At 52.4% G+C, this 141,013-nt stretch overlaps 2 protein-coding genes across 2 annotated transcripts; one reads left to right on the top strand and one right to left on the bottom strand.

The window, feature by feature from the left end:
* Window positions 1–3,153: 3,153 nt before the first annotated feature.
* On the bottom strand, window positions 3,154–14,893 carry Mcfd2 (multiple coagulation factor deficiency 2, ER cargo receptor complex subunit). The gene is made up of 4 exons (XM_032908719.1): window positions 14,794–14,893; window positions 6,448–6,604; window positions 5,407–5,566; window positions 3,154–4,504 (listed from the first exon to the last, which is right to left on the bottom strand). Exons 2-4 carry the CDS (start codon window positions 6,591–6,593, stop codon window positions 4,373–4,375), a joined length of 438 nt encoding a protein of 145 aa, XP_032764610.1. The 5' UTR covers window positions 6,594–6,604; window positions 14,794–14,893; the 3' UTR covers window positions 3,154–4,372.
* A 12,388-nt stretch (window positions 14,894–27,281) lies between these two features.
* Window positions 27,282–133,399, top strand: Ttc7a (tetratricopeptide repeat domain 7A). The gene is made up of 20 exons (XM_032908718.1): window positions 27,282–27,752; window positions 35,096–35,259; window positions 37,892–38,060; window positions 51,300–51,430; window positions 52,937–53,052; window positions 65,083–65,161; window positions 65,926–66,083; window positions 66,567–66,630; window positions 76,648–76,785; window positions 77,337–77,420; window positions 81,455–81,559; window positions 87,044–87,161; window positions 88,094–88,151; window positions 89,345–89,417; window positions 94,625–94,785; window positions 106,069–106,185; window positions 109,067–109,161; window positions 110,570–110,704; window positions 118,570–118,772; window positions 131,503–133,399. Exons 1-20 carry the CDS (start codon window positions 27,566–27,568, stop codon window positions 131,722–131,724), a joined length of 2,577 nt encoding a protein of 858 aa, XP_032764609.1. The 5' UTR covers window positions 27,282–27,565; the 3' UTR covers window positions 131,725–133,399.
* The last annotated feature ends 7,614 nt before the right edge of the window (window positions 133,400–141,013 follow it).

Genomic DNA, 141,013 nt, shown 5'->3' with positions numbered 1-141,013 from the left:
ACCATTGTGGCAAAAGGAACATGGCAGATGTGGTGGTTTGAATAGGTTCGGCCCCCAGAGATTCATGTTTGAATGTTCAGCCCATAGGGAGTGGCACTGTTAGGAGGTGTGGCCTTGTTGGAGTAGGTGTGGCAGAATCTGCCATTGGGGTGTTCTGTGGGTGGAGCCTGGTGATTGGAGAGCTTCAGTGGAGCCTGGCTTTTTACAGGCTCCATGGGTAACATTTCCCACCCATTGTCTTCCATGTAACTCAAGGTTAGAAGGTAGAAACAGGTAACCAGCTCGTCTGGCCAGCCTGTGAGGTCCAGGTCCAGTGGAGAGACTCTAGGAAGGTTTCAGAGTGTCTCCCAGTCCACTGAGGAGTGAGAAAACAGAACTCCCAGCCTATTATCTTGTTGCTGTGACAAAAAAAAAAAAAAAAAAAAAAAAACCACGAATGTATTTTCACAGACTGAAGAGACAACCAGGGAGCCTGTGTGGGTCTGAGCTAGGTCCTCTGCATGGTTATGTCTGTCACTTGGTGTTCTTGTGGGACTTTAGCAGTGGAGTGGGGCCTGTCTCTGAGTCTTGCCTGCTTTTAGGACCCCTTCCCTCCTTCTAGTGTCTCACCTAGCCTCGATAGGAGGGTCTGTGCCTAATCTTACTGTAACTTGTTATGCATGTTGAGATGGTGTCCCTGGGAGGCCTGCTCTTTTCTGAAGAGAAACGGAAGAAGAGTGGATCTGAGGGGGGAGTGTAGGACTGGGAAGAAAGGAAGGAGGGGAACCTGTGGTGGGAATGTAGTATGTGAGAGAAAAATAAAATTACAAATACATACTCTCAAGCTGGGTGGTGGTAGCACATGCCTTTAATCCCAGCACTCTGGGGTAGAGGCAGGCAGATCTCTGTGAGTTCAAGGCCAGCCTGATTGTTAAAGCAACTTCTAGGGTAGCCATAGAAGCGTGTGTGTGTGTGTGTGTGTGTGTGTGTGTGTGTGTGTGTGTGTGTGTGCATGTGTGCTGTATTGTATATAGTATGTGTCTATGTGTGCGTGTGTGTGCTGTATTGTATATAGTATTTGTATGTGTGTGTTGTATTGTATATAGTATGTGTATGTGTGTGTATTGTATATAGTGTGTGTGCTGTGTTATATATAGTATGTGTATGTGTATATGCTGTATTGTATATAGTATGTGTGTGTGAGTGTGTATTGTATATAGTATGTGCATGTGTGTATGCTCTATTGTATACAGTATGTGTATGTGTATTGTATATAGTATGTGTATGTGTGTATGAGTGTGTGTGTATTGTATATGTGTGCTGTATTGTATATGTGTGTGTGTTGTATTATATATAGTATGTGTGTGTTGTATATAGTATGTGTATGTGTATGTGTATGTTTGTGTGCTGTGTTGTATACGTGTATGTGTGTGTGTTGTATACAGTATGTGTATATGTGTATATATCTTTTTTGATATATATGAGTGCTTACGTGCATTTAAGTGCAGGGCATACATATAGTGACTGAGAAAATTGATCCCTGGAACTGGACCTGTCCCTCCAGCCCGTTCCCATTTGTTTTTAAAGCAGGTCTCTATCAATTTCTTAAACCTGCCCCAAAGCGGGCAGGATGGGATCTACTGAAAAGCTGGTATTGACACAGCTGTCACCCAGTCTCTGGCACACCTTCTCCTAGGCCTGAGTCAGGGTCAGTGGCACTGCTGGTGGCCTGCTGCTGTTTACTTACCAAGGAACTGTGGGGTAACAGTGGGTGGGCAGTCAGAACAGATGAGCCCAACTGTTCTTTGGTCTGACCCTTCTGTGCTGTGCAGTACTTCATACTGAATCAGACATGACTGGCAAGTTGGGCGGGCTGTAAGGAGTGGGGTGGGGGTGGGGCGGCAATGGCTCCCAGCGGTTCCAATGAGGAACTTGCAGGCCCTGTAGCCCTCTGGGTAGCAGAGGTCTATTTGGCACACACTCTACAGTGACAGTGTGTACAGACACAGAACTCACAATCATGTGAGCCGCAGAGGTTAGCCCTGGGTATTCCATGGGAGCACCACTTGTCTTGGAGACATGATCTCTCCCTGGGACTCAGAGCTTGCCAACGATGCTGAGGCTGACCAGCCAGAACTCCAGCAACCCACGTGCCTATCTCCCCGGTGCCAGGATGACAACTGTGCACCATCACGATGATTTTGTGGGTGCTTAAGACCAAGCTTGGCCCATCAAGCTTGCAAGGCACTTTACCAATGTACCTCTTCCCAGCCCTGGCTCTCTCTTATTTTCTTAACTCCTTTGTGACTTCTTAATCCCCTTCTTAGTTAATTTTTAGACGAGAAATTAAAGCTTACAACTTCACAGATAAGGGGTCACTGGCCTGAAACCTGAACTCGGCTCCTCTAGGGTCCAGGCTGCCTCTCCCGAGGAATGTTATGTCCCCATTCTACAGACAAGGCAGTGCACTTGTCCCTGTAGCTTCCCAGGCAGAGGGTACAGCCTGGCCTAGGGGATGTCAGGGTGTGTACAGAGTGAGTGACACCCCGTGTGCCTAATGTGCCAGACCCTCTTCCATCAGGAAAGGCAAGCAGGGGCAGGCCATGGAGGCCATGAAGGACAGGCGGCCATGAAGGGAGTACCTCTCCTGCTTAGTGAGAAGGCCCTTCTCCATCCTTGCTGACTCCCAGGCTGCCAGACAGTGAGGTGCCTTCCTCCAGGTCTGAGTCCACGTCAGATCCTTCCAAGGAGCTCTGGGTGCAGAGCCAGACCATGGTTGGGGGCCTTTGAGCTGGGGGAGGAATCTTATCAACAGGCAGAGGGAAGCGTGTCCTTTTCCAAACGCCACAGAGACTGCTCTGACACTCAGACCGGGGGCACTCCAATAACGTGATCCATAACTGAGTAAGTCAGTGTGTTTGCCCACCCCAGAGTACTGTCACAACCAGAATCTGGCTGGAGGAGTAAGAGTCAAAAGTTCATTCAGAAGGATTAAAAAAAAAAATGCTAAAGGGGAAAGAGACTCTGAACAGAGAATCCTCCCTGCAAAACAGAGCAGGGTCCGGTGAACTATGTCACAGCTTCTGGGAGAAAGGTGGATATAAATTCTGGTACTGACCCAGACTCCATGTGGTGTAGGCAACGGTTTTGTTGGGGGACAAAGTCAAGGGCTCCTTACTTTTTCATCCATTTTATTGTCAGATAGTCAGAGTTCATTATATAAATCTTTCAAAATAATGAGATCTTACAAGAATAGTTTACAAGTCAGCTCCGATTGCACAAATACTTGACACAGAAAACTGTTTTACAAATACGTAAGTTTTCTTACAAGAATACTTTAATAAAGAAAATAAGTCTCTATACATCGTAAAGCAAATTTGATTCAGTTTTTTTCTGATCCCACCATCATTCTGGATTCGTTTACAGTAAGTCTATGACGTTTCACAACGCAAAGTACGACCTATGGCTGCTTCTCTTTCAGCTACTACTGCGCTTCCTTTTCTGCTCTTCCCTGAAATTAAAAGAATTATCATATTCAGGCTCAAAGAGGTAATTTTAAAAACATTCCTTCAAAACTTGGATGAGGTTAGCCACCACCCTTAGTGACTGATCTTTTCTGGTCTGACTTAGGCTAGAGCAGCTGACAGTTTAAACCTGCGATACCAAGTTAATAGTTCATAAGCCATGAAGGGAGCCCTGGGAGCAAGGATAAAACACAAGGTCAGGGAGCTCAAACGGTGGGCGGTGAGCGGAGAGCACACCCAATTCAAGGTTTCTCTCGGGCTGGTGACAGAGCACAGGGTGTGGCAGTAGTTGTGTAAGATACTGAAGATCTGAAAAGGCTAAGTATTCAGGCCAGTGGTGCTCGCTTCCATAATGCCAGTGGGTAAGGAGTCTTCACTCTGCGTCTGGTGGACTCCGTGGGTGACATTCTTCTCCTGCTGTGGCTTTAGGACGTGATGCTGTATGCCTGGGGAACAGCATACTGACCACATCTGCCCAGAGCAGAACCCAACTGGGAAGACATGCGGCTTTCGGCTCTCCCTCCACCGTCACTGAAGTGTCCACTTGGCAAAGCAGACTGTCTTTACTTTTCAGGTAGCATGAAATAACATCAAGAAGTTAGAGTGGCTTCTAGACTCAGGTTCCTGGGAGCTTGGGATACCCCACCACCCTTCGGAAGGTTTGAGCTCTTGTCCAACAGGTTTAAACGCACGTAAGGACACTGCCCCACTTCTCTCCGTATTCCTTGTGGCTTCCTCCTCCCCCAGTCTAACAGACTGCCACAGGCTTTACCAGCGCTGCAGCAGCAGACAGAAATAAGCTGCTTCTCATTACCAGAATGTCCATCACATTAGCAAGGGTCACGTGTGCACAGGAAAGGGCCAGCCGCCTACTGCAGCGACTTGGCGAACTCCGCATAATCGATGTAGCCGTCGTTGTTCTTGTCATCGTCTCTCAGGACGCCGTCTATGATGCTGATGAGCTCGTCCTCGCTCATGGGTGGGGCCTGCTCACTCCCCTCCTGCCAAGAGGTACACGAGACAGTGAGGGGCAGAATTACAGAGGACATTAGCAACTGCCTAAAGGGCTACTTTAGGAGCCTTCAAGGTAGTGCGAGCTGCTTCTAGGAATCCAGATTCAATTCATCTAAGTCCAAAAGAGAAACCACATACGCCAGTTACAGGAAGAAGCAATGAGAACAGGCCCTTGCCTTTCTCCTTTAAAGAATTACTGTTTATACTATTTTTTAGACACTGAAAGAACTGTTTGTCAGAGTCTGAGACCTCTACGCTCATCCTAACAGAGCTCACTGCCTGACTACGCCACAGGCTCTGCACGATTTGCCTAAGAAAATGGGAACAGTGACATACTGAACACCTCGGGGTCAAAACAAGAGGAGGCAAACGCAGCTGAAGAGAAATCACTGCCCACTCTAGAGGCTGCTGGAGGAGGTGACAAAGCTCTGGCCAGTCCCGTGGCAACCAGCTCTTCCTTGGCCTCTCACCTCTTGCATCCCCTCCTCACCTCCACCAGGCAGAGGAGTAAGTGTCTGCCCCTGCTGACTCAGGCCAACATGGAGCCCAAGGCATCTCTACCCGACCATGCCTTTGGACAGCAGGAAGCACCTCATAGTATGACACAACCCCCCACTACTGCCAAAGCTCTGTCCCTTGGTCCTGGAGCCACCCGTCTTCTCAGATGAAATGACCTCTTGCCTGTGCTCTACACTGTGACCCTCAAACTCCAGCCTTGGGCCAACCAGGCTCAGCCTCCCTCTCTGGGGAAGGGTGGGGTGGGACATGGGGTCCGGCGAATGCTGACGGGAAAGATGCTCAGCAGCTCTGCTGAGGCAGGAGCACAGCGCAGGCCACCAACGTGGGCACCAACCCACCCAGATACTGCCACCTGAAGCCCCTGACCTACCTCCTTGTGCACGTGAGTGATGGCCGTCGAGAGCTCTAAGCCATCAAGCAAACTGTTGCCATCATAATCATGCATTTTGAAATAATGGAGCTGTAGTTCCTGTGGGGACATCTCAGCCTCTGGCTGGTTGATGACACCTTCCAGATGTTCCATAATGTGCCTGAAAGCCAATAGTTAGACTATGTCAAAACTTACAAGGGCTTTGAAACAGTCCAGTCAAGAACACAGCTCACAGCCAGGGCCACCAGAGGGGCAGCCACAGCACAGCCAGCCGCCCGGTGGGTGGGACTGAGACGCCTTTTCTTTACTGCTCTGAATATGTTTGAACTACCACTTTAAATAAAGACTAAGGGGCTGGAGAGATGGCTCAGCGGTTAAGCGCACCGACTGCTCTTCCAGAGGTCCTGAGTTCAATTCCCAGCAACCACATGGTGGCTCACAACCATCTGTAAAGAGATCTGATGCCCTCTTCTGGTGTATCTGAAGACAGCTACAGTGTATTTATATATAATAAATGAATAAATCTTTAAAAAAAAAAAAATAAAGACTAAGACAGGCATAGTAGCCCACGCCTTTAATCCCACTACTGGGGAGACAGAGGCAGATGGACCTCTGAGAGTTCAAGGGTTCTATATAGCAAGTTCCAGACTGGCCAGGGTACCTACTGAGACCCTGTCTCAGACAAAAAGAGTATAACAAAGCCAATGGGAAGCTTAATGGCCAGGAAAGACTCAGTGTTCGAATGTGGCACTAAAAAGAGTCTTGCCAAAATCAGGACACCATAATCATAGTCTGGATTCCGTGACTACGTGTGTTGGGTGGGCAAGGGGTGAAGGAGGAAGTCTGAATTCTAACAAACAGCTCACTGCGTTTAGATGACGACGACAGGTACCTTACGACCAGGAGTCCCGAGGGATAATGCTGAACATTGAAACTGTTCAGGAGCCCAATGAATCGACAGGAAGGAGAGTGGGTGAGGCGTCCTGTGAGCTATAGCTGAAGATGATGGGGACGAGGACCCTGGCCCAACTGAATACGTACTCTTGGTCGTGCACTGTGCTCTTGTCCAGGCCCACGCTGCCATGGTGGACACCAGCCCCATGCTCCTGGGCCCTGGCACCAGGAACACAAAAGACCCAGAGCAGAACACACAGGAAGGGACCTCTGAGCAGCTGCAGGGACACCATGCTTCCAGTACCTAGGTGGTGGGAAACACAAAAGGTGAAGACACAGCACCAGAGCTATGTTCCTTCCGAGGGCTGACGATACTTCTGGGAATCCAGGAGGCCTGAGGCTGCAGATCAGAGAGCACTGTGAACTAGGCCTGAGCTCAGCTGTGGGCCTGGAGCTGGAGATCGGTGGACCTGTTCATGCACCAGGTGCTGGGCTCCACTCCCAGTACCAGAGAAGTCAGCCTGGGGGGCTGGTGCATACCTTTAATCCCAGCAGTTGGGAGGTGGAGGCAAAGGCAGGCAACATCTTCTAGCTCGAGGCCTGGTCTACAGAGTTACTACCAGGACAGCCAAGACTACACAGAGAAACCCTGTCTCCAAAAAAGGAAAGGGGGGGGGGTGTCAGTTCTGCACAGCTTGACTGTTTAACATCACGGGACTGGACAGCACAGGTCCACACTGTTCATGTCAGAGGGCGGAGCAGTCATCCAAGAGCATACAAGGACCCAAAGACTAGTTCTGTATAAGCCAGCAGACCACAGAGAGAAACACTTCCTACTGGAGTGCATCAAAAGCAGAATGAGGGGTTTCTGAACAGCAAAAATCAACCCTTTGGAGTTCTGAAGAATCTCCTTGGGTGAAGGCTGACAGACCCAGTGACGCTTCAGCCAGGCCTGGACAACAACGGCAGCTGAGGGGAGCAAGTGCAGGCAGGGAGGCAGGTGCTGAGCCAGCAGGAACACGATGAGCCAAGAGGCCGACACTTCCTGGGGAGCAACTGACAAGGCATGACTAGAGATGAGGTCACAGGCTGGCATGGCTTCAGGTGGACTCAGCTTTGATGGGAAGCGATGAAGTGAGGCGGGCTAGAGAAGGAGCATGGAAGCTGAGGGAACCCACGCTGGACACATTGGACACATTGACCTCAAAGCCGTGAGGTGGAGAGGAGGCCACCATCCTCACCTTGTCCACCTGCCAGGGTCCTGAGAGGGTCTCAAACTTAACCATACTGAGAACACTGGAAAGAAAGCTACAGAGACACTCATGCTACATCTCAGTGCACTTGCAATTAAGACAAAACAACTCAGCTGCCGCGAGCTCCTGAAGAGCAACTCACACCACATCAGAGGTACTGTAGTTAACTGCTGGCTGCCCCTTCTGGGCTGATTAGAGACACAACGCAAACTGGAAAGTGGAAGACAGCTGAGGACCACAAATATGGCCTGCTGTCCTCATCTCAAAAGGCAGAGACAATCCTGCCATGACTAACAGTAGCAAGACCCCAAACTTTCACCAGTGAAGATAAAGCTTAATTTCCAGATCCCTCCATAGCTCGCCCTAAACTCAGACAGCTCTGAAGCTGCTGTCTTCTCCGGGTGCCAAGGACTGGAAAGCAGAGATCTGTGGCCCTTTTAGGATGGGTATCCTGAATGTTCTCAGAGAATGTACTCAGAGAGAGTATGCCATCCTGTGACATTTGCAAAGATTTCCCCAACCTATTTTGCCCATCCCCCATCATCTGTCCCTATGAAAAGATCAGCAACCACTGGGAGGGTGTTACTGCTGTAAACCAACACCATGACCAAGGCAAGTCTCATAAGGACAGCATTTAATTGGAGCTGGCTTACAGGTTCAGAGGTTCAGTCCAGTGTCATTAAGGCAGGAACATGGCAGCATCCAGGCAGGAATGGTGCAGGCAGACCTGAGTTCTACATCTTCATCTGAAGGCCGCTAGTGGAGGACTCACTTCTGGGCAGCTAGGATCAGTCTTTAAGCCCACACCCACAGTGACACACCTACTCCAACAAGGCTACACCTCCTAATAGTGCCTCTCCCTAGCCCAAGGATATATAAATCATCACATTCCACTGCCTGGCCCCCATAGACTTGTTCAAACGTATAGGGGCCATACTTAACATAGCACAATGCAAAATACATTTAGTCCAACTTCCAGAGTCCCCATAGTCTACAGCAGTTTCAACGATGTTTCGAAACTAAGTCAAAGTTCAAAGTCTCTTCTGAGATTCATCCAATCACTTAACTGTAATCCCCAAAGCAAGATAGGAAACCAGCTGGGCAAACTCTGAACTCTGCATCTCCATGTCTGACACTGAAGTGGGCTTCAGATCTCCAACTCCTTTTTCATCTTTGTTGACGGTAACAAACTTCTTTCTCCTGGGCTGTTTTCACTCCCTGTTAGCAGCCTTCCTCAGGAGATATCCTATGGCTCTGGCACCTCGAACATCTTGGGGTCTTCAAGGCAACTTCAATGTCACAGCTTGTTTCAATGTCTGGATCCACACATGATCTTCTGGGCTCCTCCAAATGGCTGGCATTACTTCTCCAGCTCTGCCCTTTAAGCTCAGGTTGATCCATTCCACTGCTGCTGCTGTTCTTGGTGATCGTCCCATGGTCCTGGCATCTCCAATACACTGGGGTCTTCTGTAGCAACTATGCTTCCCCGATAGTCTCTCATAGGCGCTCTTCATGGTGCCAGGCCTCAGCTCCTTTACATGACACCTTCAGTCTTGAGCCCTCAAATGCAACTGAGGCTGCACCTTCACCAATGGCCTTCCATGGCCTCTCACAGTGCCCAGCCTCAGCTGCTCTTCATGACCCCTTCAAAACCAGTCACCTGGGTGACTCTTACAGTTGCAGTGTGAGGTACAACCTTGGCTACCTCTGGAACACAGCTTGTGTCTCAGAAAACACTTCCCGAAGATTTCACCTCAGTGCTGCTGGTCTCCTCCTCTTAATCACCTCTAATTCCTTAGCTCCAGTTAACTAGCACCAACTGTCCCAGTAGTCTCCTTCTCCTAGAAAGCCAGAGCCACATGTCCAAGTTGTCCAGTTCTGCTGCTCGCAAGCTGGAACATGGCCCCTTGTTCTATTACATTACCACCAGCTTCCTCTTCTCTAACTCCCTCACTGCCTAAGCCTGGCTGCATTGGATGTTGCCCTGAGGATTGACCTTGAACTCAAGAGATCTGCATGGCTGTCTCCTGGGATTAAAGATGTGTAACGCCATTCCTGGACTTAAGCTTTTCTTCACCTAGAACTTGCTCTTTCCCAGGCTGGCCTTGTTTGGCTTTTATCTCCTGTGATTAAAGGTGTGTACTGCCATGCCTGCATCTAAACTTACCTTGGTAGGATCTTGTCCCAAAGTCCCACTCCCTTAATTTGTTATCTCCTTGAACACAGGATCCAGCTCCATTTCACTTCCTGGTGCCCCTTTAATACTTGAACTATTTATTTTGTATTTTTCCTTTTTCAGCTTGCTATGCTTACTCAAAATGCTCTTCATGAGACTTAACCAGAGAACAAAGTCTCTGAGACTTCCTTTGTCAATGCAATTAATCTGAGTCTCTTCACCTTAGCCTCAGGCAGACAAGGGCAAAATTCTCCACTGAAACCTCTTATGCCAGGTCAGCACAGATCAAATTACTCTCAGCAACAAGTCTTCCAAATTCCTACTAGGATGACCTATTAAGCCCGATTTAAAGCATTCCACTGCTTTCCAAATCCAAAGTTCCCAAATCCACATTCTTCCAAACAAAAGCATGGGCAGGCCTACCCATCAATACCCCTGTCCCTGGTGCCAACTTATGGCTCAGTTAGGGTTTTACTGCTGTGAACTGACACCATGACCAAGGCAAGTCTTATAAAAGACAACATTTAGCTGGGGCTGGCTTACAGGTTCAGAGGTTCGGTCCATCATCATTAAGGTAGGAGCATGGCAACATCTAGGCAGGCATGGTGCAGGCAGAGCTGAGAGTTCTGTATCTTCATCTGAAGGCTGCTAGTGGAAGACTCCAGGCAGCTAGGATGAGGGTATTAAAGCCCACACCCACAGTGACACACCTGCTCGAACAGGGACACAGCTTCTAATAGTGTCACTCCCTGGCCCGAGCATATACAAACCATCACAGAGGGATAATTTTCAGGGCGCTAAAAAGCAGTATCTAGCCTGACTACTGTGCAATGTCATTATTCAATTTTATCATTCTGCACCAGGCTTCTAATAAAGATTAAATGAAAAAAGCAGGCAGTACGTCTACCCATAATTCACTGATGCAAAATAGTATTGAATTTGAAAGATTAAGAGTGATTGTGATTCTTTCACTTATCCTTATCCACTATTTCTAAATGTCTAGTCTAACTGAATGTGGTGGAACAACCCTTTAAACCCAGCACTTGGGGCAGGTCAATCTCTGTGAATTTGGGGCCAGCCTGGTCTGCATGTGTGGAAGCCATGTTGACTTCAGGTGCCTTCCTCAGTTGTTCTCTACTTTATACATTGAGGCAGGGTCTCTCACTGAACCACAAGCTAGCTGACTCAGCTAATCCAGCTGGTGACCTTGCCTCTAACCCTCATCTCTGTCTCTCTCTCCTCCTCAAGCACTGAGACTATTGGCAGCCGCCACGCATGTCCGGCATTTATGTGGGTGCTGGGAATCTGAACTCCAGTCTTTAAGCTACATGCAGTTTACCCACTGGGCTGGTGGGTAATAAAAACAAAACAACCAAGCCAAAACCCACCAAACACCTACTATAAATGATTTCCCATATATGCATATAACCCCTCCCATAATTCTACTATAAACAATTTTTCCATATATGCATATAATCTCTCCCATAATTCTTCTCTAACACTAAATGGCAATTTCTAGCTCATTCTTATCTCCAGAAAAGTCAAGAGAGTCAGAAACCACACTTCCGACTTAGAAGTAAGCATCTAGTCCTTGCCAGGGCTACAAGTTCTCACGTTATTCCTCCTAGTGTCTACGATGCTGAATTCACTTAACCCAGGCCAGAGCAGAACTTGTTCTGAGCCCACATCTTAGAGTTTGGGGTAGGAAGGAGCAGAAAGGGATCCATCTTCCCCAGCCCTTCAGACTCAGTCACCTTCAGTGTCTTCTCAGGACAGCTCACTTTTTATCCCCCTGGCTTTTCGTTGTGTTACCGTTTTAAAACAGGCTGTCACTCTAACTCACAGTGGCTTAAACATCAACATTTACTTCCCAAGTGCTGGGATGCAGAGATGTCCCACCAGGCCCAACTCCTAGCAAGGCCCGAGTCTGCCTTACATGTTCTTCTAGGGTATCTGGTTCCTGGCTTCCAGACTAGAATAGGAAGACATTCTCAGTATAGGGCACCTGACTGGTATAGACTACCGGTTCGCAGCTTGTGTGCCTTGGTGGACTAGAGGGATAACCACAGATACGAAGCCAGATTTTTTTTTTTTTTTAAATATGTGCATGTTGAGGAAGGGGCAACGTGCCTGAGTGTGTGTGTGAAGGCCACATTGCTTTCAAGTGTTGTTTACTTGCTCTCTACTCATATATCAAGAGGCAAGGCCTGTAGCCAGCAGCAACATTCTGACGTCAGTATAATTGAGGGGAGAACCCTGGAGCTAGCTGTCTACTAGACAAAGAGTTGAGTGGTCACCGAATCCATGACGCCCTTTCCTCTAGCAACACGGTTGGCTCCAGCTGCGATGTGTACTATGGGATGTTTTCAATTGATTTAATACAGGACATTGACCAACTGGTTAATAAACACAGGGACTGTGTGGACACAGCATAAAAGCCCAGAACCACTGAGCTTGCCACAGCAAATTCCCAACCATGAAAGCACAAGGAATACCAGACCCGGGAGATGGGAAGGAAGATCCACAAAGCACCTCGAATGGCGAGAGGCAGTGACCGCCACTTGTCAGATTAAACTGTTCCTGGTCTAAAGGAAACAGAGTACTACATCCTGGCTGCCCAGAACACGTTGCATCAGGCCATGCAGTTCAAGGCCATGGGCACACAGCCTGGGAGATAAGCCCCAAGGGCTCCCTGGCTGGTTCACTGGCCTCAGGACATGGCATAAGCCAAGCTGGAGAAAAATCCAACTCAGGGAGACTGATTTTCCTTTTCTAAAAACAGGCTGACGGGGCTGGAGAGATGGCTCAGTGGTTAAGAGCACTGACTGCTCTCCCAGAGGTCCTGAGTTCAAGTCCCAGCAACCACATGGTGGCTCACAGCCATCTGTAATGGGACCTGATGCCCTCGTCTGTTGTATTTGAAGGAAGCCACAGTGTACTCACATACATTAAATAAATAAATCTTTAAAAACAGGCTGACTCCCATGATTCCTTTTGATGGGCCTGGAGTCTTGAAATTTGACTCTCTTATTTCTTCTATAAATAGTTTACTTATAGGTTAGCATAACTGCTTATATATTCTTGACTGAAAGACTGTTCCTCAGCCCCTGGAGAAGGTCATCTTCAACAGAATGAGAAACTCTGGGAGAGACGCACACAGCAACGAAAGAGGAAAAGGATATTGCTAAGCCCAACAGACCATCCCCACTAACCCTGGTTCCGTGGGGTATGATCTGCTGCAACCAGATCACCCTCGCATCCAGGGGGCTGGAGACAAAATCCATGCCATCACGTTCATCGCAAGGAGCAGCCTGAGTCTGACAGAGCAATGCTGGCCCCCTCAGAGCCTTGACTCCAACAAGGTTCCTCTCGCTGCTCCGGAGGTCTCTGTTGCCACTGTGTCTGGTCATTCCTTCTAGGTCCAGCTCAGACATAACCCAAAGACTCTTGCAGATAACACCCTTTGCTTCCTTGTCTGTTTCTTCCTTCCTATGTATCTTTTTCCTCTCATTTGTGTACCAATGCTGAGCTGGCCTGGGACAATGTGGTTAGAATAAGGTGAGATGTGGCACAGTACTTCATCTCCGAGGCCCTGGTCTTAGGCCGAGCTCTCTGTTTGGAGCATGGCCTGCTCCTGGGAAGGGCCTGGCCCACCCTCTCCTCCCATTGTGTCATTATTCCTATCAGGGAGTGAGCTTTCCTCCTAGCAGCTGTTGGCAGCCTTTTTCTAAGTCAGAGGCTCTTAGGAATTTTCACATTTGACAACACCCAGATATCTATCCTGTACCCAGAGCCAATGCCAATGAAAATTCACTAGTCCTGGTTGTCTCCATGCTCTTGAAGTAAAACCAACCATAAGTCTCCCAGTTAAAGAAACCTTTACCTGGGCTGAGGTTGAGAATTTGTCCTGAACAATCTGGTGTTTAATAGTTTGATCCATCTGTTCATTGGGGGATTCCAGGAAAAGCATGCTACCCTTTAACTAACAGCCTAGTAACATAGGAAGAGCAGAACTGTGAGGGCTGTGAGAACAGGTGGACTCCTCTCTCATAGATGACAGCTTAATACAAAACAGAGACCACTAAAGAGGCACTCAAGGGGTATCACATAAACCCCCATCCACAGAAAGCATGAGAAGAAATATTTCAACCAAAAACGATGTATTCCCCTCATAGACAGAACATATGGCGGTAAACGCCTAAACTCAGAAATGACTTGGGTCCAATGTAGCTGCAGAATATTCAGTTGAGGGACAGGTCTTGAGTAAAGTTCAAAGACAGTGAGTCACACAGGTATGGCAGGCCCTGTGGAAGGGTTAGAAGGGCAAAGAGAATCCACAGAAGAACCAGGGAATGGGGCAGGGTGGAGGAGCATAAGAGATTTGTTTCAAGAGGGTGTCTCTAGCTCCCTGTATTGGACACGTGGAAGAGTATCAGTAAATATCAACGGAGCAGAAAGAGGAGCTGATTGCGAAGGCAAGGTGTCTGGAAAAGTGAGAGTTCTGAATGGGTTCAATGTATTTGACGAGTGTAGGTGAGATTGATGCCTAGGCCTCTGGTTTGGGCACATGTGTGGATGGAGGTGCCATGCCCCCAGAAAAGGAAAACAAGAGAAACGAGCATCCCTGGTCTTCCTAACCTCCCAGGCTCAACCTAGCCAACCCCGCCGAGACAACAGGACCTGTGGGTCTGCCCCGAGGAAGATGGGGGAGCCAGGGGCAGATGGGGAGCCAGGGGCAGATGGAGTAACGCCTGTGGCCCTCGTGCTTCTAGGCCAGCCGGGGTACGTGACAAGTCCACACAGCTGGCCCTACAGCCAGACACTTAGACGACCGGGAATGGGGTGAGCGAAAACAGCAGCGCGGGACTCCGCCAGCCAGACACGTCTGGCCCCGAAACCCTCTCGGAAGACAGGCGGCCGCCGTGGGCCACAGGTCCCACTGTGCCCGGACGGTCGGCATCCTCCACCCCGCCGCCCTGGCCTCCCATCCCGAGTCCCAGGCCCGGGAGCCACCGACCGACCTCTGCTCCAAGGGTCAGGCCTCCCGCCCGCCGGTTCGCTCACCCTGATAATCCCTGACGCAGTCGCGAAGCACTTCTGGATGAACCTTGCCAGCTGCCGTCCCCCAGACGCTTTTTCTCCGTACGCCCGACCCGCCCCTCGGCCAGCCGCGCAGGCGCACAGCCTCTCACCGTCCCCGGGAGCCGTCGGCCCCGCCCCTGCGCGGCCCGATCCAGTGAGTCCACGTGTCCCCTGTGGCTGGCGCGCCGGATCTGCCTCCTGAGGGCGACACCCTGCTGCTTAGCCCTGGAGCGTCCAGGCGTGCGAGTTGCTAGGCAACCCGGAAGCCCCGGGAAGAGGCTCGACCGGAGTTTTGGGCTGCAGGATACGGAGGAGGGGACTCAGAGGCTGGCCAGCCTCGCCTTCTCTATTCTTTGACCGTGCTCTTCCCCCCCCCTCCACTGCACACCGAAGAAGAGTGTAAAACCCCTAACTCCTGTCCAATGAGGCAGCCGGTGCCCGCCAAGGACCCTGCGTTCCATGAATGACCTGCTTCCGTTTTCTCTTTGCTCCATTCCTGAGCCACAGCCTCAAGCTCCAAGACTTATGGGCGACCTAGCTAGTAAAGTTCCTGAAATCGGCTGGTTTTGTTTTCTTTACTTTTTAAATTTATTTTATGTACATTGGTGTCCGACCAGCATGTTTGTCTCTGAGAGTGTGGGATCCCCTGAACTGGAGTTACAGACAGTTGTGAGGTGCCATGTGGGTGGTGGGGACTGAACAGCCAGTGCTCTTAATCACCTAGCCGAAACCGGGTGTTCTTTTCTAGAGAAGACAATATATTTTCAAAAACGATCCTGCCCTTTACTCCTAACAAAACTGTCTTTCAGTGAATGTGTATAAATCCAGATGGATATAGGATTGTACATTTTAAAATACCTTCTCTCCTTTGTATCCATGAAGATACATAATCTTTTTTTTTTTAAGCTGCTCCTACATCAAAAGGGGAGAGAGATTATATCAAAGCCTTCCCTACTTCCTTGAGGCCTTGAAAATTGGCCAACAGCACTGCCTTTGTCCCTCTTCCATCCAAGATTAAGGTTTCAACATTATCCTATAGGGAGAGAAAAACCTCTTAGTCCCTAAGATATTAACACAACATTCCATCTCATTCTGAAGCTTAGATTAGTTTGGTCCAGTTCGTTCCGGGTACCCTGCACCTCCATCCAGACTGCATTCTACCTACGCTCCATTGTCTTGGGAGCTACGAATACAGGCAGTTTATGGCCCTTTAAGAAGCTCAGTGACTAGGAACTGGACTGAGGGTAGCCTGGAACTCCTGATCCTCTGTCCTTCACCTTCCACCTCCCAGACCTACCTTTCTGTTTGGTTTGGTTTGGTTTGGTTTTTTGAGACAGGAGCTCTGTGTAGCTCTGGCTGTTCTGGAACTTGCTCTGTAGACTAGGCTGACCTCAGACTCACATCCACGTGCTTCTGCCTCCCAAGTGATGGGATTAAAGGTCTGTGCCACCACAGCCTAGCTCAGACCTTTGTCTAATAAGCTCTTGCCACCAAGCCAGGTACTCCACCTTTTCTGCCTGCCCATTCTTACCTGCATAGATGTTTGTCCTCTGGGTCTTTCCCATAATGCAATTGAAAAGGCAATCTCCAGGCAAACCAGGGGTCTCTTCTGGCTTGTTTATGTGTTGCACTCAAACATCCTGTGGTGGTTAGAATAGGTTTGGCCTCCATTATCTCCCATGTTTCAATGCTTGACCTGTAGAGAGTGGCACAATTAAGAGGTACGGCCTTGTTGGAGTGGGCATGGCCCTGTTGGAGGAAATGTGTCACTATGGAAACAAGTTAGAGTTCTTCTATGCTCCAGCTATGCTCAGGGTGATACACACACTCCCTTTGCTGCCTGTGGATGAAGATGTAGAGCTCTCAGCTCCTAGTCCCATGTCTGTCTGCACGCTACCATGCTTCCCTCCATGATAATGGTCTAAACCTCTGAAACTAAGCCATCCTCAATTAAATGTTTTCCTTTATAAGAGGTGCCGTGGTCATGGTGTCTCTTCACAGCGATAAAGCCCTAAGGCACAGCCACACTTGTAAGCATTTCCTTTTGTTTTCCGACATCTGCACCCGTTCTATCTATTCCTGGGGTCGCATCCTCTGTCAGTGTACAGTAACTTCATCTAGTCCTACACTTGAAAACCCAGTTGTATGCAGACAACTCTCAAGGTCTTGTATGTATATGTGATGTTTGTACGTGTCCATGTGGGTGTGGGCATTTGCTTACGTATGGATGCCATAAATCTACAGTGAATGCCTTCTTCTGTCCTCCTCGTGTTTTGAGACAGTCTCTCAGTGAACCTGGCATTCATCAGTTTGGCAAGGCTGGCTGAGCAGCCAGTGAGCTCCAGGGATGTTCCTGTCTCCGACCCCCTCTTCCACCACTGGCATTACAGACACTTTCAACCATGCCAGGCTCTTAGGTGGGTGCCAAGCTCAGGTCTTCTTGCTTGGATGGCAAAACATTCCCAAGTGAGCCGTCTTTCCCTGTAATTCCTGGTACCTCCTTGTCAGCTCCATTTGAAGGCTACCTGGCATCCTAGGCTGAAGAACCCCTTGCAGAACTTTATCCTTATCCTCAAACCCATGTTTCCGCCAGGCCTGTCTGTTGTAGCAATGTCACTGATATTCACTTAGTTGTTCGAGTTGAATTCTTGGAGGTCTTCTGATTCCATTGCCTTTGTATACAATCTTTCAGGAAATCTCCTTGTGCTATTAAAATATAAAGCTTTAAAACACATTTTACCCCTCTCCTAGTTTCCTGTAATCTACTGCTAGGAGCCATCGTGGAGTTGCTAAGGTGTCCCAGAAATGGCTTGCACACGATCTGTCTGCTTCCATACATTTCTGCCCAAGCTTGGTTCGTGGCTGAGACACCACCTCTGTGACTTTTGTGGCTGTCCAGCAACTTGGGGACGAATCCAAGTAGAGATTAAGGGAACTGGCAACGGTGGAACTGGAAATTTGAGGACCCTTTTTAACAACTGTGAAACTCTCAAGTGGCCGTCGGTCACTTGCTAGACCTTGAACACAGTCCACCTGTCAAATACTGTTGTATTCTAAGAGAACGATCTAGAATATTGGCGAACGTTGATCTTTGTTAGTAACGTTCTGCAAAATCCTTCAAAGGAACGGCAAATCTAGGTTAGAAGCTGTTGGGTTTGAAAGTACAGATTAAAGAGGCTCTTGGTCTGCAGCCCGTGAATTGAACTGGCCAGGAGCCGCATGAGCTGAAGCCTGCTGTGGGATTTAAATGACCCATTTCTTTTGTGTGCTTAAGTCCCGACAAGCACAAGTGGAGAAAGAAAAAAAAATCTTTATTATGAGACAAGACTGCAGCCTGGAGCAGCAACTAGACAGCAAATCGGTAGCGTATCTTTCCACAGACGTGATTTTGAATTGCCTGAAAACGATGTATTGTCTATGGAGAGGATTTCAGGGCGAGGAGAATGGGGTGAAGATAGTACTTCCACTTATAACCCCCCGTGTTTCTGGTTCACAACTGTAAGTGAAGGATTGGTGGACACGAGGAGAAATGCAGTTTGCAGTCATTACAGACAGGGCTGCTTTTCAGCATGTATCTTGTGGTAATCTGCTCACAGCGGGAAAGCATGAAGTATTTAATACAAGGCAATTCAAGGACTCTCTAGGTGAGCTATTTCAGCAGGGTTACTTACACATTGACCAGACAGCTAATAGATTTCTGAATCGTGTGTCTTCAAAATTTCAAGCCTGGTCGACAACATGCTGCTGCTGCTCACCCCTATGCTACTCCCCAGACCCCAGGATTCTCTCCAGCCAGGAGCAACTAACCGGTGTGCTGTAGAATTAGAAGACAGATTAGGGCGGGGCTTCTGCACTCCTAAGAAGTAGCCCCCTTGCCCCTGAAGAAACCCCTGCATTTATTTCCCCGTCGGCAGTAGGGGTGAATTGCTGACTGAAGGACTGTGTTTTCCATTCTCTGCTCTTTTGAGTGGAAGGAAGCGTTTGCCATCTGTTCACTGCACATTGAATGGCTTTCCCCACAGGCTTATTTACACTGTGTTTATGTACAGCATAGACAAAGAAAATTACGTGCACAGAAAAATGTCCCAATGGATGACGAGGTGGCTTGGTGGTTAGGAGCACTTGTTCTTACAGATGACGTGTGTTCAGTTCCCAGCACCCACGTGGCGGCTCACGACCATCTGTAACTCCAGTTCCAGATCTGATGCTCTCCTCAGGTTTCCACTGGCACCCATGTGACGCACAAACATACATGCATTCAAAACACATGTACACATTTTAAAAATTGTACTTTAATTCACTGAGTTTTCAGAAGTTGAATGTGTCCATAAGATCCAGCACCAGAACAAGAATTGGAATATTACCAGCAAGCCATGTGTGGCAGCACATGCCTTTGATCCCAGTACTAGGGAGGCAGAGGCAGGCAGAGCCCTCAATTTGAGGCCAGCCTGGTCTACAAAGTGAGTTCCAGGACAACCAGGGCAACACAGAAACCCTGTCTTGAAAAAACTAAACCAAATGTCACTCTCTCCAGAGGCACCTGGTACCCTGCCTTCTAACACCGTAAGGTACTTTTTTTTTTTTTAAATATTTATTTATTTATTATATATGAGTACACTGTAGCTGTCTTCAGACACACCAGAAGAGGGCATCAGATCTTATTACAGATGGTTGTGAGCCACCATGTGGTTGCTGGGATTTGAACTCAGGACCTCTGGAAGAGCAGTTAGTGCTCTTAACCTCTGAGCCATCTCTCCAGCCCCGTAAGGTATTTTTATTAGTTTATTTCCCTCCTGTAAATAGAATCACACACTACATACTCTTTTGTCTGTGGCTCCTTTGCTAAGCATGTTTTTTAAAAGATACAGTCTTGCTGTGTTTCCCTGAGGGGTCTGGAACTCTCTCCGTAGACCAAGCTGGCCTCTAACTCACAGAGACCCACCAGCCTCTGCCTGCTGAGAGGTAGATACTCAGCATACTCAGATACTCAGCAAAATTTAGAGATCCATCCATGTTGGTGGAGTTTAAAATCACTCCGTCTCATTTCTGAACACTGTTCCACGGTGTGTGTGTGTGTGTGTGTGTGTGTGTGTGTGTGTGTATTCACTGCACACTGTTGTGCTACTAGTGGACACCCAGGGAAGCTTCCAGTGTTAGGCGGTTACAAATAATTCTACTCTGAACCTGTAGAGCATGTAAGTCTTTTTGCTGCACACATGTTCACATTTCTGTTTTGTCTAGGAGAACATGTAGGAAATGCCGATGTTCTTCTTTGTCCAATACAACCAAGGTGTTTCCAGAAGACAGAGCACACAGGAGCTCTGTTGTCCCACGAATCCACGACCCTTGGTACTTCCCATCCTTTAGCAAGGCTCTTTAGCTTAAATTCCTGGAAACTGTAGCTAGGGCTGAAATGGGAGTGCTGTGGTCTGAATATGGTTTGTCCCTGCAGAGGTCAGGCTGAAATTTAATTACCACTATGGCAGTGTTAGGGGAGGACCTTTAAAACGTGTTCGGTCATTAAGAAGGAGTAATGTCTTTGGAGGATGGTTGATTCTTGTGGGACTGGATTAATTAACTCGAGAGAGCTGGCGGTTATAAAGAAAGCTGCACTCAGGTTTTGTTTCCTTTGCAAGGGCCAACTTGTCATGTCTTCCACTTTCGGCCTCAAATTGAGGCCTCGGAAGGCCAGCGGTGCTGTCACACTCTAGATCTTCCTAACATCTGGATCCAGGAGCCAGGACAGACCTCATTCATTTAGAAAGTATCTAGACTTGGGAATTTTATTCTGGCAACATAAAACGGCCTAAAATGAGGGCCTGTGTTCTGTATAGAGAGAACCTGGACTCCCAGGACGTGTAGGAACTGGTGAGACACTAGGGCTAACGCCTTTGTGGATGCAAGTTCACAGAAGAGGAATGTGCATGGATTTCAGACAAGCACAAAGCAAACCCCCTTCCGTCCTACCCACGTTACAACAGAAGCTAAACGCATTGGAGATCTTTCCATCTTTTCTCTCCTGCTAGAGAACCAAGTGACGCAGTTCTAGGGAGAACACGTGGCACTTGAGAAATCTGCTTTTCTGATAGCTGAATGGTGGCTGCTACAGCTGTTTCTCTCAGAGATGGGGATGGAGAGGTGGTCACCTTCCACCTTGAAGAGGAACTGAGAGCAACCTCAGAAAGTCTGGCCCAGTGCTGCAGAGCTGTTGAACCAGTACCAGCAGCTGCCTCCTTGCATTAATCTTGGATCCGGGAGAGGACTCTTAATTGGTTTATGACCGTTACTTGCAGTTGAATGCATCCTCAAGCAATTCAAAGGTTAAACAAGATGCGGGTGAACCTGTGTGAACTGAATTGACCACATTGTGGACGTTCAAACCACAATTTAGGCAGAGAGCATGCAATAACTTTAAAAACAGAAGATTAGGATTTATAAAATTCACTAAGTTATGGGCTGATAAATTTGAAGGTTTGATGGAGGTATCACGATAGGCCAGAAGTATCACAGGAAGGGATAAATGAAAGGACAAACTTTCTAATGAAAGTTCCCATATCTGGGCATCCCTCTTTTGGTCCTCTTCTCAGGGAAGTTTCTCATCGGAGAGAGAAAATAACAAGTCAATGAGGGGAGGTCACAGAAGATGTTTTGTAGGAAAATTTTCTTTGGAAACTCGTTAAAGCTACCTGGTTCTGTCTTCTGTATTCTAGGATAAGGGCTTGAAGAATTTATAGGGCGGCCCCTTGTGTTAGAAACACATGTTAGCCTGGTTCTGAGAAAGGTGAGAGGTCATGAGAGAGAAAGAGGAGAGAGGAGGGCCTGGGTATAGATTGAGCTCACTGAGGGCAGTTTAAGTGAGACAAGACTCCTAGGGACCAGGCAAAATAAGTGACTATGGGGTGCTCAGATGTAAATGGTACACTTACTCAGGGAACATCTGCTCAGACAACATCTGCTTATGTTCAGGGAACATCTGTTCAGGGAGCATCTGCTCAGGGACATCTGCTCAGGGAACATCTGCTCAGGGAACACCTGCTCAGGGAGCACCTGCTCAGGGAACACCTGCTCAGGGAACATCTTGGAAGAAGGAGTGGTTAGAATGTAAGAGCCAGAGGATGGAGAGGGAGGGCTCTATGAAATGTTCTCTTCCAGACATGATATGACCACTGTACAAATGACCTCACAGTAGCTAGGTGACCTGCACATGATCCAGCCAACAAAATGAGTTAGCATCTAACAGAGCACTAACTAGATTCAATGAATTACAGAAATAAAAAGAAAAATAGAGGTCTGGTGGGGAAATGGAAAGATGGGGAAGAATACAGAAGACAGGGAGGAAAATAATACTATGGATGTCTGAAAAAAATAGGGAACCATATGATTAACTATCTAAAAATAAGTCCTAAAATGCATGTAATTCCAAGTCTACACACAAAATTTTCACTTAAACTATAGTTATTGTGTGTGTGTGTGTGTGTGTGTGTGTGTGTGTGTGTAACAAAGTATAATATAGTGCAGTGGAGTGTAGATTAAATTTCTTATTGGGGTAAAATGTACAGCCTGTTGCTATGGCCCTTAGTTGGCCCCCACAGGTAGGAGGCAAGTCCATATTGCTGAAGACAACATATACTTCAGGGTTCCCTGAGCTGGAGCCGACCCGATCGCTGTCTCCATGAGGACTGGATTTCACAGTCCTTCCTGGCTATGGCACTTATGAACCACAATGACCAGCATGGCGCCACAATCCTAAGAGTGGTGCACATACCTTGGCAGTAACCAACAACTCTTCATTGGCCTTAAGACCTGTTCTCAAGAGGTAAACTGTGCCTGATAATGGAAGCCTAGCCACTCCTCGGGGCTAGTGAAGTCACAGACACCGGAAGATAACCTACAATCACTATTTCTTTACTAACAGCACAATCCCTAACTACATTCCATGTCCTTAGGGTGTCTGATCTACAGCACCGCAGCTTGTCTGCCTCCTGTTCCCTCCCGGTTTAGTGTGCATCCACAGAGGAAGCATCCAGCATGACAAATGTGGACCAGACACATCAATTCTGACTGCCATGGGGAAAACTGTATCTTTGTTTAAAGCTTTCCTTAGGCTTGTTTCATTTTGCCAGCCAGTTCAGGAGAATCTTTCCAAACGCTCTTTCTGCAGGAACTGTAGAAATGTCTGGTTGTGAGCCCCTGAGCCCCTGAGCCCCTGAGCCCCTGAGCCCCTGAGCCCCTGAGCCCCTGAGCCCCTGAGCCCCTGAGCCCCTGAGCCCCTGAGCAAGTCCCAGGCAACGCAACTCACCAACCTCAGGCTCTGATACTTTTGTGCCTTCCTTGAGCTGTAGTTTGCCTGGACCAGACATCTTACATGCAAGCGTGTGCACTCGACTCTCTAAAGTGCATCCTTCTATGATACGACAGTTTAGGGTTGAATTTAAAATTACAGCGGTTACTTCAACAAACTTCTGATATGAACAAAATTCACTTGAGAGGTGTATTAGAACAGAGGGGAATAAAAACACACCCAAGAGTCTTCATTTGTTTATAGTAGCGTAAGGAAGCACCCAAAGGAATCAGATTCCAAAGTGATTTGTGAATGGATTCCTTGACCAAAGCAAAAATAAACCATCAACAGCATAAAACCATCTTTGAGGTCATCCCGCACCACAGTTCAACCCTTCCGTTCTCTTCTCCTGCCACCCTGCGAGCCCCCACCCCATCCGGTTCTCCCTCTGGCCCTTCTTTTCTCTCGGATAGCCAGATGCCGCAACTTAGCTCTTAAAGATAAACTTCCATTAGAATACAGGGAGAAAGTCTGCATGGTCCAGTTAAGTTTTGATTTCATTCTCAATTAAAGCCACTGTGCACTGTAGAGGAATTTAGCACTGTTTGGGGAATATATCATCAAAGTATACTAATTAGTGCATTTGATACTTGGTACTTCAGACACAGAAAGTTCAATAAAAAAACAAAGGAAGATCCTCTATAGTGACTTAAAAGAAACTGAATTTCATTTAAAATTAAGGTTTAGGATGGCGTGGGTTTTGGTCTGGGTCTGTTGAAGGCCATCTTCCCATTTGGCTAAGAGAGGAGTCAAAGGAGCCTTCAGGGAGAGCCTTGGACCTGACAGTGGATAGGTAGCATTTAGCAGGTCAGGAAGCAGGAGTGCTCTAGCTATTCTGCTTCTGTGAGTAGCTTCAAACCATAAAGGGATTTAATATGAAAGCAGAAGCTAAAGTGAGAACTATCCCTGCAGCCAGGCCTCCCAAACAGGCAGGATATTTTGAAAGAGCCCGAGGACTCAGAAACTGAAAGTGGGTGTTCGAGAGGGGCAAGTCAAGTCACAAGAGAGAGCGCTCCAGTTCACATTTTACCCTTAAACCCACAAGAGAATGAGCCCCTAAAGATCGAAAGACATCCTTTCAAATCATTGATTGACATAGGTACGATATTGTCAAGAAGATACTCTCTACTTGCCCCCAGCGCCTAATCAGATGACATTATGAGGTCCCAGGGCTTCTTCACAATTGTCATGTGCTTTTCCTGGTGTCTCTTTAGATTAAAAACAAACAAGGAACAACAACACCCTCGACAGTTCTCTTTGCCCTCTCCTGAGGAAATCGACATGGTTTCTGTGTCTTGGACTCACTGGGGTACCCTTCTCCTTTTCCCAAGTGCCCAACCAAGCTCCAAAGGGCCACAATGTTCCCTGGGACTCTTCTTATTCAACTGTGGATGACCTTTTCTGGACTCCTACAAAGAAGGAGACCTGTAAGACTGAGCCACCCCTCCACTTACCTCTTTAGCTCAGAGAGGACCTAAGAGTGCCACACACAGGTTAATTTGTAAGGAAAGGTCAGATTTATTCTACAGAGATAAACCCTTATTTCTAGAAAACCAGGCACCCCAAGGTTCCCAGAAGAGAAAGAAGGCAACTACAAGGGTTTCTGACTCTCACTAACAACTACAGGCAGCGTGATCCCACCTTTACTGAAATTTCTGTGTCGTTAATTTGACCTAACCAAGTCCCTAGTGACCAGTGGATCCAAGGCTTTTGGGGAGTTAAAAATAGCTCTTTAATACTGTGTGCTTCTGGGCCTACCTAAGTATCATAAACCTTTCAAGATCCAAGTACATAAGCGGTCTGGCTGAGCCTTTATCCTCTTGACTGAACTCCGCCGGGCTAGAGGCGGCCTCGAAGGATGCAGTCAGAGCTCTCACTCTGCGGGCTGCTTTCACTCCTCATGCTTTCTGTTGCTTACTATAAGGTGCACACTTCTGCTCACTGTGGAGGTGCACACCGTTAGTATCAGCACTCAGGATACGTGGTCTACACAGCGAGTTTCAGGGCAGGCAGGGCAACATAGTGAGACCTGTTTCAAACAGAATATGAACCTGTCCCCTCACCCCATACTTCCTCCCACAAACTTCATTTTCTTTCTTAGAAACACTAGTAAGACTGTTGGGGCTCTTCTCCATGAGAAGCAATACAATCACTGGGAGACCACCATGATGTTGGCCAGTAGCTTTGGTAAGCTGGCGTAAGAGCAGTCTTGACTAGAATTTATCCTAAATTCTTATCTGTGAGCTTCAAGATTTTTTTAAAAAAATAATAACATCACTTTTTAAAAAGTATCTTGCTATATATCTCAGGATGGCCTCGAATTTTTTTAATCCTCCTGCCTTTAGTTTCCAAATGCTATGATATCAAGCGTGCACCACCACGTCCAACGGACTCCACTGTTGTCTGCCTTTTATCTCAGCAGACATTATTAATTGTCAGAGCTCTGTGACTGTTTTGTTTGTTTTTTCCGATAGGTTTTCGCTCTCTTGGAAAAAAAATGTTGGTGATTAGAAGATGAGGGACTTGGCGCTGCTGGAAAAAAGCTGAGGTGTGATCAGTCACGTGGAGGAACACTTGCTTTGTACCTGAAGCATGAACTCTGCGTCCTTCCCCCAAATCCCCGTGCCCATACTCAAGCTGATGATGACAGGGTCAAACAGACAAGTAGCAAAGCTCTCTGCAGCCAGTCCCCTAGTATTTGCCACCGTGGGTGACAAAGGAGTGGGAAGGAAAGAGGGGGTTTCCTGTGTCTGTCAGTCTACCCTCCCCCTTCTGTCAATTCTGCTGTTCTCTGCGGCTCCAGGGGTAACTCCCACGAACAATCTGGCTAGGTAAACTGAAAGTGCAATCTCAATACGCCCAAGTCAGTCTTTCACTCTTTCTTCCTCCTCCCCCCATCCCCCACTCTCCCGCCGCCTCGGTGAAACCTAGTTCTGCGTAACCCTAGGTTTCTCACACAGGGTCGGGAACTACTGCCTTCCAGGGAAGAAGGAAGGGGGCTTCATTTAGGTCACACGGAATAGCTGGGGTTTTGATGGGGACCGGCCCTGATGATGGGCGTCAGAAGCCTGTGCTCTGATAAACCTGAAAATCTTGGTCTGTTCCGAAACTTGAAGCTGTGTATTTCCTGGCTACGAGACCTCCTGGAGAGGTAGGAAGCAGCGGTCCGTTTTGGACTTCTGGGAGTCTACTGAAAAGCTCGCCTTGACCCTGTCATCCTCGAAAATTTTCGGACTGGACCTCACAACAAGACACTTGAGTTCAGGCCCTGGGGATTTTCAGAGTTGGCTGTGGTTTGAGCTACATCCTCAACTCCCAGGCCGGATTGACAGCTCTAGTTTCACCGAGGGCGGGGTCACGGTACTCGCCTTTTAGCCTGGGTTGTCCTGGCTCTTCCCTCCAAGCCCCGCCCTGAGTCCTTTGAACTTCTAGGCACCGCTAGCTTCAGAGCCAAGCAGAGCGGAGTCGGGCGCTCCCTGCAGTTCTGATCAGTCTTTAGACACCAAAATGAAGTAGCAGTAAGTGGAAAAGCAGCTGAGATCCTCTTTCAGAATCCCTCCAGAGTAGGGAGTCTGGTGGAAAGAGGAGTGCGGCAGTTAAAACAAGCATAAGCCCTCTCCGAGTTGGGGACATCCTAAGAGCTTAGGGACTTGCCCCGTCCAGTCCGTCCGCAGTCCCGCAGGTGCGGCGCGTTGCATCCGGCCGGGATCCCCAAGAGCCCGGGACTCGGGCTGTCCCGCAAGCCGCTCCTCGGATTTGTGACGTGCCGCAGGCTGTGGTGGTGACGGGGCCACCACACAAAGCCGGGCGGTCCGGGCGGAGGACCCTAGGCCGAGAGTCCTGACGGGATGGGGAGGGAACGGGGAGCGAGGCGCCCCCGGGCGCCCGGGCTCCCCGCAGCATTAAAGTGAGCAGCCAGCTAGCGGCGGGGGTCCGGCGGAGGGCGGGCCGAGATCGCCCAGCACGCGCTTGGCTTCTGTGGCCTCGCTGGCCGCTCGCGCGCCCAACCCGGCGAGGGATAGCCCCGCCTACTTGGGGGTGGAGCCGCAGCCCGGGGAGGCTCCGCTGTTGGAGACGCCCAGGCCCGGGGCGGGGGCTGTGGCAGCAGCTGCAGTACCGGCGGCGACAGCAGCGTCAGGAGCTGCTTCAGCAGCGGCGGAGGCTGCTTCTGGACGGCTTGGGGTCGCGCAGCCGCAGCCCCAGTCCAGAGGCTCCAGGCGGTGCCCTGGGCGCTGCCGCCGCTGCTGCTGCTGCGGGTCTCCAGCCGCTACCCGGGCCCCCTCTGCCACCCGGGCCCCGGATGCCGTCTGCACTCCGGTCGAGCCTGCTGGAGAGTGCGCCCCAGCCTGGACGCCGCCCCCGGCCTGGTCTCCACTCCTCTGCCGCACCTCCCATGACAGCACCCGCTCGAAGATGGCTGCGAAGGGCGCGCACGGCACCCACCTGAAGGTGGAGAGCGAGATGGAGCGCTGCCGCGCTGAGGGCCAGTGGGACCGCATGTTCGAGCTGGTCCGGCATCTGCAGGTGCTGGGCATTTCCGGCGGCGGCGGTAGCAACCGGCGAAGCAGCCCGAGCGGCAGGTTCATCTCTCTGGACACCGGTGAGTGAGGGAAGGGCAGGTTCGCCCGGAGCGAACGCGCGAAAAGCACCGCCTCGTCCAGGAAGCGCGACTCGACCGACCGTCCCGAGCCGGCACTGGGCGCTACCCTTCAGCTTGCCGAGGCAGTTAGGAAACTCGTCTGTCCCAAGAGAAAAATCGCTTTGCAGATTGGGTGTTTGAAGAGAAGAGAGAGAAAGAAAAGTTTGTGCTCTCTGCCTTTTAAGGTCACGTGGGTAACCCTACGGTGAAATGGAGGTTTCTGTAGGTATCAGAGAAGTGCATTGGACCGGACCCTTGCCTCCCTAAACTGCCGAAACCCCCTCGTGTTAAATTTGTTCCTCTGTGTCTTCTCTTATTTTCCCCTCAAATAAAATTGAGACCAAGCTCTGTCCACAGCAGACTTAGACCGAGGCGTTTGTTGAGCATTGGGTAGGTAGGTCGAAGAAGAGGCTGGTAAGCCTTAGTTTCTTCGCTAGTGGCGGACACTGGCCCCATCCAGTCCTGGCAGCCTGTGGCTTTAGCAGCAGGGCTGGTTTAGCTGGGCTGGGTTCTTGTGCTGGGGCGGGAAAGCACCCTGATGGGGTGGAGGGAGAACCCCGCCCAGTCTCCAAACCCAGATCCTGTTTCGGGTGTCTTACTCTCTGCCTTGAGAGATGTTCGGAGCCCGCTGCGTGCACACAGCCACCTTTTCCGAAGGGGGTAGATAATAAGTCCGGATATAAAGAGTTTTCCAAAACCACCCAGCCCTGGACGCCTCTGTGGGAGCGATGGGATGATTATAACAACAGAAATACCCTGCTGTAATGTAGTGCTGCTTGCTGTGTACCAGACAGCCCTCGAGACTTTCCTCATGACTCCTCCCGGCTCCTATTTATTTGCTGTATTTATAGGTAGATAACTTCGTCAGTCAGCCGATACGTTCTGAAATCTGAACCTAGGTTTCTGAGTACATCGTTTCATTTGCGCTGTGTTCTCTCAAAGATGCATACCCTTGCAGAGCACTCCGGGTGCGTAAGAGGCAGGGTGGCAGGCAGTTGTGGCTTCGGTTGTAGAACTCAGAGGTAGGGCAGCCAGCTTCAAAGTGGCCGCAGACCTGGCAGTAGACCTGCCTGGTGTTTGGGAAGGGCAAGGTCGTTTGTTTGCCCGAGGAAAGTCCTGAATGCAGGAATTCCAGGCCAAGAGGTCTGAGCATGGCAGAGGGCGTGGCTGTCAGTTCCTCCCTGCTCCAGGGCACCAGCAAGTAATGTACAGGAACCCTCTGGGCTGGTGATGGTGGGGCACACTCAGGTGTTGGTATCTGGTACCCCTTTGGAATTCGTGTGTGGTTGGCCTCACAAAGCAAGGTGCTGGGCCCCAGTAGGGAGGCAGAGCTTCCTTGCATCCCCTCGGGCCTGCTTTCCCTACATTCTTCTTTAGCATTTCCCCGGAAGCTCAGCACTTGGCTAATCAGTATCCCAGGAGGAAGACGTTTAGGGAGCTAAAGAATGGATTCAAAGATGAACTTTAAAATCCGACTGCAGGCCTGTGGGACATGGTATCATGTGTCTGCAGTTCGATCGAATGGGAGGCGAAGGCAGAGGGCCATTCTGAATTTGTGGCCAGTCTGGGCTGTATGTGTATTGGTGAAATTCTTTCTAAAAAAGGAAGGAAGGAGGGAAGGAAGGAAAGAAGAAAGAAAGGAAGGGAGAAAAGAAAAGAAAAACAAACCCCATGGAGCTAAGTGGCAGAGTCCCTTGGTTTGATGCCCACCACATTCAGTAACCACCACCACCAAAACCTTTGAGGACTTTTCAGACTTTAATGTGATCCTCCAGTGTGAGGTGAAAGCAAGTGAAACGTAAATGCTGTGTTCCCAAACCCAACGGGCGTTCCGTAGGACACTTTTGGGAGGCAGGCACAGCATCCGTTAACTTCCCTGTGAGGAGGGGAGCAGTTTCCTCCTTAGCTTGGGGATGGGGACACCAGGGTGCAGAGGTCACGTATGTGTATGTGCAGAACGTGTGTTCATTCATGCATGAGTCCTGGCCACAAGGCTGGCACTAGTGGGATGAGGAGGGACCTGGAGTTTGAGTTTCGAGTTGTTTTTGACAGTGAGTGGGAGGCGTGGGGGGGGGCAGGGACGGACAGACCTGAACAGACACAGGGACACACACACACGTGGGGAGGATGGACAACACGACTGAGCAGTAAGGACAGATGGCCTCCCTGCTCAGCTCTGTGGATGACTTTTCTCGAATTGTTAAATTTACTCGATCCCAACCTACACAACATATACTTTGTGCACTGCAAACACACACACACACACACACACACACACACACACACACACACACACACACCACTACCACCACCACCACCACCACCACCACCACCACCACCACAGACAACGACGACACAAGGAAGGAAGGCAAACAGTGCCCAGAACATGCAAGAGCACTTTTGATTGACAGCTATTTCTCTTTCTCCGGATTCTGTAGTTACTCAGAGAATAGGAGCCTCTTTTGGGGGGGGGGGGAGTCATGTTGGTGCTCATCCCCCTATCTGCAGCCTAGGAAGGAGAATCTTTTTATTCTTTTGTGGATGCGATGGCACACGCCACATCTCAGCACTGGAAAGAAGGCAGAGGCAGAAGGACCTCTGTAAGTTCAAGGCCAGCCTGGACCACATAGTGATTTCCACGTCAGATACAGCTACATAGTACATAGTGAGACCCTGGCCAAAAAAAGGGTTGTTTTTTTTTTTTTTTTTTGTATTTTAATTATGCATGAATGTGTGGACATGAATGAACGTGCTCTTGGAGACAGGAAGAAGGTGTTCAATCCTTGGGTTCCCTGCAACCACTGAGCGATCTCTCTGGCCTAGATTATTAGGACCTCACCTGTCCTGTCACACTCTTGCAGTCGGTGACGTGATGGTGACATAAAGGACAGAAGGTACTAAGGGGGTGGGGGTGGCCGAACCCCAGACATCCACATTTCACCGAGGCCCTGAGGTCCTGCTGTGTCAGAGCTTTCTGTGGAGACTTAGGGGGACATCAGTAGACTCCAGAGGATGCGGACTTGGCTCCTGAGGTTGGTTGAAGGAGCTAAAGGCGCAGCCCAGGCCTCCCGTGGGGAGCTGGTCACTGCCTTTGTGTGTTCCTCAGACTCACATCTGGTGGGATCTGGAGAGCGTGGGTGCCAAGAACTTCCCAGCCCAGCCTGTGGCATTGAGGTTGTGTGGAAACAAAGCCAACCCAGTATTTTGATTTGATTTTTTTTTTAAAACAACTTTCCCCATTACTTTTATTTATTTTATCTGAGGGGCAGGTATACTTGAGCCAGAGCATTCTTGTGGAACTTAGAGACCAACTGTCAGGAAGTCACTTTTTCCTCCCACTGTGTAGGCTCTGGGGACCTAACTTAGGCTGACAAGCAAGATGAAAAGGTTTGGTTCAGCCATCCAGTGTTTTAGGTTGGGGGACACTTTATTATGAAACATTTACACAATACATTTAGAAGAGAGAAGGAGCCCCATCTATTAGTAGTCATGAAATCATGAACAATCTTTTTTTTCCCCCCCGGAGCTGAGGACTGAACCCAGGGCCTTGCGCTTGCTAGGCAAGCGCTCTACCACTGAGCTAAATCCCCAACCCATGAACAATCTTCTTAATAAATTAACTTACATTTAATGTTTGTGCGTGTGTGTGTGTCTGTGTGTGTGCATGTGTGTGTGTCTGTGTGTATGTGTGTCTGCATGTGTGTGTGTTTGTCTGTGTGTGTGCATGTCTGTGTATGTGTGTCTGTGTGTCTGTGTGTGTGTCTGTGTGTGCGTGTGTGTGTGTGTGTGTCTGTGTGTGTGTGTGTGTGTGTGCATGTCTGTGTGTGTGTGTGTGTTCATGCTTGTCTGTGTATGTGTGTCTGTGTGTGTGTGTGTGTGTGTGTGTGTGCATGCATGTCTGTGTATGTGTGTCTGTGTGTGTGCATGTGTGTGCGTGTGTGTGTGCGCTCACATGCTCTCCATGGCAAAGGACAGCTTGTAGAAATCACTTTTCTCCTCCTCCCACCATGGGGTCCTTAGAATCAAACAGCTTGTTAGACTTAGCAGCAAGCCTCTTTACCTGCTAAGCCACCTTGGTCACTACCAACCATTTTCCCAGGCTGTTCTCAGCCCATTGCTCTCCCATGCTATTTCAGTACAAAATTTATTTAAAAAAAAAAAAAAAAAAAAACATAACCGCTCGACCACTCTGAGCCACCATCTTTTTTTTTTTTTTTTCAACCGAATGATTTTTTTTTTTTTTTAAACCGGAAGACCGCCTTAAACAGCTGCAGTTGAAGTGTGTGAGGCAGGTGGTCTCTCTCACCTTCTCCCAAGTCTATGTTTGGAAGGCCCCAGTCACTGCACGCCAGTGGGAACAGAAGCCACAGAAACCCCTTGGCCAGTTTGAATGGAGGAGAGAGAGGGCTGACTGAGCTACACTTCTAGCTGCAAATGGGCACCTTTGGAGGTGGTGGCTAAGGGCACGGGGGCTGGGGGCTGCGGGCTGCGGGCTGGGGGCTGGGGGCTGGGGGCTGCGGGCGTGCTCCATGGACCTGACAGGAAGGCTTCTTCACAGCCCTGACAGAGAAGCTGTCCTCTGAGCCAGGCTTGGACGGGGAGCAGGTTTGGCCTCTGGGAGGACAGGGACGAACTTATTCATGCAGACTCTTAACAACTGAAAATTCTGGAGTCGTAATCCCCAGGTGCCCTTGAGTTTTATCGTTGCTTTAATCAGGGAGAACAGTAGGATAGGAAGAAGGGGAGGGAGAGGGGATGGCCCAGCAAAGGAAGCAAAGTGAATCCTGCCTCCTGCTGAGCGAGCCCCCAACCCCCCTGACTTAGTAGAGGAGACTAGGAGGGAGGACGTCTTCACCCACCCCCAAAAGGACAGGAAACAGGACAGCCAGAAGGACCGTAGGTGTGGCTCTGGTAGAAGCTTGCTTAGTACCAACCCCTAGCACCACATGCAGCAATCCTGCCTGCCCTTGTAGTGAAGCGAGCCCCAGCACCCCTGCCGTGGGTTTAGCTTTCAGATTAATCACCCAAAACGCTCAGAGCCAGCAGGGTAGCTCAGGAGCTAAAGTGAAGCCTGATGGCCTAGGTTCCATCCTTGTACCTATGAGGTGAAAGGTGAGACTCAAAGGACTTCTTAGAGATTTTCCTCAGACCTCCCTCCACAAGCCAGACGTGGCCAGCAGGCACCCAGACCAATGAGTAACACATTAAATAACTGGTTAAATTTTTTTCTTAAAGTAATCAAGCTCTCTGGCGTGAGGGAGATGCAGGAGAGACATTCTTGTTTGCCCGACCCTAACAAAATCGCTAATCTCCATGAACTGTAATATGGGACTACTGTCCATCTTTTAGGCCTGTGCAGGTTAAATAAGACTATAAAATAAAATGCCTGGCATTTAGTATGGCCACGGCAAATATCAGTGTCCCTCTCACAGTCCTATTCCCTCAGAGCTTAGAGCAGTACTCATCAAACAGACTTGGGAGGTGGGGGCGTTTGGTTGTCTCCTATCTGCTCTAACAACCCCCACCCCAATAAAAGCCAAACGAAAGAAAAAATACATAAAATTCTGCACCCTCTTTCTGATGTTTTTAAAAATCATCCTATCCAAACAGTTCAACAAGGTCATTTCTAAACGTTCGCTCAGGTTTTCCCACACGTGGAGGTGTATCAGCCTAGACTGCACTGCTGCAGACCACCCGGGGTGGCACGGGTTCAAACGGGACTCCCATTTGTGGAAAAGGGCTCCCAAGTCTCTTGTCATGAAAGGTATTCGAGATCAGGGCCTGTAGCTCTGCCTGCTGGTGGCCTTCTTTTTGACAGGGCCTTACCACGATCTCACTATGTAGACCAGGGTGACCTCAAACTCAGATCTGCCTGCCTCTTCCACACCGTTGCCAGTTTAGCTTGAAGCTCCTCCCACAGTCGCACATACAAAACATCCTCAGTCCGTTTTGAGGCTTCAGGGTGCCCCTTTTTTATGGACATACGGAATTTTAATTAGCCACCCATTGGTGGGTGTAAAGCCTCTCTGCTTTTTTACATGGTTATACATGCTGCTGGGTGAGGAATTACAAGTAGGTTCTTTTACACATTCGCAAAGGCGTCTGTAGGATGTTGCCAAGTACTCCTTTCTAGAAGTTTCTTCAACTCATTGACAGTTGGGAAAGGGGTACTTTAAACCTCTTCTCAGCCTTTTGGCTAAGATCAAGCGTGGAAAGTGGGTACTTTTAACGGCAATTCCTCAAAATGTTAATTTTAAAAATCCTGAGGTTGGCAGCAAAGGAACCAATGATGCTTCCTCGGGGCAAACCCTCGTGGCTTGACTGAGGTTTAGGGCTGCGTGGTGAGGCTAGGGAAGGGGAGTCCTCACAGGAGGGCTGCAGATATTGCCCCGGGCCTGAGCAAAGGCAGCGATTCTCAGAGAGTAGTGTGGCAGCTGAAAGCATTGTGACAAGGTGGGACAGAGCAAACGCTCCTAGAGATACTTACAGAACGAGTCTATTGGCTTCCTCTCGGAAAGCTGGAAGAGCTGACTCACCTGACAGGTATTTATTAGGCCCCTCCATTGAATAGTGCTCCTCAGTGATGGGTAGGCAGTGAGCACAGCCTCATGAGACTGTTGGACTTTATGCCTGCATGCCAGATACCTGGCTCCCCTGTGTGTGTGTGTGTGTGTGTGTGTGTGTGTGTGTGAGAGAGAGAGAGAGAGAGAGAGAGAGAGAGAGAGAGAGAGAGAGAGAGAGTCTGTCTGTCTGTCTGTCTGCCTGCCTGCCTGCCTGCCTGCACAAGTAGCAGGAATGTGGTAATGACAAGATTGGAATGTCATTATTGTTGCAGAAGCACACCAAGCAGGCTAACACTACTTGCCAGGTATTGAGCCATGCAGTCAGCTCCTATGTGTGAGGGAACTCTTGAAAATGACTCGCCTTGCTTCACAGGAAACCTACACACCACACTCACTCTTTGGCTGCCGGGTCATCCCGAGCCACACTAAAGTCCCTTAAGATGGGCAAATCGGTTATGCAACCCCAGAAACGAGGAGAGTGTGAAGTGGCCCATGAGGCCCTCACAGTACAGTTCTCCCCTTCCGTGGTGTGAGGGGGTGGGTGCTTTCTGTTTTTCCATGGGTTCTTGCTCGGTCACCTAGACTGGGTTAGAACTCCCTTCAGTCCTCAAAGACGATTATGGAAAATGCACCTTTATTTCCTAGACTTGAGCCACCCGTGTGCTGGGTAGGGGTGGTTGGGGCTCATGATATCTGCTTATGTGTGTTCAGGGAGTCAAGGACCTTCGTCCTGTTTTTCAGATGACTTTGGGAAATTGCTGCTAGCAGAGGCCCTTCTGGAGCAATGTTTGAAGGATAACCACGACAAAATAAAAAACTCCATCCCTTTGCTGGAGAAGACGGATTCCAGGCTGAACGAAGCCAGGGACCACCTGAGCAGCATCCTTAACAATGGGAAGCTACCGGTGAGCCTTCAGGTCGTCCTGACTCAAGGGGGGGCAGAGTGGGGCTCTCTAGGCAGCAGGTGGACTCTTGTATCCCAAGGAACTCCGATGGATGTGGAGAAGAGGCAGGGAGGGCAGTCCGGAGGCGCCTCCTCCTTTAATCAGGACCTACAATCCGGGCGATTCCTAAAGCCCTAGCTTCTCAGTCAGTGACCATAAGCCACTGCCCTAGCTGTCCACTGGGCTCCAGAACTGAAGCGTCTCATTAGGGCTTCCTAGGTACTTTTTATAATGCCTTTAGCCCCCACTTCTGTGACCCGGGAGAGACAGCACTCAGCAAACATGGTTCTGAACTGGAGTGGGAGTAAAATAATGACTGAGGAACTCGGGCCGGTGGAAGGACAGCTTCTTGGGGTCTCACTCTCAGAGTGAGATGTTCTCGTCTGTTATTTCTTCCTGGGCATCTCTGTGACAGTACAAGGACAGATGGCTAAAGATCTGCCTAGCAGGGGGATCTTTATCCTAAGCTGAGGGATTCTCGCAGGCACCCTTCAGGATGTATGGTCCTGACTGGTTAGGTCGACAGACCAAGAAGACGTAAAATTCAGAGGCAGGGTCGCTGACTTTTAAAGTTGCCCGAGTGGAGACATTACAGAAGTCACAGTTCAGCGTGGAACTATACGGTTATCATTGCTCAGTAAGAGAGAAAGACACTGTCCCTGTAGTGTTTGGCTGCCCTGTTGTAAACTGTCATTAGTCCACAGGGATCTGCCAACAGCAACACCCACTCTTTATGGCCTTAGTGTGTCCTTCCGAGCCTTTGTGCCCTATCACCCACGAGCACAGTCATAATCACTGTTTGTGGTCTGTTTTTATCTTGCTTCTCTCTGGGCTCGGAGCTGTGTTCTAGACTTTGCCCTATTAATGCCCTTAGCCTCCCTGGGGTGGGAGGAAGGGAATGAGTGTTATTATCTCTCCATGGCCACCAAGAAGATGGGGCTTAGTGGGGGGACGTGAGCCTGTAGCCTGAGACCACTTCGTGTGGAAAGGCAAAGACAGGGTTGAGAAGCTCTGTAGGCTGGGCCAGCTGGGGACGCGTTACCTGGTGCCCCGGCTGGGGATGCAGGTGGCTTCTCAGGAAACTAACAAATGGCTTTTTACAAATCAGCCTTTGAGAATTAAAGGTAGTGGGGTTGGGGATTTTGCTCAGCGGTAGAGCGCTTGCCAAGCAAGAGCAAGGCCCTGGGTTCGGACCCCAGCTCAGAAAAAAAAAAAAAAAAAAAAAAAAGAGAGAGAGAGAATTAAAGGTAGTGAGAAGAGAATAGGTGTGTAGGCATTGCAAGGTCTTGTGGGAACTTCACAGAAGGCAGCTTCCTGGGACCGGGAGGCTTCTGAAAGGAGCTGGGGCCGAGGGACAATCTGGACGGACATAGGGAAGGCTCTGAGTGAGCGAAGACAATGGAGGATGGAAGGTTGGCTTCCACAGGGCCTGCCTTTGTCTCACCCTGTCTCCCTTACTTGGCCCCTTACAAAGATGCCGGTGAGGAGCGTGGAGGAGGGTCTCCTGGGATCCCAGATACCCTGACCTACCTACCCACTGCAGACTGGGAGTCTCCAGCCAGTGGGAGAGGTTAGGGATTGGGAGCAGGGCTTCATCTCCAGGGGGCTTTCTAGTGGGCAATGGCCAGAACCAGGCCCGAGAGGCTGTAGCAAGTGCCGCCCAGCGATGGGAGACCTCACAGTAGACTCCCATCTAACGCTAAAGCTCAGGGCTCCTCCAGCCAGCTCAGCCCCTCTGGTGAGTTGGTGGTGACTTGGTGGTGACTTGGCAGGGAGCACCGGCCCTGCCAGCAGCTGAGGTCTTGAGGGGGCTGTGAGAGCCCTCTGAGTGGGTGGAGATTTGCATATGAAGACACTGGGAGGGCAGGGTTTGGATTAGGTATTTTGGGTCTCCAGGCTCTGACTTAACCCTCCTTCTGAGATGAGGATGGTCCCAGCAGGCCCTCACCTCCTGTCCCACGATGCTAATGTGGCTGCTTCCCCTTCCAGAAGACCTAGGTGACAGCTTCAGGGTCCTCATGAGCTCTTTCTAAAGCCTTTCACCTAATTTCTCTAATTTCACCTAATACACGCCCCCCCACCCCCACACACACTATAAGTTTTGGGCTCCATAAAATTTGGCTCAGTCCCTGCCCTCAAGTATTCAGAATGTGTGTGTGTGTGTGTGGGGGGGGTGTAGCCTGGATCAGAGCCTGTGGGGGCTTCGGGAGAGAGAAGACAGGGCCCAGTTCTACAGCTGCCTGAAGTCAAGGCAAGAAGCAATTAGTAGATAGTCTAAGCGTTTTATTAAGAGTCACCATGTAGGCAGTAGTCTGTGGACTAGGCCGTAGAGGCAGTAGACCATAGGCATCATGGAAGACTTCCTGGAGGAGGAGGAGGAGGAGGAGGAGGAGGGGGAGGGGGAGGAGGGAGAAGAGGAGGGGGAAGAGGAGGAGGAGGAGGAGGAGGAAGAGGAGGGGGAAGAGGAGGAGGAGGAGGAGGAGGAGATTTGAACAGGGTCTTGTGCAAACTGTGGCTTATGGCTCAGTGTGTGTGTGGGGGGTGGGTAGAAGTTTTGGAGTGGGAACTTGCTAACACATCCTTGTCCTTTCAGCCACAGTACATGTGTGAGGCCATGCTGATCTTGGGTAAGCTGCATTATGTGGAGGGCTCATATCGGGATGCCGTCAGCATGTACGCCCGGGCTGGGATCGATGACATCTCCGTGGAGGACAAGCCCCTGTATCAGATGCGGTTGCTGTCGGAGGCCTTTGTCATCAAAGGTAGCTGTGGATGCCTCTTTGGGCACCCCCACTGCCCCGCTGGTCCACTCTGCTCTTGGGCACCTGGAACAGGCAGCAGCACAGCTAGGGGAGTGACCAACACGTTGGGGGTGGGGTTGGAGGCAGTGTCCCAGATGTTAACCCCAGGCCACGGCTACACAATGCTGTTCAAGGAGGGCTGCTCAGGGCAGCCCATTGCTCAAGGACTAGTGGAATCGGGTTCTCACCCCGGCTTTGTTGACAACTAGTTACCACACTGGATGCCTCTTGACCTTTCTTGGCTGCAGTTGACCCATTTGTAAAAGGAGGTTGTGATACCAGCCCTTCCGGGGTTCTCATGACCAGCCGAGCTGTAGAACCAGGTCAAGAAAACCTTAAAGGGTGTGTCAGTTCTTGTCAGGCCTGCTGTGCAGGGCCTCTGTTGTGAGCAGAGAGGGGCTGCTGAGATCCAAGGAGAAGGACTTCCTGTCCTGGAGGAGCTCTCAACCCTCCCAGGGCAAAGAACGCTTTAGAAGAAACAGGATCAGTGAGGAGAATTTCAGGAAGGGGACTGGTTTCCAGTTGTGTTGATAACCACGCACGCATGCACACACCCATGCATGCACCCATGCAGCACACTTTGTATTTTTAGGCTCCTTCCCTACACCTGTAACCCTGGGAGGGGCCTGGGGTGGCAGTGAGATCCCCTCCTCCCAGACAGGTGCTGAAAGTCTGGGGCGTTTGAACATCTCTCTGTCCCAGTAAAATCAACCCTAAGAGAAAGGTCTAGAAAAGCCACCTGTACTTCTGTAGGGATTTAGTGCCTGACACTGGGGGACTGTGTGTTACTTTCTAGGTGGGGATTGAGGCCTAGAGCAGAAATACACCTTGCCCAAACATACCCATTGGGAGTGAGGACCAGAGCCTCCAGTCTGTGATGCCGGCACAGGCAGGCAAATGAGGTTTCCCTCCCTGTCCTCCTTGTCCTCCTTGGAGTAACTGACATCTGTAGAGGACCTGGACTCTGGCTGGAGGGGTCCTGAGGTCCCTGAGTTCTTTGCCTATTGAGTCCACATTACTTTAGGAAGCCTACCAAGCTAGTTTCCCTGGGCAGGTGGGCTGGGGGTACCCACCCGTCAGGACCCAGCCTGTGAGGGTTTTCTTCCCCTGCTGGCGCCCTGTACCACAGGCCAGGCTTCGGGAGCGATCGTATTTGGTGCTAGGTCTCTGGGGTTTCCGGGGAACCACTTCAGCTGTGGATATCCTGAACTGAATACCTCTCTTAGGGCTGCTCCTCAGGCCTTTCTCCTTCCAGCCTTGCTCAGTACATATTGCTGTCTGTGTCCTGCTCTCTACTCTCTCCAGCATGCCTCCAGCTTCTTGGGGGAACACAGTCCTGGTGCTCAGAGGTCCTGCTAGGGAGGTAAGGATCTGCCATTGCTCGCATGGGCCAAATGGGCCATTTGGCTGCAGGCTGTGCTGACTTCCCCATCCCTTGGTGACTGCACGTATCCTCTCCTGCCACTTGCCTGACTCCTCTGCTTGTCCTCCCTGTCCTGTTGTGGTGACCACACCTTCTGCTTGGCATGTTGGGGTTTGCCTGAGCCCGAGTGTGCTGGAGACCATGCACAAGGCCATCAGTGTGTGCGTGTTGTGACCTAACCATGGCGGTGGGATCTCGTGGGTCTCTTCACCCAGAGGACACACAAGGAGATGGGAAAGGCTGTTTGCGGGACTGGCTTCATTTGAGAGCATGAGGGCAGTGACAGCAGGAGCTCTAAGCTCACAGAGTCCTCATGCCAAGTCAGGTGTAGCCTCACCTGAGTCTGCAGACCCCTGAGCTGGTGCCCTTCTTCCCAGGTTACACATGAGGAGCTGAGGTTGCAGTGGCTGCAGCCAGAGCTCACAGAGCAGGGCTTTAACCTGGGCAGCCAGACAATCTCTGGCACAGTACTCAGGATTGTAGGTGGAAAGGAGTTACACCAAATCCTTGTGCTCTAGACAAGGAAACAGAGGCAATGGAAGGGAAGCCACTTACCCAGTACATCACTTAGCTTCCGATGGGACTAGCATCCTCAGTGTCCTAGGAGCCTGGCAATTTGGCTCTTTCTGCTTCTGGGTGACCTCTGCATAAGCCAGCCTAGCCCAGTTCTAGCACTTCTGGCTGACTGTCAGACTATAGCTTTCTTTTCCTTTTTCTATTTTTTGCACGTGTGTGTGTCTGTCTGTCTGTCTGTGTCTGTGTGTGTGTGTGCGCACAGGTTACATGCATGTCCGTGTGGATGCATGTTTGTGTGTATATATGAGGGTCCTCATGCATGTGTGTGCATGCACATATGTGGGGCTCTGAAGTTGGTGTTGGGAACAATCCTCAATGGCTCTTCTTCCATACTCACTGAGGCAGGGTCTCTCAAACACAGAGCTTGCCTTTGAGGATGCTGCCTCTCCCTTCTGGGATTGAGATTCCCACCCAGCGCTTATGTGGGTTCTGGAGATCCACACTCTGGTCCTTATGGTTGTACAGCAAGACCTTTAACCACTGAGCAATCCCCTCTTCATCTGGTGCTGCCCAGTACACTCCTGGCCAAGAGGGAGAGGACAGAGCTTCTGTGTTAGAGAGGAGCCTGAACCAGCCAACCTGGGAGGCTTGATGGGGCCAAATGTGAGCTGCTCTTCTTTTTCTGGGCTCCAGGACTGGCTTCTGGTCCCTCTGTTCCCATCCTCAGAGGTGTGAAGGCCCACTCATAGCCTCCCCTCTAGAACAGAGGGACTTGGCCGTGGCCCTCAGGGCATCCTATAATGACATGAAGTAACCTCCTTATCAGACTTGTTCCCGGGTGTCATAGGTGGTGACTTTAAACCTCACTGGGAGCGTTGAGGCAGGGACCTTAATTATAGTGCTGTGGGTTTCTGTTGTCCAAAGAGCAGCATTTGACGCATGTGTGCCTGTAGGACAGGGAGTGCACGACCATCCAACTTCTCTAAGAGCAAAGGAGGTAATATCCGTGTCAGGGCTATTCAGAAGCAATAGAGGACAGGCAAGCTGCGTGAAGCCATCCCAGTGGGTAAGGGCTCTTGCCGTCAAGCAAGATGTCTTAGTCACTGTTCTATTGCTGTGAAGAGACACTGTCACCAAGGCAACTCCTTCAAAAGAAAGCATTTAATTGGGGGCTGGCTTACAGTTTCAGAGTCCACTGTCACCACGGCAGCAGGCTGGTGTGGTGCTGCAGGCTTACAGTTTCAGAGTCCACTGTCACCACGGCAGCAGGCTGGTGTGGTGCTGCAGGCTTACAGTTTCAGAGTCCACTGTCACCACGGCAGCAGGCTGGTGTGGTGCTGCAGAAGGAGCTAAGAGAGTGAACTTTTGAAACCTCAAAGCCCACCCCCTGTAACACACTTCCTCTGACAAGGCCACACCTCCAGATCCTAATAATCCACTCGCTGGGGCTGTGCTCACTCAGGCCACCATGCCTGGACTCCCGAGTTAGACCCCGGGACTCACACAGTGAGAGGAGAGAGCTAGCCTCTGACAGGTGTCCTCTGGCCTTCATGCCGTGTGCACAGAAATGAATAGATGCAGGGAGACACCCCAAACCATGGAGAAATACGTTTGCTCGCTAAAACAGAAGAAGAAAATGCCTTCATGAGAAGGCCTGCCATTTCTGAGATTCTGTCCCTTGCTTTCTCTCCAGTCACTGTCCTTTCTGTAAGCATGAACCCCAACATGGCACGTGGGGCAGGCTAAGTGACCCCTCCCTGCGTAAGCATCTCCCTGGGTCGGTGTGTTCACCCCATTCTGTTCACTCAGTGGGCTCCTAACTCCTGGGCTCTGGCCCACATCCCACTAAGAACTATGATTTGCCAGCAGTCATGAAGTAGGCACCTGTTAGGGATGCCAAGGGTGAACGGCTAGGTCGGTTCCCTTGTGGGAATGGTGGGCAAGTCAGCGGAGCCTGCCTTATGTGGCATGGCTCCAGGGAAGCAGCGTTCTGGAAGTTGCCAGGACTGGGGGCATGAGCCCTCTGGTGCCTTTCCTTCCTGTCCAGTCTTAGTCAGTCTCACCAGCAGTGAGGTCTGCTGTCTCTAAAAAGCAGAAACTAGAAACCTACAGAGAAGGCTGGTCGATAGCTTAAAGCCATGGACTCTGCATGGCCATAGTGGCCACAAGGCTGACCCCAGGCCTGTTCCATGAGAGACTCTGTCCTGAACATTTAAGGGGGCAGTTTGTGAAGAATGGACTGTTGCTGCTGCTGCTGCTGCCACTGAGCAGCTCCCCTTCTAGTGTGAGCGGAATGCCTCAGGCGTCCTATGGTCTAGTGTGAGCGGAACACTTCATGTGTCCCATGGTCTAGTGTGAGCGGATACCTCAGGCATCCTATGGTCTAGTGTGAGCAGAACACCTCATGTGTCCCATGATCTAGTGTGAGCAGAACACCTCATGTGTCCCATGATCTAGTGTGAGCAGAACACCTCATGTGTCCCATGATCTAGTGTGAGCGGACACCTCAGGCATCCTATGGTCTAGTGTGAACGGAACACTTCATGTGTCCCATGGTCTAGTGTGAGCGGACACCTTAGGCATCCTATGGTCTAGTGTGAACGGAACACTTCATGTGTCCCATGGTCTAGTGTGAGCGGAACACCTCAGGGTCCTATGTTCTCACAAGTCCAGGCTGCAATAGCTCTGTCAGGTCATACTCTGAGCAGCATGGTCCCCATGTGAGCCCAGCTTTCTCTGACTCCAGCTTTGGGCTCGTCCCTTTGTATAAGAGGTACCAGTGGGAGCCACTGTGGGAGAGGGACTGACTGACTGTAGAGCCTTTCCTGGGTGAGTTAGGAATGGACCATTGCTAGCTACGAACAAGGGAAGAAAGCCCAGGGAAGTGGGCGACGGCCATATGGAGAGGGCCCAGCTGCCCCCCTGAGAGAGCGAGCACTGGGAAGAACTGGCAGAGAAGCTCAGGTATCTTGGTTGGTGTCCCTGAGGCTTAGACAAGGGTTGGCCCACCATGGAGTGATCCATGGTCTGCTTCCTGCTTCAGAGGTCTAAGTCCGAGACCTCTGTGGGCCCAGGGAACAAGCTGCCCTCTTTTCTGAGTGTCTAGGCCCTGAGGTTTTAACTAGCTCTAAGATACTTCAAGGCCTGTTCTTGGCATCTTGGGCCTGCGGTGGTTAGGCACCAGAAGGCTGAGTGCCGTTTGGCGTCTGTCCCTTCTCTTCAAGCCTGTCCCTTCCATTTTTCTGGTCTCTCAATGTGCTGATGATGCCTGCTTCTCCAGACATGCGTGTGTCTCAGGCCCTCCAGGCCTCAGCTATTGCTTCCTAATTTGGGAATCACTGTTGCTCCATCTATGACCTGGGGATGGGTTTGGAGGAATCTCTCAGGATCAGCACTGCCCTGTGTTTCAGCCAAACTGGCTCCATTTCTCCTGCCCGGATTTGGGCAGGCCAGAGCATTAGCTCTGAAGAAATGTGACCTTCGTTCACCTGCAGTGAACTCTGGGGGCGGAAGGATACAAATTAAGCAGTTATGAGGACACCGGTGCCCGAGGCAGCCCACTTCCTCCTCAGGACTTAGGTGTGCTGATGGTGTTTCTATTCACTTTCTGCAGTACAGTCGATCCTAAGATACCCTGTTCTCATCAGGGCTTTATGGCTTATTAAGCTGTTCCTGGGAATATGGTAGCATATCTGGTTTTATGCGGCTGTGTTTTATGGCAGGAACTAGGTGTTGGCATTGGCGTCTTTCCCAAGGTGTAGGCTGTCTGGTCTGTGGGGAAGGGATGTGGGGAAGGGATGCTGCTGCCATGGCTCCAGGCTGTGGGCCCCAGAGTGAGGGCTGGCTTCCAGCTAGAGAGAGGGATCTGAGGAGGAGGCTGGGTTTGTCCACTGTCCACTCACCTACAGTCCACTAAACGCCCACTGTGCTGAGAGACAGCAAACGGGCTAAAGACACACCTTGTACTGCCTGTGGCACTGAAGGCAAGATGGCCACCGCGTAGGAGGGAAGCTTTGGGCTGGGGAGGCAGAAGGTATGTGGCAACCCTCCTTTTTGTTACTTTTCTCAGTACTGTAACCAAATAGCTGACAGAAGCCTCCTAAGGGAGGAGAGGGTTCTTCGGTAGGAGAGGGTGCAGTCCATCACGGTGGGAAGAGAAGTATGGCAGAGTAGCTTGTTGGTGTCTTAGTCAGGCTTTTACTGCTGTGAGCAGACACCATAACAAGGCAACTCTCATAAGGGCAACATTTAATTGGAGCTGGCGTACAGGGTCAGAGGTTCAGTCCATTATCATCAAGGCGGGAGCATGGCGGCATCCAGGCAGGCATGGTGCAGGAGGAGACGAGAGGTCTACATCTTCATCTGAAGGCTGCTAGCAGAAGACTGACTTCCAGGCAGCTAGGATGAGGGTCTTAAGGCCACCCCCATAGTGACACACCCATTCCAACAAGGCCACACCTTCAAATAGTGCCCCCTCCCTGGGCCAAGCATTCAGACCACCACAGCTGGTGACAAATGCTTACTTCTCACACTGGCTGACCTAGAGTAGAGAACTGGACAAGAATTGAGGCCAGGCCTAAGACCCACCCTAGAGGTCTGCTTCTGGCAGCTAGACCTTTTGTAACAGTTCGCCAACCTCCTGAGATGGCACCACCAGCTAGCGAGTATCCGCTCGCAGGAGCCTGCGTGGGACATTTCATGTTTAGCCCATAACGCCTCTCCTCTATTACTGAAGACCACCCTAGCTGGGGGCGTGGGCTGTAGGTAGGGTTTGGGGAGGGCAGTTTTGGACAGGCCTCCAGCAGGACAGACAGCTATAGCTAGCTCAGCCATCAGACACTTGTGGGAGGTGAGAGAAGAACCTGGGATTCGGAGAGCCTTGGTGGGCGCTGAGGGCTAAGGAAGACACCGGAAGGCCGGACTGAAGGCAGAGCAGAGCACTGAGGGCAAAGGACTGGCATCTGCTCTCTGCTCAGGGGTTTTCACCTCAGGGCTCTCGGAACGAGTCTGTTCTCCCCGAGTTAGCCCCCTTCACCCGTGAGCCCGGAGAGAAGGGTGCTTACCAGGAGGTCATTGTGAGCACCGTAGCAAAGCATTTTCTTTATAACATTGGGTTTAGGGGGAAGGCCTCATTCCAAGCTAGGTTTTATTAGTAATCCCCCCTTTGTTTGGGAAAACAAAGACCGGTCTCTGGGAACATTTTGAGATATCCTCCTAGTCACTTTTTCTTACAGACTTATCTGGACTTTTGAAAATTAAAAGTAAGTCCATACGCTGTGCTTTGAACTGCTGTAAAAGCTAATAATTCCCAAGGTGCAGTGGGGCTTACCTGTGATCCCAGGTGCTGCAGAGGCCGCAGCAGAACTGCAGACTTGGTTATCACAGAGACCGCGCTTTAATTCTTTTTAATATTTAAAAATAACTGAAAAATTTTTCCTGGGAAGATGTCTCAGTGGTTAAGAGCATTTCCTGCTCTTGCAGAGGTCCTGGATTCTGTTCCAAGCATTCACACTGTGGTCCACAAACACCTGTCACTCCCCACACAGGGCCTGTGATGCCCTCTTCTGGTGTTCACAAGCTCCAGGTATGTGGGCGAAACACTCGTACACATAAAATAAAATAAAATAAAATATAATAAAATAAAATAAAATAAAATCTTTAAAAGGTAATAATAGGGCTGGGAATGTAACTCAGGCAGTAAAGTGCTTATCTAGTATATCTGGTGTGTATAAAGGCTTGGATTTGTTCCCCAGCACCACGTAAGGCTGGCCATGTTAGCATATCTTGTAATCTCAGCACTTAGAAGGTGGAGCCAGGAGGAACAGAGGTTCATTGGCATCCCTGAAGCTAGCCTGGGCTACACAAGGCCAAAAGACAATATAAAAATTATGTTCTCTCTCTCTCTCTCTCTCTCTCTCTCTCTCTCTCTCTCTCTCTCTCTCTCTCTCTCTCTCTCTCTCTCTCTCTCTCTCTCTCCCCTCACATGCACATGGTAGTTTATGTATTTAGCGATAGAGTCATGCTTAGCCAGACCATGGGTTTAATTTCCAGAACCAAATCTATGTAATGAAAAATCCAAAGGCTGCACACGTTTGTGATGCCAGCATTTGGGTGGTAGAGGCAAGAGGCTCGGGGGCTCAAGGCCGTCCTCAGCTGTATAACAAGATGGAGTTTGGGAGACTGAGACGAAGAGAAACTAAAGCATACACTTCGGTGTTGGTTAGGCAGTGCCGTGCAGTCATTCTCTAGACTAGAACTCTTTCCTGTAAAATGGAGACTCTGTGTTTGTTAAACGGTACCTCCTCTTTGCATGCCGGCCCCCCTGGTGACCATGCTTGTACTTTACTCTCTGAATTTGAATCTGGTTCCTTAGCGTTGCACAGTGTTTACCTTTTTGTCCATCTGTTGATGGTGCACAGTCCCCCGTCAATGGATACTTGGGGCATTTCCCCCTATGGGCTGTTAGAAGAGATAGGGCTGTGAGTCTGGATAGAGAAGCCTCCTCAGTTCAGTTCTTGGAGCACATGGAGCTGACCCTGGAGCTTGTGATGCTACCGCTAACTAGCTGTACTGTGCCGTGCTGTGCTGTGCCGTGCCGTTCTCCGTCCACTCCTGTTCCCACAGCTGCCCACTTTTGAGTGTGATCTGTGACAACCATTGCCCACCAGACCTTTAGGGTTAAGAATACATTGTGTTTCCTTCCTCCTTTCCCCTGCCATGCAGGGTGCCTGTGCTTGGTAAACACAAGGCTAATGGTCTTCTGTAGCTTCTGTGGTTACTCTTTCCCTGGGGGGTGGGGGTGACTGGGGTCTGCTACCTTTTGGGGAAGGGAATTTCTTAGGAAGCCTCCTGTCTGTCTGTATCTAGGGCCCAGGGCTTCTGGGGCGGGCCTTGTTGGAAGGTCTGCTACAGCGGTGGATGAGTCAGCCTGCACTGAAGGAGCCAGGACCATGTGCTGAGCCCAGGGCAGGACCTGAAAAATACAGGGTTGCTTTGAAAGGGGCCTTTCCTAGTTGGTTTTGTGTGTTTTCACAGAAAGTTCCCTTCTGCCAATGTAACACAGGAAGCAGTGCCTGGCACTTCCTGGGTGTTACTGGCTTTCTGCCCAGAGCACAAGGTTGGTTCACAACTGCCAGGAACCTTGGAGGTGGGGCTCAGTCCTCCACTTGGACCTGGTGCTGTGCTGTTACTTGGCCTCTTGTGTAGAGGACTCTTGGGAGAAGGGGAGAACTCTCAGGGTTGGTGTAGGTTTCCAAACATTGTGGGCAGGAAGTGGGTCTTCTTAGCAGTTAGACCCAAGGATTTCATGCTCTGGGAACCTGTTTGGTCTTAAGCATGTTGGAAGTTATCTTACAGGCTCTGAAGAGAAATGACTCAATGGTACAGAGCACTGACTGCTCTTCCAGAGGATCACATCCAATTTCCAGCACCCACTTGGTGGCTCACAACCATCGGAAACTACAGTCCTGGGGCATTGCAGGTGTCAGCTGCTATGTGGGAGCTAGGATTTGAACCTGGGACCTCTGAAAGAGCAACCAGTGCTCTTAACCTCTGAACCATCTTTCTAGCCCTGACTATTATAATTTCTAAGAAATTAATCTCTCTCTGTGTGTGTATTCTTGAGTCCCTTGTGTGCATGTGTGTACTGTGTGGCTACACACGTGTGTTCTGTGGATGCATGTGCATGTCAGAGTCTTGGGTCTTATCCTCAGAGGCCATCCACATTTTTTGAGACAAAGGTCTGGGGCTCAGCAAGCAAGCCTGGCTGTGGAGAAGAAGGCCTCAGTGCTGCTCACGCCTGGCTGTGGAGAAGGCCTCCGGGATCTGCTGTAGTTTGTTAGTTGAGTTCTTCAAGAAGCGTTTTTAATGGAGGGAGGAGGCTCTCCCTGTCAGGCACCACAGTCAGCATGCCGGACTTCACTCATTTCTGTGTGCTCTTTTCCATGTTCTTTCTAAGCAACAGGCATTGAATTGTCACTGGGCTGGAAAGGTCAATCATAAATAGCATGGTGGCAATGCAAGGAGACGCGGGGCACAGGAGGCTGGGACACAGGAGATTAGGAGCGCTGGTAGAGCTCTCTGCCATGGACGTGCCAGTCTGGGTTTCATCGCAGAACCACCCAGACAACCAAACACTGCTGAGTGGAATCTGCTGAGTCAGAGGGAAGGGAAGGGGATTCGTTGCTTTCTCCCTTGCTGAGACAGATCCCTGATAAAGGCAACTCCAGGAAGACAGGGTTTATTCCAGCTTAAGGTTGGAGCAGAAATCCCCGGAGGCAGGGGAAGGCATTGCTGGTCCCGGAACCTTCCGGTCAGGAAACAGCAGTGAATACTGTCCCAGAACCACTGCGTTCAACAGTCTGCCCACATCTGAGGTGGGTCTTTCTACCTCAGTTTACCCAGTCCGGAATATCCATTTTACAGACGTGCTCAATGTGTTATCAACTTGCCCGTCTATTCTAAACTTCGAAGAAAGTCTCAGGGAAGAGGTAGTTTTAGCCTTGAGCCTAAGAACAATGGTTTTACAATTCTTGGAAAAACAGGGTGGCAAGCTTCGAATGGGAGCGGGGAGTGGGGAGTGGGGAGCAGGGAGCAGAGAATGGGGACCGCTGTAGCACAGGGAAGGTGGAGGCCCCAGGCCTGTGTCCTCAGTTGGCCCTTGCAGGAGCCAGACCACGGGAGGCTGGAGCCAGCAGCCTGAGCAGAAGTGTGCAGAGGGAGTCAACTCTAGCAGGTCTCTGGGACCTCAGGACTGCGGCCGTGGAGCAGATCCACTCTGTATCCCCCGGAATCAGCCACGTCACCTGCGGTGTCTTCTGGGCTGGTCTTCTTGAACAGCTCTGTTCTTGCATGGGGACAAGCAGCACACGCCTGGGAAAGAGGCTTGGGCAGCTGTGGAAGAGGTCATGGAGCCTGCTTCCTGCTTCCTCTCTTTCTTCCTCCTTCCTGGTCCTCCAGAGCAAGGAGCCTTCTGCTCTTCACAGTGAGTCACTTGGCAGGCACCATGTTGACACTCAGTGACCTGGGTAACTGGGGTTTGTGTTGAGCAATGGTCTTCCCTTTCGCCCTATCTCCCCTAGGCTGAGGTTCCCAGCCTGCCTTCGGACATGGTCCTACTCCAGCCTGACAAGCAATGCAAGGTCACTGAATCTGTCATGGTCGTATCTAGCCAAGAAAAACAATGCTAATTCCTTTCCTTGTGTTTGCAGAGCACTTTGTACTCTGTCAGCCATGACTGGGCTCCTTTCTCACCCAGACAGCCTGTGCTTCTCTGCTACCTACCCTGTGCCTGGTGGGGGGCTAGAGGGAGCCTAAAGCCTACTGGGGAGTCAGATGGAGAACGAGTATGAAACAGCAAGGCATGGGAAAGATAACCAGGGTGAGATTTGTTCTAGAAGGACCTCCTAGGAGAGGTGGCGTCCAGTTGGTCAGAAGGTGATTGGTAACCTTGTGGACTTGGCGGGGTGGCAAAGTCCAGGTGAGAACAGCTCAGGCAAGCTGGGATAGCATCTAGAGCAGACAGGAAGTGGGATGGATGAAGTAGGTGTGGTAAGAAAAGAGACTCGAGAGGTAATCTAGATAGGTCTCAGAGGTGTGATGTGAAACACCCTGAGTTTAAGCCTCCTCTGGAGCAGGGACTTGGAAGGTCCCCTGGAAGCAGTGTGCAGTTGGGATTAGAATGAAGTGAGGCTATGGTGTCCACTTACTGGAGATGCAGCCTGGAAAAGGGGTGGACAGTCAGCTGGTTGTTGAGGCTTAGAGGACTGTGTTCCTAACCACTGAAGAAGCGTTTGTTACGTACGAGGGCCACAAAGGCGAGAGACACATTGGTTCTGCTCAAGGGGAAACCCTTGTCCCAAGGCTGGCATTCTCTAGTTAGGTCTCTGTTAGCTGCAAGCAACAGACTGACTTGGACAAAAACAGGGGGCAGGAGAGAGGGGGAGGGGGAGGGAGGGAGGGAGGGAGGCAGGGGGAGAGAGGAGCAGGAAGGAAGATGAAGAAGGATTCAGCATGCTTGTGGGTGGGTGGGTGGGTGGAAGCTGGCTCGTGCGTGGACCTTTCAAATGGTAGCGCTTCAGGGAAAGCAGCATCCTGGAGTTCCAGCACTGTGCTTTGGACTGTCTTTTCAGGCCATGTCTGATCATCGTCCTGTGTGGACTTTCTCTCCCCCACCTCTGACATGGCCACCAATGCTTTTCCTTCTTTGTCCTTCACAGATTGCTTCATTAACTTTTGTTTGGCCCTGGGAGCTGTCTGCTTATGGTTTTAAATACATTTTAACTGTAATAAAGAAAATTACGTGATTTCCATTTTAATGTATACAGTTCAGTGGTGTCATTTATATTCACTCTGTATAGACATTAGTTTTGTTTGGCTGGTTTGATTTTTTTTTTTCTTGATATGAAATCTTAGTAAGTTGGCTTGGGTAGTCCTCAAACTCATGGTCCTCCTGCCTCAACCTCTTGAGTGCTAAGATTATAAGGATGTGCCCCTAAGTCTGACTAGACATTACGATGTTTTTAGATGTATTTATTATTTTGTGTGTGTGAATGGTTTGCCTGCATGCAAGTCTACGAACCACATGCATACCTGGTGCCCACTGAGGTAAGAAGAGGGCATTGGATCACCTAGGACGGGAGTTAAAAATGATTGGGAGACACCACATGGAGTTTGGAATAGAACCTTAGCCTCTGGAAGAGCAGCCAATGCTCTTAACTGCAGAGCCGACTCTCCGGCCCTAGATAAGCCTTAAGGCAGACTTCCCTCTAGCGTTTCCAGGTGCCTCTGGTACCCGCTTCACAGCGCCACTGAATTGAGCAGCAATGTGATTCCTATCGGCTCACACTGGGTCATGTTCCTACCCCAACCTGTGACCATGGCCTCATGCTGAGGCTGTGGAGGGGTGGCCAAAGTGGGGGCTAGAAAGAGAGGGGCCAGAGCAGCAGGTACACACTGCAAGTAGAGAGCTTGTCAACCAGAGAGGGACAGTCCACGGACGGACAGTCTTGTACTGCAAAGATGGGCAGAGGTCCACTGTGAAACTCACCGTGTGGGACCCAGGGCCTTTTCTTAGGTCATTGCTTGGTCCTGGCTCCTGCTAACACCACTGTTGCTTCAGCTTTTCCTTCCCCTCCACGGACCTAGGCCTGCTTCACACCATGTACTCCCTCAGATGCGCCCACCCAGTGCCTACCATGGGAAGGGGGTCTGGAGTACAGGCCTAAGCCGGACAGGTCTGAGGCTCTCTGTTTCTCCGGCAGGCCTCTCCCTGGAACGCCTGCCCAACTCCGTCGCCTCCCATATCCGCCTGACTGAGCGGGAGGAGGAAGTGGTTGCCTGTTTTGAGAGGGCCTCGTGGGTGGCTCAGGTGTTCCTGCAGGAGCTGGAGAAGGTGAGCTGGGAATAGGGGCACTGTACAAATAACTGCCTCTTGTGAGCACATTCTTTGTCCTGGAGATTAGAAGAAGGCACCTCCTCTTCCGACACTCCACTTCTTTGGTTAGAAAACTCATTATGGTGCACTGATTCTGTTAGGGCCTCTTTACCACAAGAGGAGGCTTTTAATTAATTAATAAATGGGTCCGTGCCACCTGAGAGGGAGCAGGAACCCCATGGTGAGCTGAACTTGCAGATGTCACACCCCTGTTCATACTCCTTTATCACTCCTGACAGCAGCCCTGGACAAAGGGGTCACAAAGCCCTGTGTAGTCAATGAGGCTTAGAGAGATCAAACTACCGGCCTCTTAAAGGACAGCGTAGGGTCAGGCTGGCTCTCACCACTCAGTATCCTTCCCTGCTTTCCGGCACCTCAGGAGAGCTTTGCTGCATGCACTCCCATGGGCTATGGTCCATTCTCCAAGGCTTTCAGAGGTGGACACAGAGAGTGAGTTCTCAGCCCACAGTTCCCACCGTCCCATGGTGGACCTGTCCTAACTGTGTGTGGGGTGGCATCAGCTCATTGAGCCTTGTGGGGGAATCTCAGCTCCTCTCTGTATTGAGGCCCCAAGGCCCCAAGGCTGTCACTACGTCTGTCACTTAACCCTCTCACTGCTGGATAAAAAATAGGTGCTGTTTTTCAGATGAAGAAGGATGAGCTCAGAGAGAGTTACCCCACCCCCACCCCATGCCACGCCCACCCCACGTCACGCCCACCGAGTTCAGTGGTTAGCGCTGGCAGGAGCTCCAGGCATAGTCTCTCATCCTTGTGGTGAGCAAGCAGAACTTCTGCTGTGTGAGCTTCTGGCCGACGTGAGCTGGAAGGTTTTTTAGCAGTATGAGATAGAATTGGCACCTGAAAAGGTGGATGAGAGCTGAGAGCCGTGGGAGTCGGGGAGATACCTGAACTAGTGCTGTTTAAATGGCAGAGTCAGTGACCAACTGTTCTCATAGTGGGCCCTTCTCCAGTAGTCCGCCTTGGGCCAGTCGTGTCCTTAGCTTAGGGACTTCGGCCTCGGTGTTACTGACATTTGAGTCTGGGAGTCTTTGCTGTAAGGAGCACCCTCGTATTGTGTGATGTTGGCAGCACTGCTGTTCTGTACCTCTGACGTCAGAAGCTCACGTCCCGAACTGGAACAACCAGATGTTCTCTGAGGGCCACGTTACCCCTTTTGGAGTGCCGCCACCCTGGAGCCTCTCCGCTTGGTTGGATGTCAGGAGGAGGAGAGACTGTAGTCAGGACTCAGGGCCCTTTTTCTGGCAGAGGCTGCTTAGAGTTGACCCTCACAAAGGTCATTTGGGTCATCGACAGACAGCTATGTCAGGAGCTCTGTGCCTGTATCTCTTTCATAGACGTCTCCAGCAGGCCACATGTCTGCCATTCAGGTGTCAAGGGCATCTGATGTCCAGGCAGGATTCTGAACTTGTAGGTGACCACTGTCCCTTACTCTTCCCTTCTCAGACCTCAAACAACAGCACATCAAGACACCTGAAAGGCAGCCTGTCGGTTGACTATGAACTGTCCTACTTCTTGGAAGCTGCCCTCCAGAGCGCGTACGTGAAGAACCTGAAGAAGGGGTAGGTGATTGCTGGCCCAGCAAGACCCAGTGTGCATGTGCTCTCCTGAGGATTGCACGTGGCTGGCTGGCTTCAGGCCCTTGCCAGACGGGGTGTTCAGAGGACCAGTTTTTGGGAGACCCTTAAAGCCCCTGAATTGTTTTTGGTGTGATACGATCTGTAAATGTCTCTTCATTCTTCTCATTTCACCCGTGCTGGAGTAGATCATCCCTGTGTGTGGCATCTGTTTAGTTAGAAAAACCAAACACTGCATTTTCTCTACCCCTGCTCTCGAGGCAGACCACACCTATGCTGATGCCTTACAGTTTAGTTCAGTCTTGACGTTAACCAATAGACCAGAGCCGTAGACGGTTCATCAGTCACTCTAGACGCCGCTCCAAAGAGCTGCTGCCAGGTCACCCGCCTGGCTGCAAGCTCCAGCTTCCGCAACCCACTCTCAGGCTCAGTGATTTGCTAGAGCTTTCCGGAGCCTGAGACATTCATTACCAGCTTCCACAGAATGATCCAGGAGAGGGGATACACTAACGGGGCCTGGAGGCTCCATGCCATCCCAACGAGCCACCCTCCACGGGTCCTGTAGCCCCAAAACTCCCAGACCCGGTGCTGCTGGATGTTGTAAGTTGTGTCACCAGCTCCTAGGTGCTCACTCATGGTCGATACCCACAATGCTGAGAGGCTGAGAGGCAGGCATGGCCCTCCCTGCTATTTCACAATCGAGGAAAACAGGTTTGGAGAGCTTGGGGATTTGCCCGTGGCCACAGAATGTGGATTGGCTCCCAAGGGTGGTGGCCGTGCTTTCTCTCCTGGGGCCCTACCAGGCGTGAGAAACGTGAGGAGGTAAGCCGCTTCCACCTGGGACCCCTTTATCTTGCTCAGGAATTCCTGCAGTACCCCCTCTCAGCACCCCCAACATGGAGTGGGAGGGGAGAGAGGCAGACACAGGTCTCCCCGAGGCCCAGGCAACCTGCTTGCCTACAAACATCTCAGCTGCTTCTACCTCAGGGCGTGGCCTCACCGAGCCACGCTCCAAATGTGAGAAAGGACTTCACTTCCCTTTATTCCAGGTGATGAGGTCAGAGTTCAGAGCATCCCACATCCCGAAAGTGCTGTAGCTGTGGCTGTTCAGGGATGTTTGGTTCCACAGGGTTGCTCTTGGATAGAAACACTGACCCCTGCTGTGCCCAGGGCACTTGCAGCACCCACATATCCAAATCAAGTAAGGCCTAGAGAACTTTACAGCTCTCTGCCTTGTCCTAAAGGTCTACCACCTGCTCTGTGGGGCCTCCTGTCTCACGAGTCTGTCTTACTTTCTACTCATTGTTTCCTAAGCTTTATTTGACCAGAGATCATCTTTCCCTGATTCCTCAGTCTGTACCTAGGTCCCAGCTAAAGCCTTCTTTCAGCTGCAGGCCACAGGCCAATGTGTGTGTCCACCCAGGTCACTGTCCACCCAGGCCACTGTCCACACAGGTCACTGTCCACACAGGCCACTGTCCATCCAGGCCACTGTCCACATAGGCCACTGTCCACACAGGCCTCTGTCCACTTAGGCCACTGTCCACACAGACCACTGTCCATACAGGTCACTGTCCACACAGGTCACTGTATTGTGTCCACTCAGCCTTACAGTGACTTCAGGAGTGATGGACTCATCCACATTCCCTTCCCCACCAACAGAGGGCAACTTCGTAAGAAAGAAAGGCAGACAGGACCGTGAGAGGCTCACAGCTACAAGCAGTATGTACTTCTGAGTAGGATTTTGTTGGTTTTTTCAGAAGGGGAAAAAAATAAATTGTTATGTGTATGCATTGGAAAACACAGACTAGAGACCCCAAAACACCCCCGGTGATTTTCCGGGGCAGGGACCACAGGTTTTCCACAGGTTGAAGGTTAAGTTGGTCAGCAGTGATCACTGGCTTTGACCAGTCTTGCCTATGTAACACTCTCCATGAAAACCAGCACCCTTGGAAGCCAGTGTACACTCTGCTGCCAGAGCTTGCATGGCCAGGCGTGTCCCTTCTCCAAATCTGTTTCTCTGCTTGTGAAATAGCAGGACCATGTCTGCCTTGCAGCATTGTGGGTATTAAACCATAAACGAGCACCTCCCAGAATGCTTGTGCCACAACTTCTGGGAACATCAAAACCAGGAACACTGACAGCCACTTTTAGTTTCTTTATTAATGCACTTCATGGCGGGATAGGCTGCTAACCTGTATATAAGCTCAACACCTTTAATTTTCTTATTTTGGTCTCCTAAGTGCAAGGCCAGGGGTGTTAGGGTCCCCATTTGACCCAGACATGTGGATTTGAAGGCCCAGAAAGCCTTGGCAGCTCCCTGTTCAGGGCCGGGCTATCCACAGCCCTGGGCTCCCCAGACCACCTGTAGCTGTGGAGGGGCCCCAGAGCACAGAGGCACTGAGGAGCCCGGCTGCCCACAGCCACCTGCACATCTGTTGTTGGTTGTTTTGGTCCTTCAGTTGCTGGTCGTCAGTTTCAGAGACCCTGATGTAGTAATCTGGTTCCTCTTTTTACTGCCTAGAGGCTGTGGCTTGGGTCTGTCATTGTCCCCGTCCTCCCACGCCCACCCCACCTCTGGGAACTCCCTGCCTTGGAGCCTTGAGGGAAGGTCAGCGCTCATTGTTAAAGCTTATGAGCCTCCACAGCAGATTGGCTACACCCTGTTTCTATAAATAAAGCTGTCATTAGAACAGCCATACTCTTCTTTCATTCACTCACTCACTCACTCACTCACTCACTCACTCACGCACTCACTCACTCACTCACTCACTCACTCACTCACTCACTCACTCACCTTTCTGCAGATCTGAATGATTGGAGACCTTAAAGCAAGCCAGCATTTACCCTTTTTTGTTTGTTTGTTTGTTTGAGGTGGTGGAGGGGTTCAAGACAGAGCCTCACTCTGTAGCTCAGGCTGTCCTGGAACTCCCTATGACCAGGCTGGCCTCAAACTCAAAGAGATCCTCCTGCCTCTTCCTGAGTGCTGGGATTAAGGGGGTGCCACTATACCCAGCTCTATTACCGTCTGTACCTTATGTAGGGTTCAGGAGTCAGCAGGACACAAATGAGAGTGAGGATGTCTTATATACAGATCACCGTGCAATAAAATCTGTAGGGCATACAGTTCTAACGCATACTGTCTATCCTCTCATTTAGTGAATCGTCTTTATAGCAATTGGTGTCACTTAACTACACACAGATCAGCGGGCATTTGGGAAGTGCTTTGCTTGCATATTTTAGTCTTCCAACTATTCTCTGAGGTAGACCTTACTTAGCCTGTCTCTCATACGGGAAACAGAGGCATGGAAAACAGAAGTAGCTTGTCCTGGCTGGAGCCAGGATCACAACTGCGGCTCTGTCTGATTGGTCCTCGGAGCCGCCATTCCATTTTGAGCTCTCTATGCAGCTGAGGATGGTCTTGAACTCCCAATCTTTCCATCTGCACATTCCGAGTGCTGGCATTACAGGGGTGTGCCGCTACAGCTCTGGCACTCTTACTGTAAGGCTCACTGCTCATAGCCCACGTCCTGTTCCTACAGCCCCACCCAGCCCTCCAAGTGCCTGGGCTTAGTGGCAGCTTCCCAGAATCTGTTAACGCTTGGCTGACTGTGGTCAGGCTCCTGACGTGGAAAGTCAGTCACGAGGGGACTAGAGTCGAAGGCAGCTCTGTGACCCCAGTGAGTTCCTTTGCTCTCTGGCTCTGCTCTTTGTCTTCCGTTTGTCTTCCAGGGGCTGTGAGAGGCCATTGAGAGAGAATGAATGGATCTTATCTTTCTGGGAGGTGCTGCTGTTCCCCCCCACCCACCCACACACACCACGATGCCCTCTCCTCTCTCCCTTTTCCTCACCTCCATTCCACAGGTATAGAAGTTAAAGCATCAAGGACAGACAGGAAGGAAGGAGAGAGAGCAGTTGGTTGTCAGGTTCTGTTGAGTGCCACACTGGACCATGTGCTTTGTAGATCCGACTCTGGAGGTCATGTGACCCTGCTTCACTCCCGAGGGACAGGAGCTTGAAGCAGTAGAGTCGTTGGTTCAACCCCACCCACCAAGACTCCGGTACAGGTCTGAGTGTCAGCCCCAGCCCTCTGTGAGGTTCGGGGTGTGCAAAGGCATCCCGACCTCTGAGGAGTGTTGAAAGGACTGTGCCCTGGGTTGGTATTCAGCGCCTGTGAATGGACCCTCAGTGCTCTAACTTGGTTCTTTTCATCCTCCGTCCTCCCTACTGTACCCCGGCTCCCTGTTTACTCCCATCTGCATTCTGCATACTCAAGCAAGATAGATGTGTGTGAGGGTGTGTATCCAGGGTACCCCCAGCAGGCAGAGGTGTTAACTTGTCCACACTCCCTCTGAAGGGGCAAGTCAGTTCCGGTGCGTTTTCGCTCCATGTAACAGGGCTGGGTCCCCTCCATCCCTTTTGCCTTGAAGCACACAGTTCATTCCCAGAAGCCAAGAGACTGGCTCCACCCTAGCCAAGGCTCATAAAGAGGGATGGAAATTAATCATCATTTCTTGTCAAGTAAACAGCCCCGGCGTGAGTAGAAGTCCCCAAGACACATGGCAGTTACTCAGCCTCCGTTGTTTCCTATGGCCCCATGCCGACCAGCCATGGCCTCTGAATTTACAGACTTCTTCGAAGCAGAAGCCATGGTGCTGTGGGCGCACCTGGGTTACAAATCATTTCTTGGAACCCTTTCTCATAGTAGTAGCTGTGGACTCTGCACACAGGCAGAGGGTGTCGCCCTCTGTGTACTCTGTGAAGGAGGAACAGATATGCTCTTCATTTACTAAGAAAAGAGGGGAAAGGAATCTGTCTGAAGTCACGCGCCATTGGGAGGTGGAGCCTTGGAAGCTGGCCTGTACCTGAGTCCATTCAAGCCCCCACCTAAAGTTTTGATCGTTATGCAATCCCAGCCCAGCACACCCTGCCCACAGGAGGTCAGCATCAGTGATCCGAGTGTCACATATTATTGTCCTTTGGCCAAAGTTGTATGCTCCTTGGGGAATCACAGACTCTAATATTGTTCTTTTTTTTTTTCTTTTCTTTTCTTTTCTTTTTTTCGGAGCTGGGGATCGAACCCAGGGCCTTGCGCTTGCTAGGCAAGCGCTCTAGCGCTGAGCTAAATCCCCAACCCCTCTAATATTGTTCTTAAACAAATGTGTTAGTCTCCTTAGCCCCACATTTCTTTTAAAGCTGTTTTTGTTTTGGGCACTGTCTCAGCCATGGTAAGTTTTATCAATATCTCTGGCCTTTACATGCCAGAAGCACCCCACCAAGAACGGCAGCCAGACTCACATCCACAGGCATTGGTGAAGCTGAGGTGGGAAGCAGGCAGCCTCCAGTTGAGAGCCGTTGTCTTAGCCTGAGGTGGAGACGTTCTAGGGTAGAGGGGTAGCTGCATTGGTTATGGCCCTGCACGACTGAGTTCTGGGGGTCTTTGGGAAAGGAAAGCCTTTTCATTGTGCACGAGGCTTCCCACCAGTGGCCAGAGACCGCCCAGCAGCTCATTCTCTAAGAGCCCCAGCACCCTCTGTGCACTCCTGCTCTGTGATTGGACCTGTGAACAGGTTCAGGCGGGGCCAAAGAGGCAGGGAATGGGCTGCTGCCTGGGGTGCGGTGGACTACAGATGTGACTGGAGGGTGTGGGGTTGGAGCCCAGGGGTGGTGCTGCTCTGGGTCCAAGGGTTTCTTTAGGAGTCTTGGCCCGGTCCTGGGGTTGGAGCCTCTGCTGAGAATGGGGTGGAGACAAACCTCACAGAGCACTCGCCTACCCCCCCCCACCTTTGCTGTCCCCTGCTCAGTCGGGTCTTGTCCACTGTGCACAGGAGGCGGCATTCGCTCGATCCTCAGCTTCCCTCACACTCTGATCTTCTGAAGCCTACGCCCCTTTCGTGCCGGCCAAGTCTGGTGCCCAGTTACTCATACGTCTGAGCAACTCTCACTTTTTCCAAGGGCCTTGCCCTGTTGACTTAGCAGCTGATTCCCTCCAGATGATTCTATCTTTTGTGTTCTGGTAATAGTGTTGCTAACTAACTAACGGAGCCCAATTAGAACGCCCGAGCATCAAAAGCATCCTGTGAACAGGATTGGGGCCAGAAAGCCTGGGGCCGTCACTTCCCGTCTGCGCCACTAGAGGGCAGGTCTGGATTCCACTTGGAGTCCCGCCCCAGGCAGTTCTTTGGTTCCTGAGCCTCCGGGAGGGGGCGCATTACTGACCTAGAGTCCTGCCTGCGGAGAAGCCTCAGGAAGGAGCCTGGGCCAGCAATGAGCAGCTCCCGAGGTGTGGCAGCAGGGGACTGGGAGGGGACAAGGCAACACCACGTGAGCTGAGAAAGCTGGCAGTCCTATCTCTAACCACTACAGGACCGAGGGCCCTCAGGCACCTGCCAAAAACAGGAACCAGAGCAACTCTGCTGCGACACCCATCGCGGGCAAGGGAACGTTTCTCTCTGGGTTCTTGTTCCCCTTCCTTCTGCCTAGAGCTGGCAGAACCCATTTTCTGCTCAGGTTGGAGTGAGTTTGAGCCAGGTGATCTGTGTGCTTTGTAACGCGCTGCTTTCATTCCTAAGACAAGTTCTTTACCAAATGAGAGAACGGAGGGCTTTCCAAGGGAGTCACCTCACTGCCACCCTGGCTAGGGGCTCTGTTAGTTCGGTAATCAATAGATCAATCAATCAGTCAATCAATCAACCCCCTGTCCCCAAGTTGCCCTGACTTGTCTGTCAGGAGCTCACTCCAGTGTGAAGTGTGACTTTAGATGATTGGCAGTCATGTCTTGTTTTCAGTGCATGTGTCTGCAGGCCTGGGGGAGGGGACAGGGTTGCTCTCCCTGGGTTCAGAGACCTGGAAGACTCACCAGCAAAGCTTGTGCTGTCTCTCAGCTTTCTGTGTCTGCTCTGGGGGGACAGGAAGACCTCCCTCAGGGAGCCTGTATTTGTTTGTGCCCACTTCCTGACCCTTCCCCGACCTGCTGGAAAAGGAAGTCCGATGTTTGCGTGAACTCTGTGTCTGACGACCTCTGTCTTCCATGCTCAGCTTGACTCAAGGTGGAAGTTTGTGGGTTCTGAGGCAGACGATTTGGGTCTGTGTTGAAAACGAGCAGCGGGATAACCGTTGAACTTCCCCTGACCTTGTCCTCCGGTAGCTGGGACCTGCCACGTTGCCACACTATCCTGGGTACTTGACCCGAAGTCTCTTGTGGACTGTGCCAGCCCTCAAATGGGAACTTCTGATGAGGGTTGTTTGTACAACCTCTCAGTGATCAGTTCTTACTAATATATCATTTTATTTCCAATCATGGTCTCATCGTTAAGCACCTACTGTGTGCAAAGTGCTTTTGCTTCCGATGAGTTCCCAGGAAATGAGGCAAGCAGCAGGAAGCAGATGCCTTCTACACAGCCTTGGGTGGGTGCGAGTCACTCATTCAGCCTCTCCCTTTGCTCCACAATGACTGCAGTTACCCACAGTGCAGCTGGCCGGGTACGTGCAGAAAGAAAGCACTTGGTCATGGCATGGTGAACCGAGCGTGAGCGCACAGTGAGGAGACAGGTGTGTCAGCCTCTTGGCCTTGAGCAGGCGACACCCAGAAAGACAGGCATCTTCCAGGCTTCAGTTCTCTGTGAGAAGGGGTTGGGTGGGGGTATTTTATTTAGTACATTTGCTGGTGTTGGGGGGCTTTGCAGGTCGGCCTACATGCTGGGCAAGTGCTCTACCACTGAGCCGCAGCCTGTCCCTCGACAGTAACTTCTTTTTTATGATAAATAAGAGACAGGTTCTCTGTAGCCCTGGTTGTCCTGGAGTTTGCTGTGTAGGCCAGGCTGAGCGCAGGGATCTGCTTGGCTCTGCCTCCCGAGTACTGGGATTAGAGGCATGAGCCCCTGCCACCAGCTCACAATCGTAATTTCTTAAGGGCATTGAGCACATCGTGAGTCCTGCTTACGCTGGGCTCATGGAGCCTTGTGAGAAGTTCTGTAGACTGAAAACTGTCAAGGGCTCTGGAAAACTCTGCACTGCTGGCTGCCAGGAATGGGGGGGGATGCACTGCTGGCTGGGGGGTAGGGGGTCAGGAGTCAGGGGGTGGGGGAGCTGCACTGCTTGGGGTGGGGGAGCTGCACTGCTGGCTGGGAGGGTAGAGATTGGGGGGGAGATGCATTGCTGGCTGGGGGTGGGGTGGGAGCTGAACTGCTGGCTGGGGTGGGGGGTGGGGGTGGAGGGGGCTACCGCACTGCTTGTCCTACTGCATCCCACCTTCCTCCTGGACTCCTCTGTTAGCTGAGCTGCTAACGCCCCCACCACCCGCCTCTTGGCCAGTTGGACTTGACTTTAGTTGGAATAACCGGCTTCCTGGCTTCTCCCCATGCAGCCTGTTTCTGGGCCAGGGTTTGTTTGAGGCTCTGTTTGGATACTGTTAAAAGTGGGCAGCTTGGCTCACAAAGGTCATCAGGAGAGACCAGAACAAAGAGATCTTTCAAGCTGGCTTCTCACAGGGCAGCCAGAAAGGACCGGGAAAACCCCAGCTCCACCCAGCACAGGCAGCTGCAGGCTGGGCCGTTTGAGAACCCCCACCGAGATGTTTCTTAGAGGGGCAAGCTGAGGTAGGGGGCATTCTCAGCATGGGAGAGCCAAGCAACCCAGGCTCAGATCCCAAATCTCCTGTGTGGTCCTGGCCACTGGAACTCTTGTATGGATTGTTTCTTGAAAAACAGTCAATATGAATTAGGATCTACTCAAAACCTGCCTGAGGGTGCTGATTTACTCTGCAAAAAAAAAATTCCCAGGCGTCTATTCAGTGCCAAAATCTCTCACAGATGTGAAAATTATTTAAAAAACAAGCAAAACCCTTTGGGATAGAGGCTTGTGTTTGAATGCAGCACTCAGTCCTGTGTGTCACGGGAGTGGTCAGTGCCTGGACATAAGCACCCCTTTCCCCGCGTCCGTCCGGGAGCAGCCTGTCTGATGGTCCTGGGATGTGAAGCCTCTTTGGCCGTGACCGAGAGGACGCTCCCTCCTTGTGGCTGGGGAAGAAGAACCATTAGGCACTCTTGGCTCTGGCCTCCTGTAGCAGCCTGGGCCAGGCTGCCAGGGAAGAGGCTGCCAGGTCTCCTGTAGAGTGGAAAATCACCACAGCCCAGGAGTGGCCTGCTTCCTCGGAGCCACAGAGCCCCAGGCAGCCTCAGGGACCAGCCTGCCTCAGCCTGTGGACTCAGCTCTCCGCCCTCTTCCCTAACTGGTTCTCCGCCTCACATCCATTTTCTTTTTTTCTTTCATTTACTTTGAATATATACTCCTGGGTATGGGACCATCCACTGGCACCTACTGGTCAAACCAGTAGCCACACCCTTAAAGAAAACTGACTCTCCCTTCTCCGGAAGCCATCACTACCAATAACTTCTAAGTTAGGGGCGGGGCTCATGGGCTTCTCCTCCGTCTATGCTAGAACGTGGATGGGCTTCATCTCATTCCTGCAGCCGTTCTGCTGCGAGAGCATGAATACAGAAGTCCTGTCACATCTAGAAAATACTGCTTCCGTCTGGTCCTCGCTGGCCTCTGACTCTTACACATCTTTCTGTCTCCTCTTTGGCTCCTGATTGAGGTGCAGGGGCGTAGGACTTGCATTTCTATGTCCTCTTCAAGAACAATGAGTGTTCTTACGCACTGAACCATCTTCCCAGCTCTGAACTGTCACTTCTAACAAGTCCTTGATAGACTTGTTAGACTGCTGGTCCAGGGACTGACTGCTCTTTGAGAAGCTCTGGTCTGAATCCTCATTTCCCGAGAGTACAGAGGACTTTCAGTGGTCAGCACAGAGGAGTAAAGCAGTGCACACATAGCTTGTAAACATTACCTCTCTGCTTGAGAAACAAAATCAAAACCCACCAACACAACAAACCCGTGATTCCAAGGACTCTTTTTAAATTAGAGTGGGATATCTACCACGTAAAAGGAAGGAAGATTTAACCAAAGGTGTCACCTAAACAATAATACTGGTGATGGCCGTAACATCTGAGGAGGTAGCGTGCCAACAGGAGTCTGCAGACACTGGACTGAGCATAAACCCGTATTTTGCAGATGAGACCGTAGGCCACAGAGGTAAGCTTGCTTCCCTGATACAGGACAGGGTAGCAACACTGGGTCTTGAGGTATCTATCAGGAGTCTGAGGTTCCCTGCCTGCTTTATGCTGGCCTCTTCTGCTTACTGACTGACTGCCCGTACTCCAGGTCTCTGCACACTCTCGGTTTACAAAGGCCTCGTTTAGAACCTTGGGAGTTCGTGCGGGGTTTGCTGTTGTTGTTTAGTTGGTTGGTTAGTTGGTTGGTTGCTTGTTTGGTTGTTTGGTTAGTTGGTTGTTTGGTTAATTGGTTGGTTGGTTACTTTGGTTAGTTTTTGGTTAGTTGGTTGGTCGGTTAGTTGCTGATTTGGGTGGTTGGTTAGGTGGGTGGGTAGTTATTTGGTTGGTTGTTTAGATGTTTGGTTGTTTGGTTAATTGTTTAGTTGGTTGGTTTGTTGGTTGGTTAATTGGTTAGTTGGTTAGTTAGTTTGGTTAGTTGGTTGGTTAGTTGTTTGTTTGGTTGGTTAATTGTTTAGTTGGTTGGTTGTTGGTTGGTTTGTTGGTTGGTTGGCTGGTTAGTTAGTTTGGTTAGTTGGTTGGTTAGTTATTTGGTTGTTTGGTTAATTGTTTAGTTGGTTGTTGGTTGGTTGTTGGTTGGTTGGTTGGTTGGTTGGTTGGTTTTTATGCTTCCCCAGGGGCAGAAGAACGTACTTGATATGTCTGTTGTTCTGTTATTAGGCTCCCAGGCTACAAAGCCCCTGGAGATTGAGAAGGTAGCGGGTGACAGTGGCTTCCCCATGACCAGCTACAGCTTGGTCCCTCTCTGTGCTACCCAGCAGCCTCTGCTTTTCCTTGTCTGAGGTGGTCCCAGGAAGATTCTGAGGAGCTGAGCAGAGCCAACCTTAGTCATCTCCTGATGAGCACAGGCTTCCGTCAGAAGGAGCCGCGGGGCCAGGGCTTCAGGAACACACGACTCTTGGCCTCAGGAAGCCACAGCCTGAGTCTTACCAGTCATGGAAAGTGACCTTGTGGGTCAGCGTGTGCTTCAGGAGAGAAACTAATCTGTATATAGTGCTGTGGGAGTAAAGAGCGGGTCAGGGAGCAAGGAATGATGTTAGAACTGGTATTTTTAAGGATGGCAGGGCGAGCATGTCTGAGACTTGACAAGAGAACTACGGTTATCCAGCAAAACCTTGCTTGAGTGGTGGGAGCTGAGGAAAGCTCCAGAAGGTCACTGAGGACGGCCACTGGATCCTTCCACCAAAGGACCTAGCCTCAGGTGGATGTTCCAGAGTGGGTTCCGTGTTGGCTAGACACTTCCAAGGATCATGACCCCACTTTCAAACTGTAGGACACAACCTATTTGGGTTGCAAAATGGACCAGGTATGCTACAGCCAGCATCTTAAGAGGCAGAGCAGGCAGAGGGATGGGTTGGAGCAGTCAGAGGTGACTGCATGCAGATAGATATCGGGTCAAGAACCCAGTTTTGTATAAGGAAAGAGTACTCAAATACCAAGTTGTGATGTGAGGTATATTTCTCAGTGTGGGTCATACTGTAACACCCTGAGGGAGTGGGTCTGGCTGGTGTGGTCATCCAGGTGAGGCAGGCCCTGGTGGTACGGACCATTGAGGACGGATTTCAACATGGACCCATTGCACCATGGGTCAAATGAAGAGGCCAGAAAGTCCAACACAGCCCAAGGCACTTGGACCAAGGTGACATCTTGCTTGTAGTACTGGTGTCTTTGTTATAAATCTGAAGCCCAAGTTGCTGAGCGACTTCCTTCTCTGCGTACCCGTCCTAGACCTCGAGGGTCCTGAAGTTACAACTCTGGCTTTTATCCCACTGACTGAAGGTGTTTAAAAAGCTCAAGCAGACAGGCAGCCTGTTAGGTGCTGGGCTATGAGGGTGTCTGTGGAGCTCAGCTAGCAACGGTCCCACCTTTTGCTATCCTATCCCAGGAACATCGTGAAAGGCATGAGAGAGCTCCGGGAGATTCTGAGGACCGTGGAGACCAAAGCGACGCAGAACTTCAAAGTGGTAATGTGGCGGTTGACTGCGGCTGGTTTATGCAGAGGTCAATTTAGGTGGGAGACAACACAAGCCCTAGCAGAAGGCCCCTGACCTAAACATGCCACATGCATACCTGTGCCTACCCTCTTCTGCTCTCAGCAGACATTGTTAATTGATCCCAGAGTACTTTCCCACCAAGCCTGGGAGGCACTCTCTTCATCTCTTCTTCATCAGGGCACGGAAGACGAATGGCCTCTAACCTTAGAACACAACTGAAATCTACTACCATCCCTTGCATGAGCAAAACTGTCCTTCTGAGCAGTGCTCTTAACCTCTGAGCCATCTCCCCAGCCCTTCTTTATGGTCTTAAAAGATTCCTTTCGTAGTCCAAACTTAGGTCTGTGTTCTTAGACCTTCGTTCCTCCAAATTTTTATTTTATTATTCCCATAAGAATTTTGGGCCAACTTTCAGTCTCTAGATGGCGTCTGGTAGGGAGCCTCCTGTACCTGTGGCCTCCTGCCTTCTCCCACCCTTAGAAGGGACGGCAGAGTCCTCAGAGGGTAGAAGCGGATGGAGGAGAGGAGATATGGGGTAGAGCAAGGCCATCCCCTGGGGGTGTGGGGGCTTCAGTGTACATGGGCTGAGCAGTGAGGGACTCAGGATTGAAGTTGTGGGGGCCTCCAGAGGCCCAGCACAGCATGCAGTGGGTGGATTTGCTAGTTGGGAAACAGAGGGCCACACAGGCAAGCAGAAGAGCAGAAGCCCGGCCTGTGTCTGTCCCTCTGGCCAGGTGGCAGCCAAGCACCTGGCAGGGGTCCTGCTGCACTCCCTGAGTGAGGACTGTTACTGGAGCCCCCTGTCCCACCCTTTGCCTGAGTTCATGAGCAAGGAGGAGAACTCTTTCGTCACTCAGACCCTTCGGAAACCTCACCTCTACGAAGGAGACAAGTGAGTGCCACCTGCCCTGTTGTAGCACTCTGGTCTCGGTGTATACAGGTTCCGCTTCCTGCCGTGGCGTGGCCAGAGACTAAGCAAAGATGGTCTCTGGCGGGGTTGGGGGAGAATTCTTCATGGCTCCCCGAAGCCACTCATGTGGAGGTTGTCGTCTTCCTGACGCACCCCTTTGAGGTTGAAGGTGGAGCCTATAGTCACCAGCAGGGCCTCTTGCTTTCTCCCCATGCCTCAGGCTGGGTGGGGTTGGATGAGCTATTTCTTCTGCATGACGGACGGACGGATGGATGGCCGCAGCCTTTCAGGTTCTGAACTCCGGGGCTTGTAGGAGCTGCTCCTGGCATTCGGAGCCTGTGAATTATGCAGGAGAGGGTCACCTTACCAGGCTGATGTTGACTCGGGGCACGAGGACTGCTTGGGGGCCAGAGGTGCCGCTGGTGTGGGCTGGGCTGCAGTCAGGGATGCTGTTGTGTTTTCCAGCCTCTACTGCCCAAAAGACAACATAGAGGAGGCCCTCTTGCTGCTGCTCATCAGTGAGTCCATGGTAAGCCCCAGGCACCACTGACCCCAGTGGGTTGAGGTTATGGAGCGTGCTGGGATAGGCAGAAGCTTTGCATGGTCTAGTGAAGCTCTGCCTCCCAGGGATGCCCGGAAGGTATGAGCTTCTTGCTTCTTATACACGCACACACACGCGCGCACACACACGCATGCACACACATACACACGTGCATGCACATGCACACACACATACACACACACATGCACGGACGTACGCACACACAGCCATACTAGCTGTGCTGGACTATGCTGAGAGACCTAGCATCTGTCCCCGGTCGGTAGGGACTGAGCGTGTGAACCCCTCTTCTGGGATTACAAAATCTGATTATTACAAGTCAGCAGTCTGCACTGAGCAACCGTGTGCTGGGTGCTGTGACTGACCTAACAGAACAGAGAGGGAGCAGGAGGAGGATGCATTTGGAGGCATAACTCCTGGATCCAGGCTCCAGCACTGCACTTGTTAGCTGGGGGCCAGGGACAAATCCTTCGGTCTCTCCGAAAGCCTCAGTGTCCTCTTCATAAGATGGTAACTCACAGGTAAGTGTGGCTCGAGTTCATAGTTGCAACAGCTGTGATTATCTGCCTTGCCTGGCCCTGTCCTAGAAGACAGATCAGAAAGCAAACTAGAGACAGGCCCCTGCCCTCACGGAGCTCACATCTTAGTAAGGGGTGGTGGTGAGAAAGTAGCAAGTGGTTCCGGGATCCAGGCTCCCCAATGCTTACATGCTATGGAAAAATCAGATCCGTCCCCAAACCCAGGGAAGATACTTGTAAGAGCGAGTGTGTGTACATGCCATGGTGACCGCAGTACTTGGCAGTGTTTTCAGAGTGCTTTGGAGGCTCCTCAAAGGAGAGCATGGTATGGGTGGGTAGCCCTGGAGGTGTCAGATGAAGGATGGCCCTCAGGCTCCAAGGGAGGCCCAAGAAGGGGGAGCGCAGATTATAGAAGCCGGGCGGGATGAGGTATGTCTGCCTAGCCGCGTCCAAGTCCTTCAGTGTCGGAGCTGGCCATGTTGCTGAGCTGGGACTGCCAGGCTGTGAAGCAGGTGCCTTAGGTGAGCCATGCAGGAAGCAGATGTTGAGATCCCAAGATGCCCTGAGCTGTGCCATTCACGACCACCAGTGATTCTTTGGCTGTCAGTATGAATGACGCCAGGGCTTGTCCCGGGCACATGGGTAGATCACCTCTGGCTGCACAGGTCTCCTGTTAAGTACGGATGCGGGGGACACTGGACTGCAAGGCAGGGAAACTGCCCTTCCTCAGCCAGGCCAGGGCATTCGAGATTCGAGCCTTGTATAGCGCCAGCTGACCAGGCACAGTAGGCATCCCGGGTTCAGGCTTCTTGTTGTTTCATGGGGAGGGACACCTAGTGGATTAGCCAGATTTGGAGACCGGAAATGGCTTCTTTCTCTGACTACAGAGTAAATCTCAGTTTTAAATTTTAGGTTTTTTTTTTCTGAGAGGTTTTCTCTGGGTAGCCCAGGCTGTACTAGACTCTGGCCTTGGACTCAAAGCAATGCTGTCTCTGCCTCCCTAGTGCTGGGATTAAAGGCGTGCGCCACCTCTGCCCAGCTTAAAGTTTAGAATCTTGAAGAATGATTGGAGCCCCTCCACCCAGCCATGGCACCACCCATGCCCTCCTGTGAGTCTGCACTGAGCTTACCTGTTTCTGGAGATGTGGGCACATGTCACCCTTGTGTGCCAAGGGATGGAGTGTAACTTACAGAGCGCAAAGGTAAATGCAAGACCCCATGATGTTGAATCATGGGAAATTACCTATTTTCAATTATTTATGGCTTACAAAAAATGATTTTCGGGGCTGAGATGCCCTTCCGTCGGGAGAGTACTTGTTAACTTGCACAAAGCCCCAGGCTTGTTCTCCAACATGACTTGAAACCCATTTTATGCCTGTAATCTTGGCACTCAGATGGTGGGTTCGGGAACGGCAGGAGGATCAGAAAAATTAAGGTTATTCCCAGCTAAAAGGAGGTTTGGGATCAACCTGGGCTACCTGAGAACCTGTCTCCAAAAACAAAAAGCAGGAGAAAGTTACGTCAGTTACTACTGTTGTGTCCCCATTTTACAGATGAGGAAGTAAGGGAAGAGCAGGGTGGGTATATATCTTGATCAAGGTCACATAATAATAAGCTTTGTTTTCATGATGTGAACCACATCCCTCACTGAGTTTCTACAAGCTCAAGGCCCGGAGCCCAGGCTCCTGGATTTAAGTCTTGGATCTGCCCCATTACCTGTTCTGATCCTTACTTTTCTCATCTATAAATGGGCCAGTGTGGGAATCTTGAAAATAAAATGCATGACGTCGTGGGAGAGTCTGTCTCCTCGGGAGACATGAGTGCTTGGTTTTAACTGCCAGCATGGCACAAGCCAGAGTCGCCTGGGAAGAGGACCCAGTGAGATTGTGCAGATCAGACTGGCCTGTGGGAGTGTTTGTGGGGTGTGTATTGATTATACCCGTTAGGTGGGAAGAACCCATCCTTGTGGGTGGCACTGTTTCCTGGGCAGAGGATTTGGGACTGTAAGAGTGGAGAAAATGATCTGAGACAGGTGCGCCTGTGTCATTTGTCCCTGTCCCTTCTGCGTATGTGATGTGACCAGCTCCCTCAAGACTTCCCTGCTATGGTGAATGTAACCTGGACCTGTGGGCTAGAATAAGCCCTACCCCTGTGTCTCTCTGTCCATCTGTCCATCCATCCGTCCGTCCCTCTCTCTCTCTCTCTCCCTCCCCCCCCCTCCATGTATCCTGGGCTCTGTTGCAACTCACTGTCAGATTCTTCAGGAATTGCATATCAGACGTTTACATTACAATTCATGCCTTGGCAAAATTATAGTTATAAAGTAGTAATGAAGTAATTTTATGGTTGTGGGTCATCAAAACCTGAGGAACTGTGTTAAAGGGTCACATGAAAACCACTACACTATGTAAACAAGCTGGCTTCGAACTCTCTCTGTCTCCCAAGCGCTGGTATTAAAGGTGTGCACCACTGCACCCTGGCTAGCCCTCCCTTCCTGTCTTAAGTTGCTCTTGTTACATCCTCCTCCACCTCCTCCTCCTCCTCCACCTCCTCCTCCTTCACCTCCACCTCCCCCTCCTCCTCCACCACCTCCACCTCCCCCTCCTCCTCCACCTCCTCCTCCTCCTCCTCCTCCTCCTCCTCCCCCACCTCCTCCTCCCCCTCCTCCTCCTCCCTCCACCTCCACCTCCTCCCCTCCTCCTCCTCCTCCACCTCCACCCTCCACCTCCTCCTCCTCTCCTCCTCCACCTCCCCCTCCACCTCCTCCTCCCCTCCCTCCTCCCCTCCCTCCACCTCCACCTCCTCCCCCCCTCCTCCACCTCCACCTCCTCCTCCTCCACCTCCCCTCCTCCTCCTCCTCCCCCTCCACCTCTCCTCTTCCCCTCTCTCCTCCTCCCTCCCACTCCTCCACCTCCTCCTCCCTCCTCCTCTTCCACCTCCACCTCCTCCCTCCTCCCCCCCTCCACCTCCTCTTCCCTCCTCCTCCTCCCTCCTCCACCTCCTCCCCTCCTCTTCCACCTCCCCACCTCCTCCTCCTCCTTCCCACCTCCCCCTCTTCCCTCCACCTCCTCCTCTTCCCCCACCTCCACCTCCTCCTCCTCTTCCCTCCCACCACCTCCTCCCCACCCCTCCCACCACCCCTCCACCTCCTCCTCCACCTCTCCTCCTTCCCCCCTCCACCTCCCACCTCCCTCCACCTCCTCCACCACCCCCTCCTCCTCCCCTCCACCACCTCTTCCTCCTCCTCCACCCTCCACCTCCCCCTCCACCTCCTCCTCCCTCCCTCCCACCCCACCTCCTCCCTCCCACCTCCACCACCTCCTCCCCTCCCCCTCCCACCTCCTCCTCCACCTCCCTCACCTCCTTCACCTCCTCCTCCTCCACCTCCACCTCCTCCTCCTCTTCCACCTCCACCTCCACCTCCTCCTCCTCCTCCTCCACCTCCTCCTCCTCCACCTCCTCCTCCTCCTCCTCCTCCTCCTCCACCCTCCTCCTCCTCCTCCTCCTCCCTCCTCCCCTCCTCCTCCTCCTCCTCCTCCTCCACCTCCTTATCCTCCTCCTCCTTCTCCACCTCCTCCTCCACCAATTTTTATGGCTTCTTGTGCATCAGAGCCCAGGACCAGAGCTTGGGTGCGTCTCCTGCAAGGTGATTGACACCACTGAGCAGATACCCTAAGCTGCCCAGAGTCTCAAAGCAAAGTGTGGCCCATACCTGGCACAGGTGACTTTCCCTGAACATGGACCTTTCTCCATGCAGCTGTTTCCTGTTTGCCTTGAGAGCAGCCCAGTGGCCTGCCTGGAGTTGCATGGCTCCACTCTGGTAGCCAAGTATGGTCCTGGGAAATTCTTTGCAGCGTGCTAGGTAGAGAGGCTACAGGGTTTGGGTTTGGTTTGCACGGTTGCTAGGAGGAGGTACTCCTTGGGTTGGCTGGTTTGTGTCATTCTGCCCATACCAACCCCAGCAGACATTTGGAAATGAGGTACTGGGGGAGGAAAGTCGACAGTAGAAACCGTAGAGTCCCATCTACAGAAGGCCCTCTCCTTCACCGCTGGCCTCTGTGGCTCCGCGCACTTCTCCAGAGAGCCGTCCGGCCTTCCTTAACCCTGCTTCCCTCCATCTATGCTCTAATCATTTATTCTGTTTTGGTGCAGGGTCTTGCTATGTAGCTTTGGGTGGCTTGGGACTTACTATGTAGACCAGGTGGGCCTTGAACTCACAGAGATCCACCTGCCTGTGCCTACCGTAGTGTGATTTCTGAGCTCAGAGGACAACCTGAGGAAGCCAGGTCTCTCAGTACGTGGGTCCTGAGAATCAAAATCAGTCCCCACCACCCACCGAGCTGTCCTGCCGACTCCTGCAGTTGCAGTGTTGATTGGTCAGAAAGTGGACTGTGGGTTCTGTCAGGTCCTGCTCTGACCCTCAGCTCAACCCTAAGGTTCCATGAACTTTCAGCATGGCGTCTGTGCACCTAAGGGGTTTTGCTCACCTCTCTGTTGCTGGCTGGTTTTGGCTGTAGATGACAGGCTTGTAGGAAAACCTCTAGAGCAGCCACTGGCAGCCTTGACTGTGACTTTGCAGTGTCCCTTCGACTGACTGCGGTAAAAGCCACTCCTGCAGTGCAGCCACGTCCACTGTCATCGTTGCCCCTCACTTCCCGGTCGTCCAGAGCCCCACCCGCCAGAGGATATTTGTGGGTTTTTTTCCTTTGTTTTTTTGTTGGTGCTTGTCTGAGTGTTGTAGTCACACTTTTAGGGTTAGAACTCAGAGAGTGGTTGTACAGGATCCATGCGCGTGTCTGGTGCCAGCATACGGCTTTCATGAGCTCGCCTGTGTGGTAAGATGCAGGGGCATGCCTTCGAAGAAGACACATAGAAATCACCAGGGTTTCCCCAGTAACGTAAGGGATTTGACTTATGAGTGCTTGAAGATTCGTGTATTGGCCCTGCTCTGTGTCTTTGGGGCTTTCAGAGCACTTCACAGTCCACTCACTTGGGTGCACACATCTACCGTTTACCCACCAGCCACTGTCTGTGCTCGCACCCGTCTATCGCCCACCCTGTCTGTCCACTCACACAGTCTATTCGTGTGCTCAACGTTAGCCACCCTTAACCTTTTTGAGCAGCTGTACTGTGTGCTGGGCCATGCTCACAGCATGTCGCATAAAATAAAGAACGCTTTAAAGTCCCTGTCCTCAGTGTGCTCCCCCACCTAGTGCAGTGAGGGCCAGAGCCGGCTGAATCGTTGCTACTGGGTTTTTTGGGTTTTTTTTGTTTTGGTTTGGTTTGGTTTTTTTTGTTTTTTTTTTTTTTTTTGTTTTTTTTTTTGTTTTTGTTGTTTTTGTTGTTGTTGTTGGTGTTGTTGTTTTGTTTTTGTTTTTTAGCCGGGGAAGAATGCATTGCTAGTGTGGCCTCTCAGCACTGCAAGGTACAGAGGCCTGATATGGAAGACGTGTGGAGGTTGGGGGTGTCTCTGGGGATGGAGACCCTGCTCCTTATCAAACCAGCTCTGCGTTGTACCCGTGCCAGGCGCCTGGCTGTGCAGATCCTGTATTTGTCATTCAGAACTAAGCAAGATGACTCTTCTCTCCCTGCACTGTTTCTCATCTGTAAGAGGGGGTTAATAAAACCTCCGCGGAAGGAGTTTGGGTGCATTAAGAAAATGGTCACAGAGCTATCTCTTTGGGTTGTTCAGTGCGTGTTTTTGTCCTGGGGTAGGGGAAGCCTTGGTTCTGACTCAGTGTCAGTCTCGCTGGGGACTGAGTGCATTTACTGTGCTGCTTTAAAGACAGGGGCCTCCTAGGCAAGGGTCCGTTTGGGACTGAGCAGGTGGCACACACGGTGTCCCAGCTTTTGGCACCTTGCCTGCTCAAAGGCGAGGGTTTGCTCTGCAGAAGGCTGCCAGCTCAGAGCCCGAGGTTCAGTACCCGTGACAGGAAGACTGTGACATCTGCCACAGGAACTGTGTCGCCCGGTAGATGAAACCTGTCACAGAGCACGCTAGCTCTTGGCTCTGTGGACCGGCAGCCCCAGAGCTGCTGGTAATTATGTCTGCCTGTGGGGGACACCAGCAGGAGCCAAACACGACAAATGACACAGCCTCCAGGGAGGGGAGTGTCCCTGGGTACAGACACTTCCTAACGCTTCTTTCTGGGGTGGTTGTTGGGATGCCAGCAGCAGGTCCCGAGGCTCACTTGCCTGATGGGGAGGCTGTCTCAGGGAAGCCTCTGAGTAGGGCTGGGCCTCTCGCTCCAGGAACCCGTTCTTTGCAAGGAGACCCTGTCTGTATTCTGCTTTGGTCCCTTCTCCAGCGCTGCCAGCCCAAGGCTAGCAATATGTCAGTCAGGACTGCTGGACTTTCCAAGAGGAACCTGGAATTGGGGAAATGGTGGGGGAAATCAGAATGTCGGCGGTTCAGCTGTCTCTCTGCCTTCAGGGTGGCCAATGTTAGTTTACTCAGCCTCGCTCAGCTGTCCTCAGTCAAAATGGGGTGAGAGAAGGCAAGAGGGCTGTGGGAATGACCCGGTGCTATATGGAAGTCTTCCATTTCCCGTCTGGGTCCAGGATGGAGAGGACAGCAGGGCTGGACAGAGGTGGAGGTCAGAGGCAGCTGAGCGGCATCCAGAGGTTGGGAACGGCCAGGATCTACTTGGTGCGCAGGGAAGCAGCGGGGCCTGGTCTGGCATTTAAGCGCTCCTCCAGGTTCTCGGCCCTCCTCTGGGAAGGTTATGTTTGTCCCACTGCTGTTGGGTTCATGAGCCGGATACACTGATGGGAATGAGAAGCCCCTTTCTGAGGGGGAGCTCAACAGGGGTCATGCCTGCCTGAGAAAATGAGCTTCCTGTATTTGTCTCAGGGCATTCGTCCAAGGAGCAGTGGTGGCTCCTGATGGGCATAGAGCGGGTAGAGAGATGGTGGTCTCCTGGTAATCTGAAAGCCCTAGTCTGGGAGAGGCTGTCCTGGGAAAACCACCACAGACGGGGTGAGTTACAGACACCTCTGGGGTCTTGACTTAAGTAAGGGCAGAGCCTCCCACAGCAGGAGCCAAAGGCTGGCTGTGGGAGCCACAGCAGACATGGTGGGCAGGGGAGAAGCCAGGAAGAAGACTCCCCCTCGTCCTGAGAACAGCACAGATGGTGATGGGTGAGAGCACCGTGCAGTAGCCATGCGTTTACACATACAAGTGCGTCCACGGCTCGCACTGTCGTGAGTCTGGAAGACTCCACTGGATCTGAAGTCTTCCCAGTGAAACCAGGACCCAGGCTGCATGTAGACAGGAAAGGGGAAGACGGGGCTGGTTTTAACCTCTGGACAGGCTACTGGTGAAGCCTGGGGCCTCTGGGGAGGGATGGGAAGGCTAGGGTGCTCCTGGGGAGGAATTGCAAGTCTAGTTGTGGGGCCCCTGCCTCTGAGGCCTCTTCTGGCTCCTTTGTGGCTCACAGGCCAAGTTCCTAGACTTCCCTTTTTTCTGCTCCAGTCCCCACCCAACCCTGTTGCTATGGTTACATACACAGGCACTGCCCAGCAACCAGCACTAGCCCAGCGTGTTGTAGTTTTTTTAATCCTGCTCCCAAAGCCATGGTAGCAGCTGGGCTGACCTCTGCTTCTGGCTGTCCTGTAGTAAACACACACACACACACACACACACACACACACACACACACAAGTTCTAAGGAAGACTTAACCTGTCTTGTGTTTCATCTGCCCTGATCACACCCAGTTCTGGAAATCCACCGACTAACCCCTAGTGCACACACCACACACACCCAGGGGCCTGTCCTCTTAGGGCAGGTTCTACAGTAGACGAAGAAGGAGTTTCTACGTCAGCCCAGAGAAGTCTTCCTGGGGCACTGTCTGCTCTGCAGAGGTGGATGTATGACGTTCTGGGTTCAGCAGCTCAGCCTAGAAATGGCATGCCCTGTCACACAGTGATGAGCCGGCTGGGGCTGCCAGGGTGCTGGTGTGTGAGGCCCAAGGAGGCAGAGAGGTGGGCCAGCTCTAGGGAAGCAGCCAGTGAGCGGATCCAGAGAACTGCACAGTGACCAAACCTAGCTGAGCCTGGAAGACAGGAAACAGTGAGGTGAGTGCTTTGTGACTGGAGAGAAGTCAGGTAGGGAGGAGCAGACAGAGAAAGGCATTTAAATGCCATTCCGAGGACAGTGGTGACAAGCATATTCCATACTATGCTCCAAACATGGCTTCCGTACAAGGTGGATTCCCCAGTCCTTGAAAGTGCCCAGTGAGGTCCCCTCTGTCTCAGAGATGCCGACCTTACAGAGCACCCGGCCTATCCCTTCCATGCTGATTCCTCCTTCCTACTAGAATCCAGCACCCATGTATAGATGCCCCCCTCCCTGACCTCTGTTCTTCATCCTCTCCTTCCCTCCCCACTGCTGCCAGGAGGAGCCCATCTCCACGTCCCCGCTGGGTGCCTAGCCTAGCGCTGAGCTGCTGGAGGGGGAGAGGGAGGAACATCGCTAGGGCTGAAGCACAGGTTGTGTTCCTGCGTGGCCGTGTGGGTGGGTTTCACCAGGAGGGAGAGAGGATTTCTTGGCACTTTCCCTTCCTTAACTGTTGGCAGTTCCTGGCCAGGTTTAAGGCTGGCTCTAGCAGTGATCTCTCTGAGGATTTCCTACCGTTCCTGGTACCTTCCCCCAAGCATCCTCTCCCGGGCCATCTGTGTTTCTCGAGGAGGAGGAATACATATTACCAAGGAGCTTCAGCCCCTTGGCTACAGGAGGGAGAGCGACTCCATGCAGGAGCAAACAATGAGGGTGCCTGGTACTCAGGATGGGGCCTTGGATCTGGCAGGATACTCAGGTTTCTGGGTCAAGCGCCTTCGTTCTATCCGGCAGGCCAGTCCTTGGTTGACCCACAGCCTCTGGGAACCAGGGTAGACTCAGACAGGATAGGTGAAGGTAGACAAAGACCGCTTTCGCTGAAGGAGAGGATGATGGGAGGCATCAGCAAGAGGGTGTGGTTAGATCTCAGCTTCGCCAAGCACAGGCATGGGAGTGCATGAGAGTCACTGCAGATGTCCCTGCCCTGTGGTTGCCCAGAGGTTCCCACAACTGTTGTGACTGGGTAGCTACTCTTAGAGTGAGCGTGAATGAGAGAGGATCTGGTGATGATATCATGTGTGGAGCAAAGAGGGATGCTGAATGCTAACAGTCCCAGACGCATTCACATGGAAGGCACATGGCCGCAGCACCGCCCCTGCGGCTTCGTCTGAAATCGTGCAGAGTTCCAAAGTGAACACTAGTTCCAAGTGAACCTTGAGCCTTAGATGACCTCTCCCCCACCTGGACCAAGCTACTTTTGGAGAGAGCTTTGCCGGGACTGGGGAGGCCATTTCCGAGGGTGTGGTCAGTTTCACTGTGGCAGCAGTGAAATGTGACAATAAGTGGGTAGGAGGACGGGCCCCTGATTTGTTTACCCTCGCCATCTTTCCCAAACTACCTTTCACCCACAGGCAACTCGGGACGTGGTACTGAGCCGGGCACCAGAGCAGGAGGAGGACCGGAAAGTGAGTCTGCAGAATGCTTCAGCCATTTACGACCTCCTGAGCATCACACTGGGCCGGCGAGGCCAGTATGTCATGCTTTCTGAGGTAGGGTCAGTCACTCAACCTGCCTCACTTCCTGGGAGTTTAGTAAGTGGCAGAGGGAATCACATGAGGTGACCATTGGCCCTTCCTCACTTGCTCTCCTCTATGTCTCACTAGCCCTGTGACCTCTCAGTCAGTCACTCTAGCCTCGTTCATGGTTCATTCTCTGTGGAATGCTGGTGATTAGAGACCTTACCTTAGGGTGGTCAGGAGAGAGGGATGAGTTGACATGTAAAAAGTGGAGAGCCCTACCTCGTCCCTGTGATAACAAACACTGGTTATTTTTATTGTACACACCTTATTTCATTTGCACATCAAATGGCCGCTGAAGTCACTTGTGTGCTATTGGGGGTGGGAACTGAGGACTACAGAGGGCAGGACAAGTGTTATGTAGCCTCCTAGTGTATGTGTGGCAGGGACTGGACTACCCATGTTCCCAGGCTGCCCTGCAGCTCTCTGAAGGCAGTGACTTGGGTGCTGGTTACCCTGTGAGGGACTGGGATGACCTGGGCAGCTGGTGGGGCAGTACTGACCACCTCCCCCCTTCCCCCCAGTGCCTAGAACGAGCCATGAAGTATGCATTTGGAGAATTTCACCTTTGGTACCAAGTGGCCCTCTCCATGGTGGCTTGTGGGAAGGTAAGGCACAGCAGAGCTGTGGGGGATGGGGGTTTAAACACCCACTCTGATCCCTCCCAGAGGCAGAGGACAGTGGTTTCTTGGATTTCTGTGCTGGAGAAGTTGGTATTGACTAGGAACTGTGACCCATTATTGGGATGGCTTCCTGAGGTGGATGGGGAAGGCTCTGTGGGCGTTCCTCCCTTCCTGTGGTCCTCCACAGAGTGCTGCAGCTCTCTGCTGTTGGCTCTAGAGGGGAACGATGTTCCTGCCCCAAATAGTTGTGATTTGGGAACGCACCTTGGCGGGGATAGCTGCTGCTGCTGCTGCTGAATGTAGTGAGAGGTACCTGGGTGGAGACAGCAGAAGAGGCAGAGAGCTCTGCCCAGAGCCCGTGGCACGGCACCGGGGTAGGCATTCGCCCCCCGTCTGCCCAGCCCTTGCTCCAGCATTTCTGATTTTTTTGCTCAGATCAGAACTACACTTATATAAGGCTCTATTTTCAGCAGCGACATGAAAGGAAAACCTTTCCGGAGCTGGGGGCTGAGGGGGATGTGGCTGAGATCGCAATGAATGCAGGGAATAAGGTGGTCTGAGCTCGCAGACTGTTCCCAGAGCTGTAAATACCCAGAGCTCTTTTGTGGGGCTGAGGGAATCCCTCGCCCCCTGCCCATCTGTGCCGCATTCCATTTCTAGCCCCACAGCCTCTCCGAGGGGGGCCCTCCCAAAGTGCCAGTACCGCCTCTGCAGATGGGGGGTGCCAGCCAGCCCTGGGTCTCTGCAGTAAGACAGGCCAGGGCCTGGCGGGAGGGGGGGTGGGGGGGGACGGGGGACGGGGGACGGGGAGGAGGACCAGGTGCTGCAGTCCTGTCAGACTGTCTGCAGAACCTAGCCAAAGCCAGCGGGGAGGCTCCTTGGGCATCCTCTGCTGTGCATCGGTCTTCCCAGCCCTTCCGCCTCACCGGGCCCACCTCCCAGAGCACCTCAAAGTCACAGCATGACCTACGGCGGGGTGCCAGTCAGAACCCAAGGAGAATTCCAATACCGACAGGGCTGGCCCTGCAGGATTAGAGGAGACTCTCCCAAGGAGCAATCAGTATCTGATAAATGGAGAGGTGGAGGGCAGCGGGAACTCCAGGCGGCGAGGAGAGTGTGAACCAGGGGGGAGGGGCCAAAACGATGCTGGGAGAGCTATGTAGGACTGGAAGGCACTGCCTGCCGAGTTGGGCAGGGCAGCGGATCCTGTGCACACAGCAGCTTCTTACCCGACAGGGACACCTTTAGCCTTAGAATAGCAGAGGAGCAGCCCAGAGCCTGCACTGCTCAGTGGGTTGTTGGTTTTTTTTTTTTTTAACTACCCTCTTTTTTTAAAAAACAAACAAACAAACAAACAAACAAACAAAAAGAGCAAGAAAACTATCCATGGACGTTAGCTCCAATTTTGAGAGCCTCAGGAAAAGGAACCACAAATGTGGGGTCTTTCACCTCTTTATGGGGTAGCTGGACCCAAAGAGGTCCAGACTCCAGCCTCTGGGAAGCCATCTGTATTCTGGGTCCTCACGATCCAGCAGGGTGGCCATGGGGAGTTGGAGTGATTAGTGCATTCCTCATATCTGAGGCTATGTAGGTTGCAGACACTATTGGCTATTGGTCTCCACCCACACGAGCCCCCAGTGCACTGGGAGATTGTTCTAGAAGGCATTCTCCAACCCCCCCACCCCCACCCCGGAATCCTGCATGCCAAAACTATTTTGCCTGACTCCTGGCAGACTTCAAAGGAGTGAGTGGCTAGAGATTGCCTTTGCTGAGTCCAAGGTAAAATCCAGGTTCTTTTCCTTCCGGAAGGTGCGGCTGGGCAGATAGGAATATGCCTGATGCTCACCTCACAGGAATAACGGATGAGTTCTGTTGGCATGATTTAGGTCGTTCCCTCTCTCGGTCTCCATGTGGCAGTTGCATTGGCTGCGTTGCTAGGTAACCAGCATGACAGGGGGAAAAAGAAGCCTGCTGCTCCTACTGCTGGGTCCTCAGATGGCTCCTTAAATAGCAGTGTTCTTCGGTCTGCGTGGGGGTGGGGAGGGAAGGGGTGGGGTGGGGTGGGAGGCAGTGAGTGGACTGTGGAGGGTCAGGACTGGAGAATCCTGTGTTTCCAGGATGCAAAGGTCAGAGGCTGAGGAGAAGCCTGAGGCTTGCTGGGGTGTGTAGATGGAAGGACGGTGGTGAGGGACTTAGCGTGTCATTCCCAGGTGAGCATCTCCAAGGAGGTGGGCCCTGGCAACTACCACACAGCCTTCCTCGCTGCAGTCCACACTCCCGTTACGCCTGATGTTTTCTGGTCCTGGACTGTGCTCCTGTCTTAGAAAGATGGAGGATTTGGGCATCTGTGTTCTTCCCCACTACCCCACTGTCCGTGATCTCCTGGAGGGCTCGTCTGTCTTTCTCATGTGACTCCATCCCTCCAGCCCAGTACTGAGGCCAGGGCAGGCCCGGGATAAACATACCTACAGTTAGTCACCCTGCCTGCCTCCTTTTACTTTAATAAGACAGCCGAGGCTGAAGGATTTATGATGAAAAGAAACTTATTTGCCTCAGTAGTTTTGGAACTTAAGGACAGGGTGCCAACATTGGCCACCTCAAGGCAGATGACAAAACAGGAGTGGAAACAAGTGGGAGCAATTGTACAGCAAGACAGGAAGCCAGATGGGGAAGTACTTGAAAGTCTTGTTCATTTTATACCAGCCCCTTGCAAGAACTGTGAGAACAACATCCAGTTCTTTTAGGGCACACACAGTGACTGCTAAGTGTCTTCCAGTAGACCCCATCTCTTCATAGTTCTGTGACTTGGGGCTAAGTACTCTGAGAATAAAGCCTCCAGCACATGGAGAACACACTGAAAATGTATGCAAACCATAGCTCAGTCAGAGCCCCAGGAAATCTGTGACACCGGGTGGGTCTTCCATAGATGGGGAACAGAGAGGTAACAGGGGCGGGGACACACATTCCAGTCATATTCTACTGTGGGCGGGCGATGGGCCTGCCAGAACCCTCCTTTCCTAAGTGGTACCCCCGAGTTCCTAGGGAAGAAGAGGGTCGGTTATAGGAGCTCAGCCCGCAGGATACCCCAGAATGTGGTAATGCTGCCGTCACACACGTACGCCTGAGGTGCTCAGGTGGTTAGGAGCTTACCTGCCAGCAAAGTTACGGTTCTTTCCTTCAGAACGTGTTGGTTTCAGAAAGCAGGTCCAGGTTCCGGACTGTAGAACTGGACACACAAACACCCTCCCTCTCTCTCTCCCGGAAACCAGCTTCTTCTGGCCAAGGTCATCACCACAGAGGCCATCGGGTAGTGTTTAAGAGTTAGGCCCATGCTATGTTCTAAGCCTTTCTTGGTCACTCACTGGCTGTGTGGCTTGACTACTTGGCTCTCTTCTCGGTTATAAATGGTCAGTCAGTTTGAAGTGACTAGTCTGTCTCAGCCATTCCCCTCCAGCGTGGCGTCATGCAGTGGCACAGACATATATACTAATAGGCGTGAGTGAGTGTCGACTAGACCTTATTTACAAAAGCAGACAGTGGGTTAGATTCAGTCTGCAGGCTCTTTTGGCAGCCCCTGTCTTAGAAAAATGCCTGGCACATGATGAAACATTGAATACTGTCTGTCATTCCTAATTGGAATGGTATGTCTGGGCCTGGGGCCCTTCCCTTCTAACCCTCCCCACCTCTCCTCAGCAAATCCCGATTGAGTCCTAGAGCCCGGGGGCGGGGGGGGGGTGGCTCAGCTTCCTGTCTGGAGGTCTCCCTGACCCCCTTACTGTCTTCCCACCCTTTGCACATCTGTCCATCTGTCCAGTGCTGGTGCCAACCCTCTTGTCCAAGGACAGGGTTAGCGCCCTGTCTGTTCTCCATCTCTGTGGGTCTCATCTGAATCCTTTCTGTCATGTTAGGTGTTGTCATGTCACCAGAGGGTGAGCGAACTACCCCTGAGGGCACAGAGCACCCTAGACTATGGAGACCTAGGATGGCCAGTGACCGTGTCCCCTCCTCTTACCCTGCAGTCAGCCTACGCCGTGTCGCTGCTACGTGAGTGCATGAAGTTGCAGCCCTCGGACCCCACAGTGCCCCTGATGGCTGCCAAGGTCTGCATTGGGTCCCTGCACTGGGTAAGTGACATGTGAGGGTATGGCAGGCTGAGCTCAGGGTCGATGACCTCCTGGGGAGGCCTCTAGCAATGGGAATGATGTGGGGGTGTAGAAGACGGGGTGCCACTAGTGTAGGGACAGGAGGGCCCACTAGCTTCATCTTGACAGTATAGCCCCAGTTGGGATCGTATCAACGATGACTCAACTTTGAAATGTGATCGTCAGAGAGTCAAACAGATGGGAAGTAGTCTGGACGGGGTGGCAGGTAAGACCTCAGAGGCCGAGACAGAGGCTGCAGATGACTTCATAGTTATAGAGGAGGGGAGGGGTCAGAGTCAATCCTAGCCTGAGACACATCAAAGATGGCCTCCTTGCAGCCCCTTCTTGATTCTTATTGAACCCCTAGCCTGGCTCCTGCTATCTCCTCCACACTTCTGCTGAGGCCACTGTTAGGAGAAGCTCTAGCTCAAAGGAATGTCTGCTCAGCTGATGGTCTTTACCGGGGTTGGGGGTGGGGCATGCTCATGACAGCGTCCCCAAAAGGTCAGTAGCTTGAAGCAGTGAGAACACGGAGGGTCTGCAGTCCTGAGCTCTGGCCTTTGATGGGCTCAGACCCAGGACACTGGACCATAGGGAGTGCTGCGCTAACCGGTACCTGCCTCCAGATGATCTTCACTTTGGTCCCAGTCAGCTTCCTGGTGTGAGGGAGAGTCTCTCTTCTGTACTCTGAGTGACACAGAGCAGGTTCATCTTCCCTCTCACCTGTCATCTCGTACCCCACATATCCTCTCCTGCACCCCATTCCTTCCTCTGCATTCTGGATCCAAAGCAAGCGCCCACTCTGCTGTAGGCGGCATGCAGCTGCAGGGCTGCAAGGCTGCAGGCTACAAAGTCCCAGGCCAAATCCTTGCAGCAGAGAGTGCTGGGAGCTGAAGGTGTGGAAGGCTGGGTTGCCCAACCCCCAGCTCAGACTCCTTATTTCAGGGCATGGGAGGGAACCTTGGGCTCACCCCTTAGATGAAGCTGTGTCACAGGTAAGATAAAATACCTGTGTCTCGGGGCGCAGGGCTGGGGAGGGCACGTGTGCTCCCCTGAGCTGCCAGCTCCAGGGAGCTGTGAGCCCACCAATGGCGCCTTTGCCAGGAAGCCCTAAATTTAGGTCTTCCCACCACGGAGGAGCTGTTTCCCTCCAGAGTGTAATTACAGTGATCGTGAGCATTCAGATTACATGGTAATAAAATTAGGATCAAATCAGTCCAAATTGAAATCAGATGAGTTAGGAGCAAAGTAATCAATGACAACATAAATAGAAAAGCCCTAAAGGAAGCTTAAACATGGAGACTTGTCACGAGAAAATGGGAGAAAGGCGAGCTGTTACCAGGGGCTGAGAATAGTTTGAGTGTTGGCTGGTTAGCACGGCTCTTCAGGGGAGTAGGGATGAGGCCACGCTGGGCAGACTTCCTGACTTGGATGCTTCCTCTGGACGCCTCTCGCCCCCTCTTTTATTAAAGTTAGCTTTCCTTTGTTTTTGTTCTTTGTGGCTGTTTTCCCTGCACGTATGTCTGTGCACTGTGTGTGCAATGCCCACAGAGGCCAGAAGAGGGCGTCAGATCCTCTGGGACTGGAGTTAAAGATGGTTGTGTACCACCGTGTGGTTGCTGGGAATCTAACCTAGATCCTCTAGAAGAACAGCCAATGCTCTTAACTGCTGAGCCATCTTCTCACCCCACTTTGGACGTCTTAAAGTCTGGTTTATACACTCCTTGGGCATGGATTGAACTGTTGTATGCTTCTCCAGGGCAGAACCCTGGCTTTTCTGAGGCCAATGGGTGATGCTGGTGAGTGCCTATGCCCCTGCCCTCCAGAAACTCCGTCCCTTCACCGTGAACTTTGCCTGGTGTTTCCAAGTAAGTGCCTTCTGCACTTGCTTCCTGGCCACAAGGCAAATTTGGGGAGCAGACAGAAAAGAAGATGTAGACATTTACTTGTCGTCCTCTGAACACATTTAAAATTGATTTAATTTTAAAAGTCGGGACCTCTTCAGGAGACACAGAGGACAGGGCGTGAGTGTATACTGTACGCCACACAGACAGCAGAAGAGGTTGTGAAATAGGATGTCGATACTATGCAGAGGTCTGTCCTATGTCTCTCGTGGGGTCTGTATGCCCTGAGTGAGCAGATCAGGTGCGGGAAGGAGCCCAGGCTAAGGAAAAGATAGGAGTCAAGTCCTTTAGTGTGTCTCCTCAACTGCTTATGACTCTGAGGGAGTTGTTCTCTCTGTGAGTGCCTCGGTTCCCTCATCTATAATCTGGGAGCCCGCTAATCAGGTGGCTGTGAGCCGTAGGAGATGGCGTGTCTGTGTCTGGCACATTGCTGGTATATGACAAATGGTGGCCAATACTGTTTACGTATGGCACCTTCAAAGTAGTACGCACTTAGAGATGGGTTGTTCACGGAGCACAGAAGCACAACAGCTCTCTTGCCACTGCCTTGTAGGTTTGAAAGTACTTACTACTCCCTGAAGAAAAACGCAGATTTTCTGCAAAGCAGGAAAAGCTACAGGAAGGGGCCCAGGAGAAACCGGAGGTCTTTACACAGAGCCCGCAGTCTCAGAAAGGCGCTCTCTCCAGTCCCTGGGAAGAGAGGAGGCAGGAGGGGCATCTGAGGCAGTGCGGGTGAATGAGGCTGTAGGCGGTAGAAGGCAGCCCTAGCCCAGCGCGTATGCCAGCTCAGCTCCGGGTCTGCTGTGCAGGAACCAAATTAGGAAACCCTCGGAGATAGAAAAGCCTGGGAAAGCACACGGCGTTTCCTTACTTACCAAGAGCGCAGTGGAACTGCCGGAGAGTCACACCCCCCCAGCCCCCCACCCCCACCCCCAAGTGTCAGAGAAGGAAACTGAGAGAGTGCAAAGGGTAGTCATGGACCCCTCTGACTGGTGTAGGCTGGAGTCACACAGCTCTACCATTTGCTGACTGGCTGGGGGTCACATAAGCTCCCCATACCTTATAACCTCCTGCTGTGGTGCTAGGACATGGCTGTCAGGCCTCAGGCTGCTTAGAAATCCAGAGGCAGGGGTATCTTCCCTAGGCTGCTCTGGGTGAGCATTAGAGTCACCATCAGAGTGGGGTCAGGAGACAGCACTGGGAAACCTTTGTCTACTTGTATTCTGACAAGAAAGAGAACCCTGTGCCACAGCCTCCCAGAGGACCACTGGCTGCCCAAATTGGAGGCAAGGAGGAGGTGTCTAGAGTCTGGACCTGAGATTCACAGGAGGAAGCTGGCAAGGATAGAAATAGTGTTGGGCAGCCAGGAACCATACACACACACACACACACACACACACACACACACACACACACACACACACACACCACAATACACATAGTCACTGCTGTTGATCTTGACAACTAGTTAAGCACACCAGACATCCCAGTCTCATGGCAGCAGTCCTCCCAGCAGCCCTCTGCAGGAGACACTGTTGTCCCAGTTTACAGAAGCAGGAACTGAGGCCCTCAGGATAATCTCAAAGGGCTGGAGACCAGGCAGTGTGCCCATTGCTCCGTCCCCATCAGCCCACCACTCTGCCTCTGTGAGGAGAGCCGACTCAGGAGTTGGGAACTGGTTCTGGGTTGGGAGCTAGTTCTGAATCTGTTGAACCTCAGAGCCAGGGCGGCAGGGCCAGATTCTAAAGCTTTCGGATTGCCACACCTGCTTCAGACGAAGAGAGACAGGCCCTAATAAAACATTTTGGCTTTATTTAGTTCTCATTTTGCTATGACAGCATCCCCTCCCCATTTGCTAGCTAAAGTACCCACATCTATTAATACCATGTGTAATTATTGTATTGTACATTAACTTACTTGGAATCAATACTGGTTTTCCTTTATAATTACCACAGTGATTCCGCATGCAGAAAGCCTGCCTTGTGGGTGTCACCAGAACTCAAAATAGTGTTAGCCCTGTAGGGACAGTTGTGAGTCTCAGGACTTTTCTTGTTTCTTACACAGTGGGCTCTCTGCCCTTCAGGTCTGTTAGCTTTCTTTTATGCATATGCCTCTTCATAGCGGGGACTTAGCTCACCCTCACCCATTGCTCTGCAGCTAACAGCCTCTGGCTCAGGCAATTCCACCAGAACCCAAGGAGAGACACTTAACCTGTGCACCCTCCCCAGCCGTGGCCGGTGTCAGGGCTACCCTCCTTAAATCACCTTAAGTCAGGATATTTGTAGGGTTGGGCGCCTGGCAGCCAACCTGAGCGGGAATCTGATCTCCACTGAACTGCCTGTGCGATTGTCTGGCCGGACGGAATACCTGTGACTGGGGCATGGCTGTCTGTCTGGCGCTGTGGAGAGGTGTGTGGGTGGGAGGGAGATGTTGAAGGAAGAACCCTGGCTTCCTGGACGATACATAGACATCCTCCTGTGCTTTGCACATAGCAGGTTAGGGGCGCTGACTTCCTTAGGGTTTCATTGCTGTGAAGAGACACCATGACCACGGCAACTCTTAATAAAGGCGAACATTTAACCTGGGGGAGGTTCAGTCCACTGTCATGGCAGCAAGCACAGCAGCGTGCAGGCAGACATGGCGCTGGAAGAGTCAAGAGTTCTACATCTTGATCCAAAGGCAGCCGGGGGAGGGTCTTTTTCCACCCTGGGCGGAGCTTGAGAATTACAAGACTTTCAAGCCCACCTGTACAGTGACACGCTTCCTCCAATGGGGCCATATTTCCTAATGGCGCCGCTTCCCATGGGCCAAGTATATTCAAACCACCGCAGGCACCTAGGGCAACACACAGACATAGCCCTAACTCCAGCCCTACACCCAGGCCAGCCCCACGGCCACGGGTGCCACAGGGTGCCCGTAAGTTCTGCCTCCCGGGCCTTCTCCTTGGGTCCCACGCTGTGTGTAGTAATGTGTACCCGTGAGGCCTGTGCCAGTTGGGCCTTTTCCAACTGGAACAATCCTCGGCTCCCAGGACAAAAACAGCCCAAGGCCTTTTTCCCCTGCATGTTCAAGCTCACTGGCATCCTGCTCCGGAAGGAAGGGAGCGAGCCCTAGACTAGCCTGTGTGGCAGCCCCCCTGCTCTGCAGGTTGGCCATGTTCAAAAGGCACATGTTCCCAAGGCCCAGCCCCGGGCCTGGCTCCCTGTCTGCTGGACGGGCCCTACAGGGGCCACGTGAGGAGGCGCCACGCGTACTGACCTGTTTGGAGTTCACGCTCTCAGCACTGCAGGCTTTGGGGATTGTCTTTCTGGACGAGCGGGGACCTGTGACCTTGAGCGCTGGCTGCTTGGGGGAACAGGTCCAGGGGGACATTTCCTGGTAGATCAAACAGCTGGTCTCCTGCTTAGTCGTGTGGCCTGGGTAAGTCACGTTGCCTACAATCCCAGTGAGAGGAGCTGTTCTGTTTGTGCTTGCGGCCGACAGTGCCCAGGTTGGTGACTGTGTCGCCTTCCCTGCTTAGGACAGCACAGCCCACCCCAGTGACCACTGCCTCTCTTTGCAGCTGGAAGAAGCAGAACACTTTGCCATGGTGGTAATTGGCCTTGGAGAGGAAGCAGGAGAGTTCTTGCCTAAAGGTTACCTGGCCCTGGGCCTCACCTATAGCCTGCAGGCCACTGACGGTGAGTGCCGGGCCCCAGGACTGTCTACTTAGGGATGTTGCAGCTTCCCAATGGCCTCCAGAGCTTGTCATTCCACTAGTCCCTGCTTCTCCACACAGACACTCTCACTCCTGTGGGACATGTGCATACACTCCCTGTCAGACACTTTAGCATACATGTGACATGTGCATGCACATACACTACTATACACATGCATACATACCACACACATGCGCACACACATCCCTCAGTTCCAAGAGTTTCTGCTGATGCTCAGACAACCACATTCCGCCTCATGGACCCAGGTCTGTCACCATGTCGGTGCTGCCCGGGCCACACTGCCTCTAGTGCTTCCTGTGTGCAGTGCCATCCATCCTTCACCCCACCATGACTTCCCTCTGCTCCTCATAGGCCTTCCTGTACCCTCAGCTCTGCAGTAACCCTCCAGGGTCTTTGAAATCCCTCCTCAAACGTGACAGACTCAGGCACCTACAGGAGTATCATATGGTTCTTATCCCTCCTGCCCTGGGCCACATGCTTCATTCCCAGCCATTCTAGTTCAGCCTCCCCACTGAGCAGACGACAACTACTTTGATGTCTTGAAGTCTGGAGGGCAGGAGGTGATTTTGCCCACGTGTCATGGTACCTGCTCCTGTGTGTAGCCTCAAGTAACCTTGAAGTTGTAAAGGACAGTGTGGTACTGGCGATCTTCTGCCCTTCATACATTACGCCATGGGACCTCCAGGCACTGTCATCCTGGCTACTGAGGTGGTCACCAATCCTTAGTTATAGTCCGCTCCTGCCACAGCAGTCTCGTATCCTGTCACTGCGACCCGAGGATGCAGATGAAACCCTTACAGGCTCCTCCTTCCTTGCCAAGTTCCTGTGCTCTGGGGATGGGCCCGAGAGATTTGCACTTCCTTAGTGACCCCTCAATCTGGTGTCTCCTGCAGCCACCCTGAAGTCCAAGCAAGACGAACTTCACCGCAAGGCCCTGCAGACACTGGAGCGGTGAGGACACCTAACCCTTTGCCTGTTTGTGTGCAGGATGATAAAACAGAGGGCCCACGATGCAGTTTCGCTCTCTGGAATGCATGTTCCTGTCTCCCTTTTATGGCTAAGGAAACCAAATTGCCGGGGGTCACCCAGCAGGCAGGAGTATGTTGTAGTGAAGAGACTTTGTCCTTAGCCCTGGGCAGTGGAGAGCCCAGTGGTCAGCTCCAAGCTGCGTTGCTCTATCTGCCAGGCCCAACCCTTGCTCACGGGGCTCTCAGGCGTCCACTGGTGTCGTGATACAGGACAGAAGGTGGGAAAAACAGCCTAAATGGCAGTGCTTCTTAACCTGTGGGTCGCCTTGGGGGTGGCATATCAGATATCCTATATATCAGACATTTACATTATGATCCACAACAGTAGCAAAATTACAGTTATTAAGTAGCAATGAGGTAATTTTATGGTTGGCAGTCACCATAACTTGAGGGACTGTATTAAAGGGTTACAGCATTAGGAAGGTTGAGAACCACAGAGTCCTTCTACCCCCTACCTGACCTTATCAGAGCTGCAGGAACCTCTCACTCACAGCCTGGGCCTCACCAACGTTTCCTGGATTCGGGAGTGAGGAAAGCAGTGAAGCTCCTTCCTCAGGCCCTGTCCTGCTCACACCCAGCCCACCTGAGCCTCCCTCCCCTGGCCTGACCCATGTGTTCCTCTAAGCCTTCATCCTCCACACAGAAGTGACAGGGACGTTATGGGAGGACTCCCTAGGACTCCTTGTAGCATTTTGATTGGGGCATGTGATCCAGCAGCCTCCCTCTGGAGCCGGTTGTTCCCCAGCCACAAAAGCAAGATACTACAGTCCTAAACAACACCTGAGGCCTCCCCGTCTCCCCTCCAGTGTTGCCATCCCTGAGGCTTCTTGCTCAGGCAGGGGGAGGCCCTGCTTCCTCCTCAGGGCAGTGTGCTGTCCTTGAGCAGGAGAGCCTCAGTCGGGCTGACAGGCTCTCATAGGGAAACAGCCAGGCAACATTCACAGATGTGAATGCCTGTCCTTCCCTTCCTTTGACATCTGTCACCTGTGGGAGCCATCGGCTGCCATCTGAGAGGGGTGGGCAGAGTCTCCCACCATATTGCCCACAGTGCCCAGCACAAGGCTAGCACGCTGCCCAGTTGGTAGTAACTGACTCTTGACTCGCTCCCCCCTGCAGAGCCCTGGAACTGGCACCGGATGACCCCCAGATTATCTTCTATGTCTCCCTGCAGCTGGCCCTCGTCCGACAGGTGTGTTGCCACAGTTCCTACCCTCAGATCCATTGGGCTTCTGACCGCCTCTCTCTGTCCCTCGTGTCCTTACCTTCTGTGTGAGCATCTTTGTGTGAGGGTCTACTGGGGATTCTGTTAGCGTGGTTACACCTCGGCCCACTTAGATAGGCACAGGGAAGGTTATTCTGCGCCCTAACCTTTTGTAGAATATTGCAGTCTGAGGAGCAGGTAAATGACCACAGCATCGTTTGCTTGTGTCCTGCACGCCAGCCCCAATGCAGGGGAAGAATGATTGGCACATGGGGCTATTTCTGGATTGGCTACTGTGTGACCCGAAGCTCTCTCCTGACCCTGGGCACACCACTGCAGGCCCTAATCTCAGGGGTTCAGGAGGGTCCTTCTGTCCACCAACTTCCTTTGTCCTACCAGGACTATCACCAGCATGACTACCCGTAGCTCTCCAGGTAGACCCCCTTTTCCTCACAGACATCCACGAGGTTGGTGTTGGGGACCCCAGCTGTCACAGTACTCCCTTGCCTCATGCCTTTCAGAGGCTTCATGCACCCTGCAGACCTCAGCCTAGTGCTCTGGGCATCTCTGGTGACTCACACACCCTGACTGCTTGGGGACCGCTGTAGGTGGCCTGAGACCCCACTACATCTCCCTTCCTGCCACTGGGAGCTAAACTCCAGGCTACCTGGGAGAAGCCTCACAGACCCTGTCTACAGCCGGACACGGTGGTGCAGCCTGCAGTCCTGACACTTGAAAGGCTAAGGCAGAATTCTTAAGATTGGGCCAGCATGGAGTTCCAGGCTAGTCGGGGACACACTGTAAGACATTGTCTCAGAAACCAAGCAAGAGAGAAAGAGAAATCTGCATTCATTCGTACACAGACAAGTGAGGATGCCCCTGGTAGCGCGTGCTGCTTCGATTCCTTCTTAAACATCCCACATAGGGACAAACTGAGGCCCTCCTAAGTCTAATACCTAGGAACTGGCAGAGCCATTTGCAGACTGGGCCCTGATCCCTGCCTGCCCGGAGGCTGGGCTCATTATCAAACCTGATGCTAAGCAGCTGGCTGTCTCCTCTGGCCAAGGGCAGTGAGGCTCTGCCTTTCACCCTCCTCTCCTTCCCCTGGAGCCCGCTTTTTCTGGACTTCTCACTGCGTGTTAGACCTCACTACTGAAAGCGCTTCCTTCTTGCCTTACCCTGGACTCCTTGTGCCTATCCAGCCTGACCTGTCAGTCTGAACCGTCCATCTTCCTCTCTGAGCCCCCACCCCTCAGCTCTTCTCTACCCAGTGGTTCCACCCATTCCTCCTGCTGCCTGCCCCTCCGCCCCTTTCTCCTCACTCCACCTTCTCCTCACTCCACCTTCTCCTCACTCCACCTTCTCCTCACACCACCTTCTCCTCACTCCACCTTCTCCTCACACCACCTTCTCCTCACACCACCTTCTCCTCACTCCACCTTCTCCTCACCCACCTTCTCCTCACACCACCTTCTCCTCACTTTCTCCTCACACCACCTTCTCCTCACCCCACCTTCTCCCCACTCACCTTCCACCTTCTCCCCACACCACCTTCTCCCCACACCACCTTCTCCTCCCCACCCACCTTCTCCCCACACCACCTTCTCCTCACACCACCTTCTCCCCACACCACCTTCTCCTCACACCACCTTCTCCCCACCCACCTTCTCCTCACACCACCTTCTCCCTCACACCACCTTCTCCTCACACCACCTTCTCCCCCACCCACCTTCTCCCCACACCACCTTCTCCTCACACCACCTTCTCCTCACACCACCTTCTCCCCACACCACCTTCTCCTCACCCACCTCTCCCTCACACCACCTTCTCCTCCACACCACCTTCTCCTCACACCACCTTCTCCTCACACCACCTTCTCCTCACACCACCTTCTCCTCACTCCACCTTCTCCTCACACCACCTTCTCCTCACTCCACCTTCTCCTCACACCACCTTCTCCTCACACCACCTTCTCCTCACACCACCTTCTCCTCACACCACCTTCTCCTCACACCACCTTCTCCTCACACCACCTTCTCCTCACACCACCTTCTCGTCCCCTCACTTGGCCCCCTCTGCTGTACACCCACCACCCTGACTCCCAGGCCCTGGCCTAGGCCCTGCTGGCTGGGTGCCTCTCTCTGGAGAGCTCACTCAGCTTCTGGAAACCGATGGAAAGTTACCTGAGCCCGCTCTATTTCGGGCGTCTGTAAGGGAACCTGGCTCTTGTCTTGCCGATTTCGTTAATGATAAGCCTTGGGTGTGCATTTTTAAACTCTGCAATTACTTACCTGTCTCTGATGAGTAGTGCCGATCTCCCGAGCAGTGGAAGCTGTGCACTTTCCTAGGGACACCAGGTCTAGGAAGCCTTGGAAGGTTGTGGGCCTTGAGTGGATTCCTAGGCTAGCGTCGTCGTGCATGAGGGTCTCTGTGACCCTACCTTCTGGCTGGCTGCCCTGATCTATAACATCTGGGGATTTGGATCCTAGGATGTTGGGGTCTGGTCTGGTGAGTCACTGGGTGGGGACAGACTTGGAGAGTCACATAAACTAAGATGGCAGCCACACTGGCCTTGGCTACTTCTTCATGTTCTTCTTGACCTATGCACAAGTCTAGGCCCAGCACTTGGTGCCATGCCCTCCTCAGAGGCCATAAGGAGACCATTGAGAGGCTGGCCCAGTGGGAATCCAAAGCACCACAGGGACCACATGAGGCTGGTGAGATCGAGCCTCTTAGAAGGCTCTGCATAGTCAGTGGTAGGACATATGCTTAGCATACGAGAGGCCCTGGGCTTCAGTCTCCAGCACAGCATTTAAAAAAAAAAAAATCGCGGGGTTGGGGATTTGGCTCAGTGGTAGAGCGCTTGCCTAGGGAAGCGCAAGGTCCTGGGTTCGGTCCCCCCAAGGTCCCCCCAGAAAAAAAAAAAAAAAAAAAAAAAAAAAAAAAAAAAAAAATCGCGCCCTGTTGTGGACAGAGCCTAATGCAGAACTAATACAGCTGCCAGTGGGCAGGCGCCTTTGGGGGAGCAGAAAGGGGTCTACAGTTCCTTTGTTGTGCGGTCTTGGGAGGCTTAGGCCGGAAACACAGACTTTGGAACACCCAGTAAGCTGGTGCTCTGATGGGCGTGTACCATAGCTCAGCCTCCTGGTACACAGGTTGCCTGCCTGACCACATCCTACTGCAGAGGAAGAGCAGACCAGAGGGGTGTTCCTGACTCACCCCAGGTTCCAGCAGAGCAGTGGAAGAGCTGGGGCACACACGCTCTACCTAGGAGCCAAAACCTCGGGCCCCGTGAGAGAGAATGTGAGTGGGAAGGGCATTTCTCCATCGGTGTCCTGTAAGGTTGTTTTCCTGCTGTGGTACACATGAGCAGAGTGACGGAGGAGCCTGGCTGTGCTGGGCTTGGAGCCAGCACGCTGCCTACACAGGCCGTCCTAACCCTCCTCCTGCCTGCCTGCCTGGGGTGAAGTCTCTCCCTGTCCTCTCTTCTGGTTATGTGGCCACAGCCTTCGCAACCACCAGGGGTAGGCAAGGGGATGGGTGGGCCTTCCGACAGAAGCAGGGCCTTTCAGTGAGGTCACCATTCACTGAGGCAGCAGGGAGAAGAAGCCACATGCATTCTGGGAAACTGAGTCCAGTTGGAATGCTAGGCTGAGGAGGGAGGCGATGGGCTGGACACCACCATAGCACTCTGACCCCGCAGTTTAGGAGAGTTAGCCGGTGTCAGAGATTCTCAGCCTGTGGGTTGCAACTGCCACAGGGGTTGCGTGTTTGATATCCTGCATGCCAGGTATTATGATTCATTAGTGCAGAATTACATTCCTGCAAAAATACATTACAACAAAAATGCAGTTATGAAGTAGCAACAAAATAATTTCATGATTGGACTGTATTAAAGGATTACATTAGGAAGGCTGACACCGCCCTGCCCTGAGTCCCTCGTTAACAGGCTGTGTGGGCTTAGCAGCCTGTGCTAACTGGATCTGAAATGCCAGCCCCTCGGGATGGGGATGATTGAGCAGACAAGGGGTTAAAAGATACACAAGCGTGTCCAACTGTGTGCACCCTACCAGTCAGATTCATCTCAGTAAGGCATAAGCCTAACATGTAGAAAACAGAATTCCGAGAGTCAGGAGGTCCCAGGGATAAGAGAACCAGATCTTTCAAATTCACAAATGAGGTTTCTCTAACAGCCCAATAGTCCCCAAAGAGCCTGCTGTTTTGATCAAGTAGCAGGTGACAGGTAGCCCCAGGGGTGCTGGGAGCTGGAGAAGGAGGAGGCGGTGAAGGTGGGCGCACACTAGCTCGTCGGTGGGAGCATGTTTCCACTGGTGGCTCTCAGAGTTTCTTTCACTCCTTAATATTTATGGAAACTTCCCAGACCCTGCAAGGGTTCTCAGGCCAGCCCACGTGAGGAGAGTTCACTGAACTTACTGACCTCCGTGGTCCAGCCAGGAAAGTGTGAAGGAAGGTACGCATGGAGACCTTATGATCCATCCTGAGCTGTGCTGTGCTCCGTAGAGCTTCCTCGACGGAGGAGACCATCAGATTCTTCCCAGTCCCAACTAGGAGCAAGGGCTTGGCAAGGCAGCAGAACCAGCATTGTGTTATCTTCCTTGCCTGTCTGTCTGCAGGACTCAAAGCAGTGGGAGCTGGAGTCCTTCCTCAGCACCAGGAAGAGAGGCAAACCCAAGCTGTAAACACTGAGCCTCCGCGTGGCAGCAGGTCTGCCTCACCCGTGTAGCTTCTCAGACTTTCCACGGCTTTCTCGTCCCTGCGTGCTCTGGCCTCATCTTCCCTCTCTAATCTCACTGTAGAACAACACATGATTATTAGGTTGAAAAGCACAGAGTACAAAAACCAATGCTACCATCCAGCTAGGCCTCACACTGTCATTCATCCCTGCTGCCTCCCTGCCCTTGGTCACACTACCACCCACCCGGAGCACTCCCCGAGTGGGACGCTGGTGACCCTGTTAGCCAGGCTCTGGGAAGGAGCCTCCCCTTGTGGTGGGCAGCCTATACCTAAGGCTCCCTCCTCCTTCCATTCTAGATGCTTGCCTTTGTCTGCCCACCCAATCCCTTGCCAGGCTGTCTGATGGGAGATGTCTGTCCCGGGCTGACTTGAGTAGGACTGAGCCATTTCGTGTTGGAGTCAGAGAGGAAGGTCCCTAACCTGGCGGTCTCTCCTGGCAGATCTCCAGTGCTATAGAGCGTCTTCAGGAGGCCCTGACGGTGTGCAGGGATGACGCCAATGCCCTCCACTTGCTAGCACTGCTCTTCTCTGCCCAGAAGCATCACCAACATGCCCTGGATGTCATCAACATGGCCATCACCGAGCATCCTGAAAATTTCAAGTGAGTCTCCTGGGGTCACTGCTGGGTAGAGGCCGGCTTGGTTACTGCATGGCTGCCTGTGTACACCTCAGCTTGTCACACTGCCAGCCGGAGCACAGAGTATAGTGTCCTTTGCATAGACAGGTTTGTGGGCAGAGCGACAGGGAGGCATAGGAAGGACAAGGGGTTGTGGCGCTATGCGGAGGGTGCTTGGCGCGGACTCGTGAACTGGTGGGGCTCCTGGGCACCGCATAGAGGCTGTGGGCTCCAGGGGAGGACTGGTGGATTGCATGTGTACAGGAGAGCACTTCCACGTAGCCCTCCAGTCCTGGGGGTACCCCTTGGTAAGGCGTGTGACGTAATCACGACCCTGACACAACCAGCCAAGGATAGAACCGTAAAGCTATCTGGGCTGGTGGAGGGCAAAGGACCATTCGAACTGCATTCTTTTCCGGAAGCTGGGGGAATGGTTATCTTCCTTCAGGGTGGCCTTGACGATTCATGTTTACCCCACCGACCACACGCCCTGCTTCTTGGAGCATAGTTCACGGTACACTGGGTCAGGGAGCAGCAGCTAGGGTAGGATTGGTCTCTTTCCCCTCACCATAAAGTCGTCAAATCAGGACAGCAGGCTAGCCAAGGCAGAAGCCACACTGTGGCTCTGTGAGGAGATCTAGGGGGAGGTCATGCTGGATGACCCCTGAGCCTCTTTCCTGCTTCTCTGCACCCAGACTGTCTGCTGTCTATAATCTAAACCACCCCCAGCCCAATTCCTGATGCTGTCCGGTCCTCTCCACATACCCGACTCTCCTGCCCAGTGGATCCTAGCTCTTCATAGGGCGTAGAGCATGTGTCTGCTTAGATAGTCCATCCTTGTACTCTTCATAGGGCATAGAGCATGTGTCTGCTTTGATAGTCCATCCTCGTATAGGGGGATAGCTTGGGCTTCGAGCCTGGCTCCATCCAGCCTTCGAGAAATGATCATTCACTTTTATAAGACGCTTCAAGGATCCTGAAACACAGACCAACAGTTGTGGACAACAGGAAACCCAGGTGTCATACAGCAGTGCCAGGTGGTAGCTTTATTTATTTTTAATTTTTAAAAGCTACATTTATATGGGGTAGTACACATGTGCGGTGGCACGTGTGCATGTCAGAGGACACCTCGAGGTCGTCGGTTCCCTCCTCCTGTTGGGTGAATTCTGGAGATAGCACCCAGGTCTTCAGGCTTGGTGGCGAATGCCTTTACCCACCCAGTTATTGTCCCAACCCTGTGGTTTTTATATACAGTAAAAATCCAGATGATAAGAGGCCTCTGCTGTCCACAGTGGATCCTTGCTTCTCCCAGACTCTATCCTCTCCTGCCTGGCAGGTCCTGACTCACTGCTGCTGGTCTGCGCGCTAGTATGTGGGTCTCCTCGTGCCTGCACACGTGTGTGTGTGTGCGTGCGTGTGTGTGTGTGTGTATTTATTCTGTTGGTTGGACAGAAGTGGGAAAAGAAACACTCCAGGAGAAAAGCTCGGAGCTCTTGAGTGGGAGGGGAAGGAGCACCCCGCCCCCTGTCAGACCCCGCCCTAGCAGAAGGACTGAAGGGCCAAGGCACTTAAGTGTTAGTTTCCAAACAGATCTTCCATGAAAACTCGAATGCGAAGGGGGAAACAGGACTACACCTCCCATCCCTGGCCCTCCCTCATCGCTTCTCAGCATCTTTCCTGCACTGAATGTCCTACTGGCCCAGCATCCCACCCCATCCCATCCCCCACCCCACCCCACCCCCGCCTGCTCTGGGAGGCCATTTCCCTTGCCGAAAGTCTTCCTGAGCCCCAAGCTGTGTGAGACATGCTAGGATCTACTCCTTTGCTTCCTCGACCACCCCAGGAAGATGCTTTCCCCCAGTGACTTCACTCTCACTGTCCTGTTGCGGCTCTAGAATGGATTGGACAGCTCCTCACTCCCTTGTGGTATGAGTGAGCCCCACTGCTCTGCCCAACTGCACTCACAGGCAAAGGGAGAGGTTTGGGCTTTGAGCCTTGTGCCTACCACTCCACCCCCACCCCTTCAGGAGGAGCCCCATGGGTGTATGTATGTGAATGAAAACCTTTCTGTTTGCAAGGAGATAGCTTTCAGCAGGTTCTTAAAGGGACCACGACCCCGTGGTGATGGTGGAAGTGGGTGTTGGTCTAGACTGTGGTGTTTGCCTGGAAAATAGTGCTTCTGCGGGAAGAGCCTTAAGGGGGCAGCCTATGCCATGAGAACTGCTCACTGACAGAGACTGCACTGAGGGGCAGCAGGAGCTAGCTCTAGGGTGTGAGACACTGCACAGTGTGGTTCCCTGTTACTACTGAGTGTTCTGCAGAGCACAGGGAATGAGTGTGATGGACCCCGAGGAGAACTCCCCTACTCAGTTTGCTCAGTTAGCAGGGTCAGGTGATGTGGAGAAGTTGTTCTTCATCAGCTCCCAGACCCAGAGCTCTGCTTTGATCTGAACTGGCCCTCAAAGGCTATAAAACTAACCAGACAGGAATTCATTCAAGACACCAGAGTGTGAGAAAATAAATCTTTCTTATAGAAAAAAAGTTATACACACACACACACACACACACACACACACACACACACACACAGTTCCATCCAGTGACCGAGTCCCTTTGCAAATAAATTAAAACTGTTCCCCACAGATGAAACCCTGGAATGCAGAAACCCATGGATTAGCAGGAAATGTCATTGAGACCATTATGGGTCAGGGATCACTGAAAAATGTCATTGCTTTTCGATTGACTGTGCGTCCTGCTTCCCCAGCTGCCCCCTGAGCTAGGAGAGGCCATGTGGGGCTCTAGCTCTTGCTAGCAGTTAATTAAACCAGCAGTCCAGTAACTAGTGCTCAGCAAAGCAACCCAGACCAAACCGCCTCAGCCTGACCTCACCATCCCTAACAAAGTACTCTCAGGCCTGTGACATAGGTTGTCTCCCACCAAGCACCTTGCAGGGCTATCCTGGTGGCCAAGCCTTCTAGAGACTTTTCCTTTCTGCAGAGTCATCAGTTCAGTGGATCCAAGAACTGTCCCCATGGAGGACAGAAGCCAGCAGGTCAGTGTAGGGTACTTTGTGGCCCTCTGCTGCTTGGGAGAGGCCTAGACAAAGGAGGAAGCTGGCCGCTAAGCGGACCCCCACCTTATGAGTTTATCCTAGTGTGAGAGCTGGTCAGGTCACTGCCGTAAGTCACTTCTGGGGCTTAGGTGCCGCCCGCAGCAACGTGTTCCTCTTTAAATAAAATAAATTTTGAAAATCTCCCCTGCTCTTCTGCCTCTCAAGTGCGCTGTGAGACCCGGACTGAGGGTTGCAGGTTGGTAGACGGCTGTGTCCAAGTGTGGAGGGAAGGCCACGAAGTCCCATTGACACCTGGCACTGAGGGCGGGTGAGCCAGGAGCTGAAGGAGGGGTACGGAGGAGGCCGGGCTGTGAGTGACACAGGGAACAGTCACTGTTCCCACACAGGCACCATCTAGGCATGCGGGGCAGGACCCAGCCTCGGTGAGCCCAGCTTCTGAAACCCTTCTCACTCAGGGATTAAGAAGCCAAGTGGAGGATGGCCTTTGGTTAGCACGGCTCAGGTTTAAAAAGGCGGAAACGTGACGAGGCAGACTGATTCCTCCACGGGGACAACACTGTATGTCCTCACACAGCCTGGCATGATGGAAACCAGATACCCCCAGCAGCTTCCTGAAATCCCATGGGCTTCCCACTAAGCCCTGGACACATGTACCAGGCGGCCAGGAGGCTCAAGGCCAGGCAGGCCACGGGCTTCCTGTGGGGAAAGTGAGACTTTTAGCAGCCCCAGAGTTGTCTTTGCTGGCCCTTCCCATGAAGAGGCAGCTGGGAAGCCTGACCAGGAGGGACAGGAGTATGGGGTAGGGAGGAATGGCCATGGTGCACACTGTAAGGAGATGGTTTTAGGTAACACATTCCTTTAGCTTTAGTCAGGACCTTGTAGTGAAGGTCACTATAGAAACCAAACAAAGTTCCTAGGCCAAGGATGGGAGCTTTCCAATAAGCAAGCTGTCAGTCATCCCCCGCCCAGCCCTGGAGGCCTGCCAGGCTGACTCTGAGGACCCAAGGCCCTCAAGTGACACGGGAGCAAGTGTGTGTGTTTTCTTCCTAGCTCCACAGTGGGCAGGGCCACCTCCCCACCCATTATCTGACACAGTAGGCATTCCTGAGAGCCCCTGCTGGCCCAGCCCCCTGGCCCTAGGAGACTTGGGAAGTCTTGAGGGAATGTGTGTCAGAGCCCCAGAGGACTTTGCCAGTGTAGGAACAATGTGGCTCTCCACAAGCCACTGCTCGCCCCAGATCAACACATGCACTGCTGCAGCCATCTGCCCCAGGAAACCAGGGCTGTTTTGGAAAATGTTTGACGTGATATAACTAGGTATTAGCTGGAGCCCGACTGTAGCTAGATCCAGTCGAGGCTGAAGCTGAGCCTCTAGGGCATTTCTCCGAGTTATCTGCCTGCCCCTCACATGCACACCTATTTATCAGGTTGCACGGGACACATTTCTGGAGGGGCAACCCACCAAGCAGAAGGGATCAGAGTCCGGGACTTCTGTTAACATTTCTGCCATAAACCCAGTGTGTTTATTGGATTGTTCTTATTAAGGACTTGTGCACATCAAAAGGATGCTTAAAATACCAACACTTGAGGAGGGGTTGGAATCAAAGGTATTAACACAAACATAGTTTATCACTCTGCTGGGTTCATTAAACATGCTTGGCGGCCACAGTGCGTGGGGACAGCAGCCAGGACACTCTGGCCATGTGGCCGAGGAAGTGCTAAGCCAGGCATAATCGCTGGCCCCCTCAGGTCCTTCTCAAAGGTCACCTCCTCCTTGGCTGAGCCGGGTTGACATTCAGCATTTCTTCTCCTCAGCTCTCTTGTGAGCGCCTCTGTGGTCTCGTTCTGTGTGACTCGAGAGGACCCAAGACAGAGGCCTGTCTTCATTATCTGTGCTCTGCCCACAAGAGCCCGTCTCCTCAGTGGAAAGCCACCAGGGTTAGCACACTGGGTGGAAAACACAGATACAGAGACTAAAGCTATCTATATACCAGGCCAGAGCCTACCCTTGTCCTACCTAAGAGCTTCTCGAACAGCCTGCAAGGCCTTTGTTGTGTGATCGTGTTCAAGTCTGGAGAGCTTACCTAGGGGGTTGTTTAGTGATCTGTGGTAGGACGGCATTGGGAGGCTGGTGGGGTGGGTCAGCCGGCAGTCAGTACTGCACAGGCGGGAAGAGTACGTTCAGGGCACAGCGTGCCAGGCTGGGGCTCCTCACCAGGTGGGGCAGGGCCTTTGAAGGCCAGGAGCTGAGACTTTCGGGCTGTTGCCTTTTAAAGCTTCAAAGTCGGATCGAGTTCAATTTATTAAGAGGCAGAGGATCATTGTGAGCCTTCAAGGATTAGGGAACTTGGGTCACAGTAATCCTCTACACCAGGGGAAAATCATTAGCTTTAAGGTTAAGAACTGCTAAAAAGGGTCCCTTGAGTGTTGAAGATTAGTCTGAGGGAAAGTAATAAAGCTAGGGGTGGCGCCTCCCCTCTCAGGAAGCCCATCCCCATTAGGGTCCCTGTAAAAATCACACCCTCACAGAGCATGTGCCTGAGTAATCAGCCCTCACCCTCCTGCCTTCCCCAGAGCAGTGGAATATGGAGGACCTAGGGAGCCCTGCATCGCTTAGCATGACCCTGGCATCCTACATGAGGTCTGGACCTCCTTGCAGAAAGAAGCCTGATGATTGCAGACTGAATGGGAACCTAGAGGGACTGGCTGGTGCTGTGGGTGGTGGAGGGAGGACAGCTGCCCCCTGGCTCCGTGCCCATCCTGTTATTCTGTCATGAAGTGGGGACCTCTGTACCTACTCCAGAACTTTATCCCTGCTTTTCGGGTCTCCTAGTTACCTGGTCTCTCTGGCATCCACATTTCCGGGTCCCCAGAGACACCTCTGCTCTCGGACCTAAACCACTGCACTGCAGACGAGGCCAGACTCCCCCATGCATTATTGGGTTTGAAGGTCTCTCTATGGCAGAGACTTGAGCCTCTTCTCTGCCTGCTGCCCCAGTGGAGGGGTGTGAGGCTGGACACTTGTACACCCCAGGGGACCCTCAGATTGGAGGGACAGGAGATTCCTGGGGTGGAAAGAAGAGAAGGGGAGGAAACCTGGAGGATTTGGGCATCTCACAGCCCTGGTCCTGCTTAATCATTTTGGCTGGACTTTTTATTGGTGTCATTTTTAATAAAACACGATCCTCCAGCCTCTACCTCCTGAGTGCTTGGAGCATAAGCTTGTACTGCTACACCACCATAATTTGACCGTATAGCTCTGATGTGAAGAAGTTAATGGTGGAGTAGGGTGACATCGAGCCAGATTAAATACCCGGGTAGCGGATGCTGTGACCTGCTTGAGACCCTGGGGCGTTGCACTTCTGCACTGATCCTCTCCTCCCAGCGCCCATCCCGGGAGCCATAGGAACTGTTACCATTTGCGTTTTACACATGAGGGCATGGATGGGGCTCTGAGTTCAAGTGTCTTAGCCCAGGCTCCATGGCTCCAAGCAGGGATGCCAGTGTCCTCAAAGTCAGCTCAGCTCTCTGAGGCCAAGCTGGGGAAGCCAGGGCGCCCTCCCTGTGCTCAGGCTCTGGCCTGAGGAGTTAGACTTTACAGCAGCGTGGCCCTCACTCAGAGCACACCCTGCTTTTCCACTCAATTATATGTTTTCTATAAAAATAGAACTCTTCATTAAAACGGCACAGCAGGCCACCAGCTAGAATTACTAATTACTGTCCTTTAAAGAGATAATGTCCCCTTCGGTACATGCGACACACCTGCCGCCACCCTTCAAGGAGCCAGGGAGAACAAGAAAAGCCTCCCTCCCGGGACCTCAAGAGCACAGTGGGGCCCAGTGGGCCGGGAAGAATGGAATGTCCTGGGAGCTTCCCTGAAGACTTGCTTCCCTGAAATTGCTCTGGTCCCTGGGGACATCTAGAGGCTATGAGGAATCCTCCCGATTTAACTCTTCTGTGCTTTGACTTGGGCCTGTTTGTTGAGGATGAAGGAAGGCTCTGGAAGATAAAACTTAACCAGCATGGAGGGACCCGGGCCTGACAGGAAGACAGGTCTGAGAATAACAGATAGCTGTTCTCAAGCCACTGGACAGCCTACGTTGTCCCATGGCTGGCTCGACTGTGCAACTGCACAGGCACACTTGGACAGGCGGGGGCTCTTGTAGAGATGAGGTAACAGATGTGCACCAGGGGACCAGAGCCTGGGCCATGCTCAGGAGAGCTGAGCTCCTAGGCAGTGGGCTTCCTTCCGCACTCTAGCTTCCTGCTAGGACCAGACACTTGCAAGAGGGTCATCACAACCAAGGAGGGGGTTTCCCATTGTCACACAGGCTACGGACTACTGAGCAGGCCAGGAAGCTCGGGCACTTTCCAGAACCTTCTAGGCTACTATCCTAGAAAGGTGGTGTTCTGGGTCTGATAAGGTCTCCTCCTCTCTTCCTCTTCTTCAATATTCTTTATTTAATATATGCGAGTACACTGTCACTGTCTTCAGAAACACCAGAAGAGGGCATCGGATCCCATCACAGATGGTTGCGAGCCACCATGTGGTTGCTGGGAATTGAACTCAGGACCTCTGGAAGAGCAGTCAGTGCTCCTAACCACTGAGCCATCTCTCCAGCCCAAGGTCTCAGCTGTTCCTCATGTTTAGGACAGCTATGGCTTCCCTGGGGTTTCAGCCTCCTGGGGAGAGTATGTGAGTAGGTGATTTCCCTCCTGTTTTACAGGTATGGAACCTGTGACATGCTCAACAGGGGTGGGGCCTCTGATTCACGTTTCTGCCCCCAGGCCAGTGTTCATGGTGCACTGTAAGGGCAACAGTGATCAGAGGTGACCATCCCTCTCCTGGGAAAGCTTTATCAGGGCCCAGGAGATGCTGGTATTCCAGTCCTACAGAAAAATTTCAGTTATACTTTTTGCCTTTGACCCCGGAGATGAAGAACCCCTAAACCCCTAGTCAGAAAGTGCCAGATACCTGAACACCGCCTTTAGAATGGACACGGTGCACTGGAGCGCACGGCTCCTCCACAGAGCCTGTCACCTGAACCTGCGCCATCTGGGCTGGATAACGAAGGCCTTAGTGAGAAATGGATCCAAGCCTGAGGATCCCTGTCGCCACCATTACGTCTGACGCTGAGTTTGAGACAAGCCTGCAGTGTGTACTTCCTACAGCCACGTGGAGATAGAAAAGCTGCAGGGTGGCATCTGTGTCAGAGATGTGACAACAGGGAAGGTCGAGCCCCAGCAGGAGCTACTTCGTGAAGGGGAAAGTGTCGGGGAGCTGCCCGAGGTCACTGGGAAGAGGCAGGAATGGGAGGCAGAGCCCAAACCGGAAGGCCTTGAGGGCCACACTGAGACCTAGGTACTGGTGGTGTGGACATTAGGCAGGACGAGCTCTGTTGTGTGATTCCTCTGGCAGTGCTCAACTTCCAGCCAAGGAAGTCTCCTCGGGAGCCAATTTGGAGCCTCAGGACCCTCAGCCTGAGGCTCACACCCAGGGGTGATTGTTGGGGCTCTTGCCCAACATAGAGAGGATGTGGTTGGGTTGAGAAATTCCACTCCAGGTCACTCAAGCTAGTGGAATGTCAGCCACCGGGAGGGAGGATACAGCCTGTGTTGATGGAAGCTGTGTATCCAGCTCAGCCTTTCTGTCCCAGGCGCATGAGACCTCTGGCCAGTCACCCTAGCTCTGACACGGGGACCTGGGTGTGACTCAGTGGCAGCAATGACCAAGAAGGCTGTCTGTGGAGATCCCCAATGGCTGGGGGCTGGGCTGCCCTGGGAACTCCAATGCTCTGGCTACCCAGGGGAAGGTGGGCTTAGGCTAAACCTCCCTAACCCTTGGCTCGAAATGCTGTTGTCTTCCTGTCCTGCCTGAGTTTCTTCACTCTCCCACCTTGTCATCCACACCAGCAAGACTCTGCTCCTCCTCTCTCTGGAGTCAGATCCGAAAACACAGCGCATGATTCTCTGGTCAGGCTGACATTATAGCACTCTAATTGCTACCTTAAGGCAGAAATTGTATCTTCTATGTCATATTCCCAAAGGCAGAGGCACCTCCTAACGTTGGCATATTGGACTCTGCAGGGACCTGGGGAAGCAGAGGCACCCACACCCATTGTCCCCTGCAGATCCGCCCTCCTGGCTGAGCCCCGTTCTGCTCAGTTTCTACCCTCAGGACCTGACAGGCAGAAGATGAGTAGTGGGCATGATGTTCAAGAAAGACTGCAGAAGGACTGGGTGAGGGGGCTTTAAAGTCAAGGTTGAGCTCGGCATGGTGGTGTGCCTGTCACAGAGGCAAGGTGCTCATCTTCGACTTAAGTCGACATCGAGAGTTCCAGGTGTGCCAGGAGCCTGTCTCAAAAGCCAGACTGAACAAAAACGGAAAAGGTGGCAGAAGTGGTCTTGTGGCATGCTAAGGCTGGGGTTCCAGACCCTAATATCACACAAAGCAGGGTGCGGACATAAAAGTCACAGCTCTCATCTTAAAGGGAATAAGAGACAGCTTCTCCTGGAGCCATTTCGGGTGACCGTGGTCCCAGAGCACAGATTTAGGTTACCCCAAATTCCATGTTCCAACATGGAAGCAGGGGTTTTTGGGGTTTTTTTATTTTTTTTTTGTTTTGCTTTGTTTGTTTTAAAGATTTTATAGTTTTGCAGAGAAAGTCATAAATTCGGAAGATGTTTAAAATACGACAGTGGGTTGACTGGGATGGGGGAAGCTTCTCTATCGGCCTAAGAGGCTGTCTACTGACATTCTGAGCTTTCAGATTGGAAACTCTTTGGAAGTTTTCGCTCATAAGGGCATAGCACACCTGTAGTCACAGCAGCATATGGTAGGTAGAGGTGGGAGGATCCGAGACCCAGGGGCATTCCCAGCCATACTGTGAGTTCTAGGCGGTCCTAGGCGGCCTGAGAGCCTACCACAGATCCGTCAGTCCAGGCCGATGGGCAGGTGGAGAGGGGAGGCTGTGGCAGGGAGGGGGCAGGTGGAGGGGGAGGGGACAGGTGCTAACACAGCAACACAAAAGGCATTGTTGAGAAAGAGTGGGGAAAATATGTGTGCTCAGAACCCAGACCCTCTTCTGAATAGCACACTAGGGTAAATTTCACCTCTTCGTTATTATCTACCAACTCATAGTTTAAAAGGAGTTGTAAAAGGCCCAGCGGATGGACCTGGGGGCCCAGGTTTCAGTCCAGAGAAAAGTAAGGCTGGACCTTCTTGGGCCGGACTGCAGCCTGGGCTCCTCATGGCCTGGGCACCTCACATGGGGTTCACAGCACAGGTCGGCCTCCCTGGAGCAGGCCTGTGTGGCCACATGAGCCATGCTTGCTGTCAAGTTTATGGCCCAATGGTCGCACTCACTGATTCCCTTGGCAGCGGTGAGGTGGATCAGAGGGCCTCCGTGCTTGCTGACCACTCTAGAACTGGGCCGCAGCCTTGTATGGGTCACAGAGGCTCAAAGGTTGTCCAGGTAGCTGGTGTATAAAATATATTGCCAGTGTGTTGATCTCTAAACACCAATGTGCCGTGATACTTCCATGCTGCCTGGTCCTCCTCTTCCGGCAAAGGTAGACTCCCTAACAAGAGAAGGCATCACTTAACACGGCAAGGCTTCCCAGCCCTCCCTAGTCCTTTAGTGAACAAGAGTGCTAATGATCTGGGTTAAATGCTTTGGCCTCTGCTGATGTGTTCAGGGTATTGATTGAAAGCCGTCTTCTGACTACAGGAATATGGCCCAGACATACATGCAAGATGAGACACAATAAAAGACTACTTTCCAACTGTGGCTCTTTGAGGCTTGATCCTGTGCCCTCTGGGGCACAGAAGTATAAATCCTGGCCATGTGTTAGGACTCAAGATGTTACTTAGCTGAGCTGGTAAAGGGGCAGACTGCGCCAGTTGGTCAGAGCTGGGGCACAGTTGACTACCGTAAGAAGTGGGTGAGGTAACTGTGTGGTCAAGGCGGGTGGGTGAGTGAGGCAGGCGCCGGCAAACACTAAAAGGTATCTCACTGTTTGGCTATGAAGATGAGGGGAAACTGAGGCACGGAGGAAAAGCTAGCATCTGATTGGTGTGGTGGAGGCTGTGCCTTCTGGGGGCTGTGAAGGTGAGCAGGCGGTGTGGAGTCCCCCCGGCCGCGCTGGGAGGGAAGCCTCGCCAGGGCCTGCTGACTGAGCTCTCCTTCCCATAGCCTGATGTTCACCAAGGTGAAGCTGGAGCAGGTGCTGAAAGGCCCGGAGGAAGCCCTCGTGACTTGTAGGCAAATGCTGCGACTGTGGCAGGCCCTGTACAACTTCTCTCAGCTGGGGTAAGTGGCTGTCATTGCCTCTGGGTTGCTCGGGGCAGTGGGCAGAGTTGGCAGGTGGTGGCTGCCTGAAAGGCCACAGTACCCACAGAATGTGGTTGGCGGTTTGAACGGAGATGTGGAACTCAATGTTCAGGGCTTCTTGTTCGCAGTTCAGTTTGAAGCCCCTGGCAGGCAGAACTCTAGAACCCCACAGAGACCCGGTTAGAAGACGGCATCTGAGAGAGCTCCTGTGCTTCTTGCTTACGTCTGGTCCTGCACCAGTTGCGTGCGTCTTCTCCGTTACCAGAGACTCACTCAGCCCTTATCTAACGTGCCAGTCACTTGTCTGTTGTGGGACCCACAAGCTGAGAACTGCCGCCTTCGAGAGCCCTCTCTCCTGGTGAAGTCAGGGGAGGCCCAGGAAAGTAGGATGGAGTGGACAAACCTGAGGGTCAGCCCTCTCCTTGCAGGCCAGTTGGCCTGGGAGATTCCAGAGTGGGTAGAAACTTCTGGAAAGCTGTGTGTGGTGCATTTTTCACAGAGGGAGTAGAAACACTCCCTGGCGGTGGGCACGGGAAGGCCAAGGATCATCCTTGGTATTGGCATTCAATGCATTTTGCTTTCCAGCCCTTTGGTTGGAGCGGCTGGAGTAGGTGCACACACTGGCCCAGTTTGCACAGGAGTTTCCTTGGAGCTGCTGCCCTATCTGTCTGGCAGGTGGGCTGCACATCCAAGTGGTCAGTCTAGACAGGGCCCCAAAGAGGGGTAGCTTTGACTCGGGGCAGCTGTGGACTACCAGGTGTTCTAGGGGCTGGGGCAATTGAGCTGACGTCCCACGTCAACACACACACACACACACACACACACACACACACACGCGCGCGCACTCACGCACACACGCGCGCACCCACGCACACACACATACACGCACTCACACACACGCACACGCACTCACGCACACACGCGCACACACACACGCACTCACGCACACTCACGCACACGCACTGACACACGCGCACTCACGCACACACACGCACGCGTGCACTCACGCACACACACGCACTCACGCACACACACACTCACGCACGCACACGCACGCACACACACCCACCATCCACATACACAAACAGACACACAGACACACACACACACACACACATACACACACACACTCACGCACACACACGCACACACACTCACACACACACACACACACGCACACACACACACACACACATACACACACTCACACACACACGCACACACACGCACTCACGCACTCACGCACACACGCGCGCACACACACGCACTCACGCACACACACATGCACACACACACACACATGCACGCACGCGCACGCACACGCACTCACACACGCACACACCCACACACGCACACACACACACACACGCACTCACACACACACACACACGCACTCACGCACACACGCGCACTCACGCACACACGCGCACACACACGCGCACGCACTCACGCAGACACACACGCACTCACGCACACACGCGCGCGCACACGCACACGCTCTCCCGCACACACGCGCACACACATGCACTCGCGCACACACGCTCACACACATGCACCCACGCACACGCACACACTCACGCACACACACGCACACGCACACACGCGCACACATACACACACGCACTCACGCACACGCACACGCACTCACGCACACACACACACACGCGCATTCACGCACACACGCGCGCACACACTCACACACACATGCTCACACACACATACTCCATTCTGTCTGGAGAGGCTGCTTGGGCTCTCTCTCACCCCAGCACTCAGCAGAGCTCAGCCCGGCTGCTCCTTGCCTCACAAGCCTGGATCCAGTTCCTCCTGGCTGCCCCAGGAGATAGGAAAGGCTTTTTTTTTTTTTGAAACCTCGAGCCGAAAACCACACCCAGTGCTTGTAAAAATCTTATTTTGGGCCATCATAAGCTAAGACTGAAATCTACAGTCTGAGGATCTGGCCTGCCCACCCACCCTAGCCAGCCTGCACAACCCCACCCAACACCTCTGGGTTCTGTTCAAACCACACTGATGTCCTCGTCGCCCCCAGTCCCTCCTTCATGAAGCCACCCAGAAGCCACTCAGAGGTCCCCATAATAGTCTTGATGACTTGCGTAGCTTGGCCCGTCTCCCCTCCAGTGCAGGGATCTTCAAAGTAACATTGGACTCCTAACCTTAGCTATGCAGCGTCCCAGGATGGGCTGTCTCCGTGTTGTTAGAGAAGATCTCTCTTGAGAATAAATATGTTGGGTGCCTGGACGGAAGTGAGCCTGAAGCAGGCTCCTGTGCAGGTGCCAGTCAGTAGTTGCCTTGTTGCTGGTCGTCATCCTGACAAACCAAGCCAGGGCCAATGTGAGTTAGGACAGCAAAGATACCCTGGGCTGAGGGAGCATCTATGGAGCCAGCATCTTGGTATACCTCCGAAGAGAAGACACCTTCTGGCCCTCCTGAGTTTTCCCAGCCCGTGCCAAGTGCAGCTGGCTTCCTTGGCAGTGGGAAAGGGCCAGCCAAGAGAGTAACAGCTACTGCCTTTCTGAGTAAGGGTCTCCTTCCTGCCCCTCCCCACCCATCTCCTACTCTGAGCAAAAAGAAAGCTCTCAGCAGGGTTCCTTTGAGGCCTTCTGGCAGTCAGGATTCCTTTGCAGAGGGCAGCAGCTGGACCTTCACCCTGGCTGTCCGTAGAAGCCATCCCACAGTGCCTTCAAGGAGGGCATCGGCACTGAGGAGGGTTTCTGTGTCAGCCTGAGCGGTACAGGACCATGCTGGTCTGCCCTTCTGCTTGTCCCCGTCCTTCCCTGCTGTTCTAGCTTGGCTCCCCGCTGGCTTTGCTGCTTCATGGAGCCCTGCCCGCTTTGCCTTCCAGGGGCCTGGAAAAGGATGGCAGCTTTGAAGGCCTCGCAGTGAAGAAACAAAACGGGATTCACCTGACTCTTCCGGACGCCCATGATGCAGACTCTGGTAAGATCAGGGTTGGTCTTGACTCTGGGTGGAGCTAGCAGTTGGCCCACAGATGGGTGGTGGTCACCCGTTGTGGGCAGCAGAAAGAAGGTCCCTACCTCTTAGGCATAATGAAGAGGGGAGAATGGGGCAGGAAGTTGGTGTGGGCAGAGGTCTGCTGCCCCTTAGACCAAAGCCAGAGGCTGGAGTCTACCTAGTGTCCGGCGCGGGCAACAGGCAGAAGGGAATGGGCTGACATCATTTCAGTTTGAAGCCAGGTTTCCTGAAAAACCTCATCTGGAAGCCCAAGGCTGGTGAAAATCAAATGAATTCAAGACTTACAGGCGTGCATACACCTTTAAGGCCAGGGCCTGCTTCAGCCACAACGCAGTCCTCAGAGACACAAAGAAGTTAGTCAGAGTGGAAATGGAAGTGGAGTTGGACTTGGTAAAACCGCTCTTTTATCCCCGCACTTCCGGGACGTGAGTCAAGCTGCGCTTTGCTGTTCAAGGGACTCCAGAGACGCATGGCGAGGGTACTCAGAGAAGGAACCCCAGGAAGGGCACGGGTTCCCTTGCAATTGGGAAGAGTTGTTAGGGCTTCATGTGTTCTTGTCTCATAAGCGGAAGTCGTCTGTGGTTTGTCCTGAGGCCTCCTGAGTTTATTGGCGCCTTCATTGCCTATGAGAAAGAGAAGGTGTTCGTGTTTCACCTGCATGGGAATTTTAAATGTCAGCAGCTTCCGTATCCGGAGCAGGGTCCGTACAGCCCACAGCCACAGCAGGAGAGGTTCTCCGAAGGCATGGGTTAGCCCCGAGCTATCGCCCAATTATCTTTTGCTTCGCAGCTTCAAATAAGTGGGGTCTTAACACACGTGAAAGTGTGTGCTATGAAAGTCAAAATCACAAAAGAAGAAAAAAATTGTCCCTCAATTTCCCACCCAAGGAGAGGTGCGTGTTCTGTGCGAGCCGTTCTGCATTCGCCAGCACACGGGGAAGCACATGAGTACGTGGCTGCAGTGTGTTCAGAGCCTTGTGTGACTACACTTCCTCTTTAACTGGCCCCTATTGTTGAGCATTTAGGTAACTTTCTATTTTCCATAGTAAAGGTGGAGTCAAATGAGCTCCCTTGCTGACGCTGTGATCATTTTCTCGGGGAATAGATTCTCAGTGGGATTTTTCTAAATTACCCCTTAAAAAGCTCAATTGCCCAGCTGTAGAGAGGGGCGGGCGGAACGCCCTCGACGGTGGGTCTGGGAGCGGGTTTTGTGCTTTGTTGGTTTTTGCTTTTGTTGTTTTGTTTTGTTTTTGGCCACTGCCCTGCTCGGCCGTGGATGCCCTGTCTGGATGCTGGCTGGGCATGGACTGCTCCTGGGACAGCAGCATGGGACAGCCTGCCTTCCGCTCACCCCGTGCCCTCTTGTTCTGCAGGTTCTAGGCGGGCATCATCGATTGCAGCCTCAAGGCTGGAGGAGGCCATGTCAGAGCTAACCATAACGACCTCGGTCCTAAAGCAGGGCCCCATGCAGCTGTGGACCACACTGGAACAGATCTGGCTTCAGGCTGGTGAGTGTCCCCTGATCCAGCCGGGGAGTGGATGCTCGCCTGTGTGGCTGAAGCTACCAGGTGCCCAGATCCTTCCCTGTCCTCAAGGATGAAGGAGGTAGGGATGTCTGGTGAGGCTTACACAGGCTTACACCCTTGCGTTCTATAGTTCTACTGTTTCCCAACTCTCTCTCTTTCCTCTCTCCCCTCTTTAAGCGCGCCCTAGCCTCAGAGGTTTGTGTTCAGAACTTAGACACTTGTCCTGGTGTCCCAGGATCTTCAGAGTGGAGAGGCTTCAGAAAAACAAAACCACCCACCTCCCTGTCTCTGAGGTTTCTGCTTGAATTACCTTCCTGGCTTTAGGTTTCCTTCTCTGCCCAGCGGGGAGAATCCTTGGTCAGGAGAGGCTGTGTGGATAAAATAGTCCCGAGGGCTAATGACATGGGGACAGGTGTCCAGGTGCCGTACCTTTTGATCAACAGCCAGCACTGTTCCCACAAGCAAATGACTGCCGGAGGGATAGGTTTCCCAGAAGCCCTGGCTTAGGTCACCCAGATTAGAGTCCCATGCTGCCTGACAAACTGGCTGGCCCCAGTCTGAAATGACTCAGGTGGAAGCAATTCGTAGGCACACAGCGGGTACTCCGCAGGCAGTCCATGACTTGGGGGTCAGAGGCTGTGAGACACCCACAGACTGTGCTTGGCACAGTCATGTCAACAAATGACTCGCTGAAAAGTGCTTGACAACTGACAGTGGTGTGGTGGATTCTAGGGAAAAGAAAATAAAAAAATAACAGTAGAATAAAATGTCTTTGGCAGAAGAGGGGAAGATGAGAGACCCGAACCTCTGCAGGCCGCTCTGCCGTGGTCCAAATCTGCCACATCTGGGCCCTGTTGTCTCTGGGTTAGTCTCACTTTCACCCCGTCCTCACAGGGGCGGGCTATAATGGGGTATAGAGTTCCCTGGATAGGTGGTCTTAGCAAGCCAGAGTTGGAATGCTCACTAGTGAGACCCAAGGTTACTCCTGGCACGCTTCCACATGTGGACACATCAGTGTGCAGCCTGCGCCCGCTGTTTTTGCTCTCTTCTCCAAATGTGGAGAAAAAACACTGGACCGAGATTCACAGAAAGCCCGGTCAGGCCAGTGTTGTACTAAAGCAAGTACTGCCCCACTTAACGCGTCAGGCCTTCGTTACTGTGTGAGGGGCTGGGGGAGAGGGCACTGCATGGTAAGAAAAGGGGTACCAGAGGTCGTACAGGCGTAGGAAGCAGAGGTGCTTCTGCTCCCTCAGGGAGCTCTGGAGCCACACCAGCTTCCTGAGAGACATGACAGCCTGGGGCAGAAAACCACACCCATGCTGGGGCTGGCACCAGCTTCAAGAACTGTGCCCATGAGCCCCCTAGGCCTCTTGTTTTACTGATGTCTTGAGTTTGTGCTTGGACGTGCGGTTACAGATCCAAAATGGCAGTGTCTTATACAGGGCAGAAGCTTGTTTCAGCAGTGCAGAAACAGCACCTCGGGAGACGCTCTGCCCTCTCTAGGGTGTTGCCTGTCTGTGTGGCTCACAGTGGCCTCTTGCAACATTCACATTCTGAGGCAGGAGGTAAACATGGAGGGGAAGCACCCTCCCTCTTACTGTAAGGACTAGAGTTTGCACACATCCCCTTACCTCGTGGTTCATGGCCAGGGCTTCATTATTTGACTGCCCCTAACTACAATGGGCCCCGGCATCATCCTGCACGTCCCTATGCCTTACCCATGTCCCCTAGGTCTCCCCTTGCCGGTCAGTTGGGACCGGTTTGTATCCTCTCTCCCATGGCTGCCATCTTCACCAGCATCTACTGAGTACTTACTTGTGAGGGGAAAATCTGCCAGGACCTGGCCACCGAGGTCTTCTCCCAACTGCCCCACCTGACCCAGGCTGAGCATGTAGTGATTGGCATCCCCCAGTGGCTCCCCAGTGACAATACTAATGATCCTGAAAGATGCTGTGAGTGCACAGGACACAGGAGGACCCTTCCTTGTTCCCAGGGGAGCTAACCACCCGAGTTCGGTTAGTGATAAATTGCAGCCCAATCTGGCCAAATAGCTTCCACTGTGAGACAACTCTGGCTGGGAAAGCCACGTCCTTCTGTCCAGACTTACTCTTTCTCTCCCTCAAGCCTCCAGCCCCAGGGAGAGTTTGCACTGAGGTTAGTGGTATAGACCTTGCTGCCTGGGTAGTGAGTCCATGAGAAGGAATCCTGCCACCAGACCCATGGGTGTTCCAGAATCTGCAGTGTGAAGAGGGACATTCCAGAACAACACATACACACACACACACACAGAGACACACACAAACACACACAGAGACACACACAAATACACACAGACACACACCCACACACACACACACACACACACACACACACACACACACACACACACACACACACACACACACACACACACACACACACACACACACACACACACACACACACACACACACACACACACACACACACACACACACACACACACACACACACACACACACACACACACACCCACACACACACATACACACACAGGAGGAGGTACCCACACACACACACACACACAAACGAACACACACACACACACAGACACACACAGAGACACACACAAACACACACAGACACACACACAGACACACACACACAGACACACACACACACACACACACACACACAGAGATACACACAGACACACACACAGATACACAAACACAGAAACACACAGAGACACACACACACACAGAGAGACACACACACACACACACACACACACACACACACACACACACACACACACACACACACACACACAGACACACACCTACACACACACACACACACACACACACACACACACACACACACAGACACACACACACACACACACAGACACACACCTACACACATACACACACACAGACACACAGACACATACACACACAGATACACACACACACACATACATACACATACACACAGAGACACACGCACACACACACAGGGACACACATAAACACACACAGACACACACGCACACCTTTGCACTACTTTATCTCATCTCTGAGTACCAGCGCGAGGGGTGTGGACACAAACTTTCCCTGCCTGACTCCTAAGCAGCTCTAGGCTCTCTCTGTTTGAGGCTGACCTGGTCTCCTGCCCCCACTCAGTCATGCCACCTGGGTCTGTGTCTGAATTGGCTCTTAGAAGGCACCCTGCCTTTTGGGTCAGGGCCAGGCAGAGAGCACAGGGTAGAAAGGGCTACAGAAGCCGCCTGCTCCTGTGACCTCTGCTTCCTTCCTCTTCGTTCTGTGTACGTCTTCCTTGGCTCTTGCACCTCCCGGCTTCAGTGCCTTGGAAGACCTCTTCACTTGCTCCCCCTCTAGAGTCAGGATTAGTGGGGTCCTGGGCCCTGACCACCCGCCCCGCCCCTGCCTTGCTGTCTGGGACTCAGTGCTGGAAGGGCATGCTCTTCTCTGTGACCTCTGACCTTTTTCTACCCTTCTTGCACATTTCTTTCTACCTTTAATCTGAGCAGCCTACCTCCTCAGGGTCTTCTTTGTGGGAGCCATGCTGACCTCCTTTGAGATGGAAAACTGTCCTCACTGTAGTGGTCGAGGCCAGCCAGGGGAGAGTCCTTTTAGACCAGTGGTTCTCAACCTCGGTGATCCTGTGACCCTTTGATGGAGATCCTCATGTTGTGGCGACCCCTAACCATAGAGTTATTTCATTACTACTTCATAACTGTAGTTTTGCTACTGTTGTGATTTGTAGGACATCTGATACAGGACCCCATGGAAGGGATTGTTCAACTTTCAAAGGGGTTGGTACCCATCCGTTGAGAACCCTTGTTTCCTCTCCTGTCTCCAGGCCTTGTACGGCTTCTTGTTTTTCTGAACTCTTTTTTTTTTTTTCTTTATTAACTTGAGTATTTCTTTTTTACATTTCGAGTGTTATTCCCTTTCCCGGTTTCCGGGCAAACATCCCCCTAATCCCTCCCCTTCTTTATGGGTGTTCCCCTCCCCATCCTCCCGCCATTGCCGCCCTCCCCGCAACAATCACGTTCACTGGGGGTTCAGTCTTGGCAGGACCCAGGGCTTCCCCTTCCACTGGTGCTCTTACTAGGATATTCATTGCTACCCATGAGGTCAGAGTCCAGGGTCAGTCCATGTATAGTCTTTGGGTAGTGGCTTAGTCCCTGGAAGCTCTGGTTGCTTGGCATTGTTGTTCATGTGGGGTCTCGAGCCCCTTCAAGCAGGATCTCTGACCCAGGAAGGCCCTGAGCTCCTGGAAGGCCAGGACCCTCACTGCTGCACACGAGTGTGGCAATGGGAGTTAAATGAGAGTTAACTCAGCCACCAAGACACCAGCCTGAGCCTAGAACCCTGGTTTTGGCAGGAATGGCAGGGCCCTGGAACCAGCTCTGAGGGACCCTTGCAAGGCTCCAGGGAGCAGATGTTTTCCATTTGTGCCCCGTGGAGAGAAAGCAGAGGGAGGGAGGGAGCAGAGAGAGAGCCTTGGAGCTGAGAGGAGGGAAACCAGAAACAGGATGAAGAGGAGGTTAAGAGGCAGGCAGGGAGGACGGATGATGAGACAAAAGCAGAGTGGGAAGAGCTGGGGGAGGAGGGAAGCAGGGAGGTGTGCGAGCTGCCCCAGATAAGCCCGTCTCATAGTGATAGCCAAGGGAGCACATGGGTGTGGGCAGTGGTGGCAGCAAAGCCTGCAGGAAGAGGATGCAGGCAGTGGTGGGCACCATGCCACCAGGCTCCTGCCGCAGCTGCGGCTGGCTGGCTGGCTGGCTGGCTAAGAACACCATGTTTGGTAAAACAGCAGGCAGTAGCTGGGGCACCTGCCCACAGGCACTGAGGTCCTGGAACATGGTGCACTGAAGCCCCCAGAACCCATGTGGCTGTTGTCACATCTGAGGCCTTGCCAAGGACACTGGACCTGTGTGTGAGGGGATGTTCGCAGCATGGCCAGAGCCCTCAGGAGACCTGCCTCTCTGACTCTGGACTGTGTCATCTGGCTTCCTGCCTAAATAGTAAAGAGACCCAGCAGAGAGCAGGGTAGCCCACTTCTCACGGAGTGAGTGTCCCTTTTTGAGTAGCTTCTCAACTGGGCTCAGGGCCTCAGAGAGCGCCAGGGCCCCTAGCACTCCCTCTAATTGAAATCTGTTGTGGTGAACACACTGAGGAGTCCCCAAGGCAGGGACCAGGGACAGTCTCCTGGGGACTTGGAGGACAGGGCAACAAGTCGTAAACAGCTTAATGAGCCATGACAGGGCCAAACGGACCCAGTCTGGCTGGGCTACTGAGTGAGGAAGATCTAGGCACCGTGAGTCTGACCCTGGATCCTCAGAGCCCCTGTCCACAGAGAACCACCACCACAGGTGGCATGTGTGTGGTGTGGGCGTCTCCCTGCACCAAGCCTCACACTGACTGCACTGTCTAGCGTACCCCAGGGGTCCAGCCCGGCCTCTCTTCTCTCTGCCTGCTTAAATGTGGTCTCCACCAGGAAAACCTTCCTGACCACCATAGCACTGACCCGGCCCACACTGTACCTGTGACACCCAGAAATGGTGCCTGTGGTCTCCCTGCCCTCTCGGGTGTTTAGTGTTTTGGTGGCCGTCGCTTCCCTCCTTTACTTTCCTTACGGGTGATGGGGACATGTGGTCAGTGTTGAGTGGTTGCACAGTGTACACAGCTATGAATACAGCCTGTTCAAAGGCCCCAGAGGCTGCTCGGCAGGAGATAACAAGAGCTGATAGGGATTCAGCCAAATGCATGACCGATGGCCAGCCCCGCCCTGTGAGGCCCAGCTCAGATGCCCTCTCTGGTGTTACTCTGTCTCTAAGGATAGGACCCTTGAGTGTCTATGTAGCCATAGTGTGGGAGTTTGGTTCCCCTGGTTTTCCTTCTCAGATTATCCAGCTTCTTATCACTGTTGAATGAAAGTGCTCAAGACCTCTCTGGAATGTTCTGGATGAGGCGGGCTGCTTGGATCACACAGTGAGTGTTAGGTAGCATTCCTGCTAAGAAGCCCTGCTGCTCTGCACCTCAGCCAAGGCCTTCCTGACAGGGATGCCAGAGTCAGGTCTGTCCACCTCTTTCTGGGAGTTTCCATTGGAAATGTCTGTTACCTTCCCCACCCCAGACATGCTCTGAACTGGTGTAACCTCAGCGTTCAACCCGTGCTAGGAAAAGCTCTTGGCAGAGTCACAAGCCAGACTCTGCTGGCCTCCCGCGCGCCCCATCTGCTGTGTTACCATCCTTCTGTGACTTCCGCATGGGCACCAGCTCCGGGAGGGGGCAGCCGAGCTCTGGGGGCAGCTTGGAGAGAAAGGCAGAGCGGGCCAGTGAGCAGATTTCTAAAAGTGTCTGTGGTGGGCGAGCGCCTGTGCAGTGTGGGGTTGAAGTGCGCAGTTCTGTGGGCTGCCCGGAGATGAGAGAAACTGCGCCTTTTCCCACAGATCTGCATCTCGGGATAATCTGGTGCTGCCTCCTGGCCAAAAGGGGTGTGCGTGTGTGTATGCGTGTGTGTATGCATGTGTGTGTGTGTGTGCATGTGTGTGTCTGTGTGTGGTGTGTGTCGTGAGTGTGTGTGTGTGTGTGTGCGTGTGTGTGCTTTATGTGTGTGTGTGTGTGTGTGAGCGTGTGTGTGTGTGTGTGTGTGTGTGTGTGTGTGTGAGTGTGCGTGTGTGTGTATGCGTGCATGTGTGTGTGTTCATGTGTGTGTCTGTGTGGTGTGTGTGTGTGAGTGTGTGTGTGTGTGCGCGTGCGTGTGTGTGTGCATGTGTGTGTCTGTGTGGTGTGTGTGTGTGCATGTGTGAGTGTGTGTGTCTGTGTGTGGTGTGTGTGTGTGTGTGTGTGTATGTATGCATGTGTGTGTGTGTGCATGTGTGTGTCTGTGTGTGTGTGTGTGTGTATGTGTGTGTGTGGGCGTGTGTATGTGTGTGTGTGTGTGTGTGTGGTGTGTGGTGTGTGTGTGTGTGCATGTGTGTGGTGTGTGTATGTGTGCGTGTGCGTGTGTGTGTGTGTGTGTGTGTGTGTGTGTGTGTGTGTGTAGCTGTGGGGGAGGGGAGGCCAGTTTTATGGTTGTCCTTTCTCCCCTCCTCAGCTTAACTAAACAGAGGGAAGATCCTAATTACACGTGCCTCCCTCTAAGGCTGCTTGTCAGAATGAGACAAAATAGCTTGTGAAGTTGGGTTTGCCCAAGGCGGCCTCCCTAAATACAGGTTTTACCTATGTCACTGTTACCTCTTGATCTTCACTTTGTGGGCCTCAGCAGAGGCCCCAGAACTCTGCCTCCATCCCTGCCAGTGCTTGGGTCCTCTTGGGCTTCAGACACACTCCCACTTCATCCGGAGCCTGCCAGGGCCTAGTAAACCTCTCAGTTATTGTGCTTCGGGACTGAGAGACCTCTGGGGAAGTCACCTGGTCTGTTTCCCTGCTGCCGTCCGCCCAGAGAAGCAGACAGACATCGAAACATGTCAAAGACATGCTAGCATTCAACGCTGGGCCACTCCATTCCCCACCGCCACCCGCCGGGTCTGAAGTGGGGCAGCCTGGCACACACTGTGGCCCTGTCAGTTTCTCACTCCTTCTGCCGTCCTGGGGTTCTAATGTGGGGTGGTGAAAGTACATTCTCCAGAGTTTCTGTGGCATTCACTAAAGCAGTTCGTGTGACTGAAACGGGACTGACAGTGCCCGCTGTCACCCTTGAGCATCACAGCAAGGCCCTGGGCTGTGACTCTGTGGCTTCTTCTGTCAGCCTTGTTGGTTCAAGAACGAGGGCTGGGCCCGCTGCCCATGGCGTCCCCCTGCTCACACTTCACCCCTCTCTTTCCACAGCTGAGCTGTTCATGGAGCAGAGACAACTCAAGGAAGCAGGTTTCTGCATCCAGGAGGCTGCTGGCCTCTTCCCCACCTCTCACTCGGTGCTCTACATGCGAGGCCGGCTGGCTGAGGTGAAGGGCAGCTTTGAAGAGGCCAAGCAGCTGTACAAGGAAGCACTCACCGTGAACCCGGATGGTGTTTGCATCATGCACAGCCTGGTAAGCCGCCCTCCCCTCCCGCAACCTCCCCTCGAGTCCCCCTCCCCCTCCCTGCCAGCTGTGGCTGATGCTGCTTCTCTCGGAGGTGGTTTCCTGGCAGCTCTGCTGTGAGAGACATCGGTGTGTGTCTTGTATGTAGGTGTGAGTCGTTTCCCTCCCATCAGAGTCTGAATTGATTGGGGTAAAATCTGGAAGGGATGGTTGGCACTTTTTGTGACTTTCATGTTGCTGTGAAGTTCTGTGTATGATCTACTCCCAAGATTCCATGGCCACTTGTTAAAGCCTTACCCTAGGAGCTAATCCAAACTCCAGGCAGTTCCAAAAACGCCTTGTATGAGGCTCCTCGGCCTCTCCCCAGCCGCTGGGCCCCCCTGCCTCTCCAGGGGAGTTCTGTTTCTCACAGTGGACCCTGTCAGCTCTGACGTGAGTGTATATTGAGAATGGCCCGTGGGTTGTTAAAGGGTTCCCCAGACCCCAGTTGTGGGACATGGGTGCAGGACTTGGGTACCAAGGACACAGTGACACGCCCGCACCCGTGGTGGGGAGGTTTGGTAGCAGCGCTCATCCTGACCTAGCTACCTTCTCCCTTGGGTGGTCATGGGTAGGTGAGCCTATTTTTGGACCTTGAGTGTGCTTATCCGTCAGTGAAGATTGTGTTGTCAGGGAAGCACCAGTGTGTGTCTTCTTTCACCCCTGTTTTCCTTGCTGCTCCAGAGAGCAGAGATCAGGACAGATAGAGCGGTCTCTGAGGGACCGTCGAGGTCCCCATTGCCAGTCATCTCATTCACCTGTGACAGGAGGCCACAGGAGCTGGGTTTGAGGAGGTTAGGCACACTCAGGAATCACCTGACAGGAACCTGACCCCAGGAGAAGCTGGACCAAAGCGTCTTCGTGGTCCTTGTAATCTGCTGGTTCCTGAAAACAGAACCAAGCAAAGATTGCCTGCTCGGTTCCCATTCCTGCTGCCAGGTTTCTTCCTAGGCTCTGTGAATTTTGAGCCCCGGCTAAGAGAAAAAAAAATCGCAGGCCATGAGGTCACACGGCCCTGTCCCTCCCCATGGCTCCCCCCTGTCCTGTGGCCAGCCCAGCTAGAGTTTGGTTTTATACAAGGCACACCTCCTCCTTCCTCCTGCATTTCAGCCATTGGCTTTGCTGGTTGATGCCTCACTAGCAGTCATATCGAGAAGACTGGATGGTTGAGGAGGGCTGGGCTGCCATGATGCGTGGGTCTGAGCCGCAGCCCCAACCTCCAAAGCCAACAGAATCCCAAGTACAGTCTTGAAGTAACAGCTACATTTTTCATTCGTGCTTATTATTGTTTGTAGCTATTTTCTTGAAATCGAAGCAGTTTCCAACCATGGGTTTCCATGGTGACCGAATATCTGTCCAGAGTAGCTCCCTGCAGATGTGACTGAAACGGTCCCTTTTCTCCTCCTGGGGTGCCTTGCTGATTTAATGAAATTGGAGCAAGTTGGAGCCAGGGCTGCCCACTCTCAGTTACCAGCAACCAGAGGGGCAGCCGGCTCCTGAGTGGGCAGCCTGTCCCCTTTCCACAGGCTCCGTTCCTGCCAGCATCCCACACATATGCATACCGAATAGCAAATTGCAAGCCTGGCGAAGATTTCCTAAGCATACTTTCCTAAGGACGTGTGACTGCTTTAGCATGTTGATCTCAAGTGTTCCCCCATCTAAATGTCTTCCTTGTGCTGGCCTGGGACTCAGGACATCTGGGCTCTCATCCTGGCCCTGGCTCTGGCTGATTTGAGTGACATAGAACAAGAGTTAACGTCCATTGTTCCCAATGTCCCCTTTTATAAGTAGACTATAGTGTTTTTATATCAAATGAGATGATGCCTGTGAAAGTCTACAGTGAAATAGGAATGGAGACCGGCTAGCCCGGCTAGCACACAGACCACTGTTCTCCAGGCCCCTTCACTGACAGGCATTGTAATCAATCATAGCACGCACACACCAGGGATAAGTGCAGATTGGGATCTTTCTTACTGTGATGTAACACAGTAGAAAACACTTACAGTAGGTTAAGTCAACTTGGCATTTATACCCAGAATTCACTGTGAGACCATCCATGGAGAATGACAGGGACATCATTTTGTGTCTTCTGGGATAGGTCCATCCTTAGAGAAATATCCAGAGAGAAGAGGATATGTGGATGCTAGGCCCCACCATGAAGTCATTACTGAGGCAGGTTCCTAGGGAGACATGGACTACAGGACACCACTGAACCTTGACAGCACCTGTAGTAGGCACATAGAAGAGCTACCCTTCCCCGTGGGATCTCAGCCACATACAAGCCCAGGATGGGAAATTCTTCTGATGTCATGGGGAAGTCCCTTCCCTGGGGTCTGGAAAGGGGAGGATGGGGGACTGTGTAGGGGCAGGTTTGAGCCTGCTGTCATAGGGTGGGGCTGGCAAACAGCAGAAGAGGAAAGCTCACTGGGAGCCGAAGGCCACAAAGCTTTCTCAGACAGGCACAGCTCTCCGCTGCCCTGCTCCGACATCCACCCTCCCTGGATGTGATGGGAAAGCCCTTCCTGATCCTAGCCCCACCTTCCAAGTGAGCTAGAATTCTACACCAGGCCAAGCAAAAGAGTATTGCCTCCGTCATGATTCCATGCCAGAAAACCAGTAACAACAACAACACACACACACACACACACACCCACACACACACCACCACCACCACACACACACACACACACACACACACACCAACAACAGCAACAACAACAACACACACACATATCACCACCACCAACAGAACCACACACACACACACACACACACATCACCACCACCACCAACAGAACCACACACGTGCACACACACACACACATCACCTTCCACACACATGCCGTAATACATGTGTACTGCCTTCTCCACACACACACACACACACACACACACACACACACACATCACCAACAACAGCAACAGCACAACAACAACAACAACACACACACACATATCACCACCACCAACAGAACCACACACACACACATCACCACCACCACCAACAGAACCACACACGCACACACACACACACACATCACCACCACCACCAACAGAACCACACACGCACACACACACACACATCACCACCACCACCCACAGAACCACACACATGCACACACACACACACACACATCACCACCAACAACAGCAACAACAACAACAACAACACACACACACATATCACCACCACCAACAGAACCACACACACACACACACACACATCACCACCACCACCAACAGAACCACACACGTGCACACACACACACACATCACCACCACCACCAACAGAACCACACACATGCACACAACAAACTTCTACAGTGCCCACAGCCAAGTCCAGAGCAAGATGACCCGTGATCCCTCAGTCCCGGAGGCCATCCCCTATGCCACGCTCAGTAGTTTATGTGTGGAAATCACACCACAGGAACAGGTGTCTGCCAGGCAGGCTCACCCCCTCCACCACCTAAGACCCTCTCAGCTGCAGTCCTTGGGACTCAGTGTGTGGTCAGAAGGATCTAAGCAGGAAGCCTGACATTGCCTGCCCACAGTACATGAGTAGACAAGCAGGGTCTTTAACAACATCACAGAGAAGTTGCTCTTCAGGGAGGGCAGGAAGGGACCCCAGGCTTTTGCCCTACATCTCTGTCCCAGAACTTCTGAGGAGCACTGGAAACCCCCCAACAAAAAAGGACTATAGGGGCCAAGACAGCAGGCAAAGGACAGCGTGTCAGTGAGGGCTCCCCCAGGAGGGTGTTCCTATGCTGACACCTGAACAGGGTAGGCATTGGTTGTTCGTGAGGCTAAGAAGCTTGACTCAGTTTCCCAGCATAAGGAAGAGGTCATTTTCCCTCCATCGTTCTGAGTTGCTGCCAGTTACCCCCACCACAGTAAAGGCAAATGGTCGTGAGAGAGTGAGTGCTCATGGGAAATGAGTGGATCTCCCAGGCAGGCAGTCTGGGACTCCCCCTAGACGGTCCTCAACAGAAAACAAACATCCAGAGAGGTGAGAAACAGCAGAAGAGGACCTCGAGTCTCCAGGGACACAGATTTGAGGACAAATGGGAAGTTATTGGTGGACAGAGGCTCTCTAGTGGACGCTGTGTGCATTCTGTGGTCCTGGGGCCCATAAGGACCTGAACTTGCTTCCTGTAACCAGCCTTTGTCCCTTGATAGAGCTGAAGGGGGAATTTAACTGCTCTTAGGCAAATAGGCAGAAGACAGAGTTTTCTTGTGCCTGCTGCTTTTCAGTTGTCATTAGCTTAGGATAACCTTTTTTGTTCAGTTGTCGTTAGCTTAGGATAGCCTTTTTTGTTCAGTTGTCGTTAGCTCAGGATAGCCTTTTTTGTTCAGTTGTCGTTAGCTCAGGATAGCCTTTTTTTTGCCAGGGAGGCATATTTAGGGGTAGCACGTTCTGCAGCCCTTGAGCTCCACTAGTGAAGAATCAGGCTGTAGCCACAGATGGCTCACTCCCCCCTCCCCCCCGGCTTGCCTAGGATGCAGATGCTTCTCTGACTGCTCCTGAGGCCCTCAGCGCTAACTGGGTGTTCGTGGACAGGCAAGATATCTGTGGGCAGTGCCTGCCCTGCCTCTCCAGGGATGTACTGTGGAGGTACAGACTTCTGCTCTCTCACTGGGGATTAGCTGCAGGTTCTCCCAGAACCTCTTCTCCTAGGGCACCACAGCCACAGTGGGCAGCTTTGGCCCGCAGTCTAGTTCCTAGGCGTGCAGTCTCTGAGGTCGTCTCTTCTCCCGTGTGCCCTGGAAATGTGGAGGCAGCACTGTTGCCACCGCTTTCTCCCGGAATAGCCTGGCTTCAGCTACTCTCCTCGTGGATCTGGTCATTACAGCAGTGTACAGCAACCATACAGGAACCACAACTGGCTGTGTCCCCATGGAAACCTTCTCATGCCTTCCACCCTAGCCACACTGGAATCTGGGGTCGAGGTAGGGCCCCTTGGGTGCTCCCAGAGTCCCGTAGGACTTGTTTCTGCGGCCAGAGAGGTGGAGTTTGTTATAAAGGCCTGTATGACACCCCCACCCAGCCAGCCATCCCAGTCCTGGGGAAGTGTACCAGATTCTAGAGGTGACAGACAGAGGGGGCCAGCCTGACTACCCACAAGTTATGAGAGAGCTTGGGCTTTGTGTCACTGGATGGGCTAGGGTTTTGTTTTAGTTTTTTCCCCTTATGTCAAGGGTCCAGTTATAATTTGGACCCTTGTGACTTCAAAGTGTGTTTTCGGGTTCAGATGAACTGAAAGCTGTGAGAAAGAGACAGTGTGGAGTACTTTTGTCACTGTAGTGACAAAATGTCCTGCAGCAGCAAGTAGCCTAAGGTCAAGCCCCTCGTCAGCCAGGTAGACTTCTGTCGGGCCACACTGCATGGTAAGGAGGTGGGGGCTTTGGCACAAACAGGGAGCATTTGTGGTCAGTAGGGAGTTGAGGAGGCAGTGAGGCCAGAGCTCCCTTTGGGCCTCCTCTAGCACTGGTTAACTACCCAGTGTAGGAGCCGGCTCGGGAGCACCGAAGTTGTGTGCCTTCCAAGCCCACCTGACCTGCACTTGAGGTCCCCTTTGCCTTGTTCACTGTTTAACCTTGGCCAAGTGTCCTTTGTCTCTCAGAGGTTCAGAACGCCTGCTGTAGAACTGAGGTAGCTGTGCCACATGCATAGGGTTGCTGCTGGAGTGCAGTTGAGTAATTGTGTGGCGCGATGGGCCAGCGGCCGAGCCTTGTTCTCCTTGAAGCAGAGCCTCCTGCTCCATGCTCAACTGTTCCTGGTTTGCAGAGGGATGTAGGGACCCTGCACTAAGCCCATGGGCCCTTTGCCTTTCCCCAGAGAAGAGTGGCCAAGGCACTGGTATTCAGGACATGGGACCCTCTGCGTACCCTGTTGACCTTAGCTAAGGGAGGCGTGGCTGCTTCCAAGAGAGTGGAGGGAGAGGCATTTGCAGCCTTGTCTCGCTGATCTCGGGTAGCTGAAGAGGCGCTGTGGTGACTGCTTTGGTGAGGTGCTCTGCTGGCTCTGCCGGCCCCGCTCTCTGGGCTGTGACCCTGCCAGGCTGGTCACCATCTGTCCGAGGACATTACAGAGGAAGAATGAGTGTCCTGAGAGGCAAAAAGCAAAGCTCAGTGCCCTGCGGTTTCTGAAGGTTCTCTAATGTTCTACACAGCAATGGCACACAGAGCAGCCAGGCCTCAGGGTCCCTGACTCAGCCCAGACCCATCTGCCTCTGCTGCCTGTGTCCTGGATCTCAGGAGCCAAAGCAGTTTGATGTGGTTTGATGCTCATTACCTGGGCTGCAGTGGATGGCTTTGAGAACCACAGGCACCTGGGGAGGCAGGAAGACCAGAAGTCTTACCTTTGCCGAGAATGGGAAGGATGGGGGGGGAGATGGGGAGGATGGGGGGAGGGGGGGGATGGGGGGAGATGGGGAGGATGGGGGGGAGAGATGGGAGGGGGGGAGAGATGGGGGGATGGGGGGGAGATGTGGGAGGATGGGGGAGAGATGGGGAGGATGTGGGGGAGAGATGTGGAGGATGTGGAGGGAGAGATGGGGAGGATGAGGGGAGAGAGATGGGGAGGATGTGGGGGGAGAGATGGGGAGGATGAGGGGAGAGAGATGGGGAGGATGGGGGGAAGAGATGGGGAGGATGTGGGGGAGAGATGGAGAGGATGTGGAGGGGAGATGGGGAGGATGTGGGGGGAGATAGGGAGGATGAGGGAAGAGAGATGGGGAGGATGTGGGGGAAGAGATGGGGGAGGATGGGGGAGATGGGGAGGATGTGGGGAGAGAGATGGGGAGGATGTGGGGGATAAGAGATGGGGAGGATGGGGGAGAGAGATGGGGAGGATGTGGGGGGGAGAGATGGGGAGGATGAGGGGAGAGAGATGGGGAGGATGTGGGGGAGAGATGGGAGGATGTGGGGGGAAGAGATGGGGAGGATGTGGGGGGAGAGATGGGGAGGATGGGGGGATGGGGGGGGAGAGATGGGGAGGATGGGGGGGGAGATGGGGAGGATGGGGGGGGAGATGGGGAGGATGTGGGGGGAGAGAAGGGGAGGATGGGGGGAAGAGAAGGGGGATGGGGGGAGAGATGGGGGGATGTGGGGGGAGAGATGGGGAGGATGAGGGGGAGATGGGGAGGATGAGGGGAGAGAGATGGGGAGGATGTGGGGGGAGAGATAGGGAGGATGTGGGGGAGATGGAGAGGATGTGGGGGAGGAGATGGGGAGGATGAGGGGAGAGAGATGGGGAGGATGTGGGGAAGAGATGGGAAGGATGTGGGGGAAGAGATGGGGAGGATGGGGGGATAAGAGATGGGGGGATGGGGGGAGATGGGGAGGATGTGGGAGAGAGATGGGGAGGATGGGGGATAAGAGATGGGGAGGATGGGGGAGAGATGGGGAGGATGAGGGAGAGATGGGGAGGATGGGGGAGAGAGATGGGGAAGATTGGGGAGAGATGGGGAGGATTGGGGAGAGATGGGGAGGATGGGGGATAAGAGATGGGGAGGATGGGGGAGAGAGATACTCTGAAGGGAGCACTTGGGGTAGCCATGGTCTGAAGCTTCTATCTGCCAGTCAGGCTCATTCGGGGGAACCGTCCTGACCATTTGACCCCCAGATGAGATGATTTGGTTGAGTTTCTTTCCACATCTCCCTGGGGGAATGCTCCTTGTGTCACACAGATGGGGGGGGGGTGTCGTCTAGGTGGTAGTGCCAGGCCAGAGTGCAGACTCTCCCTCCCACCCCGCCCAGATCGCCTGGCTGGGCACAGGTTCACATCATGATGACAGTTGGGCACAGATGCTTTGATGGCCCCACAATCCAGGAATGGGAAAGACTGTCTGGAGGTTGCCCCAGGCTATGGCCCTTAGCCCCCTGTCCCACAAGCCTCCGTTCCTTAAGTGGCCGTTCCTTAAATGATCTCTCCACTAAAGCTGAGCCTCATGTTCTACCCAAGGACTTAGGAGGGCCCAGCCCCCAGAGGGTGAGTCAAGGCTAGCCTCCTCCAGAGGTCGGGCTTCTACCTCCTGGTCCTCTGTAAGCCAGAGAGTCACCAGATGTGACCTGCTATGGGCGCTCCAGTGCTTTTGGCCTCTTAGCCCTAGAGGCCCCTGGGAAGACAGATAACCCCAGCCGATCAACCCTTGTGCTGCTTCCCAGAGCCCCAGGAAGAGAAAGGAATGGGTATAGGTTGGTAACACAAGAGTGACAACCACTGGTACCCTAGAAGACCCCTCCTAGGCTGGTCTAGTGACTCTGGGTGCCTTCTCAGCAAGGGCCTCTTCCAGAGACCTGGGGCTAGCCTATCAACTGGACGGTAGGTGGATCTGGAAGGACTTACGTCCTTTGCCTCCAGCGGGAAAGGAGAACGGGCTGGCCGCTGTAGCTAGCGCTGTGTTCTAGAACCGGTATGCCCCCAGTCTGGGTGGACAGGTTGAGGGTGACACACCTGAACAAATCTGGAGCTAGCACTGGCCTAGAAGCATGCAGTCTCCCCAAGTGTGCCTGAAGAGGACCCTCCTCATCCCCATCCCCATCCCCCACCCCCAGTGCAATGGCTCCTCCACGCAGTCCCAGTGACTTCAGATAGCCTCCAGGGGCCTGTGGCTCCCGAAGCCTCCCAGTGGATTCCCAGCCTCCCAGCCACAAAGGCCACTACAGAATCCCAGGAAGGTGCCTGGGGCTCAGGAAGAAAATTCCCTACATAACTTCTATAAATACTTAGGGCAAGGGTGGGAGGAGCACTCAGCTTGGCCCACAGCTGGTGTGACTCTAAGTACCACTTCCCAGGGTGGGCTCCCTAAAACCACACACACCCATGTGGCCTTCCCGCTGTGCCTCTGCAGTCAGTGAACGCCTGGTGAGATGGTGAGATGGTGCTAAGTATAAGAACGGGCAGCAAGGCCCTTCCTTCCTCTCTATACCTAGCTACAGGCAGTTCTACCCTGTAGCTCAACAAACAACTCCTAACAGGAAATGCCCTGTACCCTTAGTCTCCAGACCTCAGCAACCACAGGCCCCTCAGACCACCTGCTTTGGGGCCCTTGTAGGCCTCTTGAGCTCCCTGAGGTAGCAGTCAGCCCAGGAAGCCCTTAAGGCAGAGCCAGGGGTCCCTCCCACTTGGCTTCTGTTGAGAGCTGCTGCCCTGCTTAGAGAAAGACTGGCAAGGAAATCTCTCTCTCTCTCTCTGTCTCTCTGTCTCTCTGTCTCTCTCTCTCTCTCTCTCTCTCTCTCTCTCTCCCTCACAAACACACACACACAGACACACACACACACACACTCACACACAGAGACACACACACAGAGAGAGACACACACACACACACACACACACACACATAGAGACACAGACACACACACACAGACTCACACACACACACACACAGACTCACACAGAGACACACACACATAGAGACACAGACACACACACACAGACTCACACACACACACAGACACAGAGACACACACACACACACAGACACACACACACACACACACACACACACACACACAGAGACACAGACACACACACACACACACACAGACACACACACACATAGAGACACAGACACACACACACAGACACACACACACACACACATAGAGACACAGACACACACACAGACACACACACACACACACACACACACACGTATGGAGCACAGGTCAGGTAAGGTACACAAGAGCCCCACAGTGACCAAATAGGATGTGGAGGTGGGATGTCTTGAGGTTTGCTGAACTCAGGAAGGGCTTCCTGGGAGAGCAGAGCCCTGAGAGAGCAGTCGGGCCGAAGCCCCTCTGAGAGCTGAGGAAAGGAGGACTTCAGGAGACTGAACATTGTACTGTCCTCTCCAGAAGCCCTGGTGATGGCTGTTTCCAGCCCAAGTGAGCCTTGCAACTAGTCTTCCATGGTCACAGATAACTTTTACATGGCTACCAAATCCCTGTGAATGGGCAGCCCAGTCCTGGCACCACAGTGAAGGGTCAGAAGCTATGGGCCTCTTCACAGGACTAGATCCCTCCCAGCAGATGAGGGACAGGCGGGGGTGGGGGGATGGGGGGCACTCCGTAGGGATGTGTGGCTGGAACTGAGACACCAGTTCTGTGTTCTCGCCATCTCCCTGGAGACCTGTTCTTATAGTAGAGTCAGGAGGGTGCTGATGGACCCTGGGGACAGCGCCAGGCTGGGGACAGCAGGGGACACCTTGCATCTTCCTGTACTTGGGTCCCACCCAGTTGTCAGGCAGCAAACAGCACTGGGTTGCTACCAAACACAAGTGCTGCTGGTGTCAGGGGCAGGTGGCCACAGATCCGGTTACGGGCCCTGGGCCTCCAGGCCTTAGCCTGACCCCAGCCTGGCCTGGTGTCTTCTTTCAGGTTCTAAGGTCAGCATGTTGGGGCAGGGGGACATGAAGCCAGCCCCACTGCACAGCCCTTCCTAACAGAGGACCCTGCCATCTCCCTCCCTCTGAGGAAGTGGCCAGTGGTGGCTTCTCCCTGCCCCACCCCTGTCTGTGCTCCTCCTAGAGAGGTTGCAAGCTGCCTTCTGTGTGTCAGGCTGTGCCTTCTCCAGATCCATCCTTCCAGAATTCGCAGCAGCCCTGTGAGGAAGGACTCTCCTACCACCACCACCCCTCAGTTTACCAATGAGGATCTCACAGCTCAGGGACCAGTGGCCATTTGCTAGGGTCCCAGCTAGGCCTTCTGGCCGCTTAGCCCTGGCCTTTTGTCCTCTACTGAGACACCCATTCAGCCAGCAGACACATCCCCGACTGCGCCCCAAACGCCCACACCTTCTCTGTCATCCTGGGATTGAATGTAAGGCCTCCCACTCGCTAGGCAAGTGACAACATACCACTGAGCTACCCCTGCTCTCTCTCTATTTTGATGTGGTTGCACTAAGTTCCCCCAGGCTAGCCTAGACAGGCCTTCAACTTGCCATCCCCCTGCCTCGGCCTCCCCAGAGGCTGGGTTGGTGGGTTTGCATCACTAGACCCAGCTGGAGAACAGAGGATTTGGACTCTCCTTGCCAATAAAGCTTCCTGTGGGAGGAAGAACCAGAAAGAAAGCTCGGAGAAAGAAGCGAGCAGACCCACCCCCTCCGCCAGGCCTGCTGGCCAGGTCTAGCCTCAGTTGCTCCCTGTGAGTGGCATTCCTAGGCTTCAGAGCTCCCTTTTTTGGTATTTCATCTTGGTTCTGGCAGCCATCAGCTAGAAACTTCCTTGCCTCCAGCCTGCGGGCCCCATTCCATTGTGAGCTACTTAAGGTCCTGTCCTGGCCATGTGGGCAGAACTGTGTGGCCTGGGCACTGCTGGCCAGACACACACTGCCTGCCCCTGGTTCTGGTAACCCTGAGTCAGCACTGCTGTGTGCATCTGGTCAGAGCCCCATGTGACACTGCTACTCCCTGCCCCCCACCTGCTGTTCCCCAGCCTCAGCCCAGGCTGGGTGTCCATGCTTAGGGTCATAGGAGGGCGCCAGTCTGGGAGTCAGTCCTGCCCCCCTGCTTCTGGCCCCAGGACCTCCAGCCAGCACCTCTGGAGACGGAGCCTTTCCCAGTCTTCCGCTACACCATCCTCCTTGCCTAATTGGTCATGTTCCAAGCTCTCTTAGGGCTTCTGAAGTCAGCCGTGTACATCTTTCCTGGTGCGTCTCCATAGCAACCAAGGGCCTAACTCTAGGGAGCTTGGGGAGGAGGAAAATAACCCAGCTAAAAATGTACATGGCCGTCAGTGGGCGGGCTGCAGAGAGGGGGCTTCAAGCACAAAGGCAGCTCCCTGCCCCCCCACCCTGGTCCCCTGCCTACCCAGGAAGTCGGAAGGAGTTGGAGATTTACCTCCACTCTTCTGAACAAGAGAAGTGCTCACTTCTCAGCACCTTGGGGTGCCTTCGAAGTGACAGGTCAGTGGGAGGTACAGAGCAGCCTTTCTGGAACCTGAAGCCTTCCCCATGCCCAGACCCTGTCCCTTGTCCCCAGTGTGGAGGAAGGGGAAGCTCAAGGCTGCCGGTTTCACTTCCCATCCCCGCTGTGAGAATTCCTGGCACTTCCTCTAGTTCTCTTGCAACTCTTTGCAACTGTCCTTTGAGCTGCTAAACCACCAAGCCATACTCCTGTCTCCTGTCCTGAGGCATCCAGGGTCTTTGATCCCTGAACCCCTTCTAGCTCGTTCTCTCAGCAACTACTCTACACCCTGACCCTCTCCTTCCTGTGCCTGTCACCTGCCAGGGCAGGCTGCCAAGGCAGGCAGAGACTCTTCCCCTCTTTGTCAGCGAGATGAGGGGCAGCCCCACGCTGCGGGCTGCATGCTCCCAGCTGGTGCTGTCTTGGACAGCTTTGCATCCACTGAGTCATTTCTGCCACGGGTCTTAGAAGGCCATGCCCTGATAAAACATTTTTTTTTTCCCATTTGTAGAAGAGTGAATGAAAGGCTCAGAATTCCCCCCAGGGGACCACTCAGAATCAGGTCTAGACCTGAAGGCCCATCTTTGAAAGATAAGAGGAACCTAGCGGCGACAGGGTTAAGGTGGGGCTTGGGCAGGGACAGATAGGTTTTGCATGCGTAAAGGCCAAGGTCATTTGTCTGTGGGCCTCTCTGGCTGGTGTCCAGAAGCAAAACATTGCTTCTCTGCCCTGGTTACTGAGCTCCCCCTGCCTGGGTGGCCCAGTTAACCTGGTCCTGTGCTTCGTCTCCAGGGGCTGATGTTGAGTCGGCTGGGCCACAAGAGCCTGGCCCAGAAGGTGCTGCGGGATGCCGTGGAAAGGCAGAGCACCCACCACGAAGCGTGGCAGGGCCTGGGGGAGGTGCTGCAGGACCAAGGCCACAATGAAGCTGCTGCTGACTGCTTCCTCACCGCGTTGGAGCTGGAGGCCAGCAGCCCTGTGCTCCCCTTCTCCATCATCGCCAGAGAGCTGTGAGCATCTGCAGCAGCTGCAGGCTGTCCGCAGGCAGGGGGGCAGGGAAGGGCACCATCCGGATGTGGGGGCCTCAGGGAATAGATGACTAGTGAACACTTCCACGGGCTCCCATGCCACTTCTCCCCCACACTCCACACCCTGCAGGCCCACATGGGCCTGAGCTCCTGTCTGAAACTGGGTGGACAAGATTTGCATCCAAAGCACATGCCTTGCTCCCCAGAGGCTGACTTTGCTGAGCTCCTTTCGGATAAAAGATGTGTCTTAGAGCCCAGACCGTCCTCAGCCTCCTGAGCCCCTGGACGTCCTGCTTTGGAGTGGACCAGTCCTGAGTTTGTGTACCACAGAGATGAACTTGCTTGCCAGCCGTCCTCCGGCTGGCCAGACTTTTCCTGGATGCCTTTCTTGGTGCCTTGGGAGACAAACTGGCTTGAATCTAAGTGACCTCACAGAGCTGTGAGCAGGCATGCTGGAGAACCCCGGATGCATTCCCCCAACCAGTCTCAGGGCAGTGCAAACTTGCAGCCTTGCCGAGGACAGCCACAGCTTAAGGTCTCAGACAGGGAGGACAGTGGTCTCCTGGGCCCTGTCAGACTGAATTAGCACTGTTGATTGTCTGGTGTTTGCTTTGTGGGGAAGTTTCCGGGGGGCTACACGTGTGTTCTATGTACCACCACCAAGTGCCTTTGGGAATTGTGTCAGGCCAGGTCTCTAAACACGTTCATGGTCATCTCCCTAGAGACACGCCCCAGCCAGTAAACTCCGAAGGCCCCATGCCAGGGGCCTCTGGGATAGGCCTTGGAATATTAAACAGGGCTCTGACCTAGCCATTTCTAGTACCTTGAGTGCACAGTCCTTCAAGGCTTTCCCTACAGCGCAGGCCCCGCCCACTTGGGTGAGTGACACCAGCCCAGTACACCTCATCATCCACTGCCCAGTCTTCACCTTAGACTTTGCTGAGTGACCCAAAGCACCCGCTTGGCCTTTCATGCTCCCTGCTCAGATTCCCATGGAGGCCATGCTTGGGTAGAAACAGAAGAGGGACCTGACTGCCTCACCTTCCTTTGCCCTGTGCTCTGTCACATCGCTGGGCAGATGTCCCTTCCTGACTCATCAGCCATGCACTCTAGTTTTGAAACTCCCTCAGGAAGCCATCCCCCACGCCTAGCAGAGAGTGCCTTTCTGTCACCCCTCTCTCTGGGTGGAAACTCCTTCTGGTCTACCTTGCTCTGTGTTAGAATGTGTCAGGAGGGTTGAGAGCTGCCCCGGTATACCATGGCCAACCACAGCTTCCTTGGAAGGAGAAAGCCCTTGGAGATGGGCTCCTTTGTACTGACTTACCCTGCTTGTCTCCTTGTGTCCCCAGAGAGCCAGTGCCTCCTAGCCACAGCCACAGGCCAAGGGGAGGATATTCAGTCCTTGGTTGAACGGTCTATGTGTCTATGTGTATATAAATATAGATATATATATGCGAGAGATCTATATTTTTATGGCATTCTCTTAGAGTTAAGAAAAAAAGCAGATACTGCTCATACACCTTGGTGGTCGGTCTTGGCGGTGGGAAAGACAGCAAATGCATCTGACTTAGCATTCCCTCTTTGGAGGCCATGGGAGACAGGCCCAGCACTTCACAATGTCCTTAGAAATTGAATAAAAGACCCGTGAAGGGGGAAGGGGACTGTCTGAATAGTGTGTTCATTTACTTGGTGCTCAGCATAGAGTAGTGATGCCAGTCCTGGAGCGGAGACCATGTCAGAGGAGAAACCCGGAAGGCTGAGGGGAGCAGAGTTAGGAAGAGAGAAGACACCCAGCTTCCAAGGTCGAGTCTTGTCGGGAAGCAGTGCGACTAGAAGTTTGGGCAATGCCTGGAGGTTCTCAGAGGAGGCAGAGGGGTTTGGGACTGGTCCAGGGGCTAGGCCTGGCCTATGGCTGTCTTTCAAATAAGTCTGCCCACTAGGAAACCTCGGGGACTGGGGGTGTTAGCAGTCAGACATCTCTACCGTCTGCCCCAGAGACCTAATGACAGCAGAACAAGTCATCACTAGCTGCCAAGATGGGACACATTCTTATGTGACCACGAGTCACACATGCAACATCCCCGTATAAAAGGCCAGGCCCTTCTCGATTTGCCCTCTCCTTCCCTCCCCCCCTCACCCAGAGGCTGCTCCCCCATAAACCTCCCACGTGAGAACTGTCACATGGCATGACTCTATGGCGTCCATGGCTTAGATCATGGCGAGATGATTGGTGCTAAGAAACCTATGGCAGTGTATCGGAAGTAATTATAAGTTAGTAATTATAATTGTATAATTATACAAATATAAGTTGTCTATTACAGACCTTGCACCAAATTTTTTTCAAAAAACCCTATTACATCATGCCCGCCCCCACCCCCTGCAAGGGACTGCCTCCTACACTCCCAGAGTGGCAGCCCCCACACTTTGAGAATAGCTATACTGTGACGCCCCCCAGAATTCAGAGCTGGTCTCGTCTAGAGCCCTGTGCTGTTCCCCTTCCCAGGGCAGCCAGCGCCCTGCTCTACCCTTGCCCGTGTGACTTGACAGTGAGAGACTAGGGAGGAAGGGCTTTGTGGGGAGCCCACCGGTTTGTTCGTTTGCTCGATTGCTTTTCCCCTTACATGGAAGTGGTGTTGCACATTGAACCCAGGGCCTTCAGATGGCAAGAAATGTGCCTTTACCACGGAGCTGCATCCCTAGCCTCTCCCCACTTGTTTTCAAAGCAGTTTCATGTGGCTCACACCGGCCTTGAAGTCGGGATGTAGCAAGGATCCCCTTGGACTCTCCATCCACTTGTCTCTCCTCCCACGTGCTGGGATTAGACATGTACTGCTCCGCCCAGCTCCGAGGGCCAGCTTCCTTAGCTGTCGCCTCTTTCCCAGGCAGCATACGCATTCTGTAACTGACAGTTGGTATCATATTACTCGTTACACATCCAAGCCCTCACCGTTCTCCCCGTTAAGACTGTCGTAGACACAATGGTGGGGTCTGCCAGACTAGGGAAGGCTACAGGAAAAGGCAGAGACCCAGTCTTCCATTCAGCAAAGTGTTGCCGTGCAGACCTGAAACTAGTCAAATGTTGGAGGGTCCGGCAGTAGAGACTCCCTGAACCCTGTCATTTCCTGACATCTCCACCCAACCCCACCCTGTTCCGGTCCACAGACTGTTCACAAGCCCTCTTTAGAGAACGAGAAAGCCATCTTCGTACTGAAACTCATTGTGCCTGTGTAAGGGCTTAAGTCTGGGGGCAAGACATGGGGCTGCCCTGTGCTCCCTCACTCTGACCCTCTAACCCGCACACCATCTTCTGAACCATACTGGACACACACACACACACACACACATACACACACACACACACTCACATACACACACACATACACACACACAGACACACACTCACACACACACACACACATACACACACAGACACACAGACTCACACACACACACACACACACACACACACACACACACACACACACACACACACACACACACACACACACACTACACACGACACACACACACACACACACACACACACACACACACACACACACATACACACACACAGACACACACACACACATACACACACACTCACACAGACACACACTCACACAGACACACACATACACACACAGACACACATTCACATACACAGATGCACACACACAGACACATACACATATACAGACACACATACACACACACATACACACTCAGACACACACATACATATACACACTCACACAGACACACACATACACACACAGACACACATTCACATACACAGATGCACACACACACATTCACATACACAGACACACATACACACACTCACATACACACACACAGACACACATTCACATACACACACATACACACACACATTCACATACACACACACACACATTCACATCCACAGACACACACTCTCTCACACACACACACACACACTTGTGTGTGTCTTCAGTGTTAATCTGCAGAAACAAGTATGATTGGAATCTCAGCTGCCAGCACTCCAACTCTTTGGGTACCAAAGAGCTCTCTGTTTAGCAAGCTCCCTGGCCCAGTGTCATATATCGCCATGCAAATCTTTCTTGGCCTGAGGAAGTCTCACCTTAAACAAGCCTCCCATTTGTCCGCTCCACCTGCTAACTCTTTCTGCCCTGGCTTGGGCAGCCTGAGACCAGCCCCACAGTGCTGAGCTGAGGAGTTAGGGAGTCTAGGGAGGTGCCTGCAGAGTCCCTGCTGTCTGCTGCCAGGGACTTTGTGATTGCACTGGCTGTGTGGCCTTGAGCAAGCTGCTTAACCTCTCTGTACCTGTTTTCTCCTCTGCAAAGTAACAGAGCAGGTGATTCATGACCAAGAAGACCGTCTTGAGCCTGCTCGTATGGATCACTTGGCGTCCTATAGGCTGCCTTCCCTTGGGGATGGGCATTGCCTTGACACAAAAGATAGCAGCGTATGTAACTGGAGTTCAGTCCCTCTGGAGATGCTCCACTCCGGGACCTTCCTTCAGTTTAATGGTACAGGATGGATCCCTCAGGAGGGACAGCCACCTTCCTCTCTGTCGTCATCGCCTGTGGAGCAGTGGTGGGAGCCTCTCTCCTAGGTCTTCCCTTAGGGTGAAAGTCACACTGACACACCTACATATATCCGTGCTAGCACTGGGCCGTGCACAGGACACCGGGCTCACGGTCAACTGCTAATCAGCCCTTTGGTAGTCCACAGCCTTGGTAGGGGGGACTCTGTCCCCAAGGAAAAGACCATGTACTGCCCACACTGGCCTGCTGTATAACAGCCTGAGAATACAGGGTCTGCGCGATGTCCTCTGCCACTCTCTAAGGACACCAAGAGCTCAAGGGCTCTGGGGCCGGAGACACAAATAACTTCTCATTGCCACAGCAGGAGGATAATGGGACACTGGTGCCATACTGTTACGTCTCTAACAGTATCCCCGGGAAGACTACACCAGTCCAGGGACCTTGAGCACCTAGAAGCCACCAACCTGCTACCAGAGTCACCAGGCTGGCTAGCAAGAAGGGAACGGTGCTCCATGGCACCCATCTCCCAACCCCTATGTAGCCAGAGCAGTGGTTCCTTGAGCAAGGGAACAGGCATACACACACACACACACACACACTCACACACACACACACTCTCACACACCTTCATACACACACACACACACACGTGCACACATTCATGCACACACACATACATTCATACACCTAACCAGGTGCAGAATGCTATCGCCTCTTCTTCTCAAGCACTCGGCCTTCCCCTTGCTCGAATGCACCAGTCTTCGGCAATCAGTCTCTCATCACCTTCAAAACCATGTGCTTGGTTGTGCACATCCAAGGGTAAGTGTGTGTAGAGACTCCGCCCTGTACTCCTACACTTTGGTAAATCTTGTAAACCAAAAGATTTGCTGTCTTACTGTTGATGCAGTGCTCCCAGCTTGTCTTCTCTCCAGCCTTCAAATGACTAAAGGATACCAAGACCGTTCAATAGGGAAAGGACAAACAAACATGGCTGGGGAAACTGGATAGCCACATGCAAAGGAGTGAAGTTGGACTCCTGCCTAAAACCATTCTCAAAATTAAGTAAGAATAAGTATCAAAGACCTAAATGTAAGAACTAAAATGTTAAAAATCCTAGAAGAAAATGCAGGGGGAAAGCTTTAGAGCACATATTCTGATGACTTCCCGGGTGTGACTACAAAGGTATGGACAACAGAAAAAGAGACTATGTCATGAATATTTAAAAATCTAATCAAAGACATTATCAGCAGTGTAAAAAATTAAAAATATTCTATAATTCTCAGCTCTACTGGGATTCCCCAAAGAATTAGAAGTTGAGTCCTCAAAAGAGATATCTGTATACTTGTGTTCACAGAAGCTAAACCATGGAAGCAATCCAAGTGTCCACAGACAGATGGCTTGATAAGCTACACACACACACACACACACACACACACACACCCATAAGTAAGTGACATTTAGCACGCTACAGACTCAGGCAACCTGTGGTCCTTAGCCACAATGTTCATGCCTGCCACATAGGCACTGGAATAGGATCTACATCTGTGGGTCCAGAGAGCAGGGTCGGACAGGAGTGGGAAAGAAAGAAAGAGGCCAGGCTGCCATCAGTGCTGTGACTTTTGACATCCTCTGCCTAATGAAGAGGAAACTTCACATGGACACAGTGGGAGAGGTTTCAGTCAAGGTTTGCATAAGCCCTTTGGTTGGAGCCAAATTCACAGACAGCTGGAGGCTGGGGTGGGGGGAGGAGAGGGCTGCTCAGGGGACAAGGACCTAGGGAAGCCCTAGTCACAGCAGCTGGAGGAAGGGCTTCAGATTACTTAAGACCCTAGAGAATTTCAGATGGGTTAAAATGGAGTGGGGACCATCCAGGGAGGTTTGTGGCGGCTACACAGGGCTTCCTAAGTCAGTCTCAGACATGTCCTATTATGAATATCATGCTCTTAGCTTAGCTGCTAAGTGTCAATGTCAGATCTCAAACCCAACCTCAATGCTTTTTTTTTTTTTCAAGACAGGGTCTCTCTGTGTAGCCCTGGCTGTCCTGGGACTCGCTCTGCAGACCAGGCTGGCCTTGAGGCCTGTCTGCCTCTGCCTCTGAGTGTTTTTTGTTGTTGTTTTTTTTTTTTTTTTTTTTTTTTGTCATCAAGCTCAATGTCAAACTAGGTCTATCCATTCTCTCTTTCCTCATCTCAAAATTATCATACAGGAACTTTGGCCCATTTGAAGAATAAAACTCCTGGGTGGCAGTGGTCCCTCACACCTTTAATCCCAGCACGAGGGAGGCAGAGGCAGGTAGATCTCTGAGTTTGAGGCCAGCCTGCTCTACAAAACAAGTTTCAGGACAGTCAGGGCAGTAAGCCCCTGTTTCAAAAACAAAACAAAAGTCACAAACAAACAAACAAACGAAAACCTCAAGACTCCTGCCCTGTCGCTCTGTCTGTCCCAAGCAGGCAAGAAACGCTGACATTCACAAGCCCAGGATTGCTTTGCAAGTGGGAGGGGAGTTTCCTCCCCAAAGGTGAAGACAGGGAGACCATGCAGTGGGGCTTCTAAATCCAGAGCGTGGACACAATACCCTTTCTACTTTTTAAATATATCAAAGCAAAGGAGTTGGGAGTTTTCTTGTTTTTTGTTTTGTTTTGTTTTTTAATTTTTTTAAGTATTTGCTGAACCCCTGGACTGTTCTTCCTCTCTGAGGCCCAGGACCTAATTGGTGATCGTCCTGGGCCCGGGAGAGGTCTTTCTGCTGTGCGAGGCTCACTGTCCGACCTTCTAGACCTTCTGACGTCTGTGTCCCTCCCGTGCCTCTCTCCCCCTTCACTCTTGCAGGGGCACTCTTTCTCTGCCCCGTCCCCCAGCAAATGTGCACACCACTGATGGTTGTGCTTGCCCCCGCCTGGCGTCCTCTTTCTCCCTGTCCACCCTAGGCTCCTGGGTCCCTTGGGTACTGTCTGGGCTTCCCATGTGCATGTGTTGGAGCTTGGCTCTGCTGCCTTCTCCCTCCACTGAACACGTGTGGCAGGTCGCAGCCTTCTTCTGGACACCAGCAGTGACTGGCATGTTTCAAAGACGAGAGTTGGTCTTCACACTCCGACTGTCACCCCCATAAGGACAGACTCAAGGTCTCAGACCCCAGGGATCTGCTACAGGTCCTTGGCCCACCTCCCCCAGCTTCCTAGGCTCCTTCTCAAGCCTGGTTCCCTTAGCACCCTCCAAATTCAATCCCATGACCTTCATCTCTGTGACCAGCCCCTCAACCAAGCACAGCACCCAGCACGTGGTAGATACTCAAGATTTCACTAACTTGGAGTCAAAAACTTAATGGGGACATGGGCACTCACTGAGTTTGCTGTTGTATGCAAACAGAAAGCTAGATGTCATATGTCATATGTCATATGATATATATGTACGTGTATGTATGGCATACCTATGTAATTCTATGTGCGGGCTTCTGGAGCCATGATCACAAGATTCAGTCAGGAAAATGATGCAGTCAAGAGTGAACGTGAGAGGCCGGAGGATGCTCAGGATGTTCCTGGCTGCTATGGGTGACCATGGTAGGTACACTGCGGGGCTGTGCATGTATGTGCAGCAGTGTATGTGAAACGCTGGCCCATGCCTGCATGTGAGGCCATGGGTCAGTTTGAGTGTTTTCTACCATTCTGCACAACATCTTTTGAGAGATTTTCTCCTGAATCTGGAGATTGTCGTTTCCGCTAGACTAACTAGTGAACCTGGGACCTGTCTGTCCCTGCCTCTTTCTGTCTGTCCCAGTGCTAGATTCTATGCATACTGCCATGCTCAGCTGATGCATGGATTCTAGCACTTCAACCTGCTGAGCCTACCCCATAATACACTTTTTATCTGTAAGTAGAAGGCATGCACTCTATAACGATAAATGAGCTAGGCCAAGGCTTGGCGATAAAACACGTGCTTGTCATACATGAAGGCCCGTGTGTAACTCCCCCCCCACACACACACAGGCATGCACATGTGTACACACATGGGTTAAACAGAGAAAATGATGCATGGCCAGTGAAGGAGTAAAGCCACAGCACAATAATTAGACCAGTAAAATAACAGCCATCTACTGGCAAGCGTTTGCTCTGTACGATAGCTCTGCTGTATCTATGGCTAAAATTCCTTCCTGAGGAAGACACAATGTCTCCCCCCTAGGGCCTCAGTGACAAACTGAGGTAGAGTTCTAAAGTGCACTGGGCTCACTCTGGACATTGGTGCATGGGTGCCCTTAGGGCAGACCGCACTGGAAGTGTGCAAGCAGCGTGGGTCACGGCTCCCCTGAAGCCGCATAGATAATGACTTCCTAGTCTTTTCCAGCCTATTCACCACCAAGCTCCTCACGGAGGCCATGTGCCAAGGCCAGAATTGCAGAAGCTGGTTGGGCAGCGTGGATGGATGGATCACCAGGCGAGAGTCCCATGACCAGGCCCGTCCCTCCATGGGAGAAAAGATCAACAGGCAATGAGGCTCGGTATGGAGAAGGTGGTGACACGTTGCCCAAGAGAATAGTCCTGTAGAACAGTGTCATGCTCGCGCACAACAGACAGGGTAATGGCTTTGTTTTTATGGGTGTCACCACAAACTTATACCACAATGTCATCAGGCAATAGAGCCTTTCTGCTCCTTTGGACTTTCCAGAGACCTCTGTCAGATGTGCAGCCATCTCTGGCCAGGATGGCGGCTGTCGTATAATGGTTGAGT

This window comes from Rattus rattus, chromosome 7 (assembly GCF_011064425.1).
Source record: "Rattus rattus isolate New Zealand chromosome 7, Rrattus_CSIRO_v1, whole genome shotgun sequence".
Lineage (NCBI taxonomy): Eukaryota > Metazoa > Chordata > Mammalia > Rodentia > Muridae > Rattus > Rattus rattus.
This window is presented reverse-complemented; position numbering and strand designations above follow the sequence as displayed.

Excerpts from the sequence above, each read along its gene's own strand:
- Ttc7a (XM_032908718.1), top strand. The coding sequence starts at position 27,566 with ATGGCTGCGAAGGGCGCGCACGGCACCCACCTGAAGGTGGAGAGCGAG. Across the intron at positions 27,753-35,095 it reads GTTCATCTCTCTGGACACCG|ATGACTTTGGGAAATTGCTG; the intron begins GTGAGTGAGGGA and ends CCTGTTTTTCAG. Across the intron at positions 89,418-94,624 it reads AGCTGGCCCTCGTCCGACAG|ATCTCCAGTGCTATAGAGCG; the intron begins GTGTGTTGCCAC and ends CTCTCCTGGCAG.
- Mcfd2 (XM_032908719.1), bottom strand. The coding sequence starts at position 6,593 with ATGGTGTCCCTGCAGCTGCTCAGAGGTCCCTTCCTGTGTGTTCTGCTC. Across the intron at positions 5,567-6,447 it reads AGCACAGTGCACGACCAAGA|GCACATTATGGAACATCTGG; the intron begins GTACGTATTCAG and ends ATTGGCTTTCAG. Across the intron at positions 4,505-5,406 it reads TCACTCACGTGCACAAGGAG|GAGGGGAGTGAGCAGGCCCC; the intron begins GTAGGTCAGGGG and ends ACCTCTTGGCAG.